The 130,166-nt window shown below is 55.1% G+C and overlaps 1 protein-coding gene and 1 long non-coding RNA gene across 2 annotated transcripts; one reads left to right on the plus strand and one right to left on the minus strand.

The window, feature by feature from the left end:
* The first annotated feature begins 3,210 nt into the window (after positions 1-3,210).
* CRISPLD2 (cysteine rich secretory protein LCCL domain containing 2) lies at positions 3,211-68,102 on the plus strand. The gene is made up of 15 exons (XM_070612414.1): positions 3,211-3,462; positions 18,652-18,965; positions 23,456-23,574; positions 26,297-26,429; positions 26,875-26,990; positions 31,072-31,172; positions 35,756-35,899; positions 37,599-37,659; positions 40,408-40,474; positions 40,888-41,018; positions 42,743-42,786; positions 44,331-44,403; positions 47,211-47,286; positions 54,767-54,900; positions 65,606-68,102. The coding sequence occupies exons 2-15, from the start codon at positions 18,726-18,728 to the stop codon at positions 65,658-65,660; spliced, it is 1,494 nt and encodes a 497-aa protein (XP_070468515.1). The 5' UTR covers positions 3,211-3,462; positions 18,652-18,725; the 3' UTR covers positions 65,661-68,102.
* A 33,443-nt stretch (positions 68,103-101,545) lies between these two features.
* On the minus strand, positions 101,546-102,921 carry LOC139082233 (uncharacterized). Its single transcript, XR_011538035.1, has 2 exons — positions 102,745-102,921; positions 101,546-101,996 (listed from the first exon to the last, which is right to left on the minus strand). It is a non-coding gene; the product is annotated as an uncharacterized lncRNA (long non-coding RNA).
* Positions 102,922-130,166: the final 27,245 nt, after the last annotated feature.

Genomic DNA, 130,166 nt, shown 5'->3' on the forward strand with positions numbered 1-130,166 from the left:
AAAGGCACACAGCTGCTGCTTGATGGAGTGAAGTTTCAAACTCATCCGTTGGGATGCAAAGATGCTGCTCCTTCTGCTGGGCCATCTGGTTAGCTCCCTGGAAGGACGACGCATCTTTTATTGAGTGTCTGCTTGGTGCCAGGCGCTGGGCTATGTGTTTTCATATATCTTATCTGTTTTAAAACCTGGAGAGGCTTTAAAACACGTCTGCACGTTCTTTGATCGCCACCTATTGAGAAATATGCTCGATATCCTCTCTCCTTGACCCTTGGCAGGCTCCATGATTCGACCAAGAGTATGGCGGAAGTGGCGTTCTATGACTTCCAATGGCAGGTCATAGAAGGTCATGCACCTTCCGCCTGGTTCTCTTGGGAGGCTTGCTCAGGAGAGCCTTCCTGGGGACGCCACACGGAGGCCCTTCAGTCTGCGGCCCCCGCTGAGCTCCCGCCACGTGGGTGAACCATCATGGATGTCCAGCCCAGGTGACCTTCGGGTGTCTGCAGCCCGGCCAGCATCTGACGGCAGCCACATGACAGACCCCCCAAGGAAGAGCCATCCAGCCAGCCTGGGCCAGGTTCCTCCCCTTCAAAGTACTGAGCAAAGTACAGTGCTTGTTTTAAGCCACTACTTTTTGGGGTCATTTGTTACATAGCAATAGCAAGCATGACGTCCCATCTGAGACATGTTAGCCTGACTGAGACATTAAAAGGAAATGAAATAGCTCAGAAACCCCCACTGGGTTCACACTGCAGCAAACCCAAACACCCCAGTCCCCTCAGGCCCTCTGATTTAGAGGCCAAGGTCACGGGCTGTGGCCCTGGACTGCCTGAGTTGGAGTCCCAATGCCACCACTCAATAGCCAAGCGACCCTGGGCAAGTGCCTTCACCTACTCGAGCCTCAGTTTCCCCATCTATGAAAGAAGGCGGATGAGAACCCCTCCCGTCACCGGGTTGTGAGCAGTTCACAGGCCAATGCCGGTGGAGCCCTGTGCCCAGCGCCCGGCACGTGTGGGTGCCTGCTGAAGTCAGCGGGTAGCGGTGGGCACGGCCAGAGGCCAGGCCAGGGAGACTCAGCAGGACACATGGGCAGATGACCAGAGGGAGAGGAAAGGAGAAACTGAGGGAGAGAAGGGGGTGAGGGGCGGAAGGTCCCGTGGTGTGCCGGGTGTTCGGGCAGTAGCTGCCTGGCTGGACGGGAGTTGGTGGCTCGGCCGGGGGACGACACTGTAGAGAGGTACCCTCAGGTTGCAGCTCTGCCAACGGTGCCCCTGGAACAGCCGGCTGGGAGGGGCCATCCTGCACAGTAAGGAGCCTGCAGAGTTGCCACCAAAAGCGTCGGCAGGAGCTGGAGGCCCCGGTCAGCAGAGCTGTGGACCCTTCTTTATCAACCTCCCCCACCCAAATACTGAGCACACGGGGGATCGGATCCTGCGTGCCTTCCCTTCCCCTGTGCCTGGGTGGGGACCCCGTTTATCCCACTCCCCTGTACCCGAGCTTTACTGCTACACAAGCTAGCAGCCAAGTGGGCGAGAGCATGAGTTCAGATCCCAGTTCCTCCATTCAGGAGCTGTGTGGCCTCGGGAAAGCTACTGACACTCTCTGTGCCCAGTTTCCTGATAACAGCACCAGCCTCAGGCGGTTGTTGGGTGGCGGTGGATTTGACGGGATGCTGTGTGTGGGGCCAGGTGCTTGAGAGGCGTCTGTTAATAATGCAGGTCTCTTCTCCCTTTGGGTTTGCCCTTGTCAAACCGAGGACCACTGTTCTGGAACAGTCCATCGTGTTCACCACTGAATGCCCCAATGCTTGGAACAGAGCCCGACACACAGTAGGTACTTTTAATAAGTATTGAATGAATGAATCTTGAGTTGAGAACCATGCTTCAAAACTGAAAGAAAGAAAAGTAAAAGAAATGAAAAAAGATTTAAAAAGAAATAGCATTATTCTTCATCTGCATTTGAGCTGCACCAAAATCTTGGGGACAGGTTTCCGGCTTCTGAATCCATGTCACCCCTGCCCTGCCAGTCACCGAGGGGTCTTCTTCCCTCCTCCCTGCCCAGCATGCTCTGACCCCTCTGGGCACTCCAGACTCTGGGATCCCGGAGGGGCCCTGTCTGTGCCGGCTCCCGCTGCATCACCCAGGGGCCGGCAGGGAGTCGATGGGAGGGTGTGGGAGGAGCGCATGATGTGTGAGCTGATTCCTGCGTCTTCATGTGGGGACCTGAGGACAGCCTCCTCCCACCCTTGCCTGCACACAGTAGGGCCACACTGTGTGATGGAGTGGAGGCGCCGGGAGCCCTGCAGCTCCTCCAGCCTTGGTTGCTTCGGGTGCCAACGGTGTCTTGGATTTCCATGTTTCAAAGGCGATTTCTTCCGGCTCTCAATTGCTTGCTGTATTGACCTGCACAGGTTAAGGACGCTAAATGCCTGTGGGCAAAATGCGGCAAGAGCACGGCCTGGACCTGCGCTGCCTGCTCACCAGCTGTGGCACCTGGGCTCTCTCCTCTCCACACCTTCATTCCCTGGTCTGTGGAATGGGCTCTGTTCCACCTCCCTGGATTCCTGTGAGCGCTGCTGGGACCAGGAAGGCAAAGCGCTTACCTGCCTCAGCCAGGAACGTCCCCGAGTCTTATTTCTTCATCTGCACCTTGGGAATATGTGTGTGTGTGTGTGTGTGTGTGTGTGTCAGCGCGGCAAGAGTGAAGTTGTCACCCCACGTGTAGAGGATGGGAATAAATTTAGCAAGCGTGTGTTCCGCGCCTCGGTTTACGGAGCCCACGCCCTTCCCGATGGCATTTGCTGCAGTCCCAGGAGGTCGCCTCTCTATTCCCATTTTCCAGCTGAGCCGCAGAGAGACGCGATTCGGTAAATTTGTGAACCCCTGGTGGAAAGTGCTTGGTACCACTCCGGGCGCGGGGTAAGCGATACTTTTATTGCCACGACGTGGAAACTGAGCACGTCCTCTTCTCAAGCTGAGCTCTTAGGCCGCGGGCACCCGCGCCGCCCAGGTCCACCGGGCTCGCGGGGCGGGGCGACCGCGGGAGGCGGGGCCGGGGCGGGGCGAGCCTGAGGTAGACGGGGCTGGGGCGGGGCGAGCCTGAGGGAGGCGGGGCTGGGGCGGGGCGAGCCTGAGGGGGCGGGGCCTGGGAGGGGACAGGGCGGGGCGGGGCCGGAGGACGGAGGGGGCGGGGCCATGACGACACGGCCCTATCAGCATCGCTGGCCGCCGAGGGGGCGTGGCCTCCGGGCTCCGGGCAGCCTACAAGAGGCGGCGCGCGGGGCCCCCAGACCCACTGCATCCCTCTGCGGCCGGGTTGTCCTGTATCCCACGGCGGGCTCTCTCTGCCTCCTGTATCCGCTGCGCCAGCTGCGTCCGCTGTACCCACTGTGCCCGTGCTGCTGCTGCCGTCGCCGCTGCTCGACGCGGGGGACGCCGGCGAGGTGGTGATTGGAGCCCTGCGGAGGTAAGTGTGACTTAGATTCTTCCCTTCTCTGGAAGCGGCGATCAGCTCCCCGGTCATCTCTGAGGAGCCGCCAGAGCAGATGCCCTCTGTTAGGCTTACTAGGTGCAGGCGCTAAGCTGAGCGCACTACCTGCATCTCAGAACGGTGCTCAGCAGCACGCCCTTTCACAGATGGAGAAACTGAGGCTCAGTGAGCCCAAGTCATCTGGCCAAGACCTCACAGCCAGGAAGTGAGGGACTCAAAGCTGGTCTGATCACAGATCTCTGCTCCCAGAGGCTGTGTCCTCGTGTCTTCCTTGTGCAGTGTGCTAGCGTCTGTTGCCTTCCTTTGTACACAGTGGACGTCAATAAATGGAAAGCTGATGGTGTGGCTGTGGCAGGAGTTTGACTGTGTTCTACCCACGTGCGGAGGGGCCAGGGTACTCCTAAGGGCATGTGGATTCCCTCTGCAGTTTACAGGGCCACGCCCCTTTAAGATTTCATTTGCAACAAACCTGCAAGTTAGCCTTCCTCTTTCCCTATTTCAGATGAAGAGACTGAGGGTCGGGAGGTGAAGTGAGTTGTCCAGGCAGAGCTAGGTCTAGGACACATCTCTGTCTCCCCTCGAAGCTGTAGGTGGACGTGTCCAGGCATGGGGCGTGTCAGAGTTCCTGCAGGTTCGGGAACACGTTCCTGGGTCTCTTCAGCCAGAGTAGGCATCTGCACAAACTCCTTGTAGAGGAGAATTGTGCCGGGAGCCAAGGGCTCAGCTCTGGAGTCCTGGGGAGAACAGGCTGCCCTAGATGGACAGAGCCAGGGCCAGTCCCTCGTGCGGTGCAGACCCGGAGCCTCCCTTGCCAAGGGCTGGGCTGCTGGACAAGCCAGAAAGGACTTAGCCGATGCCTGCTCGTCAGAGTCTAACTTGAATTGGGTATCTTTTAGCCAAAAGCTGAGTTGCTGCTCTGGTTGAGAGAAGCTGCTGGGAGTCTGTGCAAATGCCCAGCTCACCTTCCAGCCAAGAGTAGGCTTGTGAGTTTCCACCTTGAGCCTTTGGGCTCCTTGCCCTGGCAGAACAGGGTGAGCCTGCCTTCCTCAGCGGGGTCAGGGCATCTAGGGTCTGGAGTCTGACAGGCGAGAGACCAGGGTCCTGCAGAGCCAGACGAGGGGTGTGCCCCCCCTCTCCCCCAGATAGACCGAAAGTGGACCTCCCCGGGCTCTTGGTGTTTGTGCACTGAATTTGCCGCTTCTGCCCCTGATCTAGCTGTTTCCACCTGGGGGCAGGATCAGAAGCCGTGGGAGCTGTATTGCTGGTGTGGCAGGTGTGAAGCCCCGTGTTGTGCGCTTTACCTGTATGATGGTCCTCGCAACACACCTGGGCAGCAGGCTGCTTGCTCTCCATCTCACAGATGAGGAGACCGAGGCTTGGAGAGGCGAAGTGCATGCTCAAGGTCCCCTAACTGGTGTGTGATGTTGTCACCCCCAGGTCCGTCTGGCTGCACACCCTACACGCTTAACCGCCGGGTCCTGCCTCCTTTCAGACCCTTCTCTGCCCGATCACTACCTCTGCCTGTGGACCTGACCTTCACACGGGCATTTGTCCGAGAGGGGCTCCGGGCAAAGCAGGAGGCACCAGAGTTGAGGCCAATTCTCAAGTCCCTGACAATGCCCCCAGGGGGGAGAATAAAGAGAACGATTTTGATTTTTACAGAATCTCTTAAAAAGTAAGAGTAGGAATAGTAATAATAACATTTATAAAGTCATCCCAGCAGCTGACATTTATCCGGCGCTTCTACGGGCCAGACGTGCCCAGGGTTTCACACGGATGAGCTCACTGGCTTTTTTACGAGGTGGGCGCTGCACTGTCCTCCTTTTTACGAGGAGGAAATGGAGGCTCAGCATGATTAAAGCGTGTACCCAACACGACACAGCCAGGGCGGCAGAGAGCTGCCATCCTGGCTGGGCCGCACCCCAGATTCTGGAAGAAGGTGCTTGTCCAGTGCCAGCCACAGAATGTCACAGCAGAGCTTTCTGCTACTCAGGGCTGCTTGTGCCCTGTGGGGTCTGCATCCCTGGCCCCGGTGGGGGGTGGGCCTGGAGAGGGAATGCGCTCACACGGGGGCTTCAGTTCCACTCTGCCGACAGGTACTGGTATCAATGCGCAGAAGGCCCTGCCCCAGGGCCCAGCTCAAGGCTGGCTCCCCCAGCCCTGTCTCTGGACTGGAGCGGAGAGCTGGCTTGGCAGGGGAGGGCCTGGAGCCTTGGCAGAAGAGCATGATCCCGCTGAGCCCCCTTCTCCTCTCCCTCCAAGACCCCACGGTGTATATCTGGCTTTTGTAGGTTGCATTTGAAAACTGGCTTTTAGAGGCAGGACCCCCAACGCTGACCTCTTTGGCCCCGCGGGAGCTGGAACGTTTCTTTTCTCTGTCACCAGTGTAATTTACTGTGTATGGGAGGTGCCTCTGTGTCTGCTCGCTCCCGACCTAGGAGGCTTTTTTTTTTGCAGACTCACTGGTTTTTGATCAGTCCCAGATGTGCAAACCGAGCATCACTCAAAGGGGCTGATGGCTTGTCAAGAATGGAAAATACAACACAGGCGTCATTGCATTTCATCTTTGGTTCATTGAGCTGAATAGATGCTGGGACCTTTGTGGGAAGGGGATCCGGAGCCCCTCGTAAAGTCCTGAGTGGAGCACGCTGTGTTCTGGAACTGGGAGGGTTGAGCAGATCTGAGTGGCGGCTGGTAGGGCCAGTCATGCCCTTTTTTCCCTTGAATAAAATTGTTTCATTGTGGTAAAATTCACATAAACATAAAATTTACCATTTTAACCATTTTAGAGTATACAGTCAAGTGGCATTTAGCACATTTGCAGTGTTATGCAACTATCACCACTATCTTAATTCCAGAACATTTTCATCCTCCTAAAAGGAGGCCCCGTAGCCATGTTGAGCAGTCACTCCCCATTCTCTCTGCACAGCCCCTGGCAACCACTATTCTGCTTTCTGTCTCTACGGATTTGCTTACTCGGGACAGTTCATGTAAAAGAAACCATACAGTAAGGGCCTTTTGTGGCTGGCCTCTTTCACGGGGCATGATGTTTTCGAGGTTCATGCATGTCATAGCCTGTGTGGCGCTTCATCCCTTTTAATGGCTGAGTAATATTCCACGGTGTGGATGGAGCACATTTCGTTCTTTTATCCATTTTTCCATTGATGGACATTTGGGCTGCTTCCACCTTTCGGTTCCTGTGACTGACACTCCTATGAACATTTATGTCCATGTTGCTGTTTGAACACCTGTTGTCATTTGTGGAGGGTCTACAGCTGGGAGTGGAATTGCCAGCTCACATGGTAACTTTGTGTTAACTTGTTGAGGAGCCCATGTCCTCTTTCTTGACTTCCTTCTTGAAGAAGCATCAACTCGGGTCGTCTCGTTCCAGCATGAGTCAAGGCCCTCTGCCACCGGTGCAGGGAAATCTGGCGACTGGGCGTTTGGCAGAAGTGTTGACATTCCACCCAGGGTCACAGCAGCAACTGGCAGAGAATCCTGTCTCAGACGTTGTCCTGTGTGGGCCATGCTTTGTACCCTAGGCTGTAGAATTGTGGGTACTCACACACACCCCCCTTTCAAGGCTGTGAGGACAGACAGTTTCTCGTGGTCCAGCCCGAGGGAGGTTTGTCTTCTCTGATTGGCTCAAGTGCTGTGTCAGCTTAGACAAAAACCCACAGATCCAGGGGAAAAAGAAAAGTCCTAACGAGGATTATGCAACTTCTGGACCGTTGTTTAAAAAATATCATAACTTATGAAATCCCACATTTTCAGTCCGAATTTCTGGACCACGTCCCATTGTGAGTCCAGGATGGCAGCGTTCCAGAAGGGAAAAGAATCGAGCTTACATTTTGCTTACAGTCAACTGGTCTTGGAATTGACCCTGACCCAAAGTTCTTTTGGATGGGGAAAAAAACACACTCAGATCCCTCTAGGACCAGGAGCCAGCATCCAGCTGGCATCCGCTGAGACCAGCTTGATAAGAGCTGAAGTCCTTCCAGAGTAAAGAGGCAGCCGCCTTCTGCTGGCAAGGACAGGTGACGGTGGGTGGGTGGGCGGGGAGTTGACGAGGTCCCAGGTGAAGTGACCGTGTGTGCAAAGGCCTGGAGGTGGGGAGGGGCCTGGTGCCCGTGGAGAATGGCAAGGAGTTTGGTGTGTCCAGAACCTAAGGGTCAGGCTCAGGGCAGCAAGGATCTGCTCTGTGGGTGGGGGTCTCAAAGCGGGGTCCCTGGGCCTGCAGCAGTGCCCCGGAAATGGATAGAAATGCAGGTTCTCAGGCCCCGCCCCAGACCTCCTGAATCAGAAGCTGTGGGGGTGGGGCTGGCAGTGTGTGTTTTAATGAGGTTTCCAGTACTTTCTGGTGCAGCTCCGGTGGGAGACCCACTGCCCTAGAAAGCCCACGTGGACTTGCCCGGGGCCCTGGCACAGACACGGGGGCCTGGCTAGTGGGGGCAGCTGTGAAGCTGCGTGGAAGGCTCTGCCTGGCGTGACCAGAAAGAAGTCACATGGCAAGAACGGAGTGAGCGGCTGGGAGCTGGAATGACCCCCTCCGGCCGGAGTCAGAGGCCCCTTGAGAACAGTTGTTGGCGGATCCGTACGCCTTTCTTCCGGAAGAATGCTCGGCCTGTTGGCGCCTGGTGCTCTGGGGCCCGAGCAGTCATCCCAAGATTCTAGCATCTTTCTTCCGAGTGTGTTTAGTGCCCCGTGCGCCCCAGAGCTTGCGAAATGCATCTATTATGGCCCCTAAATGCCCCCTCCGAGAGAAGGAGTTGTTTCCTCAACAGCTTTTCAAACAGATCTGTACATGCGTGTGTGTCTGTTGCTGCCAGCCCCGCGCCCTCCTGCCCCAAAGCAGCGCCCCACACAGCCGGTCTGTTCCCGTCGGGAAGCCCCGGGCCTGAACACTCTGTTTATTCCCGGGAACCTTCAAGGCTCGGTCTTCACGGGGACTGAAGATATTTTCAGCTTTGGCGTCGCTGGACAAAGTGCCCTCTCAGACTTGGGATGAACCCGGCCCTGTCTGGGAGTGCCGTGTCTGGTCCAAGTGGGAGGCCCCGCCGGCCGCCGGGCTCTATCTGGGCTCCGACGGGTTTAAGTTCACTTTGAAGGCTGTCTGAGCCCGGGCCCCAGACTCGTCTCAGCTCTGAGACTCCCCAAGGGGAGAGCCTCGGAGGGGTTCCTCTGGCATCTTGCTGCTCTCCTTGCAGCCGCTCGGCTTCCTTGATCCTTTCTTCAAACAGAAGCCAGAGCGATTTCCAACTTTTTAAAAAAACCTTTCTATTAAAGTTTAACGTACTAGAGAAGAATGCACACTCCTTTCTGTGTGGAGGCTGAATCATCACAAAGGGCACACGTTCGGCCTCCAGCCCTAGATCACGCTGCAGAGCCTGACCGGCCCCGGCTCCCTCCCACGGCCCCACCCCCAAGAGTAACCATTTCCGGACTTCTGATGACCTGGGTTGGTCCTGCCTGGTTTTGAACTTTACAAAAACGGAACCCTGCCTGTTTCCTCACGGCCGTCTCGCGCCTGCTGTTCAGCATCACAGCCGTGAACCTCGTCTGTGTTGTTGCATGCCCACGGGCTTTCGAAGCGTAAATCAGTCGGCTCGTTCCCCCCACCTCAAGGCTCCCCTTACATTGAGGGTAAATCGAGACTCCTCATTCTGGCCTTCAAGGCCCCTGGCCACCTGGCCCTGCCCACCTCTGTGACCCCATTTCTCTCCGGCTCACTGGCTTTGTGCCTGTCCTCAGTCATCAGTCATCACCTCCGAGCCTTTGTCTGTGCAGTTCCTGCTGCCTGCAGTTCCCTTTCCCTGAGATCTCAGCGGGACCTCGCTGTCACCCGGCCACAGTGGTCCCTGCCCCACCTCTGCCCCCTTCCCCATCCCGTTCCCTGGGCTCTTCACCTCGAGCCTTTTGTATTTATCAGTTTGCTGTGGTTGGTGCCTCCTCGCGTCCCAAGTGTGGACGGTCTCGTTCACTTGCGTATCCCAAGGACTCCATGGCCACCGAGGGTTTGCCCTGAGGAGTTCCCCCCCAAGCAGGGTGAAGATCCTATAGCCTGGTGCTGGATAACTCCTGAGCCGTGTGGCTTTGAGCATGGTTCAGAACCATGGCCGTGACTCACCCTGGCAGATGCCACCCGATACCGGTGAATCATGCGTGTGAGGCAGGAGGCTGGTCTGGGTGCTGCCAGTCGTGCAGCCTGGAGCAGAGATGATCGGGGAAGCCTGAGTTCACCCGGGAGAAGTGCAAGAACAGTCATTACGCACCGGGAAGTCCCGGACTCTGCCACCGGGCTCTTTATCCCGCTATTTATGCGATCTTCACACCCTCCCTCTGCCAGCCTGGGGAGCAGTTCAGGGCCTCCCGGTGCCTGTGAGGAGCTGCAGACTCAGAGAGGGTGAGGGACCTTCTGGGCAGCACACAGCTCCACGTGGGGGAGCCAGGATTCGAACCCGGCTTTGACCCAACGTCCCCGCCTTTCCACCTGCCTTCTGGGAGCCCTTGGCTGCTTGTCCTTCGGAGATGGAGGTTTCCTGCTGTCTATCTAAAGCTTTGCTGGGAGCATCACTTCCAAGGAAACACCCACACATCTGCAAGAAGGGAGGAAGGGCCCCAGGAGTGAGGACCGGCTATTTTGAGACTGTATTAATTCATTATCCAGTCTCTTATATATTACCTTGGCTTGTAGTGAACACACCTGGGTTTTAGTTCTTTTTTTGCACAAAGTAGAATACGTGTTTGTTGACTGCATTTTCTTCTATTTTTCTCCAGGATTGTGTGCTTATGCTCTCGGCATGGTATTAAATCGAATGGGTTTTGTACATTGGATTTATCCAGTTTTGCCCCCAGCCTTGCTGTCCCTTATATCCTATAAGGATGCATCTTTTGCCTAGGGGACAGGAGGAAGGAAGGCGCCCGTGGGGCTGGCGTTTCTGTTAAGCCAAGTGGACTGTTGGCCCACTGTCCTCAGTTGTAGGGGACCCAGGGCTGGGGGCAGAGTGGCCAGTGAGGGAAGGAACGGGGCTGTTTCCTCCCCTGTCCAGAAGGGCTGAGGGAAAGCCGACTGCATCCAGTGCAGGAGGGGCGCCATCCCGTCTGGTGCTCACCCAGACGCTCTCCCGGGGGGGTCTGCCCGGTCCTGGGATCTGTCCAAGACGTGCCGGGGTGTCCTCCCCCACCACGTCCTTCCAGCCACGGCTTCATTCCTGGAATTTCTGGGTGGTTTGTGGGTACGGCTCTGATCTGCCCTTGGCCTCGCTCACATTTTGAGTTCTCCTTTGTGCGTCTCAGGAAGAGCAGAGCCTGGGGCACCCCTGGCCTTTGGGGTCGGCTGCTGTCCTGTGGGCGGGTGTCTCGCTGAGTGAGTCTGCCTGACGTGGGGCTGTCGGTCTGTCCTGCGTGACGTTTTGGAGAGCTGCTGCGTGGGCGAGCCAGGATTGGTCAGCAAACAGAGTGTGACAAACAGTCGGCACTGTCCACAGGCATTCTGTTATGACCGTGAGCCAGCTGCTTGTCTGTTTGGAGCCTCAGTTTTCTCATCTGTAAAATGGGGCTGATAATCAGAGTGACCGCATCAGTCTGCGGAAAGGATGCACCGGGAGAGGCTGGGAGCAGAGGACCTGGCACAGTGTCACAGGCATCAAGTGTGGGCTGGGCTGTTGGAGATGCATGTTGCTTGAGCAGTGATGCATGCTGGGGTATAAAGTTGAACAAGACTCGGTGCCAGCCGTGGTGCTCTGGAGCTGGCTTGTCCTGGTAATGAGAGCCGAGAGTTAAAGTTTCAGAAAGGTTGTGAGTCAATTAAACACAACCATCGTTAAATGTTAAATTATATAAACTTACCATTAAGTCAGTCATATTCCAGATGCGGGTAATAAATACTCAAAACTTATCCTAATGTTTTACCCCACTTTACTGTTATCTCTGCTCTGGAGGTTCTTGGCATCTGTTGTCGATCGTATCTGTATGATGGAAGGAGTACCTGATGGAGCCTTTGCGAGTCTCTTTCCAGAAATTCCACGGTCAGTGACCTCATGTTGGTTGCTTGAAATTGGCCAGAAAGGGAGTATTTATATCAAGGGAATTGGCAGACACTACAAATCAGGATGTTTTCTTTTTTGTTGTTTTTTTGAGCGGTGGTTGTTGAACATTTACCAGCACATCACTCATTCCAGCGTAGTCTAGCTGGAGAGGCAAATAGCATGAGCGGACACAACGCAGGGTGGTGATCCCAGGACAGCCACGGGCCTGGTGACTCGGCTGAGACAGCCCTGGGAGGAGATCGAACTTCATGGCAGCGACGGCATCTGTGCTGGCTCACTGTCACCAACGTGAATTACCACGTGCGTTTGTACAGATGGTTCCTGGCCGGACGGTCAGCATCGATGCTCCAGACCTGGGTCATGACATCTTGGAAACTGCTTCCCCAGAAAGCTGGGAAAAAGTGGCATGTACTGAGTAAAGTGTGTTTCAAATTTAGGAGAGGGCTTCCCCCCAAAAGCATTAGCCATTTAATAGGATTTTTAAAAATTGGATTTTGACTCAAGGCAGGGGTGGGGCTTTGAAATATTGTAGTGAAGAGAGAATAGTCTTCTTCACTGAGTTCTCCATTATTAATCCCAGCCTTCTAAAAGCTGCTTCAGACAAGGCATCTGGGGAGCATTTAGCATCATGACCATAACAGCTAACACTGTTAGCTGTACACTGTATGGCTGACACTGTAATGTTATAATGTTCATGTTCATTATCCCGTTCATTCCTCACCCCACAGCTTATCCCTTGACCCCAGCCTACCCCCTCCCCTGACCCCAGCCAGAGAGATTAACCCTGCTCCTCAGTGAAGACTCAGCTGAAAGGTCACTGCTTCCTGGAAGCCTCGCGGGTTGATCACGCCTGCGGACCTGTCCATCTCATTCAGTGCTGAATCCCCAGCGTCTGACAAATCCTGTAATTCATCTCTACCTTATAGATGCACAAACTGGGGCCCAGAGAAGCGAAATGCCATGTCCAAGGCCACATAGCTAGTGAGGGGCAGTGTCAGGAATTGGTCCCAGTCTCTGTTCCCTGAGAGCCCAAGCTGCCGTCAACGACAAAGCCAAAACCATCTGTCGTCCTCGTGCGACTCTTCTGATCTCGCTGGGAGGGAGATCCTCTCGGCCATCCTGTAAATATTTATCGAACACGTATTGGTTAGACATCGGTGATCCGGCAGTGAACAAGCCTGACAGGTTGGGGAGCGTGATTAAGCCAGCCCCTGGAGCTGAGTCTCAACCGCCAGGCCGGGGCCGCAGAAGGGGCAGGCTGCAGTCACGGGATGAGCTGTGGGAACAGCGTGTGCAAGAGCAGAGGGCTTGGCACAGACTGGGAGCTGATGGCTGACAGGCTCGGTCCTGAGATTCATCTTTCTGGCAGACTTTCCTAAACACGGGCGAAGGCAGCGGGCGAGATGACGCACTGGACTTGAAGCCCGTTCCCTTCCTCTCCCGCGCTCCTGAGAGCTGGATTTGGGGGTGGCGTCGCCCAGGAGATAGCTATCAAGGAGCCCCCGTTGCTAGATTGGGAACATGAGGACCTGCCAATGCCCCGAATGCCCTCAGAGCCTGGCCCGGGGACGGGGGTGGGTGCAGAGCTGATCCGGCAGCGGCCACATGCTGAAAATTCCCGGGCTTTCAGCAAGCCTGATCTCAAGCCTTGGCTCCACATCTAGCCAGCCATGCAGCCTCACACATTCCAGGCATTGCCCCCGGCCTTGGTTTTCCTTTCTGTAAAATGGGGTTGAGAGCAGCCAGCTCCTTGGCAGAGGCGGTGGCAGCTCCGGGCCATGCTGCAGGAATTTGACTCCCTCCACATCTGTTTGCCAGGCTTGGGTCTCGCTGTTCACCCTGGGGCTTCAGAGCCTGGTCTGTCCCCCTCCCAACCCCCCCGGCGGCCTGAGCTCCGGGACGTTCTCATGAGACCGTGGCACCGTTATCTTGTTTGCGGTCTTCGGGCTGGGTTTTGTAACCGCGGCTGAGGAGAACAAGACCTTCCAGAGAGCGTTGCTGCCGCCTCGTACAGCCGTCCACGGCGGCATCTCACACTGTTGGAAAGAGGCCAGGAGTGACAGAGAGCTGAGCAGGCCTCCTCCAGAAACGAGGCTTGCCCTCGGCAGCCCAAGGAGGATCGGGGGGCCAAAGTGCAGAGCCAGAGGATGGGCCTCCCTCTCCGGGTACCGAAGCGGGCTGGGGTCGCCCCACAGAAGCTTGAGCTCCTCCAGGCTGTTAGGAAAACGGCCAGGACCTCGGCAGCCGGAGGGCGCTCTGCAGAGAGGACCCCATCGATTCCAGGGGTCAGAGGTCAGCTCATCACAGTTGAGTCAAAGGCATGTCGGCAGATGGAGGTTGGATGGGTGCCAAGCCCGATGACGGGGTGTGTTTTGGTGCAGTGTCCCTGTGACGTACAGGCCCCTCTCCCCTGGGGTGGATGTGCTGGTGCCTCCTCACAGACAGTCACCGTCTGAGCCGCAGGCCCGGCAGTCTGCCCGGAAGCCCAGAAGGGCGAGGAGGGTTATGGTGCGAGATTGTGATGTTTATGGGGGTCCCTACCCTGCATGGGTGGTGACGGGAGATGTGTAAGGAAGCCCCCTCCCAGGGAAGGCAGAGGACAGTAAGAAAGGGGCTTTGAGGTCAGACGGAGACGCGTTCCAACCCCACTTCTCTGCTTGCAGTCGTGTGACCCTGGGCTGGTTCCTTATACCCCGGAGGCCTCAGTCTCCTCCTCTGTAAATGGGAGTGACGGGCCCAGACCTCTGGACCAGCGGGAGGGCCAGGGGACAGACGCAGCCGCCAGCGCGCAGTAGGTCTCCCTTCGCTCAAGCCCCCCCAGCCTCCCCTGTGGGAGCTGTCCTTGTCCTTGCAAAGCCCCAGACGCCCTTGGACAATGTGTACGTCTCCTTTGGAAAAAGTTCTCTTTTAACTGTAGGTGGACCTCGGCTGCTCGAGTGTCACTGCCCGGGGTCCTCGGCCCGCTAATTCGCCTGTTTTCGCCTCGCCTCCTTCTGTACAGCAGCCAGGGGACATTCAGAACACAGTCTTGTCCCTCTGCTTCTTATCTCGTACCTGGATTAGTCAGCTCGGGCTGCCAGGATGGGATACCACCGACTCGGGGTTTAAAGAGCAGAGCTTTATCCTCTCCCGGTCCTGGAGGCTGGCAGCCCGAGGTCAAGGTGGTGGCAGGTGGGTTTCTCCTGAGGCCTCTCCCCTTGGCATGTAGACGCTGTGTTCTCCCCGTGTCCTCACGTGGGCGTCCGTCCGTGCGAGTCTGTGTCCTGGTCTCCTCTTTTTATAAGGACCCCAGTCATGGTGCCATGATGAGGGCCTGTCCTGATGACCTTGTTTTCACTTAGTCATCTTTAAAGGCCCCTCTCCAAACACAGTCACGTTCTGAGGTGCCTGGGGCATGTGAATTTGGGGGACACAACTCAGCCCAGAACTCCGGGCTCGTTTCCTCTGTGCCAGGTTTGTGCTGGGCTCTGGGAAGACAGGTGTGAAGGAGACGCCGGCACTGTTAGCGTCACATTCCGCTCGTATCTTCAGTGTCCTCTTGCAGCCCAACCTGAGCAGGAGCATCGGGATCCAGGCCTTGTCCCCCGCCCCCCGGGTGGACCCCAGGTCCCCTGGGCTCCAGCACAGAGCGCCAACGGCTCCACCCAGGCCGGCGGCTGGCGCGAGGCAGAGCTGACACTTGGAGAAACCCTCCTCTCTCTCCATCCTCTTGTGTTGTCTTCCAAGGGGAAGGTTCCACAGAGCCGCATGGTCTCCCAACTCCACAGCTCCACCCTGGGCTTTGTCGCTTCTCTTTGGACCCTCAGAGGGAAGGACTGTCTGAGGCCACGGAGTGTGGGAGGCCCTTAACGTTCACAGGGGGGCAGCTGGTCGAGCCTTTGGGAATAAGGTTGCACTTGTTCAGGAGAACGTGCCAGAAGGATGCACCTGGAGCCGGCAGCTGCTTCATCATCCTTTTATGCTTTAGTGTTTTGTTTTGTTTTATTAATTACGATTTTAAAAAATTTTTAAAAAAGGCAAATCCAAAGGAGAGTATGCACTCCCACCTAGGTCTGGCCCTGAGGACGCCCTCCTTTGGGTACCACTTAGCTGCTCTTGCCACCTCGGCCTGTCCTCCTCAGAGAACAGAGCCTGACACTTTGCCATAGTTGCTTGAGATTCTAAAATAGAAATACTGGGTTACGGATGAAGGCGAGGTCCCTCGTGTTCTCCTTCCCTCACCCCAGAGTCAACCGCCACCAGGAACTGTGCATAATGTGTGTATGAGTGTGTGTGTGTACACATGTGTATGTAACATACATACATGTGTATGTACATATACATATACATCCATAAACTACACACAATGTGGTTGATATTTTTAAATTTACGTAAATAGTACCATTAGTGTAATATCCCACAACTTGCTTTTTTAACCCGGCATCATATTTGAGACTTATTTACGTGGACACTCACATGGCTCCAGGTCCTTCCTTTTACCTGCTGTATAATATTCCACTCATGACTACCCCACAATTTATTGACCCATCCCCCTACTGATAGCCATCTGAGTTGTGCCCGTTAATGATTTAAACCAAACCCAGCTTTGGGTCTAGTTGAGTCATACAAGCAATTCCTCTGGGGGTGCCCTGCCCCCCCTCCCTGCTACTTAAGTGTAGAGTAAAGAGATCGAGTGTTGTGACGGGAGAGTGGCCGCTCCGTGACGTCAATCCCGCTCTCACTTTGTCTCAAGTCTTAATCCAGCATCAGTGTGTCTTGGCATCTCTTCTTTGAGCCTGCCCTCTGTGGCTGGGAAATGCTCATATATGGTGGCGTGACTAACCTGGGAGAGAAGTCGGGGGCCCTCGGAGGTTCTGTGTTACTGGTCTGATTCCCAACGGGGCCAGTGAGCGCACAGAAGTCCTCTCCGCCGTCCCTGGGGCTCTGCCCTGAAGGGAACGCCTTAGGAGAGAAGCCCCATGTCACCCACTCAAAGAGAGCCAGCACCCCACGGCCCCCCCCCAGCTGCATGGCGGTTATTTTTATTGGAAGCGCGGCTCAGTCAGGACCTGGAGGGCTTCCAAGGTCGGAGATGGGAACCGCCGTGTTCCCAGAGCTCCTGGCTCTGCGCTCTGCCTCCTGGGCTGCCCAGCTCAGCCGTCCCCTCCCTGCCCCCTCTGCGTCTGCCCCTGAGGATGTCCCTCTGGCTTCCATCTCGCAGTCCCAGCCTACTAGACGGTGAACCTGGTTGTTGCTAAGGGAGAAGCCTCGTTGAAAGGACAGGGCCTCTTGGGGTCCGGATGGGTCAGCATCGAGGCCCGGTTGCTGCCCTCCACCCTACAGGCGGGGTTCCTCGGCTCCCTGCGCTGTCTGTAGTCAGCCCTGTCCCACTGGGTGGGGGCTGTGGGTGTCCTCGCCTGTCTCCCCAGCCCAGCTGGGAGCTCCGTGAAGCTGGGGACAGTGTCCGCTTCATCTTTGTATCCCAGGGTCCAGCACAAAGTAGGTGCCCAATAGAGGTCATGGGGTGGCCACCCGACTCTCCCTTGGGAGTCAAGCAGAGGTGACAGGTGTAAATGAACGCGCTCGCTCAGGTCTTGCCTTGTCCTTGGACGGGACGAACGTCAGGAGGAGGGCCACAGCTAGTGACCTTTAGAGGAGGTGAGACCCTGGCCCCCAGGGAGAGAGGAGTGGATAGCGTGATGGACAGTCCTGAGCCCTCAGGGTCATCCCACCCGCTCGAGTCCCGGCGTCCCCACTCCCCAGCCGCGTGGCCTCCGGCACGGTGTGTCTCCACTCTAAGCCTCAGCTTGCTCATCTGTAAAACAGGACGACAGATGGACCTCCTGGGTGGTCGTTAGGGTTGGAAATGACGTGCGTGAGGTCACCAGCCCACATGGGTGCTCAGGAATGGTTCTCGGAAGGGACAAAAGTCACAGTGGGAATGCGCCTAATAAAACTCGGACCTTCGGGTTTTAAAGTTAGGAAGTGTGCTCTGAGACGAAGCCGGCCTTTCCTAAGACGTGTGCCCGGGAAGAAAGGTTAATAAGAGGTGGTATTTGGGAACGGGACCTGTAACCCAAAAAGCACGGAAGGACCATCGCCATCTTCGGTGGGTAATAAAAGTGAGGGGGTTTCCTGCGGTCAGCCCTGTCCATCCCTCAAGGGTGCGTCCCAGCCCACGTGGCTGTGAGACCCTGCCCCACGGCCTCCAGCCCCGGCCGCGTCAGGTGAGGATGCCAGGGATGCTCTGTGGGAAGGGCAGCTCCAAGACCGGGTCGCAGAAGCCCAGGAGTCCCGGCCGCCATCTTCTGTCCCCTGGGCACCGCTCTTGGTTTTGTCAACCAACAAGTAACCATCCCGGTGCAGTCACTGGGTACTAACTACCCGTGTGAACCACTAACCCAGCAGCCAAAAGCGTAGCACCTGGCGTGTCTGTAACAGGCTCGTGGTCAGAGGCTGATGGAGGGCAGCCACGTGCTTGGTGGTTGAGCGGGTCTGCAGGGCAGGTTCAGGGATGCGAGAGGGGGCCTCCCTCCTTCCCCTGTCACTCTCCCCCACAATAAAATTGGCAGGTGGCTGTTGCTCAGCAGAGCGCGTGGCCGGGTCCCTGGCTGGGTGCTGGGTGACTGCGTCACGTGTGTGGCAATCGTGAGGCCGTGCCCCAAGGGAGGCCGTGATCAGAGGAACCTTCTGCAAGGATCGGTCCAGGTTTGCCTGTCAACCACTTTTGGTAAACTGAGTCTTACTTCCCAGGGACTAGGAAGTTTGCTACGGACGCTGGTTCAAGGCAAATCCTTTGGTGATGGGAGATGACTTTATCCAGCTCTTTGGGGGCAGGAGATGGAATTTTGTTCAGGCCGTAGACCCACCTGAGGCCGGAATGAGTAGAAATGCTGACTCAGAATTAGAAAAGATGGTGACAAGAGAAGGTGAGTCCAGGAGAGATGGTGGCAGGACATCCTCTGCGGAATCCGGGCAGCTGGGCTGGCTGGAACCCCAGCTTCACCGCTTGGGACCTTGGTTCTTCGGCTTCTGTGCGCCTGTTTCCACATCTGCACGGTGGAGACGGAACTCCGGCTCATTCACTGCTTGGGCCGATGCGGCTGTGGGTGTAACGTCACCTTCTGCTTCCTTTCAGAGCCCTTGCGTGCCCGGCTCGGCCCCAGGAACCCAGGCTGCCCTGACCCCTGTTCTCTCTGCCGCCGTGAAGCCATGAGCTGTGTCCTGAAGGGCGTCGTCCCCTTGGGGCTGGTGTTGCTGGTCTGCGGAGCCCAAGGCTTTTTCCTGCCCAACGTCACACACTTAGAGAAGATGCTTAGCAAATACCAGCAGGACAGACCCCACTCCCGGGTCCGGAGGGCCATCCCCCGGGCGGACAAGGAGGAGATCCTCATGCTTCACAACAAACTTCGGGGCCAGGTGTACCCGCCCGCCTCCAACATGGAGCACATGGTGAGCGCGGGCACGCCCCGGGGGCTGGGGAGGCCGGGGCCGCTGTCTCGTGGTGTCCCCAGGCACCGGGATGTGTGGCAGGCTCAGGGGCTCCTGGCAGAGAGGGTCCCCTGCCTCTGTCCTTGACACCCCTGAAACAGACTCGTGGGTTCACGGTGCAGAGGCTGCCTAGTCACCAGCCCCGTCATGTCACCTCCCTCTGGCTCAGACCCGACACGGCCTTGACTTTCCACCAGGCCCTCCCAAGGGCAGAGTGCGGGGTCTGAGGGTGGCCACCTCCTGGCTGTGTGACCTCATGCCTCCTGGGCCGCTCTGAGCCTCAGTTTCCACTCTGAGAATCCCACGGGGCTCCTGTGACAATGTGATGAGGGGATGCGGTAAAACGCCCAGCAGAGATGCCCACGTCCGGGGCTGTGGTGTCACCGCTGTTATCGCACCGTCTGGGTCACCCTGCCCTTTCACTCTGCCTCTGGCTCTGAGGGCCGAGGGTGGGCCGAGTCCTGGCCATCGTGTGGAGGACTCGGTGCGGGGAGGGGAGCTTGCGTCCGCAGCGGGAGGGCCCGGCGCCTGGACAGCCCCTGACGAGCCTGTCGTGTGTTCCCGTTTCTTTATTTTGTGATATGTCGGGATTGAAGTTGCACTCTGGGTCTATACAGCCCGCCTGTGGAGGGAGCGGGGCCTTCCGAGGTGTTCCTGGGGCGCCTCTGAGCAGGGGCAGTGAGGCCAGGAGGGCAGTCCGAGGCCCAGCCCTCCACCCCAGCATCCACGGCCCCGCGCCACCTGTCTGCTCCTGTTCCCACCCAAACGGGTGGCACTGATTTGAGAAAGTGTCTTGGAAACGTGGCTTCCTGCTCAGCCCTGTCTGCTGGGGCTTCGAGCTGCAGTCCTTTGAAATAGCCTCAGCATCGAAAGGTGGATTTTAAAACTCCAGAGAATTAAGACACCCCATTTTGAGGTTTTATAAGTGGACAGGTTCTGGAACCAGCCTACCTGAGTTTAGGTGGCAGCCACTTGCTGGCTGTGTGATTTTGGGCGGGTTACTTAGCCTCTCTGTGCTTGTGTTTCCTCACTGGCACAATGGAGACAATAAAAGCACCTTTCTCATAGGGTTGTTTGGAGGAGTCACTAAGAAAATGCACAATCAGTACTAAATAAATGTTAATATACTGTTGCTATTATTATTTTAGTAACATTATTTTAGTGGAGTGGGTCCAGCACTTGGTGACAGCATGCGGTCAGGAAGAGCCCCCTTGGGAGCCAGGCAAGGCTGGGTTGTTAGAGTTCTAACTTCCTGGCTGTGTGCCCTTAGGCAAGTAACTTAACCTCGCTTAGCCTCGAGGTCTTTTTGTCTGCAACAACGGAAAAATAAAACATACCCCAAGGGCTTTTGTGGGAATTAAGAAAGGAAACGTGCTGGTGCTCCCTGGCAGGTGGCAGGTGCCCAGATGATGGCGGCTCTAGAGGTACAGGCCCAGCCCTGCCCCTGGCACTTAGCGGGTGCTTGGGAAAGTTCATTTCCTTAATATCTGGTCCTGAGGGCTCCTTTGCACCTCCCCTGGGGGCTCCATGCTTGCCCCCAAATCCTGTTCCAGCAGGTACCATTAACCCATTTAGAGAGAGCGAAACAGGCACAGAGAGGTGAAGCCAGTTGCCTAAAGTCACACAGCCAGAAAGGGCAGAGCCTGGCTTAACGCAAACACTCTCGCCAGTGCATCTTGCTGCCCTGTTCCTTCCCCGCTCCTTCCTCGAGTGGTCCCTTCGAGGGGTAAAGAATGACCACGCGTGCCTTTCCTTTAGAGGGACGCAGACTAGTTGTGGGGGCAGGTCTCCGCTGGGAAAGCACAGGCTGAGTGGGGGGCGGGCAGGTGGGGACTGCAGGAGGTCAGTGAGGGCTGGCGTGAGCCGGGGACTAGGCCTCATGGTGCATGCATTCATTCATTCATTCATTCATGCATGCATGCGTGATTCCGGGGTGACGGTCAGGGCATTCTCACTGCGTGGAAAGGGCGCTGGCCAACAGGGTGTGTCGGCTGGAACAGCTCCCCACACAGCCAAACCCGTGCCTGCCAGCCCCGCGCCCCTGCATTTGGGAAACATTGTTTTGAGGTCCTACTATGTGCCGGGCACGGCTGGAGCCGAGAGGGGGGGAGGTGAGGGGTGGGCCGGGATGGGCTGCTCGGCCTCCGTCGGGGAGGGAGAGCTGGGTTCTCGTGGACCGAGTCCTGCTCAGAGCAGATGTGAAGTCTGCACGTCCCCAGCCGGAATTCAAAAGCCTTTAACCCCCCAGAGCCGGCCGGGCAGGGCTTTCTTCCCTGACCCGACCTTCGCCCTCCTGCTCACCTCCCGCCCAGCTGTCGGAGCGTTACGGACTCAGACCCACGGCGAGTGCGGTTCCTGGTGATCGTGAACCGAGGCGCGGGATAAACCGTGAACTGCTCAGAAGCCATTGACCCTCGGTGGAGAGGTGGGGCGGTCGGCGCCTGCACAGGCTCTGCCCACCACCCAGGATGCTGGGAAGGGCCTTTGCTGGCCGCTTCCAGAGGGGTCTTGGTGTGAGTGCTAGCTGCCCTCCGTCCCCGCGGCCCACATCTCCTGGTGGACAGTGTCTGTCCCTTCATGGGGCATCAGGAGGTCCCCTGCTTGGAGATAGATCCACTGACTTGGTGCAGGTGGTCTTCTGTCTTTTTTTTTTTTTTTTTTTGGTAAGGAAGATTGGCCCTAAGTTAATATCTGTTGCCAATCTTCCTCTTTTTCGCTTCAGGAAGACTGGCCCTGAGCTAACATCCGTGTCCATCTTCCTCTATTTTGTATGGGACGCCGCCACAGCATGGCTTGATGAACAGTGTGTAGGTTAACACCCGGGATCTGAACCCCTGAACCTCAGGCTGCCGAAGCAGAATGTGCAAACTTAACCACTACGCCACTGGGCTGACCCCATGCAGATGGCTTTTTAGGAGGTGATCCATGAGTCTCAAGACAGGAAGGAGAAGTCCAACCTCTGTGCACGATGGGGGTCTCCCACCGGGAACGAGGGCTCAGATCTGCCGAGATCTGCTGTGTAAAGGGAGCAGCAGGCAGATGGCCCCCCAGAAGGCAGGAGGTGGCTGCGTTTATCCACAGGCCTGTCCCCCACTGAGTGTGGCCCTGGAGGCGTTAACCCTCTGGTCCATTTCCGGCTGGGCCTGGGCAGTGGGGAAAGATCCGAGGCAGAAGGGGCACAGAGCATGGTGGGCACTCAAGGTGGGGCACTGTTGGTGAGAGAGGAGTCTGGGGGAACCCAGAATGTCCACTGTAGCTGAACTGGGAGGTCTTGCCCATTTCATGCGTTTCATGCAGGACTTGCCCCCTGGATGTGGAGGAGTCTCCGTCATCTTGGCCAGAAAGATGCGGCAGGCCAGGACGAGGAGAGGGCGCAGGCGGCTTCGCCGTGGTCCCTACTGGGGTCCCGTGGTTGGTTTAATAGCCTCCTTCTCAGGGCTCTGCCGGACATGCTTTCCCTGAGCTGCCTCCGTGTGCCGGGCTGGGCTGCCCAGAGTTGGGGGGACAGCCCCTCCCTGCCACCAGCCAGAGCGTCTGCCCGTGACTCCGGGGGGGCGGCACAGCAGCAGCTGGTGTGAGGCCCCGGGCGGGCGGCTGGGCGTCTGTCCCCTCAGAGAAGAGAAATGGCCCGCGTGCTCGGCGAACTGCGCTCTTTCCCCAGTGCTGTGTGTCCCAGGCCAGCTGGAGGCAGGAGGGGCCGCAGGCCCAGACCCCTGCCCACACCCCCGAGTCAGGAGGGGCTGTGCCCGAGGGAGCAGGACCAGGCGAGTCGAAGGCGTTTCTTCCTACTTTTTTTTTTTTAATAACAGTAAAATATACTTAACCTAAAATTTACCATTCCGAACTTTAAAAAAATTTTTTTTTTTTGGTGAGGAAGATTGTCGCTGAGCTAACTTCTGTGCCCATCTCCCTCTATTTTATGTGGGATGCTGCCACAGTGCGCCTTGATGATCAGTGTTAGGTCTACTCCTGGGATTTGAACCTGCAAACCCTCGGCCGCCAAAGCGGAGCCCGTGAACTTGGCCGCTATGCCACCGGGCCTGCCCCCCATTCCAACCTTTTCTAAGTGTTCAGTTCAGCGGCATCGAGGACATTCACACTATTGTGCACCCGTCACCACCATCCGTCCCCCGAACTTGTTCATCCTCCCGTTTCATGGATGGGGAAACTGAGGCTGAGAGGAGAAGTGACTTGCCCGGCGTCCCCGGCGAGTCAGAGGTGGGGCAGAAGCTCTGAGGGCAGCCTTGGGTCCGGCTCCTCTGAGCACTTTGCTGACCTGTCCCCTCCCGCTTGCTGGGCTAGGAGCCAACCAACATGCGCAGAACCCAGCGTCGCAGAAGCCATACCCAGCCCGTGGGGTCTCCCGGGGCCCCAGGCGGGGCGTCACTGCATTTCCGGTTCCTACACCCTCCCTGATTCTGACCCGGTGCCCGTCTCTCCCCCCACTGCAGACCTGGGACGACGAGCTGGAGAGGTCGGCAGCGGCGTGGGCCCAGGAGTGCATCTGGGAGCACGGGCCCACCAGCCTGCTGGTGTCCATCGGGCAGAACCTGGCCGTGCACTGGGGCAGGTAAGAGCTCCCGCGGCCCCCTGACCTGTGAGCTAGCCACCCCTGCTGAGCACCGACTGGGAGTCCGTTGTCGCATTTAGCCCTCAGATCACCCACCGAGAGAGAGACCACCCATGCCATTTGCAAGTGGGGAAACTGAGGCTCAGGCCCAGGGACACTTCCGAGTAACTGGCAAAATGGATGCGTGCCTGGTTGAGGACTCCAGCTTGGCGTTTGCATCCTGTCTGCTTGAAAGGGTTCTTGAGCCAGTTGCATCCAGCGGGAGGGTGGGAGCTGGCTTAGTGAGCGGGGAAAGCGGGAATGTGGCCTTGCAGTGGCCGTCAGTCCTGTCTTCTCCGCCCGCCCCCGCGTGTCTGCGTTCTGCTCTCTCGTTGGGGCTCAGCCGGGCTGCTCCCCCCTCACCTTCCCCTCCTCGTCCGTCCAGCCCCCCCGAGGCCTCCTGGCCTGGCAGCGCCTGCGCCCTCTTGCTGGACAGGGGCGCTCGGCAGCCGTCTGTTAAATGCCGCCCGCTGGCCTTCCCCCAAAGTCAGCTGGGCCATGTCACCCAGCACCCAAGCTGGCCGAAAGTCCCCCCCCGGGCTGAGGGCTTGTTTCATCAGAGCAGCTGGGAAAAATGTCTCCTGACCACTTAAGCCGTAGTGACCGATTTGTCGTTAGTGCCATGGAGTCGATTCCAACTCCTGGTGGCCCCTGCGTCCAGCAGAGCGGACCCTGCCTGGTCTGTCTGCGCTGTCCCCTCCCCCTCCGGGGCTCCGTCAGACGGTGCTCCCTGCTGTGCACAGGGTTTTCGTGGCCAGTGTTTTCAGAAGTGGGTGGCCAGGTCCTTCGTCCCAGTGTGTCCGGTCTGGAAGCTCTGCTGAAACCTGTCCACCGTGGGGGACGCTGCTGGCGTTGGACATGTCCCCTCACAATACAGGTCAGGGTTTGCCTGACACCAAACCCAGCTCTCTAAGGTCTGGACTTCAGCTTGACCCCCGAGCAGCTCCACCCTCCTCCAGGTCGATGCCCAGGCTGGGGACATGGTGGGTCTAGAGACGTGGCTTCATGGAATCGAATCAACACGGATTTTTCCTCTGGGGAATTCTGCTTTTTGTAAAATCAATCTTAATGATAGCATTAAAAGAAAATGTCTAAAGGGGAAAAAATCCAGCCTTCCACCGCCCTGCTCCAGCTCCGTTCGTTCTGCTGGCTCCTGGGTAGCGTCTGGCCGGGGGCCGGCATATTTTTACGCAGTTGTAACTGTGGCCAGGACGGCTTTTAATTCTTTCTTTTTTTTCCTTCTCATACAAGATCAAACGACTTTTCTCTTACAGAGCTGTCATGGTTATCGTCTCGTAAAGGCTGCCTGTGGGCCGTCAAGTTGACAGACCAACATTTAGCCGGTCCATTCTTGTAGCTTGTTTTTTTTTGTTGTTGTTGGCTCATTTGAGTTATTTCACTAGAATAACTCTGAGCACTAGGATTGATGGGGCCAAGGGCACAGACCTCCCCCTCTGGGTGAGTCCTGTTAACTCGCTTTCCAAGAGCACCCCTCCTTCGAAGGCCCCTCGGCAGCCGAGGGCCCTCCTCCCACGACCACCCAGCCTGGCCTTGGGTCTTCAGGAAAAGGGACGGGGTCAGGGCGGTGGGGGTCCTTCCGCGGGTGGCTCCCTTGCTGTGTGCGTGCCTTTCCCCAAGCTGGCCCAGGAGGAGAGGCCGTTTCCCGCCTCGTCACTGACTGCCACCGTCCCCTCCGGGCCTGACAGTCATTGTCACAAGACCCCTGACTGTCTCTCCCGCCGCAGTGCTCTCAGAAACCACCGGTGCCCCCCTGAGCCTTTTCTCTTTATCGAAACCACTTGTTTACACTTGCTGGTGACAGCCACCAGGCATTTGCACCCAGTTTATTTTCTCTCCTGGTAAGAAAATAACCGGTGCCAATGTGGCAGACGGGGCCGAGGCGAGGGGGCAGTGGCCACCCACGATGACCGGGGCTCTCCTCCTTACTGGGGGCGAGGGAGGGCTCCGGGGATAAAATCCTAGATAGGAAGTCTCCTAAAGGGTCTGCCCCGGGTTGGCAGCGCTCTGCGTCCCTCTGGGTTTCTGCGCCCTTGAGATTTCTGCCTTGTGGCTGCATCCTTGGGTCCCCCGGCAGCTGAGCAAGGAATCCAGTCATGACAATACGGAAACCTGAGGCTCTAGGTCCCTATTTGGGGGCTGACTGGGACCCGTCTGCCCTGTCATCCCCCAGCTTTCAGACCCTCCTGCTGTTGCGGGTGTCCCTTGCACGTCACCCATTCAGTTATTTCCTTACTATTTTTTTCTCTACGTTGACTTTCAATGGACTCAGATCTTAAATGGATTCTTATCTTAAGCGATAATATCTGTGAAATATGGGGTTCATGGGCAGCACAGATTTTCCCAAACGTACAGGGAAATAAATACATAATTGTTAACACACAAAGGACTCACTGGGGGCCAAAGTTCCGTGCAGACACAGGTGGCCTGTGGCCACCCAAGGACTCTCCTGGGACTCAGGGGCACTCCAGGGACGCCCAGCTGAGCTCCGGGCCAATTCCTTGGGCTTTAAGCACTTTTAACAGGCGCTGGTTGGGATTTGGGGCTGTTGCTCCCGAAGGAGCCCCTCTTGCAGCCTGCCCCGGGGGTGGCGGGGCTGCCAGCGTGGTCTCCGTTGGCTGGGTGTGTGGCAGCCGGGACGTAACAAGCTGATCTGCCCCTGCAGGTATCGCTCCCCCGGCTTCCACGTGCAGTCCTGGTATGACGAGGTGAAGGATTACACCTACCCCTCCCCCGACGAGTGCAAGCCCTGGTGCCCCGAGAGGTGCTCAGGGGCCATGTGCACCCACTACACCCAGGTAACGCCAGGGGGATGGCCGTGGCCTCGGCCCGGTGCCCAAGCCCATCACCCCCCAGCCCCGCGGGGTCACTGCCCAGGTGGAGACCAGCCCCATCTGTGCTGTCATTGCTTTAATACTTTCCTTTAATTTGGTGCCACTCAAAGTATAGCTGGTGGGCTGAGCTGTTTGTGACCTGTTCCCAAGGACGGAAACTGAGAGTAAGCACTAGAAACTTCCATGGCAATTTTACATTGCTGGGGCGTTTTCCTGGTCTGTGGTTTGGTTTTGTTTGTTCATGTTTTGGTTTTGTCTTGTTTTTCAAACAAATGTATGGATCATCAGTGGGTTAGGAAAAAAAATCTGGTCCTTCCGCTCTTGCCCCCCATACCTGATAGACGCAGCCAGATGAGGTCGCCCTGGTGTGCCACCCTTGAGCTCTGATGCACAGATGTCATCTTTTCAGATTGTCTGGGCCACCACCAACAAGGTCGGCTGTGCCGTGAACACCTGCCAGAGGATGAACGTCTGGGGAGAGGTGTGGGAGAATGCGGTCTACCTCGTCTGCAATTACTCTCCAAAGTAAGGACAAGCAACATGGTTTTATGGGTTGGGATGTGTTTGCCTGCCATGAAGGACCCAACTAAAAGTGGCTTAAATGGGGAAATCTCATCATTATTTCTTGTAACACGGTGTCTGGAGGTTGGTGCATCCAGCTTAGCTTAAGAGCTCAGCAGTGTCAATGAAGACTCAGGTTCTTTCTGTCTTTCTGCTGTACCATCCTCTCCTCATGGTCCCGTGATGGTTGCAGAGCACCAGCCATCACATGTTCCCAAGCAGAAGAGAGGAGAATGGTAGAAAAGGTTTTCTCTTAGGCTTTCTCACCCCTGGCTTACTTTCTCTTTATGTCATTGGCCGGGACTAGGCCACTCATGGACCAGAGGAAACAAGATTGCCCTAATTGACTTCGACCAAATGACATTGCCTTAATTGGCTTCAACCAATGCAGTTGTCCCAGTTGGCTTCACACGTCATCCCTGGGACTACCTGAGCCAGTCAGAAGCAGGAAGAGCTGTTGGCTGAGCAACCAGTAGGGTCTGCCATAGTGGTGTTTTTTTTTCTCTGAACGTATGCGGCAGATGGCCCTCCCCCTACAGCATCCTGATATCATCCCGTCTCATTTATCCCTTTCCTCCATCACCTCCATCGCTCATCAGACAAATATGTGCTGATTCTCGGAGAACTGCTCACCCAGTGCACAGCCTGCGATTTGCGTGCTGGCCGCCGGCCTGGCCGCCATCCTAGCACCGTGCCCTTCACACCACGGGCCCTTGAGGCATGTTTGCTCAGTTTCTGGAGGAAACAAGGATGACCTCATTTATTTGGTCTGGGTCGGGAGTGGCCGAGAGAAGGTGGGATGAAGGGGGAGTTGCTGAGGCTGGGAGGAAACAGAAGCTCCGTAAAGCACGTGGTGTGCCCGTGGTGGCGGGGTCTCAGTGGCCAGCGGGATAAGGGTGGGAGACTGTGTTGTGCTGGGGACGGACGCAGGCCCCCGGCAGGAGCAGGAAACTGGTTCTCTGTGGTGGGCTTCCTGTCCAAGTGGCAGGTGGGGAGTGAGGACTCATTCGATTCGCTCTTTTAGTTTTTATTTACTTATTTTTTGAGGAAGATTAACCCTGAGTTAACGTTTTCTGCCAACCCTCCTCTTTTTTTGCTGAGGAAGACTGGCCCTGAGCTAGCATCCATGCCCATCTTCCTCTACTTATATGTGGGACGCCTGCCACAGCATGGCTTGACAAGCGGTGCATAGGTCCGTATCCAGGATCCCAACTGGTGAATCCCGGGAGACCAAAGTGGAGCATGTGAACCTAACTGCTGCACCACCAGGCTAGCCCTCGATTTGCTCTTTACATAAAAAAATATACTTGAAGTCCCATCAGAAACGCAACTCTTCCTTTCTTTAGCCCCCACCCCTTTTCTTGAACAAAGAATAATCTACATACAGTAGAATATACTAATCCTAAGGGCCCAGCCTGATAAATTCTCACACATATTTATGTGTATTGGTCAGCTTGGGTCCCATAACAAAATACCGCAGCTGGGGGCTCCACCAGCAGACGTTTGTTTTCTCACAATTCTGGAGCCTGGCGTCCTGGCTCAAGGTCCTGCAGGGTCCGTTCCTGGTGAGGACTCTCTTCCTGGCTTTCAGACGGCCGCCTTCTCCCTGTGTCCTCACGTGGCCTTTCCTTGACCACACAGAGGGAGAGAGAGGGAGAGAGAGAGAAAGGGGGTGAGAGAGAGGGAAGGAGAGAGAGAAAGGGAGAGAGAGAGAGGGAGAGGGCGGGGAAAAAGAGGGAGGGACAGAGAGGGAAGGAGAGGGAGGGAGGGGGAGAGAGCTCTCTGGCATCTCTCCCCAGGTCATTAATCCCATCTCATCAAGGCCTCGCCCTTATGACCTCGTTTAACCTTAATTATCTCCTTGGAGGCCCCATCTGCGAATATAGCGACCCTGGGGGTTAGCGCTGCAGCATAGGAATTTGGGGACACAGTTCATTCCTCAGAATCCATCTACGCCTGTGTAACCCCTCCACATCAGGCCCGTGAACATTTCCAGGGCCCCAGGAGGCTCCCAATGCCCCCTGGAGAGGCCGCCTTTCTGGCCTCTCTCCCCGCCGGCCCGTCTGTCTGGTCTGGACCCTCCTGTGAGTGGACGGGAGAGACACACCCTCTTGTGCCCAGGTCTTCCTCTCAACCCCGTGTCTGTGAGACGCGTCCCTGGTACGCCGTCAGTGAGCCTTTCTCTTTGATTTCTGCGGGGTATCCGCCATGTCCAGTCTGAGTCCCTGGCTGTGCAGGACACGGTCCCAGGCCCCCGGCATGTGGGCAGCAGCCGAGAGGGTGGGCTCAGCTCCCTGCGGGTGAGGCCAGGGGATGGAGTCTTGTACCTCAATGTCCTGTGCGCGAGGGGAGGACACTTACTCACAGGCTGTGGAAGGTCGGGCGTGTCCGGGGCAGGGCGTTGGCGGGCCTGGCCCCCAGCCACACTCCACAGATGCTATCCGAGTGCTATGGCCCGGGAGCGTCTGAGGGTGGCGTGTCTTTGAGGAAACGTGGAACCCCAGGTGTGCTGGGGGAGAGGGACGAGCCCGTCCCGGAACCCAGATCGGATGGAGCCCTGGAGGCTCACGCGGCAGTGGACAGGTCGGGTGGCGCTCTTGGTCCCTGGGCTATGGTCCGCGTGGGGACTCACCCGAAGACACCTCCAGAGTCCCCAGCAGCCTGAACGGCCCGGCAGAGGAGGTCAGCCGAGCGGGGGCTGTAGCACAGGTGGAGGTGGGGTGTGTGCCAGGACGGTCCCCGCCCGCCCTCTCACCTGATCCCCACGCGGCCCTCAGTGATGCCACTCCGCTATTTTGAGCCGCCGGAGGGCAAACAGAGAGTGTGTTTTCTGCAGTTGTCTTCCGGCCAACAGCAGCAGGACCCCGCCCTGGCCTCCCTGGAAAGCCATCAGCATGTCACCCGGGCAAGCCTGTTGATTTAGCAAAGGCTGGGAGAGCACGGAGCTGCCCCGGGAGCAGGGCCCGGGCGAGGGCGTCCACACAGTCGCTCCCTTCATGCTCACGACAACCTCCCGCCATGACCCCATCTCAGAGGGGGAGTGGGCGGGGGTCCCAGCCAGGGAGTCTGCTCTGTCCTGCCTGGCTGGAGGAGGCTGGGGCCAAGCTGGGCCTGGCAGCGAGGCCCCAAATCTCCTTCCCGAGTGAACAAATGGATGACTGGGGCAACCACGAAGGAAGTTTCTAGAACAAATCACAGAGACTGGTCCCCAGTCACTCGCTGTTCCGGCTTGTGCTGCCAAAGGCCTAGGGGCTGTGAGACAGGCTTGGGAATTCTGGCACCACCTGCTACCTGGCCCCTGCAGCAATCCCAGCCTGCGGCCTCCGGTTTTCCTGGCCTGGGAACTTCAGAGGGAGGTGATGGCATCTGGGATGCCCCGAGGAAGCTTGGTCCAGCCCCGAGAGCAGAGTGTGGTCAAAGGCTCTGAGCCCCACAGCCTGGGTTCAAATCTGAGCCCCTCCACTCATTCTCTGTGTGACCTCAGACAAGGCACTTAACCTCTCTGAGCCTCAGTTTCCTCCTCTGCCAAAAGGTTGAATTCCAGCCCATCCCTCCTGGGGTGTTGGAAGGGTGGAGTGACCCGGGCTGGGTATGGGGTAAGAGCTCAGTAATCACGAGGTACCCCCTAGAACATGCTGGCTTTTACTCATTTGAGAAATGGCTTAAAAGGCGTCCCAGCAGCTTTCTAGTGCAGGGTGGTTGGGGCTGGGGTCAGGGGGTAGCTGACAATGTTCTGAGGTGTGGGAGGGGGAGCAAAAGGGTCGATGTGGGGCCGGTGGGGTGTTGGCACGCACACTAACGCAACAGGACAAAGATGCCAGGGAGAAAGACGTGTCGTAGCTCCAGACTGGGGTTCTTCTAGAATTCTCCAGCCTCTCTGTGCACAGGAGGGACCCAGGGCAGCTGCCTTTCCCCCCTGACACAGCGCACCCCTTTCCTCTTCCCCTCTGGGTTTGGGGCCCCGAGAGGCCCAGGAAAGGAGAGGCGCAGCCCTGGGCCCTCGGGTGGCGGCCCCTCCTGATGGGTGTCTCTGCTCTGTCTTCAGGGGGAACTGGATTGGAGAAGCGCCCTACAAAAACGGCCGGCCCTGCTCTGAGTGCCCGCCCAGCTACGGAGGCGGCTGCAGGAGCAACTTGTGTTACCGAGGTAGGAAATGACAAAAACCGCTGGGGACGGGTTTCCCCTCTGGTCTGCAAGCCATCCAACAGCTGCCACAACCGGGGAGAACCAGACAGGGATCCAGGGCGCCCCCTCCCCGCCCAGAGCAGCCCCCCCAGCAGCCTTGTGTGCGTGATGAGCCGGGCCCCATCTCCAGACTTGGGGCTCAGACCCCAGCTCCCTGGGGACCCGCGCCACCCCGGGATGTCCCACGGTAGGCTTCTGCCCCGTGCAGTGTGGACCCTGGCACAGCCCTGCCCTCGTGGGTGCTCACAGTTTGGTATAAAACAGACAACAAACAAGGAATGAAAACAAGTGACATGACTGTGAGCTCCAGGCCAGGCAGGGGTGGTCCCTCCGGGAGGCTGGACACCTTCCCTCCCATCCTGTCGGCCCATCGGCCGCCCCCTGTTTACGTCTTTCTCATCCTTCCCCGACTTGTCGTGAACGTGGATGATTCCCCCCACCCCCGCCCGGGCTCGGCCGGGACCGGAGCTTTCCGAGGCCGCCCGCCCATTCCGCCTACTCCGCTGCGTGTGTGGTGTCGGCCACTTGGGATGTCCCCACTTTCTCCGCTGCTATAAATAATGCACGTTTTCCGTGCCTGAGCCTCTTTCACCTTTTGGAATATTTCCTCGGCTCCGTCCCAGAAGGGGCACACCTGGGCCCACGGGGCTGACCACGTGTCTGTGGCCGAGCTGGGTTTTCACGTGGCTGCATCACCAGGCCTCTTGAGGGCTGAGAAGCCCCTTTCAGCAGGGCCGGGCAGGCCAGGGAGCAGCCCTCGGTGCCGGGCCTCCCCTGCCAGGGGGCCGTGGGGTCAGGCCCGTGGGCTCGGGGAGGAGCAGCAGACAGGCCAGGGCAGGGGTCCCCTACTCCCAGCTGCGCCTCCTTGTCTTGGAGAGGGGCCTCCCCACACCCATCTTTAGTGAAATCTTCCTGGCTGTGCCCCCTCTGGTGCCTGGATTCACGAGACAAGAGTGAGTTTGACGGTCCGGCTTTAAGAATATCGACCTGCCACTTGCCAGCGGTGGGCCCGTGGGCAGGTCACTTCATCCCCCTGAGCCTCAGTGTTCCCGTCTGAAAATGGGGGTGATGGTGTCGACCCCTGGGGGCGTGGGAGGACTAGAGAAGACTGCAGGCTGAGGCTGACGCGCAGGCTGGTCAGCTCCCTTCCCCAGGGTGCCAGTGAGGCGGGTCTGGGGCCACTGTCCCCAGAGGCTCAGAGCCTGAGTGCTGATGTGGGGAGCGAGGGAGGGACGCCCGCTGGGGCTTCTCCCTGGGTCTCCCCTTGTTCTTTGCTCAGCCCTGACACGTCACAACGCTGCTTTTGAAGTGCATCGGCCCCTCCGGGAGGGGGCTCCCTGGGTGCACCCAGGGCGGTCCGGGTTAAGGGCAGGCAGAGCGAACTCATCTCTGCCCTTCCTGCTGTGTGTGCTCGAGCATACTGCTGGCTTTCTTTGAGTCTCAGTTTCCCCGTCTGCAACAGTGACAACAATGGTCCTTCCCTGCGATATTTGCGTGGAGGCCACAGCGACAAGGGTGTGAGTTGCTGGCACAGCAACCTGCACATAGTCAGTGCTTTACCAACACGCTCTTTAGCTCCTTGGAGAAGTGGTGGCGGAGGGGTAGGGCTGCACTGATCACCTTGCACGGAACCGTTCCTCGCCTGGTGGGGACCATTGGCCTGCGCCCAGCCTGGGGCCCTCATCCATCTCAGGAACCTGGCAGACATCTTCTCCTCCTTGGAAACACAGCTCTGGTGTCACCCCTCCTCCAGGGAGCCTTCCCTGACTACTCAGACAGGCAGCACACCTGCCTCCATGCCCTTACTGCACCCAGACTCTCTGGGACCCCGATCACCTGTTGGAACCGCCGGTTCACTGTGGGGCCTCCGGGGCACGTAGCAGGTGTGTTCTGCATGCTGTACGTATACCCCCTAAACCCACAGAGGGTCGTTTTAAAAGAACAGATGCCCACCAATATACCCTAGATGCTGGCTTACCCACCCAGAGAAGCCTCTGTGCTTGTTTCTTTATTTTTGGTGGAAAATGCCCAACTTCGCCTGGCCGGCATCCCAGTTTTCTTAGCTAACCGTGTGGAAAGTGTCCTGGGAAGCAGCTTATCTGCGTAAGCTCCTTAAGTGTTACTGAGGGTGCCTGGCAAAGCCTTGACCTGTGATAGAGAGGGCGCAGGGATAAGGATGGGCCGTAAGAGCCGTCTCCAGCCCTCCAGCCCGGCTTCGGGGAAAGGCAGTTTGACTCCCAGCTGTGTGAGCTTGGACAGGTTGCCTAGCCTCTCTGAGCCTGTTTCCCCATTTGCCTCCTCGGGCCATGAGAGGATGACGCCAGAGCATGCCAGGGAAGGGCCTAGCCGGCGGGTCATCATCTGGTCTGAGTTCAGTCAGTGTGAGCTGTGAGCTTTGTTACCACTCAGAGAACCCGGTGGGAGTCTGCAGAATGACGTAAGCGACGCGATGCGCCCCGAGACCCCTGGTCAGCAGCTGGACGGTCACCTTGCTGTGAACTCCGGCGCCGAATTTCGCCAGGCCTGCGCTGGCCCCCACGGGGGACCTTAATTAGCATGTGCTCAAATACAGCCCGTGCGCTGGGGGAGCCTTTGCCTTTTCATGTGTGCGTCTGACGGGGAGGACCGTCTGCCCGTTTTCTTAAATAGCGAGCCCTCAAATGCTTTAGGCTGCTTCTCCAGACTATACTCGGCTAAATAAAGCCGCGATTATGAGCTATGAAAATCCGAAAGGCCAGTGGAAGAAAGCCCAGCTTATTCCAGAGGCAGCTCGGGCTTTCAGTGAAGGGCAAGGCTGAATCACCACGTTGACGGGCAGGGCAGCCCGAGCCTGCCGACGCGCCCACGGCCTTGCAAACCCAGGTCTTCCTAAAGATTCCACCTATAGCTTCGGGCTGCAAATGGTGTTTTCACAGTTCCCTTCCTGATTGTCTTTAAACTGCACTGGGACTTTTTTCCCCTCCCCAAAAGAATTCAAAGACAGAATTCTTTGGGGTTTTCGATGATCCTTCAGTCAGTGAATTTCGTTGAGCAGCTACTGTGTGCTGAGAGCTGGGTGTACGGGGACGAGAAGCGGGCTGGCTCCCGGCCTCGGGGAGTTTACAGCCGGTGGAAGAGGCAGGTGGCCGTGAAATTGCAGCCGGGATGTGCTGCCCGGGAGCAGTACGCGGCGGTCCACGAGTCCTGATAAGGATGGAAACAGGACTCAGGGTTGCCGTTGGTCCCCTGGCTTAGATCCCATTCATTCTCCTCTGGGGACTGGGTTGGCCCGGGCCCTGGTTGTGGGGTTGGGAATCAGCTTCCAAGTATCCCAGCCTCGAAAAGCATCGGGGAACCACTCCTGTGGATGCTTGCGTCGCATAGACACGAGACACGTGGTCTGCCCCTTAGAGAAGGAAGATCATTGCTCTGAAGGGGAAGTAGGAATAAGGCTGGGGGATTGACAAACACTTGATGGGACTTGAATTTTAATCCAGTGACACAAAGAGGCCTGCGAGGGGCCTCACTGGTCCTCCTTGCAATCGTTCTTACCCAAACCCCTTGAAGTCGTCTTCACTGGAGGAGCTCAGAAGGCAGGGCTTTCCAGCTCTGGCCACAGACATCTGCAAGGGGTGCGAGTGTGTGCTGTAAAGATGCCGAGGGCCCCGCAGGGGACGTGCACATCAGCTCACCTTTGATAAGGCCACTCGAGCAAATTAAAACAGCAGTATTTGCTCTGCTTTGGCTGGAATTTGGTCTCCTGGTGGCCTGATGACAGATTCTGGTGAGCAGTTAATAGTTGTCTTTCCTGATGAAAACTGGAAGATAAATAAACTAAGTAAATGCAGTTTGCTTGGTTAAAATATTTTCGAACTTAGGGATCATGGTCATGGTTGGAGAAATAATATTTGGGTGGGAAAAAGATTGGGACCCAATGAACCTTTTTTTTTAAACCGGGTGTTCCTGGCAATGTTATTGGGCAGCGAAACTTCCATGCGGAGAAAGGAGTTGGGTTGGTTAAGAGATCTTGACTCGCGGGAGTGGAGAAGCGAGTGGGATGTGCTTGGTGAGGTCCAAGGGCACTGAGCACAGAGGGTTGGGTCTTCGTGCCCCATAATGAGCACGTCAACAGGGAAGACCCTCCCCCATGGAAAAGCTGGGGCCGGAAGGACCTCCGGGAACACAGCTCCGGTTTGGGGTCGGAGGATGTGGCAGCTTCCTGAAGCTGCTGCTTTGGGTGGAGGGGGCTGTGCAGGGGGAGATGGGGCAAGAAACCATGATGCTGATGCAGGGTTGGGGGGTCCTGGAGCCTCGGCTCGGCCCGCTGCTCTCGGGTCCAAAGCAGGCGCAGTGAGTGAGAGCCCGGCCGCCTCACCCGGGCTGGGGGACCTCCGCCCGGCCAGCGCTGCTCTGACATGTCACTTTCTCTTTGCCGCTGAAATGACTCTTTGTGGAAGCAAACCTCAGTCAAGTTTAGTTTCCAAATTGGTCTTTTTTTGCCCCAAAGTGCATTTGGTTGAATCCCAGTATGTTATTTTTCCTTTTTCTCCCTCTCCACTATTAAGAAGAGACTTACGACCAAAAGCCCGAAACGGACGAGATGAACGAGGTGGAGGTGGCTCCCGTCCCTGAAGAGAAGCACGTCTGGGTGCAGCCGAGGGTTGTCAGGCCCACCAAGCCCAAGAAGACCCCTGGGGTGAACTACATGAGTGAGTCGGCTCCGTCCCCTGCCCCCGCCTGCCCTCCAGCTGCCTCGGGAAGGGCCCCGTTTGCTCTGGGGGGTGGGGTGGGGGGGAGCTGGCGGGCTGAGAGGTCTCCAGGTCAACAAACAGCGGGGAGCAGGGTGGGGTGGAGTTTGCAAAAGCACAACCCGAAGACATTTTTAAAAAGTGGTATTTTTTAAGTCATTTCAAAAGCACGCAGGGGGCCACCCCTGTGGCCAAGTGGTTAAGTTCATGTGCTCCACTTCAGCAGCCTAGGGTTTCGCTGGTTCAGATCCTGGGTTCAGACCTACACATGGCTCATCAAGCCATGCTGTGGTGGCATCCCACAAAGAAGAACTAGAATGACCTACAATGAGGGTATACAACTATATGCTGAGGCTTTAGGGAGAAAAGAAAAAAAAAAAGAGAAAAAGAGGAAGATTGACAGCAGATGTTAGCTCAGGGCCAATCTTCCTCACCAAAAAAAGAAAAAGAAAAAAAGCATTCTGGGAGTTGTGCTTGGGTGGCATTCCCCGCCCCCCCCCCAGGCACGTATTTTAAGGTTAGACCTTGTCTTTTCCAAGGGGACCTGGGCTGAAATTAGGTTCCTTTCGGAAGCACTGGCCTCCCTGAGGGAGAGTTCAGAGGGCTTCTTTCCCTCATACTGGCTGTGACTCGGACGTCACTGGACTCTTGGAGATTGATTTGTTCATCCATAAAATTGGGGCCACAATGCTAGTACAGGGTTGCCATGAGGGTTCTTTGTGGTAACGTGGGCCACTCCGTGTCTTTCCCCCAGAATTTCCACCTGTTTGATCATTCTGTAGCTTTCTTGGCCAGGAAATACGCTGATGCTGTCGTTTGTCCAGAAGGTCAAAGCGGTTCGTTCCACTGGGTTTTTTTTCTTTTTCTTCTTTTTTTTTTTTTTAGGAAGATTAGCCCTGAGCTAACTGCTGCCAATCCTCCTCTTTTTGCTGAGGAAGACTGGCCCTGAGCTAACATCCATGCCCATCTTCCTCTACTTTATGTGTGGGACGCCTACCACAGTGGTGCCATGTCCACACCCGGGATCTGAACTGGCGAACCCTGGGCCGCTGAAGCGAAACGTGCGCACTTAAGCGCTGTGCCACTGGGCTGGCCCCAGTTTTTTTTAAATAATGTAAAATTACAAAATAATGTATGTCTTTTTGTCAAACTATAACGCTAATCCCAGATTCTGATATGTCCCTATCAAATAAACGAGGAAGGAAAGCTTGCAAAGGCATCTCGGTGTGGGCGAGGGGAGACAGGTGAGAAAGGCCGGTCCCGCCTCACAGTCTGGGTGAGGCTTGTAGGTCCTGCTCTCCAGAACCCAGGGGGCTGCGGGGCCCTCGGTGTGTGCCAGGCTTCCTTCCAAGACAACATTGACCTCCTCATTTAATGCTCACAGAAACAGCGACCACTGTACGTATCCCATCATTTGTAGCTGAGTTGAACCTCAGAGAGGGGAAGTAACGTGTCCAAGGTCACATCACTACTGTGAAGTGGTGGATCTGGGATTCGAACCTCACAACCGAGGCCTGCTGCCATGGGGCAGTGCTCCTGCTCTCGTTATGGCATGCATTCCAGAATGTTCCAGAAAGTTCTTTGGAGTCGGGGTGGGGTCTGACTCAGACTCCTCCTCTTGCTTCTTTCCGTGACGTATATTTCTGCGTTTCTCTCCTAGCCCAAGTTGTCAAGTGTGACACCAAATTGAAGGACAAGTGCAAAGGGTCCACATGCAACAGGTAAGGTCCCGGCCGGGTCCCTCTCTCGCGGCTGCCTAGCCCCCTGAAGCACCTGCTGTGCCGTGTGGGTCGTGTGGTCAGTCAGTTGACGGCCACCAGAACCAAGCTGGGTAGAAACCCACGGAAAAATGGTACCCCGTACTTTTAGCACAAAAGTGTGCCAGATTGAGTGGGGAGTAACTCCGCTTGCTTCGTGCCATGAATTAGACTGACCACAACGTCTCAGCATTTCCTCTGACTGCCACCATTCAGTGAGGGCTTGGCCCGCAAAGATGATCCATTTCTGTCAGCCCGGACCGGGGTTCCCCAGCCTTGGCACTGCTGACATCTAGGGCTGGATGATTCTTTGCTGGAGGGCGCTGTTCTGTGCACTGTAGGATGTCGAGCAGCATCCTTGGCCTCGACCCGCTAGATGCCGGGAACACCCTCCCCCCTAGTTGTGACGACCAAAAATATCTGCAGAAATTTCCCGAAGTCCCTAGAGGGGTAAAATTGCCCCCAGTGGATAAGCTTTGACCTACAGAGTTGGCTAAGCTCTGGGTCTCCTACCTGGACATGTGTTCCAGTCAAGTATTTCATCCCCACTGGGGAGGAGGTGCTCAAACTACAGATGCTCTAGGCCGTTGGTTCAAAAGGGATCCCCAAAGTGTAGGAATGCCAGATGTGCTAGAGACGCGGAGATCTTGACCAATGTTTTTGCGCGGCTGGGGGCTCCATCCCGCCTTTGTGTGTGAAGGTGGTTACAGGGCAGCCCGGAGTGCTGTGCAGGGAGGACCAGGGCGGGGGCAGAGCGAGGCACGTGTGAGCCGCACTGTCAGCCGTTGGCAGACCCGGCAGGACTGCCGTAGAGCCTGAGTGGGCCCGCTTCCCAGTGGGCCCCACCGGAGAAAGCGCTGCCAGTGTCTCCTGCAGGACGTGAATGGATTCATCCAGCGGACGGAGTCGTTCAGCGCTGTCCATTCAGAAGCCGGAGAGTGTCTGCCAAGAAGAGCGAGTCTGGTTTGGCAGGGCAGCTGCTGGGCTGCTCTTTCTGGCAGCGGACGGCCAACAGGTGCAGCAGCCTCATGCAGAGAACGTCAGGGTCACAGCAGGACAGCCGTGCCATCGGTGCGGGGGCCTCACTTGTCCTCCTTTGGATTCCGGCATCTGCTCCTCCAAAGCCGAATGGCCTTGTTTGAAGCACATGCTGCAAAGAGAAGAGAGCGGGTTCTATTTTATCCCACGGGGATTTGGAATTCAGTTTGCCAGGAGAACGCCTCGCTCAGCCTTGGCAGGAATGTAGACTGAGCTACCCAGGATGGGGTCGTTCCAGGGGCTCACACGTCATCCCCCGAGCCTCTGGCGAGAAGCCAGCAAGTCCTGCAAATTAAAGCCAGTCGATTGTGGGTGAGATGAGCCGGATGTGGCTCGGCGATGGGTGGTGGAGTAACGGTCCCCGTCTTTGGGCACCGTCTTCAGGAAGGGGTGTCCACTCTGCAAACTCCAGGTCTGAGATTTTCAGAACACTCCAGGGTTGTCCCTTTGTGAGGATGGGCCTGTGTGAACCACAAGGTCGTCACAGGAGCATCACCCCTGTGCACTCAGCCAGAAAGAAGGACGGAGTTTGGAGAACATCGTTTGTCAGCCAGGATCGAAAGAGTTCCGGAGCCGGGGGGAGACGGGAGCCTCCCCAGGCGGGGAGGAGGCGGGGATCGGCCCGCGAAGACTGTTAGAGGCCTCAACCGGGAAATGTAACCCGCCCCAGCTGCAAACACGGGAACCCCCTCGGCTCTCTCCTGGGAGCTGTCCTGCCTCCCGGGCCATCAGTTTTTCGCACGTGGTACTTTTGCAAAAATAACATCTACTGGATTTTTTTTCTGACTTTAAAGGTATTTTTGTTCATTGTAAGTAATTCAGGAAAACAACAACAAAACATAAAGAAAAATTAACGCGTCCCAGAATCCCCTCAACATGGGCAGCAATTTGAGGCCGTTCCCTCCAGTCTTTTTTCTGTGTGCTGTTAGGCTAATATTGCTTATGTGATCCTGTGGGTTATTGTTTTCACTTAAGATTTCCCAAAGTCAGTAAGTATTCCTCCAAACCTCCATCTGTGGTGGCGGCATCACCCTCTGACGTACGGCTACGTGAGAATGTCTGGCTCCTCTTTTGACACCTGCTGGCCTATGTCCAGGTTTTTGTCATTATGAGCGGTCGGAATAACATGTCGGCTGACGTTCTGACTTTTGACTTGGGATGTACGCTTACAAGGGAGGTTCAAGAATCAAGAGTTATGAATTTTTAAGGCTTTCTGGATTCACTTATACTTTTTCATGAACGTGAACACCATCATTGGGTTTTATTCTATTAAAAAAAAAACCCTTGCAATTTGACACCTAGAAGATGGCCTCTCCTTTCGCTGTGTGCCTCTTTGATATCTGATGGTTGAAGATTTTTTTTTTTGGCGTCTTTGAAGCCACTTGTCTTTCTTCTGCGAATTGTCCATCTATTCGTGTCTCTGCTTTCAACTCGAATCTTAAACACGTGACAGTCGTCTCTAAGAAGGTCAGATTGAGTAGGTAGTCGCGTTTATGTGACGATAAACTTCATCCTGGGTAAATGGCAACCTGCTCAAAAACAGTGGTTTCTGCGTCACGGAGGCTTTTCGATAGGTAATTATTGAGCTCTTGAAGAAAGATAGCCCGGTGAATTCATGGTGCGATTTAATCAACATGTTTACCCCTGAAAACCATGTTCTTTCTTCTCCCTCAGGTACCAGTGCCCAGCAGGCTGCCTGAACAGCAAAGCGAAGATCTTTGGGACCCTCTTTTATGAAAGCGTAAGTGTGGCCAATATTTCTTTAAACGGCTTGTGGGCCCCGGTGTTCCGAGAGCTGATCCATGTGTATTGATGAGCTCGCAGACTTGCGAAGCCACTTTTGGGATCCGGGGCTGACCCTCACGGAGGCCAGTCTCCATTTCATCCCCAGTGTTAACATGCTCCACTGGGTGGGGAGAAAGGGCCGTCTGTCACCGTTCTTAGCTGGTAAAGCAACGCGGATGGATTTTTTAAGATAAGCAGCCCCGGGAACAAAGACGTGTTATGGTGAGAGGTCTCGGGCAGAGGTGGGGTAAGCTTTGGCCCGACTTTTTGGGTTTTTGTGGGTTGAGGACAGACATCTCGGGTATTTCCGAGAAAGATTGCCACAGAGATGAATTCAGAGGTACTTTCCGTCTCCCCCGCCCTCCCCAGGCGTCCAGCATCTGCAGGGCAGCCATTCACTACGGCATCCTAGATGACAAAGGGGGGCTGGTGGACGTCACCAGGAACGGGAAGGTCCCTTTTTTCGTGAAGTCTGAGCGAAACGGTGTGGAGTCTTTGAGGTAACTATTCTGTGATCAGGGTTCCTTAAAATATTTGTTTCTGGTTATGAAAGTATTGTCGAAACTTTGAAAAGTACTGAACAATGTGAAGAAGCAGGAAAAATTAGAGACGACCTTAATACCATAACCCAGAAATTGCCCCTGTAGGCAGAGTAGCATATTTCATTCCAGTGTGTATGTGAGTGAGTGTGTGTGTGTGTGTGTGTGTGCGTGCGTGCACACGCATGTGTGTTCAGTTTGGTTGAGTTCTGAATCTTGCCTTTTCTCCCTTCCCAGTCACCGGAAGTCTTCAGACGCGCCCTCACTAACGGTGGGCAGCATCCTTGAGTTTGTAGGCTAATTCTCAATCAGCACTTTTTCTTACTTCCTGAGAATGAGGCTTTTCATTTTTAAAATACACTACTTTTTTTGCAAGATAATGTTTTTCATGTAAGGCGTGTGGGTGGATGGCAGGTCGCACTTGTCTTCCCCATTCCGACTCTGGGGGTGGGGGGCCGCCTTGAGGAGCAGCAGGAGGCCATGTCTTGATCTGTCGGTGGAATCAGAGACAGAAGGCGACTTGGGATCGTGGAACCCAGTGGGGCCTGTGGGGTCAAACGACATGGCTCTCCCTCTTCCCCGTGCACGACCTTGGGCCAGTTTCTTCACCCCTTCCGGGTGGCATTCATAAATGAAGGCCACAGTAGGACCCAGGGCTGACACCCCACTAATCCACGGTGGGACAGCGTGCCAGGGATCCCCCGTGTCAGGTGACCCCCGCAGGGTCTGCGATGAGGGACGCACCCAGCAATGCTCCTGAGACTGTCTCGAGGTAGCGTGTCCCGTCCGAATCATGAGGCCACTGAGAACGTTTCCAAAGCTCCGTGAGTCTCTCCCCTTTGCGAGGTCTGGTTCTCCAGTGGTGCTGCCTCTTGTCTTAGTTATGGAAACAAAACCAAGAGCAAGGACGTCTAAATGAAAGCGCAGGAGGTGTCCTAGGAGGTGTCGGCCGGGTGACCTCAGCCCCGGGCTCCACAGAGCGCAGCACAGACACCGACACCGCCGTGGGCTTGGCTGGGCGCTTGTCCTAAAGCCGCTTCTGGCCCCTTCCAGTGGCCAACTTGTTTGCCTCTAGAGTGATGTTCTTCACGTTTTAGCACCCAGGGAGTCTCCGAACATCAACACAGGGCAGACTAAAGCTTTGTTTTTACTAACCTCTCGTTGAAATGTAGTATTTCCTCATCATGAACGTTGGCCCCAAACCTGAGGGGCGTTAGCAGGGCTGGTGGCTGCCTCACGGCGGAAACCCACTCGCTGCCAACATCTCGACACGCGGTCTATGCTGTTGTTACTCTGAAGTGACAGTGCTTAGGACAGCCGCCTCTAGGTTCTGTTTTTAATGCCGAGAAGCCCCGCTGTTCCCCTAACGCAGAGTTGTTTCAATACTTTGATGGTGATATCACTAAGAAATGATTTAATCTTTTAAATTTCTTGTATGCCTTTTAGAGTCATTATTCTGAGAAGGGGTCCATAGGCTTCTCCAGGCTCCCAGCGGGGTTCTGGCATTAAGAGGGTCAACGAGCCCTGCTCTAGAATGTTCTCCTTCCAGATCCCGCTCTAGAATGTTCTAAGAACTTTCGGGCTGATGGGAAACAAGTAGGAAAATCTGTGGTCGAGGCTGTCAATAAGGAGGCAGCTTTTAGAAGTGGTTCTGCCTGCACTGACCCACCGTTCTGTTTTCACAGCAAATACAAGTCTTCCAGCTCCTTCACGGTGTCAAAGGTGAAAGGTAAGCTGGCCGGTGTTTTCTCATGTGACCATAGGACCCGGGTCTCTTGGGTGTCCCTGGAAATCGCGTTCTGCTTAGTTATTGATTTCATGTTTATCATGCCGGCTGATGTTGCCGTTCGCAGCATTGTAAAGACTATTTAAAGGGGTTCTTTAAAGAGGTCCTTCAACTGGTTTCTAAACATGTCTGAACTCAGCATTGGCCCTAGTTTGCTAAACCGGAAGCACAGGCCTGGGGTTCCCAGCCGAATGTCACAGAAATAGTAATGCCTGGGTCTGGAGTAGCTAAGAAGCTGCATCAGGAGCATCAGTTTCTGTTGATTGCTAGTGGGTCCCTGGACCATTGTGTTGAGAAGGATTCTGAGGCCTCGTTCTGGGCTCAGCAGAAAACAGAGCTTGACAGATTAGTAATGTCTGCCATGGACAAGAGAGGGAAATGTGGGGAGGTATGTGGCATGTGAACAAAGGGCTTGACCTGAATTCCACCACCCAGAGATGACCACTCTGAACATTTTGGTGGATACCTTTATAGTTTATTTTCCCTATGTATTAAGAGTATGTACATTGGTGATAGACACATTGATATACTTTAAAAAATGGAAACGGAATTATGTAAGGTTGGCATCCTGATTTTTTTCAAATAATAATGCATCAGGAAGATACGTCTGTGCCTTTAAGTGGCATCCAAACCTAATTTTAATGACCTCCCTGGCATCTTGCTATAGAGCAGTCCCCGGGTGCTAGACCAGTCCCCTTTGTTGGGTTGCTACGTAGATCCCGGGCCCCACCAAGTGATAGGCTGGACCTACAACTGGCCGCCCTCAGGGCCACATCTTGCCTGCCATCTGCTTTTGTAAATAAAGTTTTATCGGCACATGGCCACACCCATTCCTTGACACGTGGCAGGTTTCTGCTGAACAGCAGAGTCGAGTCGTTACAGCACAGACCACAGGGCTGGAAACATTTGCTCGCTGGCCCTTTAAGAAAGAGTTTGCCGAACCCTGGACTAGAGGCGGACGTGCTGTCGGGGGGCCGAGGTGGCCAGGACAGAACCGCTTTCTTACCCTGTTTGAACACAACGCGTGACCCTCAAGAAGGGCTCTAGACTGGGCGTCGGGATCCTGGGCTCTCGCTCACATCCTGTGCAGTCTCCAGCGGGCTGGGAGGGCTCAGCTTTTCCGGACCTCAGTTTGCTCATCTGTATAATTGGAATAATACCTGAGCATCCAATGTGATCAAGTAGGAGGAAGGCTGCCAAGTGAGAAGCACTATGCAAATGAGAAGAACTGTTGGTCCCAATGGGAAACGAGCGAGGGTGCTAACACCCTTGCCCTGTAAAGACACTCAGGCTGTGGGTTTGTCTCATCCCCTGAGTGGCCCCAGGGGGAGGTGCCGGGGCACTGGGTCTGGGTTCTCCTGCCAGGTCTGTTCGAGGCCCACTGAGCCCTGAGGGCCGAGTTGTCCAGCAGCCCATTTCATAGGCCGGTAGTCTGAGGCCCAGGCTTGCCACGACCTGACCCTTTCCCCACGTGCTCCTGTCCACAGTGCAGGACCTGGACTGCTACACCACCGTCGCCCAGCTCTGCCCGTTTGTGAAGACGGGGACCCACTGTCCGAGGTAAGGCCCACCGGCGTCTGGTGTTGCAAACTGGGGGGCTAAGAGAAGAAGGCGCCCTGCCGGGTTGGGGGCCACCTCATGGCAGCAAGGCATGACTGAGTTCTAGATGTGGCCCTACTATGTGTCCACCCAGGAAAGCACTTGCTTCGTGCTCAAAGTCAAGGACCCGCCAGACCTTCCCCTGAGACGGCTAGTTCTCACCCTTGGCTGCACGTTGGAATTGCCTGAGGGGCATGAAAAGAACAAATTCCAGGGGCCCCCTGCCCAGATCACAGAAATCCCAGTCTCTGGGGGTGGCCCAGCAGGGTGTCGGCATCTTTAGAAGCTTCTGGGTGAGCCCAGGGTGCAGCTAGACCCCGGAGCCATGCTCTAGGGAGCTTAGCTGAGGAAATGGCTTTGTCCCTCTAGATGTGACCTTGCCTCAAGGAAGAGAGCACTTGTGCATGTAGAAGTGACTTCCTTTGCCACTAAGCTCTTCCTCGGCTCCCTTGTGCAGACCTCGAGTTTGTCATTCTTGGTCTCTTAGATCAATCTAGAACTCTGGAAGCTGGCGCCGCTTGTCCCCTCTCAGTCAGCTTGTTGATTCTTCTGCTCCATCTGGGATAGTTTTTATGGATCACTTTAGAATCAGCTCCTTAAAACCCAGACTTTTTCTGCGGTATAATTTGCCCACAGTAAAATCCAGCCATTAGAAGTATGCAACTCGATGGGTTTTGACAAACGTACGCAGTCAATCAAGACAGAGCACGTTTCCATCACCCCAGAAAGTTCGCTTGTCGTCGGTCCCCCTCCCTCCACCTCCCACCTGTGCCCGTGCCAACCGCTGATCTCCTTTCTGTCACTGTAGTTTTGCCGTTTCTAGAATTTCCTATAAATGGAGCCGTCACAGTGATGCGGGCTCAGTGAATTGAGGAGTCGAAGGAAAGATTTCTTGGACTCTCAAGGTCTGGCAGTAGTGCTCCCTTATTCAGAGAATAGCGTGGGGACAGGACCCATGGGCGGTGAAGAGCTACAATGCCTTGAGGGTTAGAGCTAAATTTATAAGGCATAGGTATGTGAGCTATTTCTTTACAAGACAAAGGAAAGATCATGGAAGAAGTCGTTAAAATGGTATCAGTGTGGGTGGGGTCTGGGTATCTGATGGTCCTATAACTTTGGATACAAATCAGATGGATCAGGTCAGGACATCCCTGCTTCCCAGAGGATGATGTAGATCGGTATGTAGGGCAGGGCGCCTTGGGCTCCTCCCTGGGGCTGGGGCAGCCTTGATCCTCACCAACAGCGTGTGGACTTCTGCGTCTGGCTTCTTTCACTCTGCGTAATGCTTTTGGGATTCTCTGTCTTGTTGAGCGTATCAGTGGTTGATTCTTTCATGTCGCCGTGTGGTGTTCCATTCTGTGGATGTACCACAGTTCGTCTGTCTGGGGAGCAGGTCTCAATGCGTCTGCCCAAGCCTTAGTTGGCTGGTTTTTGGAGGATGAGTCATCACAACAAACTCAAGGATGTCCTGGGAACGCTTGTCTCTGAGCGACCCATGAGGTCCTCTCTGAAGCGGGCTGTGTAGCATCCTGGGAACCCTCATCCTGGGCCCAGAGGCCTATGGATCCTGGAAGAGAAAGACTGATTTTGAAACTAATAGGAGGAGAGCCTTGAGGTTGAGAGGGAAAGCCCCAGGAGGGTGGGGTGAGGAGAGACCGGAGGGGCCTGACTCCCCGCTTGGCTCTCACGTTGCCCCTGAAGCTTTCTCACCGGCTCCCCCGGCCGCCTCCACCACCACTCGGATCTCCCTGGAATGTTCAAGTGGGGATAACGACCTTTTAGTAAACTTCCCTAAATATGAAAGAGAAGCAGAAGGAAATACTTTCGGAAAATACAAACAAACAAGAAGAAAAACTTGGCGTAGGACGAGTATCCAAAATATAAGTATCTGGCCTGCCACTCTAGAAGAAGTAGGAAAGAACATTCTTACACAAATTCTTTTTTGTTTTTTTAAATCTCACACGCACATCCTCTTTCTCTCCGCCCACCCCTGCCCTCTCCCGGCCCTGGACCGTTTCAACTGCTCAATTCCTTTGCCCGGCTTTCTTCCCTCCCAGAATCCTGCCTGTCTTGGGGCCAGATGGCTTCTGGCTGCCATTTTGGTTTTTTGGTCCCTGGGTTGCAGCCCTTTTGTGCTGTTCCAGATCAAGACAAAAGACCTTTTATTAGTTAAAGCTCATGCTTTTTCCTGGTTTGAATCTCTCGAACCACCTAGGGTCCACCCATTTCCAGTTGAGGCGCTGTCCTCCCCCGCTCTGCCCGTGGTGGGGGGCAGTGTGGCGACTGACGCAGCGGTGATCTAACCCTTTCTACCTCAGGTTATCAGGGCCCCCTCCCTGGAATGTTCTGTGACTCACAGAGGTGAGGGCCCTCCACCCTTTCCTCCCCCACACAGGGAAGTGGCCTTTGAAAAAGTCTATTGATTATAATCTCCATCATGTGCCCCACAGTAGGAATTGGCCAACACCCAGAAGGGGAAGTACAGGCTTACAATCTCATACCCACCTCTCTCAGATATTTCTTCCCACTCGCCATGTTGTTTGTGTGTATCCTGTAGTATGGGTTTTTTTAAATTCTATATGCTCTGTTTAAGGAGTGGGAGAATATCTTTACCACTGCTAGGGTGGGAAAGGTAAGTTTTTTTCTTAAAGAGTTTCCTTTCATCTATATACTCAGATCTTGAAATTCAAAGAGAGGGCCAGCTGTTTGTCAAGAAGGTTTGTTTTCTGTTGATCACAGTCATCACACAGATGCTTCTTGTTTTCCAGAGTTCGTTGTTCGGCGTACTGCAAAGATGAGCCATCCTACTGGGCTCCCGTGTTTGGGTCCAACATCTATGCAGACGTGAGTATGCTGGCATTTTCAGTGACCACCTCTCAAAGCCCCTTAGGACCTCAGAAACCATGTTCCGAGGTCTGGATACCAGGAGCCTGAGATCTCATTCCGTGCCTCCAGCTAAATTGGGACCACTCGTTTCTGCCACCGTTGCCCTGGTTTCCCCATTTGTAGGGATGTTAGTGCTTGCGCCTGTGTGTGCAGCTCCGCCTCCTCTTACACAGATGTCTTCGTAGTTTGGTGAATTGAATCCTGCCGCCCCGATGACATGCGTTTTTAATGTGTAAGCTTTCATGCATACGTATTCATTTCCCCAGCTGTTTAATAATCTTTCCAGGTCTCCTGATGCATTTCTAGATTCTGGCCCACTCTACTCGCTGCATTTCTTTTGGCTGTGTACACACTAACCTAGAAGCACACAGGATGTAAATTACACAAATTTACAACTTGTTAAAAGCCACTCACGTGGCATTGGAGTCTGCTCTTCAGCATTTCCCTCCTACTTTAGCAAGGAAGCTTTAGCCGATTCTCTTAAGTGAAAGCTCCCAAACGTAGTCTGTCCCATCTAGTTACCCAGAATTTAAGGACATGGTGGCCCAGAAGAAGTAAATGTGGTCACAGCTCTGCCCCACAGCCCGCACGGTCTTCTTGCCAAGCCTCACCTCTCTGGAGAAGGACCCAACTGGGATTTTCTAGCCCAGCGAATCTTCAGGATCTAAATTCCATGGTTAGATCAGCTCCACTCATTTCTATTTTTCCTCAGCCTTTTCTTGTCTTCATTTTATAGCTCTCCCCATCCACCACCACCATCTTTCCCTCCATCTGCCTTCGTTTGTCCCCGATTCCTGGAAATGCGAGGTCACTGAGTTCTGTAAGGTCAAAGCAACCTTCTTGGCCCAACTTTTCTCCCCATCTTTTTTCTTTCCTCCTTAAGTGCGTCTTTTTTCGTCTCAAAAACTATTGGACAAAATTGAATTCTGAAAGTTTAATGAAGGAATAAAATAATGTATGCAAGTCGTTATACTAAATGTCTGAACCAAAGTCTGCTCTTGAAAGACAGAGACTTTGATTTTAAAATGAGTTAAAAATAAAGGGATGGGCCAAGTGATTCCAGCCAAATAGGAAGAAGCAAAGAAATAAAGCAGGAGTGGCAATATTGCTATCTGATAAAGTGAAATTTAAGGGTAAACGTACTGAATGGGACAGTGCAATTCATTATGCAATGCCACAAAAGGTATAATTTATGAAAATATGAAAATTGAATCTGTATGCACCAAACAACACAGCAGCTAAACCTATAAAGCAAAAAAAAAAAAAAAAAAAAAGGTTAGAAATGCAAGGAAAACTAGATAAAAATTTAGTAATAATATAAAGCTTCCTTTTACTATGTTTTAGGTTGTTTAAAAACACCATCTCTAGATATTATTTTCCCCATCTTACAGAGAAGGAAAATGAGGCTCAGAATAGCCTTGTGCAAATCCACAGCTCGCACATGGCAAAGGTGACACACAGATGAGGCTGTGTCTTGCCTTAGGCTCTGTTCTTCTGCTCTGTTCTGCTTCATTTAAATGCACCTTCACTCTTTATTACATTGATGTGGACAGGGATGTGGGTGGAAGCCTATACTCAGTCTTTAACTGACTTGTTCACTGGAGTTTTGAGTTTTTGGAACCACAGTGCTCGTGACAGGGCTTGTTACACAATAATTGCTCAGTTAATGTTTGTTGAAGGAATACATACGTGAAGATACTGTAGTAGTCAGTGCTTAAACAGCTCTCTGGAAAATATAAGAAGGAAGGAAGGGAGAAAGAAAGAGCAAAAGAGAGGGCGAGAGTGGGAAGGAAGGAAGGAGGGAGGGGAGAAAGCCACCTCCATTTCAGAGGCTCTTTTCTGGCCGTGGTTTCTAGGTCATTCTGTATTCTGGGAAATGATGATGCCTTTGGAAAATGTCTGTTTAGCTAAGAGATTTGTTTTGAGAGCATCGTCTCCAGACCTTCGAAGGGCCTAACGGGGCCTGCAGCTCCTGCCTGCTCACGCAGAGGGCGTTGCTTGGCAGACCCCGCACTTTGTGAGGAGCTGCAGGCAGGAAGAGCATCAGGGTGGAGCCCAGAGGGCACAGACTGGGTCAGAAGCCGCAGGTTTAAGCCCCAGCCGTGACCTTTCCCGCTTGTGGGATGATGGGCAGGCCTTGCCTCCCCGGAACCTCGGCTCTCTCGTCTGTCCTTCCTGACTCCCTGGGTGGGTGGATAAATTCTGACTTGTGCCTCCGAACCCCCAAGGGCTTGTTCCAACAGATTCCGGCCTCACCCCCAGTGTTTCTGGCTCAGACAGTCTGGGGTGGGGCCACAGAATCTGCATTTTTAACACGTTCCCGGGTGATGCTGATGCTGCTGGTCTGGGGACCACGCTTTGAGGACCGCTGGCTTAGAGAGGACAGTCCCTTGAGAATTTTTGATAATAGTGATGGTGACAGCGATGACTATGATGGTGGTATTTGTCTTATTAACTAACATCTGTTTAGCACTGACTGTGTGCATGCCTGCCTTCGGCCCTTGATCTTATTTCTTCTTCACGATGGCCCTTTTTGGCTATTGCTGTCCCGTGTACAATACTGTACATCTTGCTGGCTCAGGGGACAGTCCTGGCTCTGCTGTGTGCCAGCTGAGTGATTTGGGGCAAATCATTTAACCACCCTGAACCTCAATGTGCCATCTGTTAAGAGGGAATAATAATAATAATAATTAATAATAATAATAATAATAAATATTTGCCTTGTGGGGTTATTGGGATATTACTGTATCAAACCCTGTGAAACAGGACAGGACCATCTTTGTAAATGATCAAAAAGGTTGCCTATGATGATCCCCACTTTATATTAAGAGAATAGAGGCTCTGGGGTTCAGATAGGCCATCCCAGGCCACACAGCCAACAAGTGCCGGAGGCAGGATTGGTTTCCAGCATCCCTGAGACCACGTCTCTGCTAATAACACTTATTAAAAATTGTTCAGATATCTGTGTTGCTTCGGGCCCTGAGAAGAGAGAGCGGCGAGCTTGTATCTTTATGGAAGGGAGCTCGGCAAGAGGAGAGTTGTGGGTGGAAGGAGGGAGAAAAGGGAAAGCCAGTGTTTGCTGGACGTCAGCGGTTGCAGATGTGCGTGTTGATAACGGACGGGAACTGGGCCCACTGCCTGAGACAGATCTGGCAGTGGGTGTGAGGTTTTCATTTTCATAAGCCATGGCTCGATGTTCTCAGGGAAAGCTTCTGTGCCACTGGTGGCCAGAAACGCCCCAGGGACGGGAGGCAGAGAGGGCACCGTCACAGGGCGCGAAGCTGAAGCGTGCTGTCTCTTGGCGGCATTCGGTCAAGAGGATGCACCTCCCTACGTGGGGCCTGCAGGAGGCGCGTCCGGGACAAGCCCCTCTTCCGGGCTCCAGTGGAAACGCCCCGGGGGCCTCACTTCTGGTAACTCGGTCAGCAGAGCGAGCAGTGTCCAGAAAGACAGAAAAAAATGCCGGTTCCGCCTGCCAGGGAGAACAATGAGGGTGTTTGTGCTCGTTTACAAAGCTCAGCTTGGCTAACGGCAAATCTAGAGGGATTCTAGAATGATCGTCTCGTTTCAGAAGTCTCCCTTCTTCTCTTTGAGATGGCTGCACACTTACTGCGTCTTAATCTTTAGGGACACAGACCCCTTTGAGAACTGGAAAGTTGTGGATCCTTCCTCCAGGCAAAAAAAAAAAAAAAAAAGGGCTTCCTTGGGCAGACAGCGTGACCGGCTGTGCTGGTTTGCCTGGGACCGAGGGGGTCCTGTGATCGGGGCTGAAAGCAGGGGTGTTCATGCAGACCCCGCGGGCTCACAGAGTTCTGCTGGCCACTTCAGGACCTCACGGACCCTGGGGAGCCCACTCTGGGCTGAGGAACCCTGCCCTCAGGCGTTTAATGTATTTATTGAAGGAGACAAGATGTGTTAGCGCGGGGTTAAGAAAACTGGCCTTTAGCTGCTCCAGGTGAATCCGTCTTGGAAAGCAAGAAACCCAGTTCTCCAGGCTCTGGTGGGAATGTGTGTATTGGCTCCAAGACTTTCCACCTGGTTACCAGCAGTATTAACTTCCCAGGGAACAGACAGGGTGGAGCCTTCTGCTGTGAAGGAGTTTTTCTTCTTGTACATGACCAGCGTCGTCTCTGGAATGACCTGGTTTCTGAAGGACGAGGCCGGAGCTGACCGTCTGGAGGGCGGACCCCTCGAGGAGGAGATGCTGCAGTCTCTGATCGGGCTGCGGGGTCTGAGCTGTAACAGGTGCCGCTCCAGTGGGTGTTTCAAATCGGTGTCATCAGAGAGCCCACTTCAGCCCATCCACTCAGGTCTGGTGTTAGAACTTGCTAGAAGAGTTGCTCGTGCCATTCAAAGGACAGCTCAGGGCACATCTTCCAGACACGGATGGGCCAGGAACACTCGTAAGGACAGGAAAACAAAGGGACTCAGAGGGCTGTGCCAGGGGCAGAGGCTGGGCTGAGCGTTCTCGAGGATGCCCCGAGTACTTCTCAAAAGCATCCTCCCCTGGGCTTGGGGGTAACTCTCCCCTCTCTCTCTCCTCCTCTGTCTCCCTCTCATCGTGGTAAAATACGCATAACATAAAATTTCCCTCTTAACCATTTTTTAAGTGAGCAGTTTGGTGGTGTTGAGTATATTCTCATTGTTGTGCAACAGATCTCCAGTTTGTCATCTTGCAAATCTGAAACTCTGCACCCGTTGAACAGCACCCCTCTGTTCCTCCTTCCCAGCCCCTGGTGGCCGCTGCTGTGCTTTCTCTTTCTCTGAATTTGACTTCTTTTGATAAGTCTTATAAGTGGAGTCATACGCGGTCTGTCTTCTTCATTCTCTTGCTCTTTTCGCGAAGGAGGTGCCGGCTCTGTTAACCAGCGGTTGGGACCTTGGTCACACTATAGGTCATTGCTGTGACCCGGGTACTGTGCAGAGGGGTGGTACGGACAGACAGCAAAGCCCAGACCCGCCCTCCTGCTGGGTCACCTGTTGCCTTGGTGGTGTTGAAGTTTTCAAACTCGGGACACGGTCAGCAGTGGCCTCTGCCCTCCACTCCATGCACCACACGAGGATGGCTAACCTGACCTGTCTGCCTGTCCACCCTTGACACACAGTGTCCACAGGGTAAGTCCCCCGGGAAGGACACAGATGTGGACACAAATCACTAGGTCGTGAATGAAGGCGGGGTGGAGGCAGCCTTCCTGCCCTGTAGACGTCGGGTCTGATTTTTTCTCTTCAAGTTGGCAGGTTTCTGAGCCAGACTGAGCATCTGACTCCGTGAGCCCCGGTCGAGCACAGTGCCAGCTGCCACTGGGGTGATTCTCCTGGTGACTCTGTTTTCTGTATAATTAGAAGTCATCAAACATAAGGAGCTTAATTAATAGGACGTTTTTGTTCGAAGACCGTGGTTAGAAGCTCTATGGGGTCCCTCCCACCGCTGTAAGAAATGACCACAAACCTGGGAGCTAAAACAACGCGGATTTATTCCCTTACGGTTCTGGGGGGCAGAGTCCAACACAGGGCTCACCAGGCCGACGTCAAGGTGTCAGCAGGGCTTCATTCCCTCTGGAGATTTTAGAGGAAAATCCGTTTTCTTGCCTTTTTCGATTTCTAGAGGCCGCCCACATCCCTTGGCCTGTGGCCCCTTCCCCCCTCTGCAAGGCCAGCAATGGCCGGTGGACGCTTTCTCGTGCTGCCTCACTCTGACTCTGACCCTCCTGTCTCCTTCGAAGGACCCTGTGATTCCCCTGGGCCCACCTGGACAGTCCAGGGACCTCCCCATCTCAATTTGTTCTTAACTGAGTCACATGTGTCCTTTTGCCACGTCAGGTCGCATGTTCACAGGCTCTGGGCATGAGGATGTGGCCGCATTTGGGGGCCATTATTCTGCTGACCAGAGAAGGATGGACTTTGCACTCAGCCAGACCTCAGTTGCAATTTCTACTGAACCATTAACTGTCCACGTGGCCTCGGCAAGGGCATTGAATCCTCCTGAGCTCATGTTTTATGGTCCGTAAGATGGGAAGTCACCCATCTCATTGGAACGTTAAATGAGATAATAAGTAGAAGGGCCGGCAGCCCCGGGCCTGGTGTGTGATCAGCTCAGAGTCAGTGTGAACGCTGCTTCCTGTGGAGGGGGCCGTTCACCCCTCGAGGGGATTAGGTCCGCCCGCGTGTGCAGCCCCGGCTGCCCCTGAGAGTCACCTGGCCAGTGTTGAAGATGCTGAGTCTCGAGCTTCGCCCCAGAGCAACTGAATCCAGCGGGGGTGGGAGAGGTCAGGGGAGCTGGGTGTTGTCACTGAGCGAGGATGCCGCGTGGGGCTCTGAGCCGCAGTGAAGGTTGAGACCCACTGCCGAGGCCGGTGTGGGATGTTGGCGCAGGCCGGGTGAAGGGATCACGAAGCTGCAGGAGGGCCTTACTTGCTGGTCCTTAACCTGGAATGTGCGTCAGCATCGCCTGGCCCTCGTCTGGGAGATTCTGCGTCAGCAGGTCAGGTCAGGCCCAGCAGCCTGCGTCTTCCGGGAGCACCAGCTGCCCCACCTCTGAATGAGTTTCCCCACCTTTGAGAATTGTTGCTGAATTACCCTCAGACAGTCCCTCCTGAGGACCGTTTTTCTATTGGATAAGTTAAGGCCCTAATGAAAGTCGAACTCCAGGGTTTTATTCCCCAGCAATGGGACTACTCTATGACTTCAGAAAACGGTACATCCTGCCCCTCCTTAAAAACCAGCAGCTCCCTGGCACCAGGAGCAAACCCAAACTCCCCTGTGGCCCTCACAGCACCACGTGATTGGCCCCTGGTCACCTCTCCTGCCTCTCCCGCCACACTCATCCTGACTCACCATATTCCAGCCACCTGGCTCTCTTTCTGTCCCTTGGACTTGACGAGTTCTCTCCTACCCCAGGGCCTTTGCACAAGCTGCTGCCTCTGCCTGGCGTGCTCTGCCCAGTGATATTCCCGTGGCTGTGGCCGGTTCCTTTTTGTCATTCAGATCTAAGCTCGAGTGTCCACCAAGAGCAGTCTTCCCTGATGGACTGTTCTGGAAGAGCCCCTCCACCCAGTCACTTTATCTCATGATCTGGGTTTATTTTCTTCTTAGCTGGAGTTGCTAGTTTGTGTGTTTGTTAACCTGTCTGCCTTGCTCGACTCTATGAAAGCAGGGTCTTTATTTTGTTCCCTGCTGAAGTCCCCCTCATCTTCTCCAGTGCCTGGTACATAGCAGGTGCTCAGAAAACATTTGCTCAACAAATGAATAAATGAATGAATGATGCCTGTCACTCTGGAATGGCCACTGAGGACTCAAGGTGGTCGTGGGCATTGCCTAGAGGTCGACATGGTCAACGCCCCCCAAACCAGGGGGCCAAGGAATGGCTGACCCCCCAGTAGGGCTTCCCTCAGGGGCCCGACCTCCTTGACCCTGACCACAGCTCTTTTTTCACTTTCAGACTTCGAGCATCTGTAAGGCAGCCGTGCACGCGGGGGTCATCAGGAACGAGAGCGGGGGCTACGTGGACGTGATGCCCGTGGACAAGAAGAAGATCTACGTGGGCTCGCTCAGGAACGGAGTCCAGTCTGAAAGGTAGGGCGTTCTTCCCCGACTCGTGGCGCCCGAGGCCTGCAGCGGTGGCCCCTGGGGGGGGCCTGGGGGGAGGGCCAAAGAAGGGGCCCTTTAAGATAAAACCTGGGCCCACTTGCATGCGCTCTCCCCGGAACACCCAGGACAAGCCCGTTCCCTTCTCTTCCTTTCTTTTTTCAAAAGAAGCACTTTTTTTCTTTCTCTTACCAATGCCTGTTCTCGTAGAAAATTTAGTAACATCAGATAAGCCCGAAGAGAAACAGTCATCCATGACCTGTCCCCTGGGGGAGTTCCTGCTAGAGTTTGGGTGTGTGTCCCTCTGGTCCTTTTTCCATGTGCGTATTTTCCCCCCACAAAACAGTGAGATCAAGTTGTGGTTACATGACGGTTATACACGGCTATATAATAACGTAAGTTCGCATCGTCACATAAATAAGAGCAGAGAGCGTGGGGTCCAGTGGGTCTAGGTCCCGACCAGCTCTGGGGCCTTACCGAAGCCCCCAGATTTCCTTGAGCCTCGGTCTTCTCACCTGTGATGTCGGGGTGACAGTGGTGTCTGCTTCCTGGGGGCGATGGGAGGATTAACTGAGGTGCCACCTGGCTCTGCTTCTGAGGACACCCGTCCTGCTGGATTCAGGGTCACCCTCATGACCTCGTTTTCACTGAGTCACCTCTTTAAAGGCCCAGTTTCCAGCTCCAGCCACAGTCTGAGGTCCTGAGGGTTGGGACTTCACCATCTGAATTGGCGCGAGGGACACCATTCAGCCCGTGACGGGCGAGAGCTGAGGTTTTCTATTTGAGGGCCCTCTTTGGAGAAGGGGCATAGAATTGAGAGCACCGAAGGTGCTGGGCCCCATGAGGCAAAGGCGTCTGTGTTCCCGCGGAGCCTTGCGCCCGCCCCACCCTTCCATCCTCCTCGGATGGCGCTGTGCGAGGGGACGCTGCCGAATCCGGTGGCACCCGAGTCACACGCATCTCTTCCCGGGGGCCCCTGCCCAGCGACTGCCTCGGCCCCGAACAGCTAGAGTTAACAGTTCTGCATTTTCTCCTTCAAAGTTTGCAAGCTTTGTTTGGGAAAAGCTTAATGAAGGGAAATTCCATTGATTTAATGGGAGGGAAACGAAGCAGCTGATTAGGTGGAATTTCCTGGATGGGCTGGAAAGAAATCCCAGGACACCCACCTCTGGGGCTCTTTTTCCCCCTGTGAGAGGAGCCCGTCCTCATGAGAAGCGGGGGCCAGCGGGGTGGGCCGGCCCCTTGTTCTCTCGGCCTGGCTGCCCACGAGGGCCGATTGTGCGGCCCCCACAGGTGGGTGTCTGGGGAGGACAGAGGACCAAGAGCGGGTCCCCAAAGTGGCTTCTTTCCCACTGTCAATCCCCCCACCCCCACCGGAGGAAGCCGGTGGTTCTTTCTCTCTTCCTGGGGACCCACCCGAATTGCCGCTGTCATCATAAGTGTCTTCGAGGCAGCTCTCCCAGGCCCCACAGTGGCTGGGCCCTCTGCACCGTCAGAAAGACCTCAGTGAGTGATTTTAGACCCCAGAGTGGAGCCTCTGCCACCCTCCTTCTCAGACTCTTCCCCCCTCGTCCTGGAGTCTGTGACGATGCTTGAGCCAGTTACTCAACCTTTCTGTGCCTCAGCTTCCTCACTGATAAAGGGAAAAATGATGGCACCCACCCCCTGGGGTGGTGGGAAGACGGAGGGTCTCAAAGTGGGCTCTCCAGACCAGCGGCATCCGAACCAGCGGAGCTTGCTAGAAACGCAGATCCCAGAGTTTCTGACTCAGAAACTCCGGGGGTGGGCTGGTGGTCTGTGTGGGAACGCGCCCTCCAGGGGCCTGACGCAGGCTGGAGGACGGCAGCCGCGGCTGGAAGGATGATGCAAAGGTCGCCGTGTCCCTGGCACATGGTTGGAGCCACACCTGATTCTGATCGTTTGTGATTAAGGGTCATTCCTTCACTACACATTCACTGTGGGCCAGGCCCAGCCGGGGTCCACAGACACCGAGATGCTGGAGTCCCCCTGCTCACATGGAGGGAAGCAGCCAGGCCAGGAGGGCACATGGCTCCCGTGGCATTTGGGACCCTGCTCCACTGGGTGTCCATGGGCGGGCAGTGTCCCCTGCCTCGGTCTGTCCTCTGTCAAATGGTCACCATGAGGATTAATTGAGATAGTCTGTGCTAAGCACTTAGGGTGGGTCAGAGCAAGCGTCCGATAAATCCGGGGACCCTCGTTGCTATGACACAACTTCGAAGGTCTGTTGCAACCCCCAGAATGCGGTGGCTCCGCCACTGTCGCTGAGGGAGGGCAGAGGGCAGAGCGTTTCAAGCAGGGCCCCGTCCTACTGTCTGGAGGCACCTCCTTGGTGACGGGGGCTCCAGCAAAGACCTCTGAGGCCTTGGGCATGGCCATGCCCCATCCTCCTCTTGTTTCGATGGGACCTCAGCAGCCCTCGGCACAGAGACCAGGGCTGAGAAATTTCCCTGGAGCCTGTTCCCATTAGGGACTGTGGGAACCAAGAGGGTGGCTCTGTCCCCAACGTCTGCTGGGACCCCAGAGCGGTTACAGTGGGTCCCAAGAGATGTGGATACTGGACACACTGGGATCCATTCACAGCAAACTGTGTTCTAAATATAGGGCATCCTCAGTTAATCACACGCACACACAAAACCCTCCTGGACGGAGTTCTCAGCACGCCGGCCAGGAGGGGCTCAGCTTTAGTTTAGCAATAGTGTTTTTCTAGAAGAGGATTTCCTGAAAGTTTTGAAAGAGGACCGTGCAGAATGGGGACAATGCAAGAGGACAGGCGCCTTCTCTCTCACACACGTGCCCATGAGGCACAGCAGAGGAGGGGAGAGAGGCCTGGGAGCGCTTTGACTGCTGGGATTGGGGTCTGTCCGAATATTCTCAGGAAGAAGCTGGACATGTAGATGAAAATCAGAGCAGGAGTTTTCCTTAGGCCAGGAGCAGTTTCAAAGACATTGCACAGGGAGATTGGGAAATAGACAAACAGTGACAGATAACATTCTGGGCCTCTTGGTTTTGACAAACAAACCTGTAGAGAGAGGGAGGTAGTGTATATATGATGGACTTTCATCCGATTGGGGATTCACTCCACTAGTGTTTATGGGGCAGCTCCTGGGTGCCCAGCACTGTCCTAGGGGCTGGGGCCACAGCAGGGACAGAAGAGACAAAACTCCCCATCCTCAGGGGCTTCTGTCTACTGTGGCACGTCCAGCAGATGTGGACTGTGAGCCACATATGGGATTATAAAGTTTCTTTGTCTTTTTTTTTTTTTTTTTTTGCTGGGGAAGATTCACCCAGAGCTAACATCTGTTGCCAATCTTCCTCTCTTTTTTCCTCCCCAAAGCCCCAGTGCATAGTTGTATGTTCTCGTTGTAAGCCTTTCTAGTTCTTCTATGTGGGATGCCACCACAGCATGGCTACGGACAGACGGGTGGTGTGGTTCTGCACCCAGGAACCGAACCTGGGCCCAAAGTGGAGGGCACTGAACTTTATCCACTAGGCCATCAGAGCTGGCTCCTACAGTTTCTAATAGCCACAGTAAAAAGAAACAGAAAGGAAATTTAGAATATATTTTATTTAATCCATTGTATCAAAAAATTATCATTTCAATATGTATCAATAGAAAAAATACTGATAAATTTGCATTTTTTAAAAATAAGATCTTGGAGATCTAGCGTGTGTTTTGCCCGTAGAGCACATCTCAGTGTGGACGAGCCACGTTTCAGTTGTTCAAGGTCCAGGTCGGGCTGGACCAAGGCTGGGGTGTTAGGTTCCCTCTGCTGTGGAGACGGTGGGTTTCCCTTCCTCTCCCCATTTCCCGGTGTTCTACCGTCTGTACACACATTAGCTCCTCTAATCCCCCCAGCAGTCCCATGAGGCAGGGACTACATTTATCCCCATTTTATCAGTAAGGAAAGGGAGGCACAGAGAGGTCAAGCAACTTGCCTGAGGTCACCTAGCCAGCAAGTGGCAGAGCCAGGACTTGAACCCGGTTGCCTGTCCCAGCATCCATGCTCTTAACCAACACATGTGACTCCTCACCACAGACAAGTCACTGAGCTTGGGGCACAGGCCCCTCGCAGAAGGGGCCAGGGCGAGCCTGACTGTGCTATAAGGTACACTTATTTCGAAGTTAAAAAATATTTACTAGAAAAGAAATACACACTTACTATTTAATAATAAGTCTATGGAGTAGAAAATGAGTCACCGCAGGCACCCTGTTAACCTCTGATTGTTCATTTATAGCTTTTCCAGGCCTGTTTCCCCTGTGCACATGCAACACGCGTGAAAATCAAAATGGAGGTCGCATTATACACACTGTTCCAAAGCTTTTTTCCCTAAAAGGCGTTTCATATTCCAGGAACTGAGACAAGGCGGTTTGACAGTTCCCTGGAGTTTGGGCTTTTACGTGGATAAGTCGTTCCTCGCGTGTGTGTCCCCACCGCGTGCCAGGCCCATCCTGGTTTTCCTGACGGGAGAATGAGGTTGGAGCCTCACTGGAATGACGGCTTTCACGGCCCACGGCCCACCGCTCGCCATGCAGCGCTGACCCAGACGCCGAGCCTGGAGGAGCTCGGCCACGCTCACAGGGTCCCTAAGCAGTGGGTACTTCATGGACCCTGCTTTACGGGTGTGGAAACTGAGGCTCAGAGAAATGGGCTGACCAGCCCCAGGCCTACACACAAGATCTGAGACTATGTCTGGCTCTTGAGTTTTCCTGAAAGATCAGTAGAGGCTGAGACTCTGGGAGAAAAGAGAATCCTTAAAAAAAAAAAATATATATATATATATATATGTATATACACATGTATATATACACATACATGTATATATACACGTAAGTACACATCTGTACGTGTACACGTATAAATGATAGTTCTTAGTAATAAAATGCATTTAAAAAGTGGGACGACGGGGGCGCAGCGGTTAAGTTCGCACGTTCCGCTTCGGCGGCCCGGGGTTCACCAGTTTGGATCCCGGGTGCAGACATGGCACCACTTGGCATGCCGTGCTGTGGTAGGCGTCCCACATGTAAAGTAGAGGAAGACGGGCTCAGATGTTAGCTCAGGGCCACTCTTCCTCAGCAAAAAGAGGAGGATTGGCAGCAGTTAGCTGAGGGCTAAGCGATCAAGTGCCCCTCTTCTGCTCTCCTCTCACACTGGGTTCCATGACTCCATGGACGACTCCTCGGTCCTCCCGGACACACACTCTGCTCCAGAGCAGCCAGCTTCCTGCCTCTTTAACCCAGTCTGTGTCGTGTGGCGCACACAGCGATCGGTCCATCCCTGAGGGATTTTGACTGGTGAGGACGAGCCTTGTGCTTGCGGCCCCTTGTGCACCTGCACCCTCCCGCCTCCCGGGGGGCTGCTGGCATCTGAGCCCGGCACTGTGATCTGGGTTGGCCGATGTCGTCCTCAGGGATGGTGTGGCCACGGCCCCTCTGTCCAGGACAGTGGTCACCAAAGGGTCTCAGAGCCTGGACAGACCTGGGTCCACATCCCGACTGCACCTGGAACAGGTGTTCGATTTGGGGCAAATTGCGTCACCTCTCCGAGCCTTGCTTCCCTTTCTGAAAGTGGGAAGAACCTCCGAGATGTCGTAGGGTGGCTGCGAGGAAGGGCCGGAGTAAGATGGCGTAAGGATCGGGGCAGCGTCTGTCATGTGGGACGCGGGTGCCGGGCGGAGCTGCGAGCGTGGAGAGGCGAGTGGCCATCAGAAGGTGGGGAATCACCAGCCAGGGCTGAATGGGGACACCACCCGAGGCTGCAGACACTGGGCCTTCCCAGAGGGCCCTTGTCACAGCTCAGCTCAAACAGATCAGCTGGAGGGAACTGCCCGGAAGGTTCCAGGCCAATCCCCCAGTTAACAAGGGAAGTTTTGTGGTGGTTTTCTTTTGCTTTCTTTTTCTCTTTCTCTTTCTTTCTTTCTCCTTCTATTTTTTTTAATTCTTTCATTTATTTATTTATTGAGGTCATATTGGTTTATACCGTTGAGTAATTTCAGGTGTCCATTATTATATGTCTCTGTGTAGACTGCGTTGTGCTCACCCCCAATGTTCTAGGTTTTATCTGTCACCATACATGCGGGCCCCTTTACCCCTTTCGCCCACCCCCAGCACCCTCCCCTCTGGTAACCACTCTGTTCTCTTTTTCTGTGTGTTTGTTTATCTTCCACATGTGAGTGACATCATACAGTATTTACCTTTCTCTGTCTGGCTTATTTCCGTTAACATAATACCCTCAAGGTCCATCCATGTTGTTGAAAATGACAAGATTTCATCTTTTTATGGCTGAATAGTATTCCATTGTATATATATACCACATCTTCTTTCTTCCTCCCTTGATGGGCACTTGGGTTGTTTCCACATATTGGCTATTGTGAATAACGCTGCGATGAACATAGGGGTGCAGGTATCTTTTCGAATTAGTGTTTTCTTGTTCTTTGGGTAGGTACCCAGTAGTGGGATAGCTGGGTCGTATGGTATTTCTATTTTTAGTTTTTTGAGAAATCTCCATACTGTTTTCCATAGTGGCTGCACCAGTTTGCATTCCCACCAGCTCTGTATGAGGGTCCCCTTCTCTCCACATCCTCTCCCACACTTGTTATTTCTTATCTTGTTAATTATAGCCATTCTGACGGGCAGGAGGTGATATCTCATTGTGGTTTTGATTTGCATTTCCCTAATAATTAGTGATGTTGAGCATCTTTTCATGTGCCTGTTGGCCATCTGGTATCTTCTTTGGAGAAATGTCTGTTTAGATCCTCTGCCCATTTTTTTAATTGGGTTGTTTTGTTGTTGTTGAGTTGTATGAGTTCTTTATATATTTTAGGTATTAACCCCTTTTTGGATATACGATTTGCAAATATCTTCTCCTTTCCTTTTTCCTCCCTCCCTCCCTTCCCCTCTCTCTCTCTCTCTTTCATTCCACTGTGCGGATGGACCATCATTTCTTTACCAGGTTGATGGGCATCCGGTTGCTTCCTGTTTGTCTTTCACTGTCATAAGCAACTCTGCAAAGAACGTCCTTGCACAAGCCCTCACTTCCTGACAACTTCTTTAGGTAACTTCCTTTGAGTACAACAGCCACAGCCGCCAGATCGGTCTCCTTCTGTAAGGCACGGTCCTGTTTAAGCCCTGCCCCCTGGGGCTTTCCCTTGTGATAAGAATAAAACCCCCTCCGCTTACCACACAGGGCCACACATGACGCCACCCCTGCCGCTTCTCCACACTCCAGCTCATTGCTCCTCCTCATTACAATGCTTCACCTCACCAGCCTTCTCTCTGCTCCTCGACCACACTGAGTTCGTTCTCACCCCAGGGCCTTTGCACCTCCTGTTTTCCACCCCTGGACCCTCCCTGCTCCTGCATATTCCTGTGGCTGGGTCCCCTTGTCATTCAGATCTACACACAGACGCCACCTCCCCGAGGAAGCGTTCTCCTACTGTCGAGTCTATAGTCGCCTCCTCCTCAGCGATCTGATCTGATCTCGTCTCCCTGTGTTGTTTTCCCCAGGACCCGCCACCCTCTGAAATTACTTCTCACCCATATTTAGCTGTTTATCTCCCACCCCCAGCCTGTAAGCTCCATGAAGGCAAGAACCCCTTCAGTTTTGTTAACCCCTGTCCCTGACACCCAGCCCCGTCACCAGCACATAGTAGGTCCTCAGTAAACACTGGTTGAGTGACGGAGAAATCGCTGCGTTCAGCAATCGGTTCCGAACTGGTTGGGGGATTTTTCATACCCTTTATGAAAATTGTTCAATCTCCTCTGTGAAAATTGTTCAATACCTTTTATGAAAATTGCCCAGAAATGCTGCACCAATTTGCACTCCCTTCATACATGTATGGGAGTTACAGACTAATCCAGAAAGAGAATCAGAGGCAAGATTTAGACAAGGAGGTTATTTTATAATTTGTCACGTCACCTGTTTTTCATCAAACGTGCACAACTGTCACCTTACCCAGCGGAGCTGGAGTTTACTAAGCGTTCGCGGTGTAGACAAATAGGGACTCGCCGAAGGCACTTTGAGCTACCCAAACCTGCAGGATTTTTTTGCCTGTGGTGGTGGGTGGGACCGACATCTGGGGTCGTCACATCGACGCCCGGCGTCATCAGCACACGGTTTGCTGTGCTATGAAATACACACCCAGTTCCACGGGGCTTGCTCGTGCCTGCTGGGTGGATGGGTTGTCTGATGGGGATGCTGTCTAGGTCTGGGAAAGACATCCAGGAACCTTGGGGTACCTGTCTGGACGACAGCCTGAAGGACGCCTTGTCCCTGGGCTGTTGGGGCCCTGGGAATGGGAGACCCCACTGCCCCTCCATAGACTGTCCCGTAGTGAGTCAGAGACCCAAACCCTGGTGATTTTCCCCAGCGCGGCTTGCCTACCACGTGGAGTGGCCGAGGGCATTGTGGCTCTGGGTGGTTCTTCCAGACTATTCATTCGGGCAGGGAATCCAAGAAAATCTTGCAGCCCTGAGGAGGGCCCTGGAACTGGGCTTTCCAGAAACCAGCCGGGCAGCTGGGTAACCCCAGCCCCTGCGGGCCCCAGCCCGTCTCCCCAGCATCGTCTGGTGAGGAGCCGCCAGCACAGAGGCCGCCGCGGCCGAGCCTTCGCTGTGTCTGGGCTCTTGGCTTCTCCTCACAGCGCCATCCCGCCAAGGACTCCCATCGGATACACGTTTCACAAGTTCAACCCCAGGGGAGCCAAAAGCACAAAGCCACCTGGGGGAGAGGGGGACAGGCCAGGGACCCCAAGCAGCCTCTCCCCGAGGATTGAGGACCTTGCCGAGCAGCCTGCGAGGGGGAGACCGTCTGTCTAGTCTGGCGTTTTCCAGTCGGGGTTCCTCTTGTCTGAAGGGGGCTGCTCTGAAGGGATCTGTGCTCCTCAACCGTGCGGGGCTGTTGATCTTCTGCTCAAACTCATCCAGAGTGAACAAAATACAAATTAAAACTCTATCTGGATGCCATTCTCTTGGCTGAGAACAGAAAACTAGATACCGTGCCATGCTGGCCAGCACGTGGGTTAAACAGGCTGCCTCGCGCATTGATGGGGGGGTGGTCAATGGGTATGACCTTATGGGGGGCAGTTTGGCAAGCTGCCCAAGTTCCAAAGGCACGTTCCTTTGATCCAGCAATTCCCCCCCAGGAGCTTGTCCACAGGTGCTCTCGTCGGTATGAATCCAGTCTCCTGGACACGGTTGTTCTCTGCAACATTGTTTGCAAAAGCAAAAGATTAGAAACAACTAAATATCCATTCAGAGGGACCCAGTTAACTGTATCATAATACTTAATCATGATGGAATACTATGCAGGTGAAGAAAATGAATGAGGAATCTTTACGTAGAGGAAGACGCTACACCAGCTGTAAGTCAGACAGTAACAAGTGTTGGCAAGGATGTGGAGACACTAGAAGTCCCTTCTGCACTGCTGGGGGCGTGAAGACTGATGCCGCTGCTTTGGAAAACATTTCGGGAGTTTTTTAAAAAGCTGAGCATACAGTTAACATACAACCCAGCAATTCTGCTCCTAGGTGTAGACCCAAAAGAATTGAAAACGTGTCCATGCAAAAACCTGTGCACAAATGTTCATAGCAGCGTTATTGATAATAGCCTGGAAGTGGAAAGAATCTAAACGTCCATCAACTGAGGAACAGATAAAATAAAATGTGGTCTGTCCATAGAGTGGAACATCATTTGGCAATAAAAAGGAACGAAGTGCTGACACAGGCTACGACATGCATGACCCTCAAAAACCTTACGCTAAGTGATGGAGGCCGACCACAAAATGCCGCATATCGTATGATTCCGTTTACATGAAATGTCCAGAACGGGCAATCTGTAGAGACGGAAGTTGCCAGGGCCTGGGGTGCGGGGGCAGGGGCAGGGGGGGAAGAATTGATCATAGATGGGCACCAAAGATCTTTTTGGAGTGTTTTTAACGATCTAAAACTGGATCTTGGAGATGATTGCACAACCCTATAAAATTACTAAAAAATCATTGAATTGTACCCTTAACAAGGGTGAATTTCATGGCGTGTGACACCTCAATAAAGCGGGTTTTTAAAAAAGCCTTCAGTTAGCTGAAGGCTTGAGCTCCTCTTGAGAGAGTAGTTTTTGCTGGATGTGTGGCCTCAGGTAAGTGACTCAGTTTCTCTTTGCCTCTGTTTCCTTCCCTGCGAGATAAAGATACCTCAGGAAGAAAGTAAAAAGGCTGACAGAGTGTTTTGCACAAAATCTGAGCCCCGCCGGCGTGCCCCGTCTTAATAACAGCGGCCCCCGCCTGCTTGTTATAATGCCATCCTATTAATCCGTCGACCAGCTGGCCCCTATTTGGGTTGACAGCAAAAACCCAGGTGGCAGCAAAAACCAGGCGCGGGTCTTGAAGGGAGAGTTCAATTCAGACACACTGGGGCCGTGACTCCCGGAGTTCAGAGAAAATAACTTAACAACCGTGACCTTGATTCAGACCCAGGCCCGTCTGCAGAGAGAACGCAATTTGCCAGCTGTTGCTGGCTGGGCCGGCTTGGTTTCCAGCGGCGGCGGGAAGTGTCCCTTGGCCACGGTTCTTCCACTGCTGGGGGGGGACGTGGAGGGCACCCAGCTCTCCCTTCCCAGCGCCAGTCCCTGTCGAAGGCTCTCGGGATCTCTCAGTAACATCCCCTCTCCCTTCCTTTTCAGCCTGAGGACCCCTCGAGACGGCAAGGCCTTCCGGATCTTCGCTGTCAGGCCGTGAAGCCCCAGCGCCGGGGAGAGGGGGCGCCTTCAGAAGGGCTTCGGGGGTTTGCTTTTTATTTTTACGTTGTCATTTGGGGGGTGGGCTGGGGATCTGGAGAGTCAGGAAGCTTCCTTGAGTGGCGTTCGGTGCCCCATCCTTCATGCCTTGTCTCATCTCTGCACCGTGGAGAAACAGCATCCTCGGGGTCCTGACCACACAGCTGGTGGCCGGTCCCGCTGACGCCTGGGGGTCCCCACCTGGGGGCCCTCTCTGCATAGACAGTCATCCGAGACGTTCCTTCCTGTATGTTCTTTTGTGGGTCTCTAAGCCCGCAAAGAGCACAGCGGGTTTGGGGCTCATGCGATAAGGCCCGCAGGGGCATGGGGAGAGACACGGCGAGCGCACGTGGGCTAAGTTTCAGGAAAGGAGTAGAAGGTAGTTATTTAAAAAATTAAAAAACACCGTCCCTACCAATGGAGAAAAATGGGTTTAATGTTTGCTGGTCAGACAAACGGGTGGGATCAAGGGGCTGGGGGAAGGGAGACGCCGCTCTGCCCTGGCGCCTGTCCTCGCCAGCATCCTGCCGTGCGCAGGCTGGGTCTACATACAGCAGTGCTGGTTTATTTAGAGTTCAGCAGTAACTCCAGAGGTTTATCTTGTCTTTGTCCTTCTCTTCGTCCACGTGGCCTGTCTGTTTGCTGCCGTGACCTTTGGTCTCAGTGAGGACTAATGAACCAGGCTCCTTTCTTTACCCCCTACCCATTGTGGCTCCCGCCCCAGCCCAGACGAGTTTACGTGTCATATTTCACACCCGGGTCTTTGCTTTGCAAGCAGTTCTGTCTGAAGCCCACTTTTTAAATTTAATTCCTGGTCTGTGTTGGTTCCATTGAGATGTCTAAAAAACAGCCAAAGAAGGGCTATTTTGTTGCTGCTTTTAGAAAAATGACAAGTAAATGTGCAGATTCCCCGTCTGTCGGATGACCTATTTTTTAGCAGTGGGAGGAAAGGAATCCAGAGCACATTCCTCGCCGAGGTTAGCAGCTCTGGGAGGAGGAACCGTTTGTGGTTATGAAACCGTCCTGCGGCGTAATGACAACAAGAGATGGGAACACTCTAGAAGGATTTCTCTTCCTGTTTTTGTGGAACAACTCTTGCCAAATGTTCCCGAGGCTCCGAGGACTGCGGTGCCCTCTGGCTTCCATCCCTTTGTAAGAGTTCTTCATAAGCCCAGACCAAAACCCACAGTGAAATAAAATCCCCTTTTGTAAATAGTATGTCTTTGCAGAAGGTGGCATTCCACCCTCCGCCATTACGCTGGCCAGTATATCGCTTTTGTGAATGTCGGTTTCAGGTTGATTTCAAGCACCATCAAAATGTTTCAAAGGCAAAGGAACTAGCAGAAAGTGAAAAAAAAAAAAAAAAAAACCCAAAAAACCAAGCTAGCCTGGGCAAGGAACTCTCTACCTGGGAACTCGGGGCGTGGGTTGTTGAGTGCATGTCTAATAAATGCAGAAACTGAAGGGGAATCGCTGCCCCTCCCTGCAGGGAGTCTGTCAAAGCGATGAAACGTTTTGCTTGACGGAGCTGAAATGAGCAGGACTGAGTTTTTCCTGGTGCATTGTGGGCTCGTAGTAATTCACAGGTTCTGAGTATTCAACCCCAAATACCAGAGCAAGGAAATTTGGTCAGCCTGTCAGATATTGTGTCCAGGTGCAGCCCAAGATGTGAGTACTCAGAAACTTCTGGATTCGAGGTGTTGTGCTGCTAGATTTGGTCCGTCGGACTTGTGCCTTGTCACCAGCCTCTCGTGGCTGTGGCTATGTCGAGACTGCAAGTTTGGGGTTTTGGAATCAGTGACAGTCCTGGAGGTTGCAGCGGGTTTGTCCTTGAACTGTCCCTACCTGAGGTCTCAGAATCTGAAACTTCCAGGGTGAGTCGACCCCATCATTTAAAAATAAAGTTCCCAGCTTCCTGATTGCCTCTTCCCGCCCGGCTAATGGGATTAAAGGTCCTCACCAGACCCAGACCTTCCTGTCTTTTTTTGTCCTCACGAACATTTTGAAACTGGAACCATTTTTCTTCTGAAAATGGAAACAAAACTACCAAATAGAAGCCCTTGTAATGAGGGACGGCCTCTGATTTGGTGTGTTTAGGGCCCATCGCGCCATCGACACTTAACCCATAAAAAGATGACAAATCAGGCCAACAGTGTTTCTGGGTCTCCCGCCCCTAGAATGAAAATTTTCGGTTTCCTTCCGATTTTTGCCCCACCGTGTTCTGATTTTCCGTGTTGTCTGTAGGCTCACTCAGCCCGCAGCTTACGTGTGTGCTTTTTTCTATGAAAAATGATGTGTTTTGCTACTTCCTATGTACAAAAGTTTCTTGTAAAGTTTGTGTGTGTGCTTTGCATGAACAGGGACCACGTTGCCATTGTTTCAATAAAACCGGTTTGATTTCTAAGACATTTTCTATGACGTCTCTTTTATGAACAAATCTGAGCAGTCTGTGAAATATAACGTTTAAAACCTCCCCGCGGACCCATAGCTAACTTTGTTTACGCCACGTCTGCCGGGAAGGTCGCACGTGGCATCTACGGACGCTGATCGTTGCTGCGTCCCTGGAGCCTGGCGCAGACCTCCGCCGACGAGCAGGAGGAGATGCATGGAGTCTGCGCGTCCTGTGTGGGGCGGGGCTTTGTCAAAACGCAGATGCAGGTCCAGCAGATCTGGGCTGGGGCCTGGCAGGCTCCATCGCTCAGGAGCTCCCGCGATGCTGATGCTGCTGCCCCAGATCGCATGCTGAGGGCTGAGTGGCGCGTGGTGACAGGCTCAGCTTCGTTCTGTCGCTGTCCTAGTCACCTCAGGCTGCCGGAACAAAATACCACCGCACGGGGGGGCGCTGAAACCACAGGTATTTATTTTCTCCCAGTTCTGGAGGCTGGAAGTCCGAGATGGAGGTGGCGGCAGGGCTGGCCTCTCCTGAGGCCTCTCTCCTTGGCTAGCGGACGGCCGCCTTCTCGCTGTGTCCTTTTCTCTGTGCGTGCATCCCTGGTGTCTCGTCCTCATCTTGTAAGGACTCCACTCTCTTGGATCAGGGTCCACCCTTATGACCTCGTTTAACCTGAACTAACTCCCGAGAGGCTCCATCAGCAAAGACAGTCACATAGGGGGTGAGGGCTTCAAAATATGAATTTGGGGGTGGGGGAGGGGACACGATTCAGTCCATAACAGTCACCTTCTTCCTAGACCCCAGCCCCTTGTCCTCACATTGCAGTCACGTGTCCCTTTATGTTCCAACGCCCCACAGCGCATGAAGGATTTCTGGGGCACCTGACGATCTGTTCCATCCCACTGCCAAGGCCTCTGCCTTTGCTTTCACAGTCTCGCTATTTATGACAAATGCTCTTTTCCACTGAAGTTGGGGATAGCTTTCCTCTTTAATAAATATATTTAAGGCTTTTTAAATGATTTAAAAATATTAAGTAAACAATCGTGCAGGTGGATTGTAAAAATCACAGAGATTGGATAATAATGACTGATCTTTGGGAAACACCGGCTCCTGACAAGTGCACTGTCGAGTCCATAGAAACGCCCCCCGTTGGCAGCTCCCCCGGGGTGTTGCAGGGCCCCCTCCCCCCGGCCCCCCTCCCTCGGCTTCTGCATCCTTCCTCCACCTGCCTCCTCCTCCGGCTTCGGGAAGTTCTGCTACCCCAGGACGCCGCAGTCCCGTGCCCCACTCCTCGCCCCCAGACTCCCACATGTGACGGTTGTGGAGGCAGCTGGGGGAGGCGGGGTGGCCCAGGGGGGAGCAGGGGCTGCTCCTTGCAGAAGTCGTCCGAGAAGAGGCAGGGCCTGCGGGGGTGGCATGACTTCCGGCTTCGGTGCCTCGAGGCCACCGACAGAGGCTGCGCCAGCACAAGGGGCCCCGGGGACCCAGAGTGGGGACCTGGGAGTCCTCCACCTCTCACCGGCCGTGGGACCTCGGACAGGTCACGTTGCCTCTTTGGGCCTCACGCTGCTCCTCTATAAAATGGAAACATCACAGCCGCCTGCAGCAGCGTAAAGAGTAAAGCAAGGGAGATGGTGATTAAAAAGCGCTCAAATAATGGTCACGTTTTGCCCCGGTTGGAATGCGTTTGGCTGCAGATGACAGAAATCCCAGCTAGGGGCCCCAGGACTTGTTAGAAATGCAGCTTCTCAGCCCAGACGCACTGAGTCGGACCCTCTGCGGGCGGGTCCAGCGCCGTGGGATACCCGGGCTCTGGGTGATTCTCGTGCTTCCTCCAGCTGATCATCACCCCAAAGACATGCAGTGTCTCGGGGAAGGTGATTCCAGGGGCCGCGGCTCAGTGATGTCGTCCCTGCCCCCCTCTCACCCGTCCTCTGTGGTCAGGACGGCCGCCACGCCCAGCCGGTCCCCGAACACTGAGTCTGAGACGGGAAGAAGGGACGGGAGTGGACAGACCCTCCCACGCGCTCTCTCTCCTCTCAGGGAGGAAATCTTTCCTGTTGTCACCCAGCGGGCCTGTTTTTAAGTCCCTTTCATCGTACACGGCCGCATGCCCATTCCTGGATCCACCTCAAGTGAGAGTTGAAAGAACAGGGAGGTTTAGAGTGGAGAGAGGAAGACCAGGAGGCCATGAGAGCTGTCTTTAAATATATAAAGATTTGCTCTCGTAGGAGGCGGGATGGTGTCAGAGTTGAGAGCCGGGACTCAGACGTGCCTGAGTTTGAATCCCAGCTCAGCTCTTTACCAGCTGTGTGACACTGAGTGAGTTACCGAACCTCTCTGAGCATCAGTGGCCTCATCCATAAAAGGGTGACGGTAACAGTGTCTACTCCATGGGGCAGTTATGCGAATTAAATGAGGATGAACTTGAGATGAGCTCAGCACGTGGTACGCACACACAGCTACCACGTTTGGTGACTCCATTTTTTTGCAGGGTGGGACTAATGCCAGTGCGTGTGTGTCACAGGGAGACAGAGTTCTACCGAATACAACAAAGGACGTTCTAATTGGCAGAACTGTCCGAAGATGAAATGGCCCGTGTGAAGAGGGAGGGAGCTCCCTGTCTCTGGGAGAATACAAGCAGAAACAGGACCGACCTTGGACTAGATGGACTTTAAGGCCCTTCCCTGATTCCGACTCCCAGCAGAGGCTTGCCTTTTCCCGCTCCGCCCTGCCCGGAGGGCCCTAGGGTCCCGGGGAAGGGGTGACATGAAGCTGTGAAATCATGGATCCTCAAACCATGGCAACTTCATGCTAAAAAAGAAAAGAAATAAACCCTGCAGCTATGTGGGTGGTCCTGAAACTCTTACGTTTTATTGGGTTGATTTTTCGTTTGTTTGTTTATCCACCTTCCTTCCAATTTTTCACAGCAAACCCAAACTGCTCTAGACTGCTGCTGTGGGCTTCGAAAATCTTTTAGGCCCTTAAAAAAAATAAATTTGGTTCTGAAGACGCAGGATTTGAAGACCTCGTGACGTTCCTGTGACTCTTTCATCTTGACCGACTGCACTGGTCGCAGCCTTTGTCCAGGAACCGGGCAGACAGTTCCCCTGTCAGGGTCTGGCCCAGCCCCGAGGAGGGCAGGCGGCCTCCCTGTGTGCCCTGGCTGCCGCCACGCTGGACGGGAACAGGCCGGCTCGTCAGCAAGCAGGCTCCCCGCTCACCTGCTTTCACCTCTTACACCAGTTGTGGCTGCCGTCCCCGGGCTGTTTCTTCTCCATCCCGCTGTCCCCGGCCTAGGCCCACTGCTCCCCTCCTGACACGAGAAGGTGCAAAGGAGTTACCTGGGTCAGGTGCCTACTATGTAGCAGCGACTGGCCGGGCACCGAGCAGACGCCATCTCATTTAATAAGCACACGTCTCCTTCGATGACTTGCTAATTCGATTATATTTGTCAAATATCATTCAGGTGCTAATTCGATTTTACAGTCGCACATCACTCAACGATGGGGATATGTTGTGAGAAATGCACCATTAGGTGAGTTGGTCGTTGTGCAAACATCATGGCGTGCACTTACACAAACCTAGGTGCCATAGCCTACTACACACCTAAACTATGGGGTACTAATCTTATGGGACCACGGTCCGATATGTGGCCCATCGTTGACAGAAACGTCAGTATGTGGCACGTGACGGTATTTGTCAAAGTGTCAATCAGGAATGCATTTGGCTGTATGGAACAGAGACCCAACCACAGTGGAAGGTGGAGACCCAACCACTGCCCCTGGGGTCCAGGGCTTGGGAAGTCCCCAGTGACCAGCTTCCTTCCCGCTTCCTCTCTGCCATCCTCAGCACGTGGCATGTGTCCTCGTGGTTGAAAGATGACGCAGCCTCACCTCCTGCGTGTCGTAGACATTCTGGGCAGGAAGACGGACATTGTGAAGGTCAAAGGCCATCTGGCAGCTGATTCTGTCCCTTTTATTCCAGATATTGTATTTTTCAATTCTACCATGTCCATTTGGTTCTTTTTCTAATTCTTTGTGAAATTTCTCATTTTCTCATTTATTTTGAAGACACTTTCCTTTATGACTTCAGCATAGATATATATCAGCTAATTCCTATATCTGGGTCATCGTGGGGTCAGCCACCATTGATTGTCTTTTCTCTTGAATAAGGTTTGGCAAACTCTTTCTTAAAGGACCCAGTTAGTAAATATTTTAGGGTCACGAGCCATAGCATCTCTGTTGCCACAACTCGGCTTTGTGATTGTAGCGTGAAAGCAGCCACAGACCATATATAGGCGGAGGAATGTGACTGTGTTCCAGTCAAACTTCATTTTCAAAAGCAGGTGGGCAGCCCGTGGGCCGTGGTTTGCTGACCCCTTCTCTTGAGCATGGACACATTTTTGGCGGTGGTTGTTTCCCCGGATGTCTAGTAATTTTAGGTTATATCTTGGACATTGTGAGGAATGCCGTGTGCAGATTCTGGATTGTTGTGTTTTGTTTGAGCAGGAGATTAACTTGTCTGGACTCCAATTCCAAGAGTCCCTCTTCTGCAGTGGCCGGCAGTTGAAATCCCTCTTGCGTCAGTCAGTCTTCATTTTGCTGCACAGCATGGAGTCTGCTCTGTGCCTGCATGGATCACATGCCAGAGGGCCAGCCAGAGACTGGGCAGAATGTATACAGAGAATTTGGCATTCCTCTTCTGCGGCTCTCTCTTTGCTAGGGTTTCCCCTCTCACTTTCCGGCTACGGCGTCCTCTGGTTCTTCAAGACTGCCGGCTCCTGTTAGACGTTGGCCAACCCTGCGTGGTGTTGACCCGAGCTGTCTTCACGCAAAAAGTTAAAAAGCACAGAAGACTCACACGGTGCTGTCCCCGCTCTACAATGTTGACGCTCCTGCGGTTTCTGCCTGCCTCTGGTTCTCTCAATAACCGTCAGGTAGTTGTATCTTATATTTTGTCCAGAGTTTATGGTTGCTGGGTCTGGCGTAGTGGATCTGATTGTGGCTACTCTGCCGTTCCTGGAAGCAGAACCCCTGAGTCTGTGACTTAGCCGGAAAAACCATGAAACAATGACTTTCCCAGAAGTCTCAGCCAGTTAATCTCCAGTTACGCCTGGTTGGTCAGAAGTGGGTCCCGGGCCACTCCTAGCTGCAAGGGAGTTTGGAGAGAGGCGTGTTTTTCAGTGAGTGCGTTGCAGATCCAGCTGAAGGGGGCCGTGTGGTGAGGAAGGAGAGAGGCGCCTTGGGAGGCGAGTCGCAGTTCGTCTGTGAACTTCCTGCAAGTGTATTAATTTCCTAGAACAGTTGTAAGAAACGACCACAAATATGTTGGCTCCAACAACAGAAATTTATTTTTTCACAGTTCTGGAAGCCAGAAGTCTGCCGTCAAGCAGGGCCGCGGTCCCTCTGAAGGCTTCAGGACAGGATCCTTTCTGCCTCTTCCCGTTTCTGATGGCTGCGCCCCTCCAGGCCCTACCCCGTCTTTACGTGGCCCCCTCCCTGTGTCTGTCTGTGTCCTTTCCTCTTCTGACGAGGGCACCAGTCATTGGATTTAGGGCCGCCCTAAATCCAGGAAGACTTCATCTCGAGATACTTAGCTAATTATGTCTGCAAAGACCCCATTTCCAAAGAAAGTCACATTCCAAGGTTCCAGGAGGACAAGAATTGGGGAGACAGAATTCAGCCCAATCCAACAGGTGGGCGCCTCCCCTGCAGGCTGAGCAATGGTGGCCGATTGTCCACATGACATCTCATCTCCCTGGTTGCTGAGCTTAGGGGGGTTTGCTGCCGTTCACTCTTTGGGGTCTTTGCTCTGGTCCCCTCACAGCTTGTCTCCATCAGGGTGGCGCTGTGGGAACTGGTGAGGGGTGTGGCTTCAGTTTCCAGCCTGTGCCTCATCCCATTTTTCCTTGTCAGCCCATTATGGTTTGAGCCTTTGAAGTCTTTCCTATATGACACTTCCCGGGGCAGGAGAAGGACCTGCAGCCAGTGCATCTGGGTTCAAATCCTGGCTCCACCACCTATGATCTGAGAGACTTTGGACAGGTTACTCAACCTCTCTGTGCCTCAGTTTCCTCACATATAAAATGGGCATAATAATAGCAGCTACTTCTTAGGGTTGTTATGAGGCTCAAACCAGCGACTGTAGTTTTTTTTTAAATCGTTTGGAAGCCTGGCACATAGTAAATCCTATATACATGTTACTTGCTGCTATTACCATCACTTTAACAAATGTGTCATGCATTCCTAGGATTTTTTCCCTCTAAAACCCTGCTCTGGGCCTTCGGACAGCAGCCCCTGCTCTCTGGCTCCTACCTCGGGGCGGGGGGCGGGGGGGTGCGCCGGGGGTGCAGGCCACGGCAGAACAAAGGGGCCAATTTTAGCTTCTGAGTTTCCAGACAGACTTTTTTGTTTGTTTTTGCATTTTTTATTTTGACGTAATTTCCGACTTGCAGAAAAGTTGCAAGAACCGTCCAAAGGATTCCTGTGTACCCTTCCTTCCGATTCCCCAGACATTTTCCCCTCCTTTACTTGATAGTTTCCTTTTTCTCTCTCTTTCCTTTTCTAAATTCTTTAAGAGGCAGGGGCAGACACGAGACCCCCTTTATGTCTAAATACGTGAGCGTCTGTTTCGTAAGAGCAAGGACACTCTCTTCCTCAGAAGGAGACGTTTTCTTACATAACCCTGGTGCAGTTGTCCCCCTCAGGAAGTCAACGTGGAGGCAGGGTGAGAAGTGTCTACAGACCTCACTCAGATCCCATCGATTGTCCCCGGAACGTCCGTCACGGCAAAAGAAAACCTCGGATCAGGAATCGCATTCAGTTTTCATGTCTCGTTAGTGTCCTTGAATCTGGACAAGCTCCTCACTTTATCTCCTCCTTTCTTGATGTTGACATTTTTAAAAGATTACCAGCCAAATATCCTGTAGTACGTCCCACACGTTGAATTTGTCCACTGTTTCTGCATCACGAGACTCAGGCTTCGCCTTTTTGGCAGGACTCTCCCAGAAGTGACGTTGTGTCCTTCTCAGTGCGCCGTAGCGGGAGGCACGTGCCTAGCTGTTCTGTTGCTGTTGACGTCAACCTTGACCACTTGGGGAAGCTGGCGTCTGCCAGGTTTCTCCACTGGGACGTTCCTGCATTTTTTTGTAATATCTATCTTGTAGAGAGGTGTATGGAGACTAAGTAAACATCCTATTCCCCATAAAACCTTCACTCACTAGTTCTAGCCTCTCCTGATGATTCTTGCCTGAAACAAGTGTTTTATGATGGCTGCCAAGGGTGAATTTTCTAATTCCACCGTGCCCCCCGTATTTATTAGTTGGCACTGTCCTGGAAGGAAAAGGTTCCCCTTCTCCTCTATTTATTTATTTATTCATGTACACGCAAGTGTTGTATATTTCATAAATACACATTATATATTTATACTATATATTTATGCATACTTTAAATATTATATATTCTTTATTACATACATATATTATGCATATACGCACAGACACATATATCAGTACGGGCTCATTAATTCTTGTTTTATGCAGTGGATTACAACGCTTTACTATCATTTTTTACTTTGATGCTCACATCATCCCAGATTCGAACAGGCGGGGCCCCTTCCAGCTGGCTTCTGTGTGTGTTTGACATGGCCCCATCAGTTTTGGCACAACTTTCCGGCAGAACAAGATGTTCCCAGCTCATCGTGTACTTTCCTTGCCCCAGTCCTGGAATCGGCCGTGTCTCCAGGGAGGCCTGGCTCCTTTTAGTGGAGATTGCATCTGACTAGAAGATAAAACTCTCTGGCAGAGAAAATAGGTTGAGGGAAAGGATGTTCATATCTCACAAACCAAATCTCATGCAATGCACAATATTCTCTGGGGAAGGTCTGGTTCTCTACCCTGCCCAGGCTCTCCAGATAAGGGGAGAGACGCAGCCTGGAACCAGGTGCTGACGACAGTCTGAGGGGCTCCCCAAGCCACGAGGTGGAGTCCCCTCCTGCTGTAGGAGCTTAGAGAGTCTGACACTCGCTTTCCCAGACTCCCTTGCAGCTAGGGTGCAGGCATGGGACATGCTGCTGTGGCTTTGAATTGAGAGCCCCTGATGCAAGGAAGCTAGTGTCCAGGGACTTCTCTCAGGGGAGCAGTGGGGGCGCATGAGGTAGTGGGTAGGGGTGTGAGATTTAAACAAAATAAAATAATAATAATAATAAAACATTGTACGGAACATGCTTTTACTAAAATATTATTCATTGTTTATCTGTAATTCAAATTGAACTGGCTCTTCTGTGCTCTCTCGCAACCCTGGGTGTGAGACTAACAGGAGGGTCCAGACTCCCCCGCCCCTGGGGGCTGTGTGGCACAGACAGTACTACCCAGGGCTCAGCACCCAGCAGCTGGGTCCCACCAGACCATCCCGTGGTGTGATTTGGGTGTCGTTTCTGGCTGCAGAACCTTCTTGCCTGGTCCTCCTGCCCTCCCCGAGAGTCTGTGGGATCCTCAGTGTCCATATAACAAATCCCTTTTCTGCTTAAATGAGTGCAGGTTCTGGGAAGGGCAACCTGTGCCCTCCTCTCGTTGAGCTGAAGTCAGGTGGGGATGAAGGGAGGAAGCCCCCAGGTCAGTTCTGGGAAACTGTAAAGTAGAAGGGGCTTGATCCCCACTTCCTTCCAGAACTTGCAGAATTCCCCCAGCCTGAAGACTAAGGCATCCATCCATCCACCCATCTGCCCATCCATCCATCCATCCATCATCCATCCATCATCCACCTATCCATCATCCACCTATCCGTCATCCACCCACCATCCACCCACCATCCATCCATCCATCCATCCATCCATCATCCCACCCATCCATCCATCCGCCCATCTGCCCATCCGTCCATCCATCCATCCACCCATCTGCCCATCCATCCTCCAACCATCCATCCATCCACCTATCTGCCCATCCATTATCTATCCATCCATCATCCATCCGTCCATCCATCCATCTGCCTGTCCATCATCCATCCACCCATCCAGTCATTCATCTTCCATCCACTCACTCTCCATCCATCCGTCCACCCATCTAATCCTCCAATCTTCCATCATCCAGCCAGCCTCCGTCTATCCATCCACCTGACATTTATTGAGCACCTACTGTGTGCTAGGCACTGTTCTAGGGCCTAGAGATACCACAAATGAAAAAAAAAAACAGACCCAAATGTGTCTGCTCCTGCGTGGAGCTTACATTCGTGTGGGGGAGGCAGGCATTAAACGAGAGAACAAGTTACACATATTATCAAGTGGTGAGAAGTGCTATTGAGCAAAAAGGAATCAGGAAAGGGGGGCGGGGAGTGCCGGAGGTGGGGGCTTGCTGGTGTTTTAAACTGGGTGGTCAGGCAAGGCGAGGTCGGGTGACTGGGAAGGTGATGTTGGAAAAGGGGGTGACAGAGGTGAGGGAGGAGCTGGGGGGTTTCAGAGGGAGGGGAGTTCCCAGTGGAGGAAGCAGGGAGCTCCGAGGTGCGGAGAAGGGGGCGTGCCCGGCCCAAGGGACTCCTGGAGGGCTGCATGGAGGGGGAGAGGGAGAGAGGAGCCCTGAGGGCGGAGAGCTGGTGGGCAGGTCAGGAGCAGCCATTGGGCCGTGGGAAGGACTTGGGCTTTGACTCTGGGGAAATGGGGAGCCATGGGAGGGCTCTGAGCCGAGGAGTGCTGGGCTCTGACTCCCGTTTTGAAAGGATGTTAAATGCCATCCCAAGGAGAAGGGAAGGAGAGCCTTCCGAATTAACTAATTTAAACTTGAAATAACAGGGAAACCGGATGCTTTTCCCTGAATGACCAGTTTTATTCTCGTTAGAGACGGGGTGGGAGTTGAGATCTAAAGGTCAAGTTTCATTAGAGACAAAGAAAGATTCACCTCGTCTTGCACACCTGAGCGTGTGGCTTGAAAATTCCTGGTGCCTCACACGCCCTTCTCTTATTCATTCCTAGCCCCATTTACAGATGAGGAAACTGAGGCCCAGTGAGGCCAAGCGACTTGTCCGGCTCTGTGGGCCGCGGTCCCTCGCAGGCCTGTCTGAGCCCTGAGCTGACCCCCGGGGCGGCCTTCCCCGAGCAGCGCCTTCACGGCGAGCTTCCTTCCAGCCTGAGTCGCCTCTGGCTTGCCTGTGCCTTCCGTAAGACTTTGAAAATCAAGCCGGAAATTACCCAAAGTCCAGGCTGCCCTCCTTCCATCGCCCCACCGCCCCACCCGCCCTGCTCCGGCTGGCCTGGAAACAGCTGCTCCGGCCAAATGGGTCGATTGAGAAAGAAGCTTGTGCCGATGGGCGTGGACATGTGTTAACTCAGTTTTACCTAAAACTGAGACAGCCTTGTCGTGCCTGGGTGTGTGGGTGTAAGGCTGCAAGGACAGTTGGAATGTCCCGGGAGGCCCAGGCCCGGGTCTGCCAGGCCTGTCTTCCTCCCTGGCTGGTCTGGTGGCCTGAGCAGGCCGGGCCTGGAGCAGGGGTGACGGTTGAGACCTACCTTCCCGGCTCCCTGGGCCGTTGGGATGACCTGCCCGCTTCCGGAGGAGGCTGGCAGAGCCACGAGACGTCTGATCCCAAATGGAAAATTGAAACCACGCTTCTCCGTCACTACAGCTATTTGTCACTGCGTGAGGATGCGTATAAACAGCTTAATTCGAACCATCCTGCCACCGTCCTCCCCTCTGTGCTTTCCCGGGCCTTTCCCTGGCTCCTTTCAGGAAGGTAGCAATCACAGGACGATGTCAAAATGAAGGGCCTGGGGCTGGCCCTGTGGCCGAGTGGTTAAGTTTGCATGTTCCACTTTGGCGGTCCGGGGTTCACCAGTTCGGATCCTGGGCACGGACCTATGCCTCGCTCATCCAGCCATGCTGGGGCGGTGTCCCACATACAAGAACTAGAACGACCTATGACTAGGATATCCAGCTACACGCTGGGGCTTTGGGGAGGGAAAAAAAAAAAAACGAAAATTGGCACAGATGTTAGCTTAGGGCCTATCTTCCTTAGTAAAAAAGCAAAAAAAGAGAAGGAGAAGGGCCCATTCGCTCCTCCTTATTGAGTGGAGCCTGTGAAACACTATATCCTGTCTTTGCAACAGCCCCGTGACATAAGAGCTATCGTTATGCCCATTTCTCAGATGAGGAAACTGAGGACCAAGGTAATGCAGACAAGATGCGGAAGCAAACCCCGGCGGAGGCTTCTCACAGACCTGATGGCCCTTTGCAACCCTGGCAGGAATGCTGGGGACACAGCCTGGCTTGCTCAGCACCCCAACGCACAGCAAGAACCCAAAAACCTGCGCTGCATCCTAGCTCCGCCCCGATTGCTGGCTGTACTCAATCGCCAGTTCCCTCTCTGAGCCCCAGCAGGAGACCCACCTGCCTCAGAGACTTGTCCCACGCTGACAGGTGCCTGAGCTGGGCTTCCCCCTCAGACGCTGTGACCACTTGGAGACCCAGCTTCTCTCATCGTCTCAGAAATCTCTTTTTCATCCCCAGCATCATCGGATAGGAAATGTAACTGAAGAGGGAGGAGCCCACGAGTTAGTGTCCTGGTGTGGTCCCTTCTAGCTGTGTGACCTTGTGCAAGTTCCTTAACCTCTCTGTGCCTCCACTTCCTCATCTGTACACGGCAGGCAATCATAGCACCTCTCTCGCAGAGTGGTTATGGGGAGTCGATGAAAGAGTGTAAAGTGTTTAACACGGCGCCTGGACTGTCGACTAGAGACCGATTAATCAGATCAGCACGAAGCGAGCTGCAAATGAGTTCGCTGACATCACAACCATAAGCGCACCGCTGTAAAGAGCTGAGCGGGGGCGACAGCTTGCGTCCAGTCACCCCTGGGGCACGAACGAGCACGTGAATGAACAGAGCGGCCAGGCCGACGCCGGGGAAGCCCGAGCATGAGCAGCTCCCTTCCTCCCGTCTCAGGAGCTCCAGCTGCAGGCGGGCTGTGCGGGGCTGTCAGCCCAAGGAATGAGGTCCGAGCGCCCGGGGTGACCCCTGTGAGCCGGTGGCAGGTGCTGCCTGCTCTGTGCACTCCGCCTGCGAGAAGAGGACTCATTTCTGCGGCCCCCTCCTTTCACCCTGGCCCCTTGCTCAGTGACGGGGCCAAAATGAGCAAGAAAGGAAATGGGGACAATTCCTCCCGGTGAGTGTCTGGGACGTGGTGACCAAGCCCTTTGGGCTCAGAGTCTCGGGAGGCAGGTGACAGGGACGTGGGGGGCCTGGAGCCTCAGGTGACGGATTAAACGCCGCTCTCAACTGGGTGACTCCCTTACCTGGCATCGGCGCTTAGGAAACCAGCAGAGAAAAACTCTTGTGTTTCTTCCCGTGCATGCGTGTGCACATGTGTATGTGTGTGTAAAGGGAGAGCCCAAGGGCTCAGGGAAAGGAGCAGGGGCAGAATCATGAATACGTCCATGTGACTGAGCCCCTGTCCCCAGAATTAGTGTGACACAGTCTGAGTCTTTAAGACTATACGGCTGAAACCAGACAGCCACCGGATTCCACACATGCTCCCTGCCTTACACGTGCCAGACACTGTTCTCGGCTCTTTGCAAATATTAGCTCGTTAATCCTCGTCACAACCTCATGAAGAAACTGTGGCTCAGAGAGGATAAGCAACTTACCCAAAGTCACACAGGCTGGGAGGAACAGAGCCTGAGCAGTCGGATCAGACTACACGCTCCCGACCGCCATGCCACGCCACTCCTCAGAGGAGTGCCCGACCTAGAGTGGGTCACAGCCACACTTCGAGGCCATGTGACAGGGTGTGATCAGATGTGGGGGCATCAAATTCATGGTGCACTTAATTCTCCAAACTTGGCTCAGAATGGGCTGTCATGGTTCCCAATTCATGGGTCAAAGCAAGAAGCATGCTCATCAGAAACAAGTCAAGAAAGACCAAGAGAGGCTGAGGGACCAAGATGCAAGGGACGTGGGGATGACGTGCAACTGGGTCCCGGGCCCAGGAGCCGAGAGCAGCCAGCGAGCGCGTCACTGGAACGACAGTGTGGAGTGGGGCGGTGGCGGCAGCCTGTCGCGGTATGCTACATGCGCTACTAGACTCGCGTGGCGGGACAGCCCTGTAAGATGGGCAGGCTCCTGATTTGGACCATTTTCCTATAGTCAGGTAAGGGACAGTCCTGTTCTTAGAAATGCACACCGAAGTATTTACGGAGAAACGGAATCGACGTCTGCGATTTACGTATAGATAGAACATACGTGGAAACGTGTAGAGAGCAAGACAGAGCAGATGGGGCAAAATGGGACTGCCTCACGAATCCGGGTACAGGGTACGTGCGAATTCCTTATGTTATTCTTGCAACTTTTCTGTACATTTCAAATCATCCCAAAATAAAGAATTACCCGTAATAATGACACAAAAATGGAAGCAGCGCCGGATCTGTGACGTCGCACGGGCAGCCTGGCACCTCCCTTTCAGACTGATGTTCCCCAACGTTGACGCGCCCCTGCGCCTCTCAGCCCCCAGTGGCTGCTGGAGACGGCGATGCTCAGGAGGGCGGCCCTCGCTCCGGCTGTCCGCGAGGCCACAGTGCCCCCAACCTCCTCCCAGCTCCAGCGATGACAAAAGCACCTACTGTGTGCCAGGCGCTGGAGGTGACCCCGGTGGCCCCATGGTTCATGAGACTGAGACCCCGCCTGGCGCTCAGGGAAGCAACAGACACAGGACAGAAATTACAGGGAGGAGGGCCAGCAGGAGAGGTGCAAGGTGGAGGGGACCCAACCCCGTCTGGGGCGTGGGGGGAGCTGGGGAGGCCTCCAGGTGGAAACGGTTTACGCCAAGGCCCAAAGGAAGGGAAGAAAGCTGGAGGAAGAGGGAAGGCGGAGTGTTTTCCAGTGAATCTGGGAGTTCGGTAGCATCAGCCCATTCCGTAGCGGGGAAAGCTGAGCGTCCATGCTTGTAATTAACGTGCCGGTGGTCCTGTGGTTAGGATGTGGCCGCCCTGGGACCCGCGCTGGAACGCTGCCGCCCCCTCCTATAAGAAACGGGGGTAACATCTATGGGCGACTGGAACCCACTGGTGCCCATGGGGAAACGGGGCCCGGGGTCCCCCCTCAACCTGTGCTGTCAGCTTCAGTCCTCTCCCTGCCCGAGCTGCCCGACGTCCCTGGGAGCGGGGAGCACGCGGGTGTGGACTAGCAGGTAAGGAATGTGGGCGTGGGGCGGGCCCAGCTCTGCCGCTTACGAGGGCCGAGGTCTTGAGTCTAAACCTCCGTCTTCTTGTGTCTGAAACACAGACACTCAAAGTGCCCAGAGCGTTGGCTCGCGGCTGGACAAACTTTATGCTGTCGGCGGCGATGCAGATCCCAGTGACGACCATTTCGAGGCTAAAACACTTCATCATTCTCTCCGTTCATGGCCCAGATGCTGAGGAACCGGGTCCAAATCTTACTATTTGGCCAAATCCTTTCCTTCCAGACTGTGTGGGTTTGTTTTCCTCTTGTTGCTTTGCCAAAAGCAAGAGTAACAAACCCCACCACCCTCCACTTAGCGAGAGAATTATTTTAACCAAAAGGACGCAGAGCGGCAGGAAAACCCTGACGTCAGCAGCGATGGGCCCCGGCTTGGGACGACCTCAGACTCCCCGTGTCTCCTGGGGACTCTGTGACCTACCCCCAGTGGGTAGTCACAGACCGGGAGTTAAGAGGCTGGCACCCGGCAGATGCCAACCGTTTCTTCGTTCGAGCTGGACCTGTGGCCTCAGCTTACCCCGCAGCTGTCTTGGTCAGTGGCCCAGGGGCAGCTCGCTCACTGACAATGGCAGTCAGTGTGGTCACGTGACCACTGCCTCCCCAAACTCCAGCGAGCAAGGGGAGAAAATGTCAGGGGTCAGGCTGCCTTGCTCCACCCAGACAGCCTCCCACTGCCAGGAAGCAAGGAGTGCAGACAGCCCAGCAGAATTTCAGGGGACTGTGGTCTCTAGTCTCCACTCGTTTTTTTTTTTTTTTTTGAGGAAGATTAGCCCTGAGCTAACATCACCCCCCATCCTCCATTTTTTTTTTTTTTTTTTTGCTGAGGAAGACTGGCCCTGAGCTAACATCCGTTCCCACCTTCCTCTGTTTTATATGTGGGATGCCTACCACAGCATGGCTTGACAAGCAGTGTGTATGTCCACACCTGGGATCCGAACCTGCGAACCCCAGGCCAAAGAAGCAGAATGTGTGAACTTAACGGCTGCACCACTGGGCCAGCCCCTCGAGTCTCCACTTTTTGCTGAGCTATTTCCCCAGAAATTCTTTAGACTAAGAACCAGATCTATTTTGCTAATAACAAAATCGGAGTGACCGTGCCATCCTCAGCATTTAGGACGGCGGATGCCCAAATTTTGTGGGCGTGTTGCTATGCACCGTGCTGGGTGATCGCGCACCCTAAATTCCAACATGAGGGCGGGGGTGAAGAAGCGGTGATGCCGCCACCGGGCGCGTTATAAGGCTGCTCTGACATCGTGTTCGTGGACACAGGCCGTTTCAGGGTGCATCTCTCGGGGTGTCCCGGGACAGAGGGGTTCCCAGAGGTGCCGTGACTCCTGCTTTTGTGGGACATTTAGTTGCAGAGGGCAGATGAGGGGCCCGCAAACACCTGCAGAACAGAGGCGTGTGGCCTGGGGTGCCATGGGGTGGAGGCGCTTGTGTGTGCAGGCAGGAAGGCTTCCTGGAGGAGGAATCTGATAGGAGCAATAGGCTACAGCCCTGGAGGTTTAACTGGGGAGGGGGCGTGGGGGTTGTGATCAGACTTGCATTTTGAAAGTGAGATCTGGCGACAGTGTGGAAAATGGCTTGGAGGACCCAGAAGGGAAGACGGAAACCAGGTGGGAGGCATCGTCCAGCCCTGGTGAGGCCTGCGGCCAGTTATTTCTAAAGCGTTCCGTCTGCCTCTGAGCCGGGCCGCAGCTCAGGGTGGTGGCCATGGGTGTGGGGAGAAGTGGGTGGGTTGCAAGATGTTGAGGTGACAACAGGCATAGGACTTGGGGGTGCATGGGCTTCAGGCAGAGGGAGTAGGCAGGCAGAGCGGCCTCCGGGGGATCTGGCTCCGAGAACTGGGCCCGGGTGGTGTCTGTCAGTCCAGGGAACTCTAGGCTGGGGAGGGAGAGAGAAAGAAAAATCTTCATCATAGTAAGTTGAAAAATGCAAAATGTAATGCACGGGATGGTGTTACCTGTGTTTTAAAATGTGCAGAAAAAAGACTGAAAGGAAATTCACTCAAGGTCAACAGGGGTCCCCTCTGAACACGGGATTCTCCTCTTTTGACTTTTCTCCATTCCCCAAATGTTCATAAATGACCACGTGCGAGTACGACGATTAGGGAAAGCCACACTTGAAAATGCACGTCTGTCTGATCAAATCCACGCCTCTTACCGAGGTCGTTTTTGCGTTTTTCTGGAGAGTCACTGGCTGGTCAGCGCAGGGCGGGGAGCTCTCAGTGCTGGGACTGGACGGCCCTGGGTCCGGCCTCGTCCTCTTCCCCCAGGAGCTGCCACCAGGCTCAGCCCTCGGCGTCGGGAGCCTGTCCCCAGGAGGCGTCTGCTCCATTGATTAAATCTGGGTTTGCGAGTTACGTTCTGAATCCTAAAAGTTCAGTAATATATTTGCTCCCACAGACACGTGCAAAGCAAACCACAGTGTGACGGGGCTGACGTTGCCAGCGGCTCCCGGGCCCGTCCAGGGAGGGCGAGCAGCGTTCCCTCCCAGCCTTCCAAACACGCCCCCCGCCCCCCCCAGCCCTGGGCCGCTGGCTTTTCTCATCTCTGGCCCCGAGAAGACAGGATTCGGGGAGGGAAGAACCGCTGAAGCAGCCTCCGCCACAAATCCCGTCTGTTTGCTGGGGAAGGACGGAAGGCTGGCCCAGAGCCTTCTCAAATGTGAGCCTGAGAGACAGGCGTGGCGCGCTGGTACCTGACGTTCCGGAACCATCTGGGGCCTCCGCGGGGGTGGGGGTGTGTGGTGGCGCCGCACTCCCAGGGGATGGACCAGCCTCTCCTGGAGCGCCGGGGAGGGGGGCGCTGGGCCCAGCCCCAGCCAGCGCCGCTGTCGGCCTCCCCGACCCGGAGACTCTGCCCCCGCGGGGCCCGGCTCTGCAGCGTGAGGGACCTGTAGCTGAGTCCCTGCTCCCGTAGCCCAGGACTCGGTCAGCAGGGGCGAGCGGCCATTGCCCCTCCTCGAAGGAACTCGGAGAACAGAGTTCTTCTGCCTTGACAAAATAGTACCAGCAGTAGTAACACTGAAAGTAATAATGATGGGAGTAGTAATACTAACAATGATAGTAATACTAATAGAAGTTGCAGTAACAGTAATACACTAGTAATAGCAGCAATAATGATGTTAGTAGTAATAGTAGTAGTAACAACACTAGTAGCATTAATAGTAATAGTAGTAACAATCACAGTAATAGTCGTGATAGTATTAACGGTAGAAGTAACAATAGTAGTGATGATAGTAATATCAGTGATAATAATAGTAACAGCAGTGATTATAGTAATAATAGTAACGGTATTACTAGTAGCAGTGGTAATAGTAGGAATCATAGGAATAATGGCAATAGTATTAAAAGTAGTAGCGATAATAGTAGTAGCAATAATTGTAGCAGTAATAATAGTAATAGCAGTCGTGATGATGGTAGCAATAGTAATAGTGGTGGTGGTAGGAGTAATGATATTGGTGATAGTAGTCACAGTAGTGATAGTAACGGTGGTAGTAATAATAGTAGCAGTAGTAAGACAGCACAGCCCCCATTTACCGTTCACCGCATCCCGGACACTGCTGTAAGCACTGTACGGAAATGAACACGTTAATCTGCACAACACCCACGAGGAAGTCACCATGATTACTGTCCTTGGTTTGCAGACAGAGAAACTGAGGCAAAGGGCTTTTAAGAGACTTGCTCCAAGTCTCCCAGCTACTAAGAGACGGGGCCAGGCTCCCAGGAGATGCCGACGCTGCTGGCCCGGGGAGCCCGCTTTAGGACCCCCTGCCTGAGACGGATCCCTCCTCGCTGGCAGAAACCCTGTTCGTGCGTACATTCATTCAGCAAACATCTGTTGAGCCCCACCATGTGCCAAGCCCTCTGCTGAGCAGTGTGGGTCACAAAGCAACGCAGACGCCCCCGCAGAGCTGACGTCCCCTCCTCTGCTCATCCGTCCTTGACAACAGGAGCACTTTGGAGGAGCGGGGCACGGTCCTTGTTGCCGGGACCTGCCCAGAGGTGCCACCCCGGCCCCCGCCCAGTGTGGGGAACACTCAGCTTGTCCTCGGCCCCCGAGCTAAGCCAGCGTCAGCACTTCCCCTCCAAAACAGTTACATAAGTGTTCCCTGAGGCCCGGAGACTTCCAGATGGCCCTGCGGCCCACCGCACCAGCTGCGCCTGGGATGTGCGCCCCGGCGCTTCCCCGGCCCCGGAATTCCCGGGGCAGCCTGACGCAGGGCAGCTGCCGAGCGCGCTGTGCGAGCAGCAGCCCCTGTGCTCCTGGCTCCTCCTGCGAGCAGCTGCGCCCGGGCGGGCTGGGTCCCCGTGACCCCAAACAGCTGGGCCCAGGCACAAAGCGGCCTCGAGGAAGACACGTTGGCGACCTCGGCTCACCCGGAACAGCCTGCCCTCCTGCGATGACTCTTCCCCACCCGCCCTCAAGTTATCCTCATGGCCACGTCCGGGGACCCCCTGGAGCCTCGACCTCCAGGTCCATCGGAATCACTCGGAAAGCTGGTTGAAAACGCCCACTCGGGGCACACCCCCCCGCCAAGGGAGTCAAATCCCACAGGTCTGGGAGTGGCCGGGGGATCTTTATTTTTGACAGGGTCCCCAGGCAATTTTGATGCCGGGGTTCCTGAGACCACACTTTGAGAAACACTGACACTGACCCTGTGCCCTTATTGTACAGGACATGTGACGTATACACAGGGGAGGATGTCTACTTTATATCTCTATCCGTGCATATAGAAGTCTTTGTATAGACGGACACTGGCATAGATATAGGCGTTGCTGTCTGCTGGGGCTGCCGGAATTAGTCACCACTGAGCGCTTAAAACAGCGGGAGGAAATTCTCTCTCAGTCCTGGAGGAGGGAAGTCCCAGATCGAGCTGTCGGCGGGGGCCACACTCCCTCCGAGGCTCTAATCAAAATCCTCCCTTGCCTCTTCCAGCTTCTGGTGGCCCCGGGTTGTTCTTGGCTGCGGCCACGTCCCGCCCGTCTCTGCCTCCGTCCTCACGTGGCTTCTCCTCGGCGTCCGTGTCTTCTCCTCATCTCTCTCTTACGAGGACACGTGGCCCGGGATTCAGGGCCCGCCTGGATGACCCAGGATGACCTCCTCTCGAGACCCTTGGCTTAATCACACGTGCAGAGACCCTATTTCCAAATCAGGTAGCGTCCACAGGCTCAGGGTTAGGATGTGGGCCTATCATTTTTCGGGCCACCATTCACCCCAATACCTAGGATTTATATTTATTCTCTTGCAAATTGGCCTTCAAGCAAAAGGACACGGAAGGTACTGAGTTCAATTCCACCCCAAGGCTGCAGCCCTGGTCTGTGTCCCTGGGCCCCTCCTCAAGGCCAGCTGGCTTTGCACTGCGGCCGGCAGAGGGGTTGATCAAATGGATTTTTCTTATCGACCATGCCCTTCCAGTTGGCGTCTATCTGTCGGCACCTACAATCTTCACCCCTCACACTCCCCCTCCCTCCTGGCATGTCCTCCTGGCTCTTTCCTGTCCCCTCTCACAGCCGGACCCTGGGCCTCTTCTCTCCTCATTGGACCCCCACCAGGAGGGCTCATCCCATCTGTGGCTTTCAGTGCCACCCATGTGCGGGGCACCCCATGCCCCCTCTGAGTTCCGGGTCTGTAGAGCCAACAGGCCACTGGCCTCTCCCCTCGGATGTCCTTCAGACACTTCAGTGGCCGGTTATGAAGGCAGCAAGACCCTAGCCTGACTGCCCTGCGTGGCCGTGGCCGTAATAAGGACGGGACCTTGGAGGGCTGCTCTCAGCGTGCAGGGAGACGCAGCAACAGGGCCGAGCGCAGGGCGAGTCTCGGAATCAGAGGTTACCGTCTTCTGAGGCAGGTGCGAACTGGGCATCCTCCCCTCCAGGGGGGCGCCCAGGGCTGGGCGGCAGGGCCTCGGCCAGGCTCTCCGTGGTCCAGGCTCAGGGGGGACAGTTGTTCTCCAGGGTTCTCAGAAGGGCCTCCCCGTCCTTCTCAGTGCATGAAACTTGAAGCCAAGGGCTAGGCCTCCCTGGCCTTCAGGGATGGCTTCTGGATTTAAGTGGAGAATAAAGGGCTTGACCTTACTCTTGCTAAGGTGCAAATGACTGATAGCAGGTCGGCTCCCAAGAAAGAGCAGGTGTGAGGACACTGGCCTTGGGGCGCGGGAGCTGGCACCCCTGCTTCAGTCAGCAACCAGGGGCCCCTCCCAGGGACGGGGTGCAGAATCGCCCACCACCAGGGGGCGGCAGAGCGCCAGGATCCATTCACACACGCGCGTTGTGTGTCCAAAGGACCAGGGCAATAAGTTGTGAGACTCCTTGCACACCGCCTCCTGGCAGCCCTCCTTTTCCTCCCAGTTGAATGCGTGCCCTGTCCAGGCATCCTACACAGAACGCCAGGCAGGGGTCCAGAACGGTCCCCGAGGGAGGCAGGAGTCATTTCTCAAACACGCACCTGCCCGAGTAGGGACTGAAGCCCTTCGCACTCCTTTTGAGGACCAGCCGCGGCACCGCGGACTTCTTGGGGTCTACGCTGGGGTCCCCAGAACAGCAGCACCAGCCTCACCCAAGAGCTTGCTGGAAATGCAGATTCTCAGGCCCCACCCCCAACAGACAGCATCAGAGTCTCTGGGGGCCAGGAGTTTGGGTTCTAACCTGCCCCCCCAGCCGGAGTCTGGAGCAGCTCAGTGCTGGCAGCCACTGCTTCCGATGAGTCAGGCAAGATGGCGACACCCACTCATCTGCAGACACGTGTCGAGGTTGCTTTGGGGAAGAAAAGGGAGAAAAGCACAGTGGGGTGCAGTTCGCTGCAAGCTGGTTCTCCAAAAGGAGCACTTCTGTGTCTACCAGGGAGCCCCGGCTCCTGACACTGGAGAAGAGGCCGCCCATCAGGAGAGAGGGGACCCGGCGATCTGGGTTCAAATCTCTGCTCCATACTTATGAGCTGGGCTGCTGGGCTGCCCTCCCCAGTGACTCAGCCTCTCTGATCCCCAGCTTCCTGGCCTGGACAATGGAGACCAGAACAGTACCCACCAAGTAAGCTTGTTGTGGGGGCGAAACAAGATAATTCATGTGACACCCCGGCCCACAGTAAACCCTCAACAAGCGTCAGTGAATTTTCTTAATAAACAGGTCGCATCAGTTATAAAAGTCTACATTTTCCCAGCATGGCTGTCTCTCAGAAGATTACACAGAGTTCCTGTGTGACCCACAACTCGACCTGTAAGTGTCCGCACAAGAGATTGAAAGCTGAGGTTCATGCGGACACTGGTACACGGACGCTCACACCAGCTGACACGCGGACACAGCCCGGATGTCGGTCCACTGAGGAGCGGAGGGCACAGTGGGATCTGTCCGTACAGAGGGGTGATGCACGGGCCGTAAAGCAGAAGGAAGCGCTCAGACGTGCCTCGGTGTGGACAAGCCTTAAAAACACCCGCTGAGCGACAGAAGCCGGTCACGAAGGCCACAGGGTGTCTGAGTCCACGTACGGGAAGCGTCCAGAACATGCGCATCCACAGGGACAGACGGTCCGAGAGAGGCCGCCGGGGCAGGGGTGGCGGGTGGGGCATTGGCGATGACGGCTGAGGGACCACGGTTTCTTCTGGGGCTGGGGAAATGTTCTAAAATTGACTGTACTGATGTTTGCATGACCCTGAGTAGGGTAAACACCACCAACCTGTCCACTTTCAGTGTTTTTATCATTAAGGGGGTGGACGGGGGGGACCCAGGAAGATTTTAGTTCTTCCCAAATTGACCCCTGAGCAAAAACGTCTAGGAGAGGTTCTGGAGGTCAACCCGGTCCCCAGGTCAGGGCCTCTGCTGCAGGGCTGGTGCAAGCTCAGGCCTCAGGACGCAGCAGAGCGGAGCCCGCCGGGCCGGCCTGGGCCGTGTGAGGCCGCAGCCTCTCCAACGGGAGCTCGTCTGTAAACGCCATGAGGGCCTCGACGTGGATTAAACCCCGGCATCTGCAGGGGCGCGAGCTAACTTATCCTCAGAAAAATTCCGTTGTCTCCAGGCCCAGAGAGCCGGGCTCCCAAGCTACAGCGGCCCCTGAAGGCGGCCGCCAGGGAGGCCTGGCCGGCCTTGTCTCCCGGAGGAAGTGTCCCCGCCCTGCTCCAAATGGTCGTAGTCCAGGAGGAGAGGGCCCCGGCAGAGCGCCAGGGGGCGAGGCGGCCCCCCATGCCCGCCAGCCCTGGAGTAGGAGGGTCACCAGGGAACAGATGGGCTCCTGGCAGGAGAGCTGCCCACGGGGGCCGAAGGAGTCTGCGTCCTCTGCCTCCTGTCCTGCTCTGACCCTCTGCAGCTTCTCATCACCATCCCCCTGCCTTCAGGCTCAGGAGGGGAGCTCTCAGGTCCCACAGCCTGCCCCTCGCCCACTCATAGACTCATTGTCAGCCCTGCCACTTCTCCCAGCTCCCTCGCACCCCTGGGCCTTTGCACAGGCTGTCATGGGAAGGCTCCATCAGGTCCCGGCTTTGTGCCCTTGGGCAAGTCACTCCCTCCAGGGCCTCAAATCCCCATTTGTAGTTGAGCAGCCTCTTCCAGCTCTTTGTGAAGAACCGAGGAGATAAAGCCTGCCCAGAGTCTGCAGCTTGGGGGGTGGGGGTGGGGGGGTGGGGCGGTGAGCCAGGATTCTGATTGGCTCCCGTCTCCAATGGCTCCTTCCCCAGAACTGGCCTGCTCACTGCCCCCTCATCCTTCCAGCTGTAGCTCCCCCACCCCTCACCGCCCTGTCCACAGAATGTTCCAGAACACCCAGGCACTCTAGGACTCCTGGGCTCATCTGTGATGGTCTGGTGGCCTGTCTGTTTCTTGGCCACACTGAAGACTCCCGGACGGCAGGGCACGAGTTGCAGGCGGCCCCCTCTGCACGTCCCCTCCTCCCCTGGCCGGCTGCCGTGTCTCTACTAACGTGTCCAATGGAGGGAGTGGGTTTCCAAAATACTAGCTCTGCCACTGTCTCGCCCGGTCTTCACCTGCGCCTGGAGGCAGGAACCAGGCTATTTCTCCATTTCCTTGGTGAGAAACTGAGTCTGAGCACCGGGCTCACGGCCGGCTTCTCCTGGTTTCCAAGAGGATGGGAGAGGGCCACTGGCTGGGGCTCAAAGGTGGTGCTGTCTGCAGCCCCTCTCGGTCCGCACAGCCCCTGGAAAGGATGCCTCGGGCCGGGCCGGGGCTGCTGACTCATCGGTCCTGGCCCCAGAGCCGGGCAGCCGGCCAGCACAGGAGGAGTCGCTCTGCTGGTCCCGGCCTCAGAGCCACTGCGCCAGCACCGTTTATCTTCCCCCTCAGGAAAGAGGGAGGTGGCCCTGGGGGACCCTGAGGGCCACCCTTCTGGAAGCAAATGGGGACAAGCTGTTCAGGCCGCGGTTGTTTGCAGCCAGCTCTTGCAACAGCCCCGAGCAGGCGAGGGAACACTGCGGAGACTGGTGCCCGGCCAGACCTGCGCTCGAGCCAGCAAGGTGACCTTGGAAAAGCAGGGACCCTCTCCACCCCGTCCCCTACCTGTGACAGGGGCCGGGGGGCATGGAACGTCCTCCTCCTGAAGGATGGTCGTGAAGCCCAGAGTCGCGCAGGCTGGCAAGCGTCGGGCACAGCTCCCAACGTGAGAAGTCCCGATCCATGTTACTTATTTGTCAAAAGCGTGCTTATTTGTAAAATCCACCAGAAACCGTCCAGGAAGAGGCAGGAGAGCAAAGTGCCTTTTCAGAGTCAGAACTGAGGGTCCCTCTGTGAGGGGAAGGGGGAGCTGGGGGCAGCTGGGTACCACCTGGCGTGAGCGGCCACCACAAGGAGGGAGCCCGGCACGGGGGTGACGCTGCTGGGGCCGACCCGGCTGAGACCAGGCGCTCAGAGAACAGGAGAGGAGAGAAGGCGGAGCCCCCAGCACAGGGGCAACAGTGGATGGGTTGAACCCGCTTTGGTGTTCCCTCCGATTCCTCAGTTGTTGCAAGGCCCAGGCTGCCCGTGTTTCCTCGAGGCTGCGATGCTCGAGCCCTGTGGGCCCGGGAGGCGTCTGGGCTGCCGGTTGCCGTCGTTTGCTGACGGGAGCGGAAGGCGAGTCCGTTCCAGGTGGAGGTGGCTCCAGAAAGGGGTCTTTGCAGACCCCCGAAGGCCTGGTCTAAGTCAGGGCTCAGCCCCACGCTCAGCAGGACCTGTGGGAGCAACCAAGGACCCAGGGCGCCGGGAACTCGCTTCAAGGGGGTAGGGCCCAGAGGAGCCGGCAGGTGGTCTACACAGCATGTTAGCTTCCTGTGGCCGCTGTGGCCTGCGGCCCCAAACCGAGCAGCTTGAGGCCACGCGACTGTGTATCCTCCCAGCGCTGGAGGCTGCAAGCCCGGGGCGAGGCTCACAGGCTGAAATCACGGTGTCGGCACCAGCGGGGCTCGTCCTCCCAGGGCCCCAAATTCCTCAGCTCGGGGCACCTTCCTCCCTCTTGCATGCGAGTCGCTCTGACTCTGCTTCTGTCCTCACATCTCCTTCTCTGACTCTGAGCCTCCCGCCTTCCTCTTATAAGGACCCTTGTGACGTTGGGCCCACGGGGTAGTCCAGAATGACCTCCCCATCTCAAGGGCCTGAACCTAATCACCCCTGCAAGGTCCCTTTTGTCATGTAAGGTCACATACTCATAGGTTCTGGGGATTGGGACATGGACATCTTTGGGGCCATCGTTCCACTTACCACACACTGTTCTTACCTGGCTGGGGCGGGCAGCCTCCATCTAGTAAAGTCGTTGGAATATTATTCATACAATGTCAACTTTATGGTTTTGATATAATAACTTCTCTTCCCATAAATGTCAGCAATGCCCATGCCCCCTTCTTCCTTTAATGCTTGAATGCCTCGGTTTTCATTGGACAAAACACTGATCATTTCCCAGCCTCCTGTGCAGCTAGAAACAGCCACTAACTGTGTCTGGCCCCCAGAGTGTGAGCAGAAGCGGTATGCACCACTGCTAGATTGAGCCCTTAAAAAGAATGGGCATGGGCCCCTTTGCCTTTTCCTCCCTCCTACTATCTGGGATATAGACATGATGGCAGGAGCTGGAGCAACCACTTTGGATCCAGAGACAAAAACTGTGTGTTGAAGCTGTCAGAGCTGCCCCACCAGTAGTCACCTCCCTCTAGACTGTGAGGGAAATAACGTCTATCTTGTTGAAGCCTGTGTATTAGGGAGACTCCTTGTCATAGCAGCTTACAGGAGAGCTGCCTTGTTTGTCACACTGCTGGTGACCTCTGCCGCCACTCTCCTGCACCTCACCTCTGCTGAGCTGATGGAAACTGCATCCAGATTGTCAAAATCCTCCTGACTCAGGCAGAGAAGGGAGATTTTCCCAAATGCACCTGCTCGAAGTGCTGGCCGTGGACCAGAAGCATCAGCACCTCCCGGGAGCTGGTTAGAAATGCAGAGGCCCCGGTTCCACCCAGACCTTCTGCATCGAGCTGCCGACTGGTGTGCAGCTGCCGTTGGAGAAGCTCTGGTCTCAGCTCCTCAGAGCATCGCGTCTGTCCCTGTGCTGCGTCCCTGCACACCCCGAGCCAGCAGCCTTCAAGCCGAATCCCTAGGTTGTCCTTTGGGCCCCTCATGAGGACAATGAGGTGCAGGTCTGGATTCCCCACCCCTGCTTCCACGAAGGCGAAACCACACATGTGCTTTATTTATGGGGCTCTGCGTCAGTGTGTTCTCTGAAGTGCAGGCGCCAGAGCGTCCCGGCCCTGGGCCAGGCCTCCTCTGACGACCACGGGGACCACTGGAGGCTCGCAGGGCTCGCGGCAGCAGAGGCGGCCGCCACAGAGGGGCAGGGGAGCCCTGAGTCTCTCTCGGCGTCTCTGTTTCAGAATTCTCTGATTTCCTTTGGAGGAGGCGATCTCTATGGGTGGAAAGGCCTGGAGTCTCGTCTCCAGGTTCATTTGAGACCATTATTCCTACTTAGTGTTGTTTCTAGATCATTTTCTTTCATTTATTTAGTGGATAGATGTTCAGTACGTGCGAGGCACTGAGCTGTGCATTGGGAAGCCCACACTGATCATACCCAACAAGCCTCCTTCATGGGAGTTACATTCTTCTGTGGGCATGTCTGGGGAAGAGATTTCCAGTCAACAGGAACAGCAGGTGCAAAGGCCCTGAGGTCAGAGGTGCTGGGAGTGTTTGTGGAACATCATGGCTGGCTGGAGGGCCGTGGCTGGTGAATAACGGGGGGCAGGAGGTAGGGTATGGGCGGGGTGGGTCCATCCCAGGTTTATGGGGGTGACTGGTCTGGTGTAGCAAATGCTGCTGGGATGCCCCTTGCTCATGTCCCTTCTGAATTCACCATCGTGGTTCATGCCAATGGCTTCCTACCTGCAGTGCCCTGTCTGAGGGCATTCTCCAGCCACAGGAGCAAGCTCGGTGTGCACTGGGGCCCCCAGAAGGGCCAGAGAGTAGGGTGACCAACTTTTTCCAGTTGCCCAGGACATTGCTGACTTTAGCACCGAAAGTCCCAGAGCCTGGAAAACCCCTCGGTCCCAGGCAGATTGGGATGGTTGGTCACCTGTGGAGGCGTTAACATCCCAGGTGCAGCCCTCAAGCAAGGAAGGATGAGTGTTTGTGTATAAATCCCAGCTCCCTGCCCCTCATGGGGGACGACTCAGGGGTCCCCAGCAGGCTGCCTGCTCAGGACCGCTCTCTTTATCGTCTTGCCCCGACCCTGCCTCCTCTCCCCACTCCTCACTCGTGCTTCCAGGGAGTACCTCCCCTGTAAACTATTTGGACCAAATCCTTGCCTCAGGCTCTGCATCTGGAGGACTCAACCTAAAACACGAGGCATAGGGGCTAATGAATATTGTGGGGGGACTAAGCCACCCCTTTGAGCTCCCCTTGTCTTGCAGCGCAGGTTCTGGGAATTTGGGGGTCTCCCCATCCCGAGCCCCTCCGGGCCTGTGCTAAGCCCGGCCTTGAGTCTAACAAGCTGCAGCTACGAGGTGCCTCCCCAGACACTTGGCCATCCCAGCTGTTCAGCCATCGCCGCTTCCCCTCTGACCCTTCCCCTGCCCGTCCCAGACAGGAGGCAGCTGAGGTCACAGCCGAGGTCACAGCCAAGGTGAGTGGCCTGTGTCCTCAGGCAGTGGCCACGGCCTGGATCACTGTCAGGAACCCGGGACGGGAGGCAGCTCCCTACCCATGTCCAGGCTCCCCGTGGCCCAGTCAGCATCCCTGGGGCTGCCCCGGCCTGCCTGCCCGGCCGTGGCTTGGTCCGGAGCCCGGAGGCTGCCCTGGCCTGCTGACCCGGCCGCACTTGCTCCGCCTCCTCGCTTGGCTCTGCCAAGGCTGACCTCATGGTGCTCGCTTGGCCTCCTGACCCCGTCTCTCTGGTCCTCTGGCCTCCGGGTGCCCGGATGCTGGTGAGATTCCCAGGGCGGCGGGGCCCTTCTCTGTGCTCTGACCCGCAGGGGCCTTGGCCGAGCCAGCCAGACTCGGGCCTGTCGGGCGACCCCCGGGAGCTCTGGGCCGAGGCCAAGGGGCTCCCCCTGCATCACATCCCACAGGAATGGTGGCCGCTGACACGGGCCCCCGGAACAGGGCGTACACGGGCCCCCTGGAGATGCGCAAGGCGGGGCCCCCTGCCGGCCGCAGCCCCCTCTTCCCAGTCTCGGCAAAACCCAGCCCTCCCTCCCAACTGCCCCGATGGGCAAGGACTCTTCTCCGGCTCTGACGAGCTTTCCAGAAGCCGCGTCCCGACGCCCGCATCCCGGCTGCCTCAGGACCAGCTCACGGAAAGTTATTTTTTCTCCAACTAGCATTGCAGAATTGGCTAAATCAAGATTTTTTTTGGTCGTGGTCACGAAAGAACGACTCTATTGTGAGGTTTGCAAACCACTTTTTTTCTGAAGGAGGGTCCCCTTTTGTCTCAGATGAAAAGATTCTTTTAGATTCAAAAGACAACTTCGCCTCCGTTTCCTGTGAGCCTCGAAGAGATGAGTCCCTCGTCCTTTCTTGAGCGTCACTCGATTCCTCTGGGAGAAGTCACTTCCACGTCCAGAACTCGAATCCGCTGTGGTCACTTCCTTCTGGAGCCCTTGTGGTGGGAACCAAGGCCTCGAGCATAGTGAGGGAGAGTCATTTCTGGTTCAAAACGCGTCTATTTTACGAGCAGAGTCACTGCTGCCGTTTTTAAGTGTTTACCGTGTGCCCTGCCCACCCTCAGTCAGTGCTCACGACCTTCCTGTGAGGTGGCCCGGCCGCTGTCCCCATTTTATAGATGAGGAAACAGGAGCTCAGAAAGGTTAAGTAATTTGCCCCAGAACACACAGCAGGATTCAAACCTAGATCCTCCAGCGGTGCCCCGGGGTGACTCATTCCAGAGCGGTCGGAGATTCCTTTTGAAATCAGCCTTTGTTTTACCCTTCTGTCTCCTTGTGGGTTTTGTTTTTCCAAATCAAAACCAGTTGTTGTTGTTTTTGATTTCCTTGGCTCCCGGTAGGACCTCCCCAGAGCAGAAGATGCCTTTCCAGAATGAACGGAAACCGTCCACACGATAGTTGTCAAATGCTTCAGCAGGCAATAAATCGTATAGAATAACGCTTGGGAAGCTGAAACGAATCTGTGCGGGCAGCTGGGTTTAACCCCAAAATTGGTTCCAGCCTCTTTGGAAACGCTTTTCCCCTGTTTTTTCACGTTTGTTTGTTTCAGTTCTTTTTTGTCTTGCGCACATTTTCCAGCCCTGGCTGGAGACGAGAGAGTGGACGAGCCAAACCCTTCCGTGTCTCTGAGCGCCAGGGAGGGCCCCGCGACGCCCAGTTATCTCCATTCGGGCAAAGGCACTGAGGGGGAGGCCAACTGTGTGTGGTTCATTGGGGCTCCCCACCCCAGGGTTCCAGATTTGCAGCCCCCTCCCATAAAGAGGCCACAGGCCATCCCTCAGCCTGAGCTCCTCTGAGCCCCTCCCTGTCATGGGCCCCGACCCCCCCAATCGGCAAAGCCCAGAAATCTGCATTTTGATACACGTCCCCGTTTTTGGCTCCCACTCTTTCTTTTTAAAGATCTTTTGCCCTTTTTTTTTTTTTTTTTGGTGAGGAAGATTCGCCCTGAGCTAACATCCGTGCCACTCTTCCCCTACTTTGTACGTGGAAGGCTGCCACAGTGTGGCTGATGAGTGGAGCAGGTCCACGTCTGAGAGCCAAACAAGAAAACCCAGGTCACCGAAGCGGAGTGCGCAGAACTGTAACCACCTGGCCACAGGGCCGGCTCCCACCCCGCTCTCTTGAAGAAAATCAAGGCAGGCAGGATCCTGCACCACAGCTCCTAGTGCACGGGTGGGAACCCGAGGCCTCAGTGGAAGCTTGTTCGCCTCGTTCTTCAGAGTGACACAGGATTCTAGCAACCCCAGCCCCGCCCAGTAGGCAGCCATGCCCACCCCAGGGTGCAAACCTCTGAAGGTGTAAGAGCGGCTGAAGAGCTGGGAAGAGTGCTCCACTGCAGTGTTCACGGTTGCTTCCGCTAGGACCGTAGGTCCTTCTGCTTCCTTTTCCCTCAAAACTTCAAAAAATATATGTAAGGCGAGCTAGGAATTCTGTCACCCACGTGTGTCTGAACACATTTACAGCAGGAGAGACACTTGTAGAGAAAAACCCCTTGTCCAGGGATTCCAAAGATCCATCTATTTACTCAACAGAGTCTTGCCCGAGCTTCTGCCGGGTACAAGGAAGGCACGGACACAGACGGGAGCCGGCCGACACGGTCCTGCCCGCCAGGGACACAGACCGTGTGACTGACTGCTTAGCTGGGGCTCTGACCCAGTTTAGGAACGTTTCCGTGAGATCTGGCGGGTGAGGGGCTGGGGGAGCATCCCAGACAAGGCAAGGCGCAGGGAAGGCCCCCAGCAGAAAGGGGCTCGGGTGTGTCCGGACGTGAAGCAGCTGGACTCTGGCGAGAAGGCCTAAGAGGGGGCCTCGTGCGCCACGCAGAAGGTTCCGGAACACCCAGCCCATCCTCTCCTTGTCTGGCGTCACGTCACACAGAACCCGAGGGAGATATCCTCTCAGCTGTCCCTTGGGCCATCCGATGGGACATTCCTGACATGCCCTGGCGCCCGGCTCGCCTGCCGGGAAGTCCTCTTGCCCGCACCCCCGGGCCCGTCCCGTCAGCTGGGCCAGTCAGTGGAGGTTGGGAAATGGGGTGAGGTTTTCCAGATGTCCACGGCCATCCAGGCCTGGCCCCTAAGAGGGACGCTTGCTTGGCTTCTGGAAAACAAGGGATCAGGGTCCCCTCCTGTCCTCGTGAGGTCCAGTGTGAGGAGGCCAGGGCCCTGGGATGCCCACCGAGCCTGGCCTGCTGTCCCCGTGCGGCCCCTGGGGCTCCTGCGTCGGCCCTTCCAGGCCTGCGGACACTGGCCTGTGGGGACACAGGGTCATTCCGATGGCTGCTGCTGCTCATCGCCCCACCATGCTCCATCCTGCCCACTGCCCACGGCCCTCACCCTCAGGGAGCGGCCCCCCCTCCCCTGTGCCTGCCGGGCCTGGGCGCACGGCCAGCTCTCCCGATGGCACTGCGCCCCAGGACCCCTTCCCTTGCCCTCTCCTGACCCTGGGCTTTCCCGCGACCCTGATGAGGTCCGGAAGCCAAAGAGAAGGCGTCTTAATCCTGACAGTCGGGAGCCGAGGACCCCTGGGCTCTGTGAGGTCCCAAACCCTGCGGCCGTCTCAAGAAGGAAACCCCTGAAAATGTGTTTGTGAAAAGTACATGTGTTGTGAGAGGCTGAGCGTGAAATGAAACAAAGAGTGAGTTTCGAAATCAGGCGGATGCAACCCGGCCCTCGAGACCCCCCACGGACCACCCCCCTACCCCACGCCCCGAGCCTCGGTTTCTCCCCATGACAAAGTGGGAGCATCATCGCTGCCCCAGACGATGGCTGGGAGCAGGACCAGGCGGGGCTCGGCCAACGGTGTCCCATTCTGCAGATGGGGAAGTCGAGGCAAGGAGCGGTCAGGCGCTAGTGAGCGGCACAGGGAGCCGTGACGCTAAGTCCATCTGGCCCCGAGCCCAAGTCCGTGACCTTGGGATAGACCCAAAACTCGCCACAGCGATTCCGTCGTGCGCTCGCCCACCTTCTTAAATGCGGGAACTGAACCCTTTCTGGGGACTCGGGGTTCACATTATAATGAATGTCGCTCGGGCTCCTAACATCCGTGGGCTCGCTGTTGGTTAAAACGTCACCCGCCCTGACCCCCAAACGGCCTCTCTGGCCCCTGGGTGTCCTCCGTGGCGTTTCTGAGCCCCCGTCAGGGGTAAGGAAGGGGCCCTGTCCAACCCATGTGGCCGGGTTCCAGCCCCAAAGGAGAAGCAGATGGAGGCAAATCCTACAAACTCGAGGGGGGGCTCCCCTCGGTTCCGCCGAGCTCGAGGATTCGGGGGCAAGCCTTAGACTGGAGCACAGCCCCTGCGGCCCCCGCGGCTTCCAGGACCCCAACCCCACCCGGACCCCACCCCGCACACACTCCTTCGCCAGTCTGCCACCAGGCGAGGACACGGCCACCCTGACCTCAGGGCTCAACCCGGATGTGGCGGGAGGGCTGGTGGCGGAACCCAGGACACGTGGCCGGTTCTTCCAGATGGATGCCAGCAAGCCCTCTGTCTGACTCACTGGCTGGAAGATGCTCACATGAGCAGCACCCCCGGAGGCCCCCAGGCATCACAAACCCAACACGCAAACAGCTCATCGCTCTTCTTCCAGAAGCTTCTGGGGGCCCTTGTGCTCCCACCATGCACTCAGTCCTCCAGAAGCTGGGGCGTCTCTGCTCTTTCCTCTCCCGCTGACCCCACCGCCCAGGCGGTAACAGCCTTCCAAATCCTCGCTGCCCACCCCAAGCTCCCTCCAGCCCCCCGCATCCCCTCCCCTCTGACAGACGGCAGCGGCTCCAGCTCGCTCCCGGAGCTCGGTCCTGCCCACCGTCGTGGGTTTTGTTTTGTTTTGTTTTGTTTTTAAATAATTTGTGAGTGAAATCACGTAACATAAAATGGACCATTTTGGGGCGATCAGTTAGGGGTACTTAGCACATTCTCAATGTTGGAAACCGCCACCCCTGCCCAGTTTCCGAATGCTCCCGTCTCCCTTGGGGAAAAACCCAGACCAGTTTCTCCCTGTGTCCATCTCCCCCAGCTCCTGGCAACCACCAGTCTACTTTCCGTCTCTATGGATTCATGTATTCTGGACATTTCTTATAAATGGGGTCACGCAATCTGTGGCCTTCTGTGACTGCCTTCTTTCACTTGGCATAAGATTTTTAAGGGTCATTCATGTTGTCGCGTGTGTCAGTCTTTTGTTCCTTTTTACGGCCGAGTAATATTCCATTGTCTGGATAGACCACATTCATCGGTTGAGCTTGGGCTCAAACTTGGGCTGTCTCCACCTTACGATACGGTGACTAGGGTGGCCATGAACACACAGGGAGACAAGGATTTGACTCCCTGCCTTCAATTCTTCTGGGTGTACACAAAGGAGGGGATATCTGGGCTGTAAGGTGAGTCTGTGTTGAACTTTTTGAGGAACCCACACGTGCCTGCACGTTCTTGGACCTCCTCCCTTTAAATGTGGTGCCCGGTTCTCCTCCCCTTCAGTGGGGCGCAGCCTCCCACCCCTTCTAACCAATCGAAGGTGTGGAAGCGATGGGTACCGCCTGTAAGGTGGGTCCTGGGAGGCCAGCCTCCACCTGGCTCTGCCTCTCTTGGACACTCGCTCCGGGGGAAGCCGGCCGCCACACCGTGAGGATGCTCAAGCAGCCTGTGGAGAGGGGTTGAGGCCTCCCACCAACAGCCAGCAGCACGTGGAAGCCACGTGAGCGGGGCCTCCACTGCAATCAAGCCTCCAGGGCTGCATCTTGACCCCAAGAAACCCCACACCAGAACCGCCCCACTGGGCTGTTCTCAAAAACCTCGGCCACAGAGACCAGCAGAGACGATAAACTTACAGACCAGCGTTGGGGCGATTCGTTATGCAGCAAGAGCTGACCGGTACACCCACCCCACGCATTCTCCCTCCAGCTGCTGGAGTGACCCCTGATGCTCCATGGACGAAATGCCCAGGCCACGCTGATAGGAATAAAGGAAAAAACAAATAAGTAAATGGGGGGAAGACAAAACTCTCTTTGAAAGAAAGCTTCCCTCTGCCAACTCTATATCTGCCGACTAATATATCCGCCAACTAACAAATATGTTAGGAATGGCGGAGTTCGATCATTGACAGACGCTGAAGACTAGCAAGCAGAGACTTTTGGAGGAACAGGATATTTGTCATCTCACAGTATTTCCCCACTAATTATTGATTACTTACAAAGGGGAAAATAGTAATTTTGGGGGAGAGAAAGCAGACAGACACAAGCTTAATCAAACGATCAGAACTAAAATCAACCACTTCGCAGACGTCCACATCCGCCCCGCCACCCTCCGGCGTGCGTGGGCCGGGCCCTGGTGGACCCGCACAGGCTCCTCGGAGCCCTCCCAGTGGGGTCCCGGGCTGCCCCGGGCAGAGGAAGAAGCCGGCGTGGGACGGGGAGCGCAGGCCGCACGACCTCGGCAGGCGCTGGGGGGCCGGGGCGATCCTGCACAGAGGGTCACCGGGCCTCAGCGTCGGCCCTGTGCCATTACTGGTTGTGAGTCTTCTGATCGCTGCTTCTGTATTTATGTCGCACATTTGGAGCAAGGACATTCAGCCACAGCCATCTGTCAGAAGGAAAAACTTCAACGTATCTCAGACCATAAGAGAGAAAACAGAGCTAAAAAGACGTTATTGGGATAGCTGATGAGATTTGAACATAAACTGGAATAGATTTTGAACCAGAACTAGAATGGATTAGATCCTAGTGAACTTCCTGAGTTTGATCTGCACCCTGTGCTTGTGTCAGAGAACGTCCCTGTTCTCAGAAACTGCAAACCACGGGATTTTCTCAACCACTTTTCGAGGGGTGACTGACATACAGAAAGCTGTACGTGTTTCTCGTGTCCAACGTGGCGAGTCTGGAAATAAGCACACACCTGTGAAACCAGCCCCACATCCATGCCGTCAACACGCCACCACCTCCCAAAGTTTCCTCCCGGCTCTTTATTTATTTCCTGTGCGAAGAACACTTAACCCAAGACCCAGCCTCTGAGCAAACTGTTAAGGACGCAGGCCAGCGTTGTTAACGGCGGGCTCCATGCCGTGCGGCTGACCTCCAGGACTCCTTCGAGCTGCGTAACTGACACTCCACACCCTTGACTGCTCGCGGCTTCTACGAGTGTGACTGTTCGGGACTCATCAGATACGTGGCGCCCTGTACTATTAGTCCCTTTGTGTCTGGCCCATTTCTCCCGGTAGAACGTCCCCAGGTCCACCCATGCTGTTGCCAAGGGCAGGGTTCCCCTCTCTCTCAAGGTTGAATGACATTCCGTTGTGTATAACACATAGACCACATTTCTGTTACCCATTCACCTGCTCGACAGACGTTCAGGTTGCTTCCATCGCACCGAGTGTTTATGGGTACAGGGCCTGACGGCCGTGACTTCCTCTCCAGTGGGTCAGAGGAGCTGTCTATAGACAGAGAGCCGTCTACACAGAGAGAGCACGGACGATGAAGCCAACAAGGCATAATCAGAACAGCTGGTGAGTCTGCAGAAAGAACACACGGGAGTTCCATGCACGGTTCTTGCAACTTTTCGGTGAGTTTGAGATTACATCAAAATGAAAAGTTACCAAAAAAATAAAAAATAAAATAACCACTCTGGGGCCGGCCCTGTGGCCCAGTGGTTAAGTTCACACGTACTCTGCTTTGGTGGCCCAGGGTTTCGCGGGTGTGGATCCTGGGCGCGGACATGGCACCACTCATCAAGTCATGCTGAGGTGGCGTCCCACATGCCACAACTAGAAGGACCCACAACTAAAATATACAGCTATGTACTGAGGGGCTTTGGGAGAAAAAGGAAAAAAAATAAAATCTTTAAAAAAAAAACATTCAGTGTTAGCCAAACCAAACAAGCCTTTTGGTCAAGGTGAGCCCACGAGTGGCCAGTTTTTAATATCTGGACTAGACTGTAACCTCCACGGGGACAGTCCATACCCTGGCCCCCCCACCCCCGCCCCGGATTCCAGTATGGAGTGCAGCATCGCACATGCAGTGGGTGCTCTGACTCTCCTTGGGTCAGAGAGAGAACCTGGAAGCAGGTAGGACAAAGAGGACGCTTCTGTGACAGTCCAGAGAACAGAAGTGGGTAAGTTTGAGCCTTCTTGCTGTTCCTCAAATACATCAGGCACATCACTGCCACAGGGCCTTTGTACCTGCTGTGCCCTCCACCTGGAATGCCCCCTCCACCCCAGTGCTCTTACTTCCTCGCGGTCCTTTCCTGGCTGCCCTGGCTAAGAGTTCTGCAGACCCCCGCCCATACACTACATTTCCCTTCCTGACATATTCCTTACCCATAGCACTTTTTTAAAGCTTATTTTTACTTGTTTATTTTATTGTCTATCTCTCCCACTAAAATGTAAGCTCCACAAAGGCAGGAGTTTTTTGTTCTTTTTATTCACTGCTGAATCCCCAGTGCCTAGCAGGCATTTAATAAACATTTGGTAAAAGAAAAAATACAGGTAGAGAGGGAGGGAGGGAGGGAGGACGGAGAGAAGGAAAGCCAGACAGCAAGAAAGAAAAAGAACGAGAGAGGGTGAGGTGAGGGAGGGAGAGAAGGGGTCCCAGTGAAGCTTCTTCAGCCCCATCCGGGGGCTCCTCACGGCCCCCGACTTCCTAACGGAGGAGCCAGGCTCCAACTTGGCTCAGCCCGTGCGCAGCCCGAGGCTGTTGGCCCGGGAAACACTCGGCCCTTCCTGGAGGCCTGAGTCTTCTTCTCAAAGGCGATTGACATTTCCCCTTAAAAAGACATCGTCCAGTCCAAAAACGCCCGGCGCACACTTCCTGCCCGTTGCTTGCTCAGCTGCGGCCTGGGCCGCGCCAGCTCTGGCTTCTCCTCCTACTTGAGCGTTTAAATGACCCCTGCTCTGGCCCATTTTTAGCTGCCTTTGGCCCACCTGCCATCTGCAAGTCATTTCCTGCCCGCAGCCGGAGGCTCACCTCTCGTTAACAAGAAGCCGAGGGGGCAGCCAGGCTGCAGGGCAGATCCTGGGGGGGACCGGCAGAGCTGGGCACAGCGGAGGGGCTCGGCCAGAGGCTGGCGCTTTGTCTCCATCGGACTTTAATGCCACCTCACCTTGGGCAGAGGGAATGTGGTTAAGTCAACACTGTGGACGGGCCTCTAACCAACCCTAAAGAAGCTGTGTGCGGACGCTGGCAGCCTTGGGCACTGATAAAGGTAGAGTGTCCGTGCGCACTCTCATCCACTTGAACTCACGGCAGGCCCAGCGGGCCAGGCCTCCGGGTCACCACACATGTATAAAAAGGGAAACTGAGGCTCCAGGGCTCCTGATGATGCTAACAGACACAGCCAGGTAATCCCCTCTCCCGCTCCTTCCACATTCAGGGCAATCTCGTTAAGATGCTTTTCCTTCCCAGAGCGTTTACCTGGGCACCACGTGTTCATCGTGCAAGTTACGGACAACGCAGGATCAGGCTGAGGCTGCGACGGGCCTGAAACGGGCCCCTCGCCGGCCTCCTCCCCGACCTGTCCTGTCCCGCTCCCCCACTCCCAGGCCAGCCCTGCCAGGAGCACCTCGGTGTCGCCAGCCCATGAAGGCTGACAGTTGCCTGTCACCTTGGGGACGTGCTTTTGGGGACTCTGACCTAACACACGTGTGTTTGAGGATTTTCCGCCGGCGTCTAGTATAGTGAGCACATAACTGAGTTAGAAATGTATCCACTGAACGAGTTCACTGATTCATTAATTTACTAGACATCTACTGAGCGCACTCTGTGGGTGGTACCCCAGCAGCGATGGACGCACCGCGTCCGTGCACGTGCATCTGTGTGTTTCTGTGCCTGTCCATGGTTGTCTGTGTGCGGCTTGGTGTATAAGTCCATGTGTTCCCCTGTGTATGTGCTCGATATGTTTCTACGTGAGGAGCAGGCGACGGGCCACACAGGTGGTCGGTGGCAGGACTGGGCCCTAAGCGCAGGTGGGCCTGACCCGCTTTCCCCATCACCAGGCAGCTAATACAGGTGAGCTGTGGCCTGGGTGCACCGTGGCACCAGGTGGTCCCCCAGGACAAGCCCTGCTCACAGCAGCCTCGACCCTGAAAGCCGTGTGGGCATCCAAGGGCCCGGGGCCAGCCGGTGGGTTTTACTAAAGTACCCCCCGCCGAACAACACAACTTTGCGTGGAGCACAGCTGCCAGGACCAGCCCCAGGTGGGAGAGCCTGGGCGAGGTGGGGCATCCGGGCGAGCAAAGAGAGGGGCTGTTTCCAACCTGCTTGCTGTTCACTAACACACTGGCCTTGGGCACCTGCAAGAATCTTCTAGAGCCTCAATCTCCTCACTTAAGAGATGGAGACAGAGCACTTCCAACATTTAGACAGCATCCCAGACACCGGTGAGTTACCGTATTTCTTCAATACGGGATGGGATGCCCCCATTGCAAGGCGCCGTGTCAACCTGCGCCACCGAGAAAGAAAACACGAACCCATCGCATAGGACACGGCGCTTGCTTCTCATTTCGGGTTTTATTTGATTCTTACTGAAAGAGCTCCTTTTGACTTGTTTAGATATAGATTTTTACTGTATAACACTCTTGGGCAGACACAAAAAGGAAGATACAAATGAAAAGAACAGGTTACAGGATGTCACAGACGTAGTCCCTTTCAGAGTCCGGCTCTCGGAATCACTGCTGGGCTCAGAGGGCGAATTCCCGTTCTCTCCATGGCTAAAGCCGGAGGGTCATCAACTGCTTCCCAATTACCGTATTTTATCAAATACAAGAGGCCGTTGCTGGAAAGCTGCATCCTGACCTCAGAGATGTTAAAATGGGGAGGAGAGGGGGACAGACGTGTTTCTTAGACTTGACAAAAAAAAAAAAGAGAGAAAGTAGCCTTGACGGCGACTCTTGCATGATCTGTCTCCCCCTTCAAACTCTCTGCACTACCACCCAATTTTCTTCTCAGCTCTCTGCGCCCGGGCTACGAGTTCCGATGCTGGCACTTTGGATGTTTGACAGCACAGGCTGTAACAACGACGCCGGGACTGCCAGCCATGGGACCGTGACGTGAAATTTGCAAACCAGTTCAGAGATGTTAAGAATGTGAAAACGCAAATGTGCATCTCAGGATGGAGGAAACATGGCAGGTGACTCCTGAGGGGGAAGGAAGGCTGAGAGTTGAAAATAAAAAGCGCGCTCCTCCAGCTCAGAGCTGGGGTTGAGCAAGGCTTCTTGCTCCCAGGCTGCTGGCCGAGAACCTGGGCTAGCCCAGGCTAGCCTGGGCCAAGCGAGAATGGACCGTGGAGATAGCTGATCCAAAGGGTCGCTTTGAAAGAAATAGAAACCACCGTGAAATTGGTGGTCCAGGGTTTGCTCGCTCTCTGATGAAAGGGGATCACCTCCACGTGAAATCTCTTTGTCCAGAAGTGAAGGAAGCGAGGGGAAGTGAGCCCCAGCCGGTCCCAGCAGTGGTCACATGTCTCTCATTGCTTGGGGACAAGATGTATGGTGCTGACACGGAACCAGCAGGATAGTTTCAAGCGTTTACCAGTTACTGCCTGGTGGGGGGTCCTCATCAGCCATCCAGTATGGGGGGCGGGGGCTGAGCCCTGGACAACCAGCCAGTCCCATGCCACCCCCGTCACCATTCCGGAGCCACCCTCTTCTTCCAGAGCCCCCGGATGGAAACCGCTCAGGCCTGAAGAGCCTCCTGGGGTCCTGGCTTCTGTTTTCTGGAAGGCAGGCTGCTGTCTGGAATTCTGGCCCCCATCTCCTCCGTCAGAGGCACACAGGGCTGGGGACAATCCAGAACACCTGAAGGGACTGCCATGCTCTGCACAGGCCCGTACACCATGGCCAGGGCCACTGCGAGCTCACAGCTGGGTTTCAGCCCCTATCACCCCGCCAGGCATCTTTGCTCAGTGCACTAACTACACGGCTGTAGGAGTAGAGAAGTAGCCCTGGTCATCAGATGGTAAGTCTTAGGAACAAGCAGCGTCATCCTTGCCTTCATTTAACAAACACTGATCAAGCTCCTGGTGCCTGTGCCAAGCAGCCTGCCACACACATCAGCCCAGACAGAATGGCCAGGGGAGGCATCACGTCACATGCCCAGATGGATTGGCAATGCCTGTCTGGAGAGCTGTGAGCCATTGGTGATGTCTGCCCTGGACAGGAGAAGGCGGGACATAGCATCACTGGTTCTATTTCAGGAGTCTAGGGGTGGGTGCCAGGATGAGTAACATACAGCCCTTGCTTTCAAGGGGTAATTCACCAGGACAAACAAAGCAATTAATTAGTTGCCTGGATACAATGTTACAAATTCCTTTGTGGCCAGGTTTTGTTTTGGGGCCTTCATTTACACAGAATTTTTTCTCCCAGGTTTCTCTCCTCCTTCCCGGACCAGGACACCGCAGGCGCTGGGCCTCCCAGTCCAGGGAAGGTGTTTGGGGGTCGAAGTGGGGGAGGGGGCTGTGAGCTTCCTGGCTCAGCTTCTCAAAGTCTCAACCCCATGAGGAAGGCAGAGCTGGAGCCCAGTGATGGGCCAGCAGGAGAGGAATGGGGCTTCCTCCCATAAGAAAAGGAGCCAAAGGCCACCTCAGGGCCATCGAGCTGCACAACCCTGGAGGTGCCATTCCCATCACCTTCACTGCACTCCTCAGCTAGGGCTGTTTCTCTCTAGCCAAAGAAATGACACTCTAACTGTGAAATTTCAGGCCAAGAAGGAAAGTATTTTTTGTGTGTACAAAGTGGGGGGGCAGACCCTTCTCTGAGCCCTTTAATTAATTAATTAGTATTTATTAATTTATTGTTTTATTAAATTACTAAGTAATACCAACCCATTTTATTAATCTATTAAGTTAGTATGAAGCATTGTATTTTAATATAAATCTGTTGTCAATTTACTAATTATTATTTGATTAATAGCCACCTTTCTGCCATCAAGCAGTCCTAGATCTGGCCCCTTGGCCAGCTGGAGCTCCAGGATGGTTGCATGTCTCCTGCGTCTGGGCTGAAGGCAGTGTATCGGTCAGGACGGGATGCACTGGGCTTGGTAACAAAAAAAAACCCCAGTCCGGTGGCTGAAGACAATGATTTGCTCCTTGCTCCTTCCCCACGTCCCCTGCAGGTGAGCAGGGAGGTCTGCTCATCACAGATGCTCAGGGACCCCAGTGAGAGGAGCAGCAAGCTGCCTTCTCGACTGGCTCCCGGCCCCATCCCGGAGTGCCTCATGGTGGCCTCAGTGAAGCACTCAGCCTGGCAGTGGCGCATCTCTGCGGCTCACAGCTCTCGGGCTGGCTATCTGGAGGAGGACTGCCATGCATGTGCCCCCGACAAGGGGGGTGAGAGTGCACCCCATCCGCTGCCCACACACGGGCGCTCACGTCCACCGCAGACGCCTTCTGGTGGCGGCCATGCCTGCAGGCATCAGGCGGCGGGGGAGCCAGCAGTGAAGGAGGCAGACTCAGGCACGACGGTCCAGCCGGGCAGACAGACAGTGGACCAGTGTGGCAGAATGAATGACCTTATCATGTCCATGGCAAAGGCCGCAAAGGAGGAAGGCAGGGTGCCGGGGCATCGACAGGGCACTTGAACCTCACAGGGGTGTTTGGGAGGCTCCCTCAGGCCTGGGCTGACGTTTGGGATGAAACCTACAGGGTGGCTGGGTGTTCTCTGAGAGGCGGGCAGGGTGGGTGCAAATCCCTGTGGCCTCGGGGAGCGTCGTCTCTTCCAGGAACGGTGAAAAAGCCATCGTTGCTGGAGCAGAGAGCACGGAGTGGGACATGCAGCTGCAAAGTCAGCGGCCGGATCCTTCACGGTTGCGTGAGCCGGGCTTATGACCCTGGCCTGTGTCCTCAGGGCCCTAGGGAGCCATGGAGGGTCTGCAGGCGGGAGTGGGGATGCCGGGTTGAACGGCGCCCTCTGGTGGCCGTGCGGGGCGTGGCCTCTTCAATGCGCCCATCCCGGCCTCTGTTCTAAGGCTTCCTCGGGGTGCCCCGAGCTGCCGGCCTTCTGAGACTCCCCACCACGTTAATGCTGGTGGACACAGCTCGCAGGGCCAGCCTCCCAGATGGCATGCCACCAAGCCACGCTCTCCAGGAGACGCCAGACGGACAGGCCAGCGCTGCGTGGAGCAGACCCAGACAGCACAGGTCTGGCCGGCCTGGGTTTCCTCCAGCGGGTGCCTGGGTTGGGTCCGACTTCAGACACCGAGCACGGGGAGGGGAGGGGGCGATCCTGGTCACCCTCCCTTATGCGGGAGGGGCCTTTAATCTCAGACCTTCAATGAGTGTGTGCATGGTTTACTGTTCAGACAGCCAGCCAGCCGGGGAGCAGAGATGGAATGATGGCAGCCCAAATGCTCCGCATTTCTGAAGGCAGATAAACCCCAACCAGCCAGAAGGAGGGCGCCTGGCGGCTGCCGCCCAGACTCACATGTCTGTGGCCTGTTTCTGCTCAAAACTGCAATTGCTTATCACAGGTCGCAGGCGAGCTATTAGTCACGGCTCCTCAAAGCACAGCCTCCAGCCGGAGACTTCTATCGGCGGTTTTTCTTCTTTATTTTCTTCTTCATTGCAGACGGGATGAATTGAGCCAACTGAACTTTCTGGAAAGAGAGATGTTTTTCCTCCTTCATTTTCAGAAAGTAGTACGCGTGCCCAGGATGACAGTGCCAAGGGGTGGTCACGGACTCGAGTCTTCCTCTCACCCCCGAACCCCCATTTTCCTTCCCAATTGCCAGTATCTTCCATCCTTCCAGGGAGACCAGGCACGGTGGCAGCAACCACAAATCCACCGATTTCTACAAAAGTGTGGCTCCCGTGAATATGCTCTGTTCCTCACCGACTGCTGGCTTTACTCTGTAGGAGAGGGATACTGTGAAATAGCTCGGTCGTTTTGGGGTTCCCACATCAGCGTCCCTTCTGCTGTCACAACCAGGCCACGAAATGTGGCTTATTGCTCAGCGGGGAGGAGAACAGGTACAAAGGGTAAACACTCGGCTTAGAGCATCGAAATAACTTTCTTGAGGTTTTTTTTAAGTCCCGGGTGAGACAGTGGTCTTGCAAGCTGGGCTTTCAAGTGTGAGTAAAGGTTCCCGTAATTCCCAGAGCTGGATGTTCTCTCTCGAAGAGCCACCCATGGAGGACTGACCTCGGCGTGAATCCAAGGGGAGGATGCAAGACGCAGCCGAGGGAGGAGAAAAGCACGGGAGAGGAAGAGCCAGGGAGGGGGCGACGGAGAGAGATGAAAGCCTGGCTGCAGCCCTCCGGGTAGAGAGGTGGAGACCCCAGGCAGCCCTTCCCCACTGCCTTAAGGGGCCGAGAACCTCCCCGTGGGTCCACGTGGCAATCGGGGTCCAGGCCAGGAAACAGGCGCCCCTCTGAGCATTTCAACGGAAGGAATTGAAGGCAGGGAGTTGGTTCTGCAGTCCAGAGAGTGGCTGGGAAGCTTAACAGAGCTGGGGGTGACCTTGAGCTCAGCAACTGCAGGAAGCTGCCCCCAGTTCTGCAAGTGAGCGGACAGGAGGAGGACGTGCAGGACCCAGGGTCAGGGAGGATTCCAGAACACGGAGGCCTGGCTGGAGGAAGCTGGGACCATGGAGGAGACAAGAGGCCACCAGAGAGGTAGCCCGAAGGGGAGGAGGGAGCACCTGGCTTCTCCTCCAGTGCCTCCCATTGGCTTCACTTGGCCGATCCAGGCACCTGGGAAACGCGGCTGTTGGGGATCCTGTGATAAAGAGAAAGGGAAGGGCTGGGGGGGATCTGAAGGCAAAGAGGCCCAGGACCCATAGCTCAGCCCCCTTCCAACATGGTCCTGAATGGTGGAATACAAACGGCGGAGGGCAGGGCCCGGGGAAGGGGCCTAAGAGAACACCCTGCTTCCTGTGGATTGTGTGTGGCCCGTGGCTTCTGAGAAGTTCCGTGTGCCCCCATGGGGGATGTGGGGTCTGGCTGAGGGGCGAGGTCGGTGAGCTCATGGGAGGAGGGGGTCACCACTCTAAGGAGCAAAGTGACCCTGATGGAGAACGGCAGGACAGCCACACTGGAGAGCCATCAACATAATATCTGGACTCGAAAAGGTCCACAACCCAACGAATGTGATGCATGTGACAGAACACCAACGTGGCCCCAAGGGCGACAGAGCCTGAGGAGAGTGTTGATCGAATGGTTTTGTGAAATGTGAGAGTAGAAAACAGCCATATTTCTAAGGAAATATCTAATATGATTTTAAATATGTATGTGTAAATTTATAATTAAATATAATTTTTTAAGAAACAGAGCAAAGAATGAACCACTCATGTTTGTACGTCTGAGCTGCCGTTGGCAAATTTCGACAACCTCTCTCCACCAGCTGGGACATGGCTGCCGAACGCCGCAGCTTCCACCACTCCGAGTCACACCGTATCCTGTGGTCTCTTTGGCAGCTGTGCGTTTGCTGCGAACTCAGCATCCTCTTTCTCCTTCTGCATTTTGAGTCCTTTTCGGGGGAACAGTCTCTTCTTACCTGGACTGGAGTGGAAACCTGACCCCCAGTTTGCAGAAACATGGTGTACTGGCTGAGAGCCCGCTGGCTGCTGTAACAAGCAAACCTCCACATTTCAGTGACTTGAGCGACTGAAGTTTGTGTTCTGCTCAGTAGCACAAAGCAGGTGCTAAGAGGGTGGCTTTTCCACGGGGCAATTTAGGGACCAGGCTCCTCCTGTCTGTGGCTCTGCCATGCCAGGGGCCCTTTGCTTCCAGCTGGGGGGTAGGGACAGAGCAGGGAGGAGCACATGTGGGAGATTTTTAAGCCGAGCACATGACTTCTGCCTGCAATCCATTGGTCAGAATTGAGTCACATGACCACAAAGGATGCTGGGAAATGTAGTCCAGCTGTGTGACCAGGAGGAAGAGGAAACGAGCCATTCTCGGCCACAACGGACCCCATGAGTCTGCCTGTGCGACGCCATTAAACATGACCCAGCAGGTGGAGCTTGTAGAAAGCCTGCCAGTTGGCACTTTGTTCCTGTGTCCTGTGGGCTATGACCCCAACCTCATTTCAGGGCTCTATGCACAGTGCTTCCTGCAAGAGGCGGACTGGCTTTGAAGCCCGTTCATCCGTTTATGTAGCAAACATCTGCAGGGACGGCTAAAACATGGTTCCCGTCCCCTGAGGACTCTCCGTGTCCCCGGAGCCAACAGACCGGGGAGGAGAGCACTGCTGCACTGGGGGATGACGTCAGAAATCCCCCATGTGCCCCTGTGGAGCAGGAGGTTGCCCCAGAGCCGCAGCGGAAGGCCCACAGCCAAGGTCAGCCAGGAAAAGGCTCCCCCGGTCCCCAGCAGGGCAGCCTGTCCCCTCTCTCCAGGGCCCTCCGAGAGCGGCCACACCTCTGACCCTCACCACCGTCAGCCCATCCCACCCCTCCAGGCAGGGCCGGGCTCTCTGAGCAGCAACCCACATGCAGGTAGGTTATTCATGCACGTGGTCATGAGTTACTGGCGTACAATAGGGTTTCTCCACCTCAGTCCTTTTGACCGTTGGGACCAGATAATTCCTTGGGGGGGGGGGGCGGGGTGGGAGGGGCTGCCCTCCGGTGGTTAGCAGCACCCCACCCTCTGTACTCTAGGTACTGTTAGCATCCCCCCACTGTTGTGGCAACCAAAAATGTGTCCAGACCCTGTCAAATGTCCCCTGGGGGCAAAATCGCCCCCAGTTGAGAACATTGACCTAGAGCAATGAGTGTCACACCTGCTGACACATTGGAGTCACCCAGGAAGCTACAGAAAGTTCCCAGTCCAGACCCAGCAAGTCGACTCCTTAGGGACGTGCCTGAGATATATGAGCGCGTATGTCCACAAAAGACTGTAGGACGCTGTTCCCATCACTTTATTAATCACAGCAGATAACTGGGAAGAGCCCAGGTGCCATCGACAGGAGAAGAGATGAACAAATTATGATATATTCACAGTGGAATACGACTTATCAATAAAGGGGAAACCAACCACACGCATGAGTCTCACTGATATTAAGTTGAGCAAAAGAAACCTCGCAGGGGAACACACACTGTAGGATTCTGTGTATGTGACGTTCCAGAACAGGCAAAACGCACCTATGGCGACAGAGGTCGGGAGAGGGGTTCTCTCTGAGGGTGGGTGCTGACTGGAAGCCGTCTGGGAGCTGCGGATGTCTGTCTTGATCTGCAGGGTGGCATACGGTGTATGCACAAGTAAAAATCAAGCTGTGCGGTTCAGGTTTGCACACAGCTGTGTGAAGTTATTCCTCGAGTTAGCTTCCTGTGACTGCTGCCCTAAGTTACCGTAAACTGGGTGGTGTAAAAGAATCGAAATTTATTCTTTCTCCCTTCTGGAGGCCGGAAGTGTGAAATCAGGGCGTCAACAGGCCGTGCTCCGCCTGAGGGCTGCAGGGGAGAGTCTTTCCTTATCTCTTCCAGCTCCCGGGGGCTGCTAGCACTCCTCGGCTTGTGGCCGCATCCCTCCCATCTCTGCTTCCGTGGTCCCAGTGCCTTCTCCTCTGTGTGGGTCACATCTCCCTCTGCCTCCCTTTTATGAGGATACATGTGATTGCATTTAGAGCCCACCTGGACAATCCAGGATAATTTTCCCATCTCAGGGTCCTTGGTCATATCTGCAAAGTCTTTGCCACGGAAGGTGACATTTATGGTTTCCAGGGATGAGGGTCTGACATCTTTGGGGGCCGTTATCCAGCCTCCTACATACTTAAATTAAAAAGAAATGTTTTGAATTATAGTGTGATGGCCCCACCCCACACCAACTGAGTCAGAATCTCTGCTGTTTTGGGTTCGAAGTTCCACCGTGATCCTGGAGTGTGGGGGGCTTGAGAGCCCCTGGACCGAGCTCGCGTTTCTCTTCTGCTCTGTATGTTCCGGAAGGGTGGGGAAGGGGCCTTCTTGTCCATCGCTTTATCACCAGCCCAAAGTTGACCTCATGAACTCACTAAACATTGAAGGAATTGATGCATGAATGAATACAGATGCCACTAAGATCTGGTTTTTACTCAGAATGCTTCGGATCCCAAACGTGTGGGGTTTTGCACACCAAGCAATCGTCCAGTTCTCTGTGGACACCAACTGGGTGTCCTACAACTTAATTCAGTTCTGACACCAGCTGCCTGGAGTTGGCTCAGACCCCACGGATTGAGGGCTCAGTCCCACGAGCCCGCCCCACTTCAGCCTCCAGTCACATGTAGTGGGGCCCCAGACTTCTCCCACTTCCGTCCGACCTGGCTGTAAATTGAGGGTTCCCACGACGCCCTCGTCAGGTCTGATAATTTGCTCTAACGGCTCACAGAACTCAGAGAAACACTTTCCTTACCTTTCCTGGATTATCAAAAGGGCACAAATGAACAGCTGGATGTAGAGGAGCCCGGGGTGAGGGCTAGAAGGTGCCAGCGCCGGAGCCTGTCCCCGTGGAGGTGGGGCGCCCCACCCTCCCTGCATGTGGACGCGTTTGCCAACCCAGAAGCTCTCCAAACGCCTCCATTCAGGGCTTTATGGACGCTCCACCTGCAAGGGTGCGATTGATTAATTCTTGGCCACTGGTGATTAACTTAGTCCCCAGCCCCTGTCTTCTCCCTGGAGGTCAAGGATGGAGCTGCAAGTTCCAACCCTCTCATCGTGTGGCTGGTTCCTCTGGCAGCCAGCCCCCATGCTGAAGCCGTCTAGGGACCCACTGAGAGTCGCCTCATTAGGATAAACTCAGGTACGGTTGAAAGGAGCTTGTTAGAAACAACCAAAGATGCTCCTGTCACTCCTTTCAGGAAATCACAAAGGTTTTAGCTCTCGTGCCAGGAACCTGGGACGAAGACCAAACATATATTTCTCTCTTTCTTTCTTTTTGGTGAGGAAGATTGTCCCTGAGCTAACGTCTGTGCCAATCTTCCACAGCATGGCTGACGAGCGGTGCCTAGGTCCGCGCCCGGGATCAGAGCCCACAGACTCTGGGCCACCGAAGCAGGGTGCACGAACTTAACCACTACGCCAACGGGCCGGCCCTAAACATGTATTTCTTATCCTGTTGCAATATCACAACAGAGAATGAGTGTTGCCACAGCCACTTGGAACGATTGAAAGGCAGAAGACCCGGCTTCAAACCCAGCCCTGTCACTTAAGGGCTGAGCGACTGTGAGCAAGTCCCCTACGGGTCCCACCGTGTTTCCTCATCAGGAAAGCGCAGGTGCCAGAACTGTGGGGAGAAATCGTGAGACGGCGTCCGTCCTCGGAAACTGTCTGAGATGGCAGACAGATGCGCTTCCTCCACGCGCGTCCCCCCACAGAGAGCCACGTGCAGGGGGGCTTTCTGGATGAACCAGAGTCAAAAGATGCCGAGCATTAGGCGACCGGGATCCACGTGCCTGCCTCCGTGTTGGCAGAAAACACGCTCCCTGCACACGTGCCGAGCTTGCGAAACAGCCGAGCGCTCTCCGCAGGCGGGCAGCCGGCCGGATGCAGCCGCGATGGCGTAAGAGACCAGCCCCTTTGGAGGACGAGAACTGTAAAACCCTTTCCTGAGTTAGGATGATGTCCGAAACCAGCTTCACTCTGCCTACAGAACAGCTATTTAGTTTGACTGGGAAAAACAAACAAAAAAAAAGAAAATAAACACCCAAACAACAACAAAACCCCCGTTCTCGGGAGAGCCTGAGGTCTGAGGTCCTTTCTCCAAGAAAGCCTGCTTGCTTTCGGATTTCAGGCAGGTTTGTGGGGGAAGAAAAGGGCCTGGTGCCCTGGAAATTTCCTAGTAGGGTTTATTTTGAAGCAAAGCTTTGGCAGCCCGGGCCCAGTCTCCTTGGCTAGACAGGGCCTCTTTGAAGAGAGTCAAAAACAGCAGAAGGATGGGAAATAGTCCTTGAATGGGCTGGTTTTAGTGGAATCCTCTTCTTGCAAAAAGAACAGCCAAAGACCAGCCCCGGCCTCCCTGGCTCTATGGGGTTCAACTCCACTCGCCTGTGGTCAGCAGACTAATGACCGCCCCCCACAAAGGCGTCCTCGCCCTAGTTCCTGGAACCTGAGCGTATGTGACCTGACATGACAGAGGGACTCTGCAGATGCGCTTAAGGGCCCGTGATGCCCAGATTCTCCCGGGTTATCCGCTGGTCGGGGGGGGCAATCTAATCGCATGCACCCTTAAATCAGAGAGCCTGTCCCCGCTGTGGTCAGAGGAGGACGTGACGATGGGAGGAGGGCAGAGAGTGCCGTGTCGCTGGCTTTGATGATGGAGGAAGGGGCGTGAGGCAGAGAACATGCATTTCTGCTAGAAGCTGGGAAGGGCAGGGAGCAAATCGTCCCCCGGCACCTCCAGAAGGAGCCAGCCCCGCCAACACCTGGATTCAGCACGGTGAGGCCCGTGCTGGACTTTTGCACGTTGTGAGAGAATAAACGTGTTGTTTAAGCTTCTGAGTTTGTGGAAGTTTCTCCCAGCAGCGCTAGAAAATCAGTCCATTACCTTCCCCCAGCACCTACTGTGTGCCCCCTCACGGGATGGGATAATCCTCAGGAACCCCGTGACATGGAGCTTGTGATCCCATTTTACAGACGAGGATACTGAGGCTCAGTGGAATGAACTGACATCTCGAGGGGGCCTGAGTGGGGACAGGAACCCTCAGCTGGCTCCAGCTGCTTGCAGGTGAGGTGGGCGTGTCACTCTTCCCTGGGCGGAGGTGACACTGACCGTGAGTGTGTGGGTGACACGGGGCACGTGGTCGGTGTTTAGACGATGTTACTTCTCTCACTCTTTCCCGCAAACATCGGATGTCCCAGGAGGTCTGGCTGCTAAGTGGGTGGGATTTTCTTCCCGGCTGCCACTATAAAACCATTATAAAGTCAACCTCTGTTCCGTGGGCAAGAACCTTCCCCGACAGGTGCCATCCTGGGGGGTAAAAGGCTACGAGGCTCTCATTGGCAGAACTGAGAGGCAGGGCCCTGGCCTCTCATGTTGGCCCTGAGTGATTGCTGTGTGACCCCAGGCTGGTCACTGCACCTCTCTGGGAAATGCATTGTTGGAGTTGGTAATGTTCTCCATTCCCCCTGCAGCGCCAGCCTGAGTGAGCCGACTCTGGTCCCCTTCAAGAGGACAGGCCAGGCTGGTGGCTGCTGTGGTGTCTGTGCCTGTAGCCTGGGAGGTCACGCAGGGGCCCTGATGTCAAGGTCAAGGCCTCCATCCGGACGGCAAAGGTGCAGGTTTTCCTCTACCGTGAATTCTCGCCCTCGCTGCCTCCTTGGCTGGGCCTGACTCCCGGCCCGGGGCTGAGGCTGAGCTCCTGTCCCAGGAGGAGCCCAGGCCATGGCCCAGCCCTGGCCCGGCACCGAGCCTCTCGTGCCGGCCTGGCTTTGCCAGCGGGCAGCTGGCCGACCTCAGGCCGGCTGCTCCCTGGAAGGGCCACCTGCAGCTGCGAGGGAGGTGGGATAGCCCAGGGGTCCCCAGCTGTCCCTGGCTGTCCCCTCACTCCCGAAAAGCCAGGAGGGAATCCTCCTTCAGCTCAGCCTGTCTCACACTTTGCAGTCGGCATGGAAGGACGTGGTAGGGCCGGGGCCCCATAATCCTGGCTACTCTACTGGGGCAAACTGTGTCTCTTACATGTTCAAGTCCTAACCCCCAGACCTGTGAGTGGGCCCTTATTTGGGAATAGGGTCTTTGCAGATGTCATCAAGTTAAATGAGGTCATGGTGGATTCAGGTGGGCCCTGAATCCAATGACTGGGCTCCTTACAAGAAGAGAGGCATTAGACGCACACATGGGGAGAAGGCCATGCGATGATGGAGGCAGAGGTTGGGGTGGCATGTCTCCAAGGCAAGAACACCAAGGATTGCGGGCAGCACCGGAAGCTAGGACGCGGGAGAGGATCCCCCGGAGCCTTCAGAGAGAGCATGGCCTTGCCCACCTCTGGATCTTAGACTCCCAGCCTCCAGAACCATAAGCTTCTGCAGCTTTAAGACCCCCAGCTTATGGCACTCTGTGACGGCGGCCCCAGGACACTGACACACCCACTGCCTGCTGTCGCCCATTTCTAGCAGTCAATGAGAACACAAGAAAATCGGCAGGTGTCCCTTCAAGCTGAGCATATCCACATTCAAAGACTTGCCTTTAGTCACAGCCTCTGTCCTTCCTTCACTGTTGGGGGCTAAGCTGTCCTTTTAGGAAGGGATGGTGCTCAGTGACGCCCACTCTACGGATGGGAAAACCGAGGCTCCGGGAGCCCTTTGCCCCGCCAAGCAGCCCCTCACAGTTCACCACCCCGTCTCCGCCGCCCAGTCCAGCCGATGCCATCCAGGAGGCTCAGCCTCCTTCGGCCCAGATGTTGGACCAAGTCCTCTGCGTTCCCGGCAAGAGGGAGAGGCCCACAGGAAGTTCAGAGCTCAAATTAGGACAGTTGACTGTGGCTCGGGAGCCCGCTTTGTGGCGAGCTTGAGAAGCGACCACGGAGCAGTGGGCGGCGAGGGACTCCAGCCCGGGCAACACGACTCTGCTTCATGAACATAAACTGCCCTCGGCCCCGTGGAAACCCAAACGGGCTCCAGGCCTGAGGTTGTGGCCGCAGGACACCCCAGGCCCAGCCAGTCAGCCCAGCCCAAGGCGCACAGCCACCAAAAGCCACAGGAGCCTCCCCACCCGGGTGGCCTCTCCTGCGCTGCGCAGACCCCGCCGTCTGTGGCAGCCCCTACAGAGGCACCCGCTCCCAGGAAGGGGTCAGACCGGGCACGTCCATCCCCACTCCTTCCTAGAACACCGCGGGCGCGCCCCAGCTGCCGGGAAGGCCCCGTGGGGACAGCGTGTGTGGGCAGGGGCCTCCTTCTGCAGAGCCATGGGGGCCGGGAGGGCGCCCGCCAACAGGACCACCTTGGAGCCCTGAAACCCCGTATTTCAGAGGAGGACACGGAGGTCCCGGGAGGAGGAGTGACGTGCTGAAGGTCCAAATGGACAGCCTCCCATGTCGATGGGGCGGCACGTGTGGCCTGCAGGGCGCACAGTGGGCGCGCAGAAAGTCGGGGTGCGAACGGGGGGCAGGGCCCCCAGGACAGGAGTGTGGGAGCTGAACTGGGCGGAGGACTGAGCCCAGCGTACCAGGGCGTCATGGACCGTTCTGGGAGTCAGGACTTTTTTCTGGAAACTGAGAGGACTGGAGCTGGGGCGTGACGGGGTCGGCTCAGAGTCTAGGTCCACGCAAGCCCAGAGCCTCAGTCCCTTCCTTCTGGTCCACAGCACGCTTCCCGACCACGTCGCTCCATGGACGGCCCCTCCGGTGTTCGGGCTCCTCAGGCTGAACGCCCCGAGGTCACCCTCGATGCCTCGTTTTCTTGCGTCTCACGTTCAGTTCCTGGCTCGCCTGTTACTCCACCGGCAAACTGCAGCCTCTTCTCCCGCCTCCGCGGCCTCCGTGTGGTCGCCTCTCCTGGATTGTGCGGTGGCCTCCCCACTGCTCTCCCTGCCAGCCCACCCTTGCCCCATGGTCTGTCCCGACGGGACAGACTGATGGACGCTGGGAAAGGACGTCCATCGGTTCCTGGGCCCCACACTCAGAGGCCTCCGAGGTCTCTCTACCTGGACTGGGGTGAATTCCCCTCAAAATTCGTGCCCATCCGGAGCCTGTAGCCTTATTTAGAAACAGGGTCTTTGTCAGTGTGGTCAAGTTAAATGAGGTCCTACTGGGGTAGGCCCTAATCCAGTGACGGGAGTCCCAATCAGGAGAGGGGAATTTGGGCACAGACACAGAGGGGACACACACGTGAGGACGAGCAGAGGCCACAGTGCTGGAGCGCCTGGCGGCCCAGGCGCTGGACAAGCAAGGAAGGGTCACCCCCTGGAGCCTTCAGAGGGAGCCTGGGCCTGCGACACCCTGATTTCAGACTTTGGGCCTCCAGACTGTGAGAGGATAAATGGCTGTTCCTTTGTGCCACCTGATTGTTGGTAATCTGTTACAGCAGCCGCAGAAACGAATACGGCGGCCGCACGTGGTGCAGAAACGCTGCGTCCTCTATCTGCCAGGTGGAGACTTGCAATGTCGATCAGGAAAGGCTCTGAGAAGTCCTGCAGGGAAGAGCATGTTCCATTTTCCTGAGCTTATTCAATCAAGAAAGCAGGGGCCTGCCAGGTGGCGCAGCGGTTAAGTTCACACTCTCTGCTTTGGCAGCCCTGGGGTTCCTGGTTCGGATCCTGGACGCGGACCTACACACTGCTCATCAAGCCATGCTGTGGCAGACGTCCCACATATAAAGTAGAGGAAGGTGGGCATGGATGTTAGTTAGCCCAGGGCCAGTCTTCCTCAGCAAAAAGAGGAGGATTGGTGGCAGATGTTAGCTCAGGGCTAATCTTCCTCAAAAAAAAAAAAAAAAGCATCTATTAGAACAGCCAAAATGCTCTTCCATTTGGAAAATGGAAAGCAAAATCCGTGTGGGCAAGAACAGCTGCTCCAGCGAATCCCACTGGCTGGGCCCTGGTCTCAACTCCATCAAGGGGCGAGGGGCAGCGATCGTACTGGGCAGGATTATTTCCTTGGGCTGTGTTCCTAGAAGTGGAGTTTCTGAGTCAAAGGCTTGGCATCTTTCAGACATTTGATTCCTAGTGCCAAATGGCTCTCCAAAAGCACAAATTTAAACTTCCACTAAGGCAGACATGTGGTGCCCGTCCCCGGTCTGTGCCCACGCTGGGCGTTATCATATTTGACATCTCTAAATTGCCCTGTGTGTTTTGGCCACAAAGGTAAATAAGAGCTTTTATCGAATTATCTGCGTTTCCATTGGACGGTGCCCAGGCAGCCTGCCGGCTGGCCCATCGCCACCAACGGAGGACTCTCGCCAATGACCGGGCGGTGGTGCCCTGAGGTCAGGCCAAACTTTTCAGAGGAAACAGCAAACCTCACTCAGATTTGGCCTGCAATATTAAACTCTAAAAAAGAGACGATTCAGGGTCATAGGATCCTTCGCCGGGGCCGAGCTGGGTGGAGAAGAGACGTGGAGCTTTAGAGTCAGGAAAACCGGGCTGTCCTGGCTTGGCCCCTTTCTAGCTGTGTGCGGTCACTCACATGGCCTCTCTGTTTCCTCGTCTTCGATGTCGGGTAACAGCAGCCCCAGCCCCTCCGAGCTGTGAGGAGGTTTGAGTGTCCTCGTGGTGAGAGGGGCTTTGCCGATGGAACCCTGATATAAGCAAGAGTCCCAGCCGGCCCAGCCTAGAGTGTCATGCACAGAAGGTAACCCAGCCACCCAGAAGGATTAGAAGGAGTCTGGATTTTCACTTGCATTTCTCTAAAACATTGAAAGGAATCCACCCCTTAACCCACGATTCTGTTTCTCAAAACCCTCCCTTCTCCATTCCTCTTCTCTTATGTCCTGCAAAGACTCCAGAACCCTCCTCCATTCCCCCCGGACCTCGCCCCAAAGCCCAGCATTCCTTTTTGCCTCTCGCGCCCTCCTGCCGCCTCCTCTTTCTTTTACTGTGAGAGTGAGCGTCCTCGCTCCAGCTTTGCTGGCTCTCTCATCGCCACATCTAGAATCTGGATTCTCCACAATGAAGGGGACAGTCCCGTATCCTCCTGCCTCGGTGGGCCCTGTTGCCCTCTACCTGGTCCCCAGTTCTGCCTGAAACGTGGAACCAACCTGGGAGAAACAGAACGCTCGCTGGAAAGCAGCAGGAGGAGAGCTGAGGGGGCAAAGACAGACCAGTGTTCGACTGGTGGGAGACCCTTTGCAGAAACGTACTCAGAGGCACGCGTTCCTGTCTAACCAGCCACCAGCGCCCCTCGGCCCTTTGAACATCTTTAGAGCTTTGCCCATAGTGACCACGTGCGTCTCTCCCTCCCACTCCCCCTGAAAGAGAAGTGAGAGAACGCAATGATAACCGGAGCTTGGCCACGGGACCAACACGGTGGTCCTCAGCCTTGGGAGGTGGGCACGGGGTGGGGGGCCCTGCTGTGGGAGTGTCTGGTGGGGAGGCTTCTCCTGCGGATGTTCCTTCTCCAGCCTCTTTCCTCCCATCGTCACCGGGCCTCACTGGCCCCCATCCTTGGTGCTTGCACAGTGCGTGTTCAAGCAGAACTGCACGGAAGCTCGCCTCCTTCTGGCCCACCAGTCCTTGCCCTCCGTGCTGGTGTCCCTGGGATGGCTGGGGCACTGCGAGATGCTGCCCACCTCCCTCGCCCCTGAACCTCATCCGACCCCCTGAGATCCCAGCATGGTCTGCTCTGTGTCCCCCTCCAGCCCTGACGGGAGGTGGGAGCAAGGCTCAGGGTGGGGAGGAGCTGGAGACGTGGGGTCAGCCGGCTCACCCACACAGCAACCGTGTGGCCTCAGCTGCCTCATCTGGAAAATGGGGCGATTACCTCTGCCTGCCCACCACACAGGGCTCGGTGGAACCGGAAACTGTCAGACGTGCTTTAGATGCCGTGGGGATGACGGCAGTGAGGACGTTGGCCGTCGTGCTCTCCCTCACTGTGTGGCAGCCTTCATCGGCTATCCATTCACTGCCTTGTGCCAGGTGTCCTGCCAACTCCTGGTGACACCAGGAGGAACAGAGGCCGATGTGGGGGCCGCTGAAACAGCACCCATCAATCACACCCAGCGGGCTTAAGAGCTGTGCTGAGGGTACGGGACCTATGGGCTAAGAAGAGGGGCCTAACCCACCTGGGGCGACCAGGGAAGGCTTCCTGGAGGAGGTGGTGTCTGAGCCAGGTCTTAAACAATGAGTGCAAAGTAGCCATTCATGTTTTCATTCATTCAATTAACAAGCATCTACTCCACATCTACAAGGTACAAATGCTGTGTCAGGTGTTGGAAAAATGAAGGCACATAAGGTGCTGGCCCTGGAAGATTTGAGGTCAAGAAAACAGAGGGGACATATCTGACCTCCCTTCCCAGGTGGACGTGAGGCCCAGAGTTTGGCCAGGCTGGGGGCAGGAGTGCTGGCAGTGCTGGCCCACTGCTGACCCTCTCCTTGGTCACAGAGCCAAGGGGGCCTGGGGGCCTCAGCCCATTAGCACGGCACAGCCATGCAGTGGAATAGTATGCAGCAGGGAACAAGAGAGGATGGCGTTCTCTACCCGCTGACATGGGGTGATCTCCAAGACATACTGTTCAGTGAAACACAGCAAAGTGCCAAACAGCATTATGCTGCCATTATGCAACAGACACATGCGTGCACCGACATATGTGTGCATGAATACACGTGTGTGTGTGATGCCCAGGGCAGGGGCGGGCCAATAAGTGGCTCAGTGGCTGCCCCTCTGAGACCGTGCTCTTAGGAGGATGTCTGCTGCTCATCCGAGTGGCCCACAGGTTTGCAGAGCCAGCAGGGCCTGCAGGGGCGGGAACAAGGCCCAGAGGGGGCACACGGGGCTGGGTTCAAGGCCGTCCTGCCCTGGGGGTGCTGTGTGACCTGTGGCAGCTGCGTGCAACATGTATTCAAACACGTGTTGGCATGTTCTTCAGCCACGAACAGGAATGGAGTTCTGACCCTCGCTCAGCACGGATGAGCCTCGAAGAGCCACTGAGTGAGACGCCAGCCCCGTACGGCAGGGCCCAGTTGCGGGCTCACGATGTCCGGATGCGGCGGACCCAGCAGGTGAGCGGACGGGGGGCCGGGGAGGGAGGCGTGCAGAGCGGGCGCTGGTGGCTCTGGGGTTTGCTGGGGAGGATGGAGATGCAGATGGAGGTGTGGTTGCTCAACCCTGCGAAGGTGCCGCACACCGCTGACCTCTTCAACGCGGTTAGTTTTACGTGATGTGAACTCAGCCTCAGTAGCGCGAACGCCGTCCGGGGCGAGCGGCCGTGCCCACTCCAGACAGTCTGGCCCGGTGGGAGGTGGGGCCCCAGGAAGCCGGGAATCTGCGTTTCCAGGTGAGACCCCTTCATCTGGAGATGTACTCGACCGACTATAGCTATCCAGCTAGCGCCGTGGGGGCCAGGGCCAGGTCACAGCCGCCGGCTTGCAGCCTCTGCCCAGGATGAGCGGGGGCGGAGCGCCCATCCTCGTCCAGGTGCCGGGACAGCCGCCCGCACCTCCTCGGGCCCCGCCGGGAGGGAGGAGGCAGATGGAAAAGTACCTGCCGGCCGAGGGACGGGCCCAGACAAACACGAGGCCGCTGGCGGTTTTCAAAGACACGAGCTGCAGCCTTGTAAAATGCCGCAGGCTCCGCGCTGTGGACGGACGCTTTCTGGGGCGATCGCGAATGTTTGCCCTGGTGGGACTTTGTTATAAATGGACTTGGTTTTGTTTAGTTGGTTAAGTTTTTAGTTGGTTTAAAAAAAGAAAAAAACCCTGCAAGACCATCTTAACTGAGGACACCGTGTCAGGCCAGAGAAAACAAGAGAAGGGCAAACAAGACGGATGAGGAAGCCGACCGCCCTCTGCATGTTGGGTCTGGCTTGAGCTCTTGCCCCGGCTGCAAAGCCCTCCGCCAGCACAGCCCACCGTCCTCACTACAGTTTCTTGAGTGCCTACTGTGTGCCGATCACCCCGGTCAGCCCTTTATGGTCCGTCCCTTCTAATCTTCCCAATGGCTGCACGAGGCAGGAATTGTTCTTGTGCCATTTTACAGAGGAGGAAACTGAGGCACAGAGAGGTGAAGGTGCTTGCCCCAGGTCACACAGCTGGGAGGTGGCAGGGATGGGACTTGTAGCCATGTCTGTCTGGCTCTTGCCACCGTGTCTCATGGCCACTCAGTCCGAGAGCCACACTGTCCACTGAGTAACCCTCATGGAGGCTGCCTGGTCCCCAAGCTTTCTGGGGCGCTGAGCAGAAGCCCTCACCAGCAGCCTTCAAGGCCACCCAACCAGCAGCTGTGACCCCCTGTGCCCAGATGGCTGGGTCTCACCCAGGCCAGGGCCAGAGAAAGCCATGCGCAGGCACCTCCTGGTCACCGGAACCCCCACCCCCACCGCCCCCTTCCCACATCAGACGCCACCCTGCTCCCACCGTGCTCAGCGTTCCCACCTGAGGGCCCCTAAGGACCCACCAGGAGGGGAATGTCCTTGAAGCCGCTGGTCTTCAGAAGTCTGTCTGCTTTGCTCCTGGGCTTTGGGGAAGATGGCTGGCCCATTCTAAGAAATTGACTTCAGATAAGTCTCCGCCCCACCCGGCCGGTGACCCTTAGTGTATATGGGCGTGTCAACCCCTCAGCACCTTCTCTGAGCCCTGGAGGCTGAGCGTGTGAGCCTGGCCGGCTCTTCTAACCCCAGCATTCTCTGGTTTTAACCAGCTCCAACTCCAAGTTGACATTAAAGAGACTAAAAGTCACTGCTTATGGTGGGTGTACGGCAACTCGCCCAGCCCTTCCCTGCCCCAGGGCCTTTGCACAGCTCTTCCCTCCCCCTCCCCTTCCCAGATTCCTCATTCTCCGTGGGATGTCCACCCTGATGTTCCCTCTCCCGGCTGCTCTGTTCTTGTATAGCACAAATCACAGTACATAATTATACATTTAGTTTCTTATATTCATGTCTATTGAGGGCAGAGGCCTCGCCAGCACACAGTAGGTGTTCAATAAATATTTGTGGACCGACTGGCTGGATGGGCCAACCGTGCAGGAATGTTTCTGTGACCCGAGTGTGTGTGGGCACTTGCTGTCTCGTGGCGCCCTCTGGTGGACATTATGCAGATGCCAGGTTGAGGACCAACCCCTTTCTCCTCCCCTTTCAGCCTTCGTCCCCCAGCCCCATGACCCCTGGGACCCGGCCACCATCGGGGACGTGTGTGGGTTTGTGAGGCAGCAGAAACTGGTCCTCCTGTAGTTGTGCAAGCTGCCTCAGGACAACCAGGTGAGTTGAAGTCAGCTAGCATCTCATATTATTATTACTACTACCATCATTATTACTACTAAAAAGCTAATGTTAATGATGTTAACCATAAAATGATGATGTGTGCCACCTCTGGGTCCCTGAGCAACCTCTCCAGTCACCGCCCAAGACCCTGCCCTCTCCCGTGGGTGCCCTCAGCCGTGGACTCTCCCAGGCTCTGACGGGGACAGCGGGGCGCGTCCCTGCCATTGACTCAGCTCTGCCACCCGGGCTCGTGTTAGGGCTCTCGGAGGGAGGGTCAAGCGGGTTTGTATTCCGGGCCCAGGAATGCTAAGCTGTGGGCACACCGTCCCAGACACTCAGAAGTCCGTTTGACTCTCAGAGCGGAGCCCAGAGGCTCCCGGCTGGGCCCAGCAGCCACACACGTGCTAGATGCAACGCCGGGGTCCTGGGCTGTGCAGGGACCCACGGGCGCAGCCCAGGCTCCGTCGGAGGCGCGGGGCAGCCTGGAAACGACAACAACGAAGGGAAGCTGGAATAGACTTTGCGGCTCGAACCCCAGAACTGAGAACATTATGGAAACAACCTCGGTGAAGGTGTCAGTTTATTTTACGGTTTTGACTTCTTTATTTGTTCAAGGAGAGTTTTTATTATTACTTTTACTGTTTTTAAACTCAGTAATTAAAAAATAAAAACAGGAGTCTCCGGATTAGAAAAAGTGGTTTTACTCCAGCCAGAACGGCCGTGTGGAATCCCTGGTCTTCCCTGAGAGGCCCCGGGCGCCTCACGGAACCTCCACAGGCCTCAGTCTCGTGGTCTGTAAAATGGGCAGATCGGCATCTGCCTCGAAGGGCTGCAGTGAGGGTGCAATCAGGTCACGTACAGGAGGGCACTTCGGAAAGGAAATATCACAACGGTACCCTGGCGATCAGCGTACCTTGCACTTGGAGCTTTTCTTGGAACTCAAGCGAATTCTCTCGGCCAGAAGAGGAACCCGCTGGTTTGTCAGAGGGCAGGGTGCCACCACGAGCCTCAGCTGACTTGTACACACGCGCACGTCGAGCCCTGCCAGCCAGCACACTGAGTTCAACCCTCCCGCACACGGTGGGCACCTATGAGGAGAGAGGCTGTCAGAGCTGCTGAGCCAGCTTGGGGGTCTCGCCCCTGGCACAGTAAAGCCTGACCGAAGTCAACATAATGCTGTCTTGAATAAGCCGGAGCTTCTGCACCCAAAGGACCACACCCCCTTCGGAGTGGTCCCCGGGAACCTCCCTGCTGACTCGATGGCACCTCCGTGGCTGAACACAGTCCTGCCACTTAAGGGCATGGCCTTCAGAGCGGGACCACTTCCCTCTTCGGGATGGCTGGGGTTGGGGAAACAGGCACGCGCCAGTCCAGGACAGAACGCCAGCGAGAGCCGCACGGCGCTGTGGCGACGCCACCAAACTCTGCGAGCAGCTGGGTGGCCGGCCCCACAGGAACACAATGCTCCCCTCCCACGTGGCACCAGGAAGGGGACCGCCCTCCGCTGACGGGATCGCTTTCTGTCAAATAACTGGTAAGAGCTGGTTTTCTCTCAGCCCCATTACTACCCGAATCGTACCAACTTCCAGGCTTTTCTCATGGAACCGTGAACGGTTCTCAAAAGGAGGAAGTTCTAAAGCGCCCTTTTACAGCAGACCGCCAACAGTCCCCTCCAGTAGTCTGCTGTCTGGATCAAGTACTTTTTTAAAAAAATCGTTTATTGCACGAACATCTGATGACTTTAAAGTTGAAATTCTCTGAAAGCCTTGTCACCCCAAGTCCAAACGCATCTGCCTATTTCTCCTTCCTGTGCGTGCGTGCACGCGCATAGTCTCAGCACAGGTGTGTCAGTGAGGATCGTCGTCTTCACTTACACAAGTAGATTTCAACGTTGCCAGACGGATGTTTAATACTTTCACTGAGAGCTGCCAGGGGTTAACGAACGCTTCCTGCGCTGGCTGACACTTAGACTTTGCTACTCGAAGTGTGGCCCGCGGACCAGCCCGTCAGCACCATCAGGAGTTGCTTAGAAATGCAGAGTCTCAGGCCACCCCCCGACCTGCTGAATCGGCGTCTGAGTTTTACCAAGATGCCCAGGAATCTGTGTGTACATTACGCTGTGAGGAGCTCTGGTTCAGAGGGTGTAAACTGTCGGAGGTGTGTGAATAGGAAGCCTTTGGACAACACGCCGATACCCTTACTGGAACAAGGCCTGCCAGGGCGTTCAGTTGGGTGGGTTTTCACGTGTGGGATTACTATTAAGAAGACTGTGAGGGGCTTGAGGGTCTCAGGTAAACTTAAGTGCTCGTTCCCATCTCAGCTACAGTCAGCTTTCCAAGTCATGGTTTTTTAGGGGATGTTCCAGAACCGAAAAAAAAAATCACATCCATACAGCTAAGCATCCACTACCCAACGTGGTCGAGAGAGAGAGCGCCACCACATGGCCCAGCTAGTTTTAGGAACCGTGGGTTGACGGACACGAGAGGGGAGATGGCACATCCCGGTGGCAGTCCCAAGTTTCAGTAGTTGGAATGAAGCGATGTCACTGCTGGTCCGCGCAGTTTTCCAGTCTTACCTGGCATCGCTGTGTTTGCGTTATTGGGAAATGCGCAGCGACCGAGTTCACTCCGGGCCTGGAACCGTGCACATGCTTCTGTGTCTGTCTTTAAAGCTCCTGAAGGTTCATTTGCCCGTAGCAGGCGTGTGAACATGCCTGTTTGGGAGAACTTATCACCAAACGCTTCCCCTGATCCTGGGCAGGTAGAAGCCTTCATTTCTTCCTTCTCGCACATTCCACTCGAAGTGCTCAATGATGACAATCCAAATGAGGAGACGCAACGAAGGAGGAAGCATAATCAAACCAAAACACTTCGTTTTATTCAAATGTTGCTTCTTTACCAATTTGAGGTCTCAAGTCCCTCCCCCCAAAAAACCTCAGAACAAGAACCTTGTTCCTCAGAACAAGGTATGTGCCACTAAGTCTTACGGTTGCATTTCCTAGAACATTAAAGTGGACTGTTAGCTCTCCCGGCCCCCACAGCACTGCCGTTGGTGATGCGTCTTTGTGAGCGGTATGCTGTCTCTTCAGCATTTAGTTTTGGTAGGTTTGTTTGTGGAATGTATCCTTTTCCTCTGGGCTATCTAGTTTGCTGGCATGTAACTTCCATGTTGGTCTCTTAGGATCATTTTTCTTTCTGAGCCATCAGTGGTAGTGTCTCCTCTTTCATTTCTCATTTTATTAAAGTCTGCACAGACCTATAACTAACAGGGAGACAGAATTAATAGTCAAAAACCTCCCAACAAAGAAAAGTCCAGGACCAGATGGCTTCACGGGTGAATTCTACCAAACATTTAAGGAAGAATTAATGCCACTCCTTCTCAGACTCTTCCAAAAAGCTGAAGAAGTGGGAACACTTCCAAACTCATTTTATGAGGCCGACATTATCGTGATACCAAAGCCAGACAAAGACACCACAAGAAAAGAAAACTACAGGCCAACATCCCTATGAACACAGATGCAGAAATCCTCAATGACACACTAGCAAACTAAATCCAACAGCACATTAGAAGGCCCACACGCCAGGACCACGTGGGATTTACCCATGGAACGCAAGGATGGTTCCACAAACGAAAGTCAACTAACGTGATACACCACATTAACTGAACAAAGGATAAAAATCACATGGTCATCTCAACAGATGCAAAAAAAGGCAACTGACAAAATTCAACACTCTTTATGAAAAAACCTCTCAACAAACTAGGAACAGAAGGAAAGTGCCTCAACATAACAAAGGCCATATATGAAAAGCCCACAGTTAACGTCATACTAAACAGTGAAAAACTGAAAGCCTTTCCTTTAAGATCAGGAACAGGGCGAGGGTGCCCACTCTCACCGCTTCTGTTTACCACAGCACTGGACGTCCCAGCCAGAGCAAGCAGGCAGAAAATAAAATACAATAAAAAAGAAAGAAAACACACCCAAAGCGGAAAGGAAGAAATAAAACCGTTGCTGTGT

Source organism: Equus przewalskii, chromosome 3 (genome assembly GCF_037783145.1).
Source record: "Equus przewalskii isolate Varuska chromosome 3, EquPr2, whole genome shotgun sequence".
Lineage (NCBI taxonomy): Eukaryota > Metazoa > Chordata > Mammalia > Perissodactyla > Equidae > Equus > Equus przewalskii.

What these genes read in the sequence shown, in the direction of transcription:
- CRISPLD2 (XM_070612414.1), top strand. Translation starts at nt 18,726, where the DNA reads ATGAGCTGTGTCCTGAAGGGCGTCGTCCCCTTGGGGCTGGTGTTGCTG. An exon ending in GTCTGCAATTACTCTCCAAA is followed by an intron (nt 26,991 to 31,071) that starts GTAAGGACAAGC and finishes CTCTGTCTTCAG; the next exon opens with GGGGAACTGGATTGGAGAAG. An exon ending in ACGGGGACCCACTGTCCGAG is followed by an intron (nt 44,404 to 47,210) that starts GTAAGGCCCACC and finishes CTTGTTTTCCAG; the next exon opens with AGTTCGTTGTTCGGCGTACT.